The sequence below is a fragment of the Gorilla gorilla genome, chromosome 11 (assembly GCF_029281585.2).
Source record: "Gorilla gorilla gorilla isolate KB3781 chromosome 11, NHGRI_mGorGor1-v2.1_pri, whole genome shotgun sequence".
NCBI classification, from domain to species: Eukaryota; Metazoa; Chordata; class Mammalia; order Primates; family Hominidae; genus Gorilla; species Gorilla gorilla.
Window position 1 is genome coordinate 88,994,715 of NC_073235.2, and position 115,070 is coordinate 89,109,784.

The window sequence follows — 115,070 nt, forward strand, 5'->3', positions numbered from 1 at the left end:
TGGGGTTCTCTTTTACCCTCAGGAGGTGAGGAGAACCCAAGAAAACTCTCAATAGTAGCCACTTCCCAAGGACTTTTAGGGAGATCAACTTGCATTTCTTTTGCTACAGTTAAAGTGAAAGAACTTGTGGTGAAAACACACATTTCTAGTATAGTAGCAGAACTTCTACTCAGAATTTTTTTTTAAAGTTATTTGTGAAATTTTAGTTGCTGAAATAAAGAGTAAGATGAAATCATAGATATGTACAGACAGTTGGCATAGTAGATCCCTTCTGACTCTTCTGAGCTTGAACTCACCAGAGAAATATTTTGAACCCTGATACTCACTAAATGAAGATTGTTTTCTCTTTTGGGAAAACGGTGAAATCAACTGTTATTTGTAGGTAAATCACACAAATATATGTATGTTTTTGTCTAGAATAGAAATTATATATACTGTAGTAAGGGAAAATATATAACATTTCATAATTACCATGAGAATCCTTTTTGTTTATAAATTATGCCTACTTGTAATTTAATGTATCTGTATTCCTCAGGATTGACTAGGTGGTATTATAGTATCAAATTAACCAGAGATCTTGGCAGCTTAATGCAATAAAAGCTGTATTTCACCCTATTGCATGTGAGACACATTTAGTAAAAATATGTAATGCAAACATCAGGCATTTAATTTCATTCCATACACCCAGGCAGCATGAGTATAAAATAATACAAATTATGCTTTCTAGCAAATGAAATTTCTCTAAAAATAATGGTAAGTTTCGTTGTCAAGGCGAAAATAAATTGTTTCCAAATACAGTACCAACCAAGGTGTAGCAAGGTTTAGAAACAGTTTTCAAATCATCACAACCACAGAAGTGGGGTTAACTGAGGAAATGGCTTGTTAGTTGACATAGTTCCCACAATATCTAAAGATAAATGTATAATTTATAATACAGACAAAAAGTTTTAAGCCAACATTGCATTTTGACCACAAAAATATTATGCCAATGATTACATAATTTTCATACTTGGTTTAAAACTAACAAAAACAGATTTAATTAACAGTAGGAAGGTCTAGGGGAATATTTTTCAAGTTTCATAATCGGGATAACTGATTAATATTGAAATAAAAAATTCAGGGCACACGTGGGAATTCTTTTTCTCCTATATAAGTACCAAGAGTTATATGTGGAAAACTCCTTGAGGACAAGACATGTTACTTATGAGTCTGCAATAGCCAAATGTTGTATTTATATGCCTGGTTACATCTCTATCTTTGTGGAACTGCCCTTCCTCCATCTTAAGTAATAACAACATTCATCAACCACAGTGCTGTGCCAACATTCTTCCCATAGGAGTTTATCACCTGACCTGTGGCCAACCATAATATCTCACTCTCTGAATACAGTGATTGGTTCAGGGGTAAGCAATTATTATAAACACAGTCAATATAAATAATTGCCTTGAGTTGAGATACTTATTTGAGAAGAGGGTAGCTTTATCATCTATGGATTGCTAAAGTAGGACCTATAACTATTTTCCCTGGTCAACTGTACAGCCTGATGCAGTTGGAGAGGGTAAGGCCAACATAAAGTACAAAACAGAGCTGGAAAAAGAATTGTGTTGTGTTTGAAGACACAACCGACACTGCACTTCTGGGTTATGTGAATCAATCCATTCTCTTTTTCACTTTAGCTAATATGAATTGGGATATTATCACTTGTAATTGAAAGAGTCCTGACAAATACTTCATTTCATTCCCTTTTTTTTTTTTAAGGGAGAGGGTCTCACTCTGTTGCCCAGGCTAGAGTGCAGTGACATGATTGTAGCTCACTGCATCTTCAAACTCTTGGGCTCCTGCTTAAGTCTCCTGAGTGGCTAGGACTACGGGCATGTGCCACCACTCCTGACTAACATTTTTTATTTTTTGTAGAGACTGAGTCTTGCTGTGTTGCCCAGGCTGGTCTTCAGCTCCTGGCCTCTAGCAGTCCACCTGCCTCAGCCTCTTCATTCTTGAAAGTGCTGTAGCATCTACCACAATATGCCATAGCATCTTGTATGTAGCACTGAGTCAGTAAAGGTTTTATAATTCAATAAGCATTGATAAATCTATCTTCTGGCATCCTCAAAAGGTATTGTTGGTGATTAAGGCATAATTTTGTCAAAATAACTATCATTATCTACTTGCTTCTCTAACTCAATTACAACAGGAAAAAATTTTCTCTCTCTCTTTTTTTTTTTTCTTTTTGGTTAAAAGTTCCACTTCCTATATGTAACACTGGATTTTCAAAGTATTGGCTGAATTCTTAACTAATGTACCCATGTGAAATACCATTTAAAAATACATATATACATCAAGCTATGTTCAATAACTTTTTTACCTATGCATTTTTCATTTTTATATGACTTACTTTTCAAAAGTTTGTTATGCCATTTTTGGTAGTCAAGAAAGATTTCCTATTGGAGATAATAATCTTTTTAACTCATATTGTTTACAGTGATAATAGAAAGATAAATGCCTTTCAAGAGACCTGTATACTAATCCCAGTAACACCTTTTATTGATTTTATGACAACGGCCAAGTCCTCTCTGAGGCATCTTTTTCTCATAACAATATATACTTATATAGCATATATAGTCATATGAAAAAGAGAAAATTGTATTTCAAACTCTGCAGCCAGAATCCTTTTTAGAATAAGAACATTTTAAACTTAGTTTTTCATTCAAAATTTTGAGTCTTGCAATGTAAGTTCCAAACATGGTCTGAGAAAAAAAGGCCAAAACAAAGAGAAGTCTTAGTTGCTCAGTATGAAATCTGAGAAAGATGTAGACATGACCTTGGCCCAGAAGGAAGACACAGGGGCCTAGGAATGAGGACAAGAAAAAAAAAAGAAGGTCTGGTGGCAAGCAGTGCACACAATGCAATGACAGGCCAGGAGGCTGAGAAGGAGACACAGTCAACGTGATGTTCCCATGGTAGGAATGGCTGAGGGCTGTAAGCATGTCTACTATTCAACCGTAAGTGGTTAGCTGGCCTCCACTGCATTACTCTGAAATATTACCCTCCACCATCACCATCAGACTTTCTACAGAATTCTGTTACATGCAACCACCATGCATTCAGGTTCCTTTGTGGAATAAATGTAAAAGGGGCCATATTCCATTTTTCAGTTTGGATGAAGTATGTGCAAGGTTGAGTAAATAAACCGGATGCAGAAGGTGAGGTGCCACTGAGATTGGGAACTTAATGTTGGCTTAAGCCCCTTTGAGAATTCTTGGAACACTGGCAAGAATCCTGGCAATAGTGGGAATTATGTACAGCCCACACGCAATCTCAGATGTGCAAGTAACATCATATTATTTACACTAAAATCAATTTGATCTGACTCAGTATCCTTATTATTCCTGCATGACCCCACACATTTTTGTGGGTTTGCTCCTTCCAAGCACAGAAATATCTGCTAAATCTGGAAGCCCCTGCATTTAGGGTTTTGTGTCCATAGCCTGCTACCTTGCTATCACATGTGACAATGAGACATGTGTCCCAGAGGAGAAGAGATATTGAAGGCAGTGAAAGAGAAAAGCAAGGTCAAAAATGTTGATGCCAGAGTAGCTTCTTTTTTTTTCCACTACACTTGGCACACTAATTCTATGATGATTAAATTAATGAATAAATGAATTCCTAATATTAAAAACAGAAAAATTTGGTTCAGAGTGGAGCAGTAATGGAGAAAAAGTTTTACCATTTATTTTTGCAGCTATGGCAATACAAAGTTGGAAGAGACTTTAGAATCTATCAAATCTGATTCTTTAACCTCTGTATCAATACCATCTATAACTATGCTGTCCAATTTGGAAGCCATTAGATACATGTGGCAATGAAAAATTTTTTTAAGTTGAAATTTAATTTTTCCATCATACTAGTCACATTTCAAGAGCTCAAGAGCCACATATGGGTAATGCAAGTGTTCAGACAATATAGATATGGAACATTTTCATCATTGCAGAAAGTTATAGTAGACAACACATATTTATTACATCCCTATCAAATGATCATCTAGCCTTAGTTTTCATTCTTCTTAATAAATGTCCTTTACTACTGCATTTCAGGCCAGCCATATTGTTAGGTTGTCCTTGAAGTTTCTTCCATATATTTATCCTAGATATTTTAGACATGTGAACAAGATTTATTCTGTATAGAGAGTACTTCATTAAAGTAACTGTTTAGAAATTTTCTTAATAATAAAGATAGTCTAAACTGAAATAGTTAGAACAACTAGACAGAATAAAAAAGTTTTTTAAGGACTCTCTTATAACCAAAGAATAGAATTAATTCATGTAACCATCTCCACACTAGTAATTTAGTCAAAACTCAGAAGAAAAGAAATCCAACTGTAGAATGCTTTATGCTTCACAAAATGCTGAAATGCATAAAACCTTTAATTTTTTGTCTCTATGTGCTAAATCTAATGCTATTATGCAATTAAGAGTTCTGTATCTTAACATCTTAGTGAACATCATCATTTTCTATTAAACCCAAATATATCCATGAAGACTGAAAGGTGAAAATCTTTAGTCTTCAAGTTTTAGAGGAAGTAAGGGTGGAGATTTTAGAAAACCTCCCAGAAGGAACAAAATTAGTGATGGCACCAGACCATCTGAAAATTAGAGTATTGCTCACAATTACTTAATTCATTCTTGTTTTATTAATGTCAACAATTGGAGGAGCTTCCATGGAGTATATAAACTTTTAAAGACCCAAAACAGTGAACTGACTCATCTTTCTGTACATAATAATAACCTTGTATCATCAAGAAAACTACCTGACAACGTTTCTCTTTTAGCTACTCTTCTCTTTTACAGTGGTCAGTATATTTAGCATAATTTCTATCCAAATAGGTTAAGAATAAAAATTTTTGGCACTCAAAATTTAAATCTCTGTTTGAGGAATTAAGGTGAGTATATCAGCTAAGATTAGGTCAGTCAAGGTATAACTGAAAATCCAAGTCATAACAGCTTAACAAAGATAAAGGTACATTTTTCTATTGCATAATACAGGTTTACAGTTCAAAACTGTTATGATGGGTCCATGGTTATGAGAAACACAAACTTTCTGTTCTATAATTCTTAGTTCATGACCTATATTACCAAGTATGGCTTCATGTCCACAATGTGGCTTCTGCAGCTCTGACTATCACATCCATGTCTTAGGCAGCAGTTATACAGAAATTGAAGAACAAAAAAGGTTCCTTGTGATAGTTAAGATAGCCCCCCCAAAAGAACTTTCCTACAAGCTCCACCTGACAACTTCTACTGACATATCTTGTCCATCTGTAGGAAGCTGGAAATGGTTTCTTTTTTTCCAGCTAGACCACTGTTGCCACCACAGAATATAGGGGTTTTATTACCAAACAAGAAGCAGGCAATGAATATTGGATAGCTAGCTAGCAGTCTCTGTCTGAATAAATGAATTATCCTTTCTTTGTGCTAAACTTACATTGTTGCACAGGCCATACTGTATATACTTACTTATACTGAAAACAGAATTGTGTAGCAATAGAGAGCATAGGATGTAATTAGGGTGATCCTATGTTCCAACTTGCCCTGGAGAGTTCCAGTATATAGCTGTTGTATCAATATAGTTATTGTTAGTGTTTCTATTACTCTCTAAAGTGTCTCAGTTCGACAATAAATTGCATGGTCACCTTAGCTATTATAAACTGGCTAGAACATCTCTAATACTTCCTAGCTCTGTGACCATAGCAAATTACTAACTTTTATAAACTCATTGTATTAGTTATCTATTGCTGAATAACAAATTTTAAACCCCAAATATATTAGCTCAAAACAACAAACATTATCTCAGTTTCCATGGGTCAGTAATTAAAGAGCTACTTAGATGGATGGTCCTGGCTCAGGGTCTCACTTGAGATTGAGGCTGGCAGGAGCTGCTATCATCTAAGGGCCTAATTGGGAGGCAGGATCCACTCTGAAAATTGTTCGCTCACATGGTGGTTGGGAAGAGGCCTCAGGTCCTCACCATGTGGGTTTCTCTATAAGGCAGCTTGTGTGTCCTCGTAACATGGCAGCTGGCTTCCCCTCCAAGAGAGAACAAAAGGAAGCTTCAGTGCCTTTTATGCCCTAGTCAACAAAGTCCCACAGTCACTTCCTCTTTATTCTATTCACTAAAAGCAGTTTACTAAGTCCAGCTCACACTCCAGGGGGGACTATAAGCACCTGGCAACATGCCTGGGTAATTTTTTTATTTTTTGTAGAGATGGGGATTTGCCATATTGACCAGGCTGGTCTCAAACTCCTTGGCTCAAGCAATCTGCCCACCTTGGCCTCCCAAAGGGCTGGATTACAGGTGTGAGCCAACACACCTGGTCATGATTTCTATTTTGGTGCTTTGAATCTCAGTTTTATATATCTTCTATCATAGATTGTATCAACTCTGAAAGATAAATTTGAAAAAGGAGTCTTATGGAAATAGGACCACAAGGAAGGTGCTCAATAAATGTATAACTCCAGGTGGAAATACGACTGGATATTTAAAATGTAAGTTTGACTCTAGTAGAAACAGTAAGTTTTAATATATATTTATGACATATATATGTACATCTATACATATATGTATACAGAGATAGCAAGAGAGAGACAGAGTATTGCTCTATTGCCTAGGCTGGAGTGCAGTGATGTGATCACAGTTCACTGTAACCTCAAGCTTCTGGGCTCAAGCGATCCTCCTGCCTCAGCCTCCCAAGTTTGTAGAAATGGGGTCTCGTTATGTTGCCCTGGCTGGTCTCAAACATGTGGCCTCATGCCATCCTCTTGCCATGGCTTCCTAGAGTGTTGTGATTACATGTATGATCTTCCTTGCTTGGCTAATGTATGTTTTCTTAATCTACTCATTAACTTTCTCTTCACACTTGAATTTATATAGTGATGTAATTGAGCTCTTGCTATGCTGCCCAGGCTGGTCTCAATCTCCTGGGCTCAGGTGATCCCCCCACTTCAACCTTGCAAAGAACTGGAAATATGTTAGTTATTATTAAGTCACTGGACAATGGAATTAATTCCTAAGGTCCTGTAAGCTCCGAGAATACAAAGACAATAAGGTATGGTTCCCAATGAGTCTTCCTAGGAGACATGGGTTTTTGCTATGCTGCCCAGGCTGGTCCCAATCTCCTGGGCTCAGGTGATTCTCCCACTTCAGCCTTGCAAAACAGTGGGGATATGTTAGTTATTATTAAGTTCCTGGACAATGGAATTAATTCCTAAGGTCTGTAAGCTCTGAGGATACAAAGACAATAAGGTGTGGCTCCTAAGAGAAGTCTTTCTTGGAGACAGGCTGACGCCTAATACAAGCAATGAAAGAAGAGTAGGAAACAGCCACTTTAAGGACATTGTGTATGTTTGTATATAACAGAAGGATGGAGGCTTGTGGAAAATGGTTACAAGGAGAACTAATGTTGCCCAGGAAGATGGAGCCCTTTGAGCAAAGATAGCACTCTGGAGAAAAGTTAAGTTATTTAATATGGCTAAAGCTCCTTTGTGAGGTGGGAAGTGTTAAGAAATGAGAGTTGAGAGCATGACAATGCATAAGATCACCCTGAGGAGAAATGCAGTGATTCAAGAACAGAGACTTAGGGAATCCTAGCATTGAAGGGGTAGTTTAGGAAACATGGCCCAGAAAGGTGACAAGTTTACTGCCTGCCGTCTCTTCTTTCCCATTCAACCAAAGAGCAGAAGTGCTGGCCAGAATCTTTTCTGATACAGATCAGATAGGAAAGGGCAGCACTGGGAGTGGAAGTGGTTATGGGGGTGAAGAGAGAACAAGTCAGTCTCCCTAATAAACAGCCAAGAGAGGAGTGACAGGAGAGAGTTAGACAAGCAAACAGCAACAAAAATTCCACGGCAGGGTTTAGTGGGTTAAAGCCTCCAGAGAAATTGAGAGTAGAAGAAGCAGATTTCTGAAGTTCCCATGGGTTATTAACTGAATCTCCTTTGAGGTTCTTTGAGAGAGATAAAATTTGAAATTCCTCTTAAATTATGGACTAAGTTCCTTTGTTTGCAGAGACAGAGCTGCGTGAAGCTCTGGTTTGATTATGGTTATTGAAGGACCTGTTGGACAGACACTAGGGGAACTAAGAGAGTGTAATAATAGTCATAAAAATTTACGGCAGGAGAATTGCTTGAACCCAGGACGCGGAGGTTGCAGTGAGCTGACATGGCACCACTGCACTCCAGCCTGGCGACAGAGTGACACTTTGTTTCAAAAAAAAAAAAAATTATTATTGCTACCATGCTAAACTATTAGTCGTAAAAGTATTAATGGCAACAAGAACTGTTCAATTCTAAGAGATAGATATAGTATTACTCCCCTTTCCCTTTCATAGATAAGAAAACTGAGGCACAGATTGGTTGGATTGATTTCCCCAGGGTCATACAACTAGTAGTCGGCAAAGCCAGGAATGGAACCCAGGTGCTTTATTTTACAGAAACCACTGGAATCAAGATTTTTACTAAAGTATAGGGTAGTAGAGGATAAAATTCAAAGTACAAATTCTTTTTACTATCTAATATTTTATTTTCTAAGAAAAGGATTATATTCAATGAATACTTAATGTATACACAGAAGTTCTCCTTTTAAGTTGGAAAACTGTTATAATGTAGTTTAAAGAGTAGTGTCATGGGGGTAGGGGAGGGGCATCACCATTCTTCCGTAGACTAAAACATTCTTTTCTCTGTCCCATGCACATAGTACCAGGTGCAATGTGGATTTTGAATCAGCACTAGCTGAATTGACATGTTCTACAATACAATTTGCAAGGCACTGTGTGAGTGGCTGCTCAAGCATGGTCACACAAAGAGATGCCTGCATTTATAACCCCAAGTTTCTAAAGCCACTGGGTTAGTCTGCTTCATGGTTTCCTAATTGAAATGTATGTTTGCTTTTTTTTGTTGTTAGACAGTCTCGCTCTGTCACCCAGGCTGGAGCACAGTGGCCCACAATACCACAATATCTCGGCTCACTGTAGCCTCTGCCTCCCGGGTTCAAGCAATTCTCCTGCCTCAGTCTCCTGAGTAGCTGAGATTACAGGCACACACCACCATGCCTGGCTACTGTTTTTTTTTTTTTTTTTTTTTGAGACAGAGTCATTCTGTCATCCAGGCTGAAGTGCAGTGGCACGATCTTGGCTCACTGAAACCTCTGCTTCCCAGGTTCAAGTGATTCTCCTGCCTCAGCCTCCCAAGTAGCTGGGATTACAGGTGCCTGCCACCGCACCCAGCTAATTTTTGTATTTTTAGTAGAGATAGGCTTTCACCATCTTGGCCAGGCTGGTCTTGAACTCCTGACATCGTGATCCACCCACTCTGGACTCCCAAAGTGCTGGGATTACAGGTGTGAGTGAGCCACTGCGCCCGGCCAATTTTTGTATTTTTAGTAGAGACGGGGTTTCACTGTGTTGGCCAGGCTGGTCTTGAACTCCTGACCTCAGGTGATCCACCCACCTCGGCCTCCCAAAATTCTGGGATTACAGGCATGAGCCACAGTGCCTGGACTATTTGCTTTTTTTAAAAAAACAAATTCCTTGATTTTCAAGACTGCTCATTCAAAATAAACTCATGAAGAATGGCTCAACAATAAGTGCTTTCAGTAAGTTGTAGCCCTATTTGGGGGTGTGTTGTTCACCCAAGTTTTGGTGGGTGTACATGTGTTGTCATTTCGTGGGCTTCTTCTTTTCCCTGGTCCTCTCACATTTCTTCACTCCACCTTGGTCTGTCGGACCCCTGTCCTGCAATCAGAAGTTGACGAGTGGGAGACTTACTGGATCTAGCCAGAGTTTAAACTCTTCTGTCTTCCTTACCTGGATGGATTTCCAGGTAGACTGGTTGTCATGTTTTTAAGATATAAAAGACCCTTTGGGTTTATGCATACATATCAATAGCCTCTTTGGTGTATTAGGAAAGAAGGCGAGAAATAAGCTGTATTTGCATTTATGTGTAAGGATTTGTGTAGGATTTCCTCTCTCAATCAGTAATTTCTTTTAGGCAGATGCTAGACCATGCCTTGTAAAACATGCCAAACAGCCTGCATATCTTTTAGTCAAATTTAAAAATGAAAATATTTAATGCAATTTTTTTTTTTTTGAGATGGAGTCTCACTCTGTGGCCCAGGCTGGAGTGCAGTGGCACCATCTCAGCTTACTGCAGCCTCCGCCTCCCGGGTTCAAGCAATTCTCCTGCCTCAGCCTCCTGAGTAGCTGGGACTGCAGGCGCATGCCGCCACGCCCGGCTAATTTTTTGTATTTTAGTAGAGACGGGATTTCACCGTGTTGCCCAGGCTGGTCTCGAACTCCCGAGCTCAGGCAATTTGCCGGCCTCAGCCTCCCAAAGTGCTAGGACTACAGGCATGAGCCACCTCGCCCGGCCTTTTTTTTTTTTTTTTTAAACACAGGGTCTTGTTCTGTCACTCAGGCTGGAGTGCAGTGGCAGGCTCATGACTTATCGTAACCTGGAACTCCTGAGCCTAAGCGATCTATCTACCTGCCTTAGCCTCCGGCATAGCTGGGACTACAGGCATGCACCACACTCCCAGCTAATTTTTAAATTTTTGTAGAGATGAGGTCTCCCTATGTTCCCCTGGAACTCCCGGTCTCAAGCAATCCTCCTGCCTGTCTCCCAAAGTGCCTCAGTCTCCCAAAGTCCCAGCATGAGCACCTGGACCTGGTCCAATAAATATTACAAATTCGAATTAGGCATTTCACTTTCATTTATATACATATCCTTTCACAGGATTATTTGATAGTTATTAATGTATATTATGATTGAGTTTTAATAGTTACTTTGGGAAAACAGAAATTACTGTTCCAGTACTTACTTGTAGGTTTTAAGTCCACACAATGCACTTAAACTTTATCTTGTTCAACAGATTCTGTAGCACATGAAACACTTGAAATATGGAAGAGTCACTTCTCTGGGCACTTTGCTCATTTCGTCTGCTATTCATTCACTGATTCGACATTTTATTGATCGATTACTATCTGCTTGGCAAGGTGCTAGAAATAAGAACACTAAGAAAAAGGTCAAGGTTCCTGTCCTCAAGGCCCTCTCTCTCAGTCCAGTGTTGTCAAGGCTTGATGAAACACACCAGTGGCAAACAAGCACGCGGGGCCTTATTTCACCGGTGTGCGGTCCTTCTTCCAGCTCTGAAATTATGTCTATCCAAACATCCTAAATCAACAAATCAGTGTTTCTAAATCATACAACCGCAGCTAACAAACTGGGAATAAGGCTTCGATTATTCTGACTTGATTTAAAACGATCACTGCCAATTCTTTGCCCTGCGAATCCTTTCTTTGACTACTAAGTTAAGCTTTACATACCTCACTTGCAAGAGGCTATGCTGGCTTTCTGGAAATCCGTAATTAAGTTCAGTGTTTGTGGAATGGAGTGTAATTAACGACCATTAATTACAGGGTTTCGTTCGTGAGAGCCTGCCAGGCTAAGCAGCAGAAACACGAGAAACTGATAAAAAGCTTTCCTCATTTTTAAACAACAGTCGCACGGAAGTTCCCGGCGGGACAAGGGAACGTGGGCTGCCCTTGCTACTCCCGTGGACGCGGGTAGATTGGGACGCTGGACCGTGTCTCCCCGCCCCCGCCCCCACGCCTCCTCCGGTGCTCAGCCTGAGGCCTTCGTCCAGGAGCGCTGCCGCTGACCCAGGCTCAGGAGCTGGAGGTCCCTGCACAGACGCCCAGGTCTCGGGACAGGCGGCGACTGCACTCACGGAAGTACGCTGAGCTCTCCCCTGTAGAAGGGCGCCTCTCCTCCCCCACTTCCTCCTCCAGCTCCACAGCAGCCTCCCGGGCCGGCTCCTCCTCCTTCCAGGTCTCCTCCCAGTGCCGCCGCGGCTCTCAGGCCCGAGGTGCGGCGCTCACCCCGGCAGTCCCCAGCCTCAGACGCTGCGTGGAGCGGCGGAGCCGGAGGGAAGCAAGGGACCGTCTGCGCTGCTGTCCCCGGCCCGCGCGCTCTGCGCCCCTCGTCCCTGGCGGTCGCTCCGAAGCTCAGCCCTCTTGCCTGCCCCGGAGCTGTCCCGGGCTAGCCGAGAAGAGAGCGGCCGGCAAGTTTGGGCGCGCGCAGGCGGCGGGCCGCGGGCACTGGGCGCCTCGGTGGGGCGGGGGGAGGTGGCTACCGCTCCCGGCTTGGCGTCCCGCGCGCACTTCGGCGATGGCTTCTCCGCCGCGGCGACGGCTGCGCCTCGGTCCCCGCGGCCTCCCGGTTCTTCTCTCGGGACTCCTGCTACCTCTGTGCCGCGCCTTCAACCTAGACGTGGACAGTCCTGCCGAGTACTCTGGCCCCGAGGGAAGTTACTTCGGCTTCGCGGTGGATTTCTTCGTGCCCAGCGCGTCTTCGTAAGTGGCCGCACTTGGAACTGGAGCCGGCCCCCTCCCCCACCGCGCGCACCCACCCAGCGTTTCTCCATTGGGATTGATTTCCGAGAGATCCCGGCGTCCGTCTGCCTCACCCATCCTACCCCTCAGAGTGGTTTATATCCTGGGTGGAGGAAATATTTGGGGAAATGAACTCCCTTTGGTACCCATCACCCAGTTACACCCCGCTCCTCACCTCTTAAAATTGGTTAGGGGCAGCGGGAGAGCTTTGAAGCAGACCTGTGCTTAAAAATCGGGGAAAGTGGGAAATCAACAAAGGCTGGTCTTGCCGGACTCCCCGCCTCCTGTGCCAATGTCGAGGATTTGGTCAATATCATCCCCGAACTTCTTTTTCTCCTCTACCAGTTAGGCTTCTTGGTAGCCTTTTTCTGCTTTACAGGCTTAACGCCCGTCCTTTTCAGTCTCCCTAAACAAGCCCTCCCCCACTCTTTCCGCCTCTGTCTGATTCTGTTTCTCCTCACTCCTTTTGCAGACATTCTGATGACTTAAAATGACCATACTGTCCTATTGAATTCATTGTGTCTTATCTCTGGGACTGTCAGACATTTGCACATTTGAGGTTGAACAGATGAATTGAATGTGTCATCTGTTCTTTTTATAGTGATTCACTATTTAGGTCATTGTTCAGAAGGAACAAGGGTGTTTGCTGAGTTTTCACTCACTGCAGGTCATTTGAATACTGCAGTATTTAATAATTCAGTTATGTTTTAAAGTTGCCAACGTTCCGCGTTGCAAGGGCCGTCAGGATTTCTAACAGTTATTGCCATTATTGTGTTAGAAATTGTCTCCGACTTTACTGAATGCTGACATCATTCTCACCACCCCACCCCCATGTTAGCGTTAGGAGTACTGTTTTAATGAATGTTGACTGTTTTTTAATGATGTTTAAATCTTGTTTTCAAGAGAGAAACTGTTCTTAGGGTGCCTTCTAAACGCTTAGACCTTGTAACAACATATTTTTGTTTCCATATTTTCTGTATAAGGTATCCCTTCGGGGTGAAGTGGAGGAAAATTTTGACGGTTAGTACGTGGATAGGACCATCTTCTACTACACCCATGCCTAATTTGAGGGTGGTCTCAATGGTTTTCTATGACTGTTAGGACACTCAGCAGAATTTAGTCTTAGTGTTTTTCTGAATGTTACTGAGTATCATTCATTTTGGTAACAGCCTTTGCAGCAATACATAGATTGGATGCAGTTAATGGAAACTTTGTTAGTGGAGACATTATTTTATGTAGCAAGCTTAGTTTTATTTGTTGTTAGCATTACAGTGCTTTCTGTGAGACTTGGAGCACAGATTTTCCAACATGATAAAAATAATCATTATTTAGGCAACATTTACCAATTTCACATTCCATTTAGTCATTTTAGTCAGCATTGTCTTTTTATTTATTGTTTTTAACCACAGGGGTGAATACCAAACGTTATCTTTAAACATTTTTGTTTCCAGATACTTTCAAGTGTATACCTTCATGAGACAGAACATTTTAGTTGCTCCCAAGGGTTCAATTTGAGATATAATTTGTAGAGAAATTCTAATGATTTTGAAAATATATGTCTTCAGTCAAAAATTAGCATTTAAATACTTCAGGCCAGGCACAGTGGCTCACACCTGTAATCCCAGCACCTTGGGAGGCCAAGACAGGCAGATTGTCTGAGCTCAGGAATTTGAGACCAACCTGGGCAACATGGTGAAACCCTGTCACTACAAAAAAATACAAAAGTTAACCGGGCATGGTGGTGCACACCTGTAATCCTCGCTCTGCGGGAGGCTGAGATGAGAGGATTGCTTGGAAAGTTGAGGTTGCAGTGAATGGAGATTGTGCCACCACACTGTGGCCTGGGCGATAGAGAGAGACTGTCTCAGAAACAAAAACAAAATCAAAAACAACAAACAATAACAACAACAAAATTAAGTTGATGGCAGTGTTTTACAAATGTTACTGTTAATTCTTCAGCAATGCTCTGAGTTTAGTGTAAGATAAATGAGAGGCTGATAAACTTTAAGTGTTTTTTTTTTTCCATGAAAAATGCAGTGATGTTGAACTCTTCATGATATTTGCTACTGCTGATTACAAACCAGGGTGACTAATCTTTGGCCAGTCATTACAATCAATGAATGTGTTATGACCTCACAGGTTTACATGACTTCACTCATAGACCTTTAATGATAAAGTAAAACTGAGCTTGGGTTTGGTTGCATATAATATTTTGAAATATTCATCAGCAACTTTGTTACCGATAGACTACAGAGCTCTAGGTATAGGTAACTTAAAAAATGGAAACCAACCTTGAGTTTTTTTTCTTTTTTTTTTAAACAAAACGTATATAAACACAGGTTTTTACTTACTGAGCTTTTCAGATTTAACAAAAATTTATGTAAAATTTTGCTGTATTTTCTAAAAGGGCACGTTAAATTTAACAAGCATTGGAATCCAAGGTACTTGGGATGCCATTTCCAATATTACCAGTTGGATTTATTGTTATTTGGTATTACCATAAACTTTTAAAAGAAAAAAAGCCACATAATGAAAAAGTATTTGTCAATTCAAGAGCGCCTTTCTTCTGAGGGGAGAAGGATTTGTGAGGAGCAGTGGTTGTGACGTCCACTCCTGTTGCTTTTTCCAGTTTTGGTGTCCACATACCTTGGGGAAGCTGTAGAATTATTTTATGCCTAATTTTTCTCTTTATAGAAAATTATTGAATTATCTGCATAGTTCATAGTTTTGTTGTGAAAATTAATGAATCAATATTTATTAAAGGGAAGGACAAAGTACTAAGCAAAATGTTAAGGCGGCCCCTCAAAAAATCACTCCAGAAATGAGTCAGGTTCAAAGTAAAAATTCACAAATATAGTGATTTTCAAAATTATGAAAAAACATTCGCATTCTGTTTTTTTTTCTATAAGCATTTATTTATGCTATGTTGTAAAACTTACATAAAATTTAAAGATTGTATGCAGGCTAATAATTAGAGTCATACTTTTCTTGTGGAGACTAATTGGAAAAATTAAAAATTACATCCTAGGTTTAATTATAATGATGACATCTTATTTTGGTAAACATATTTTATAATTTGCTAAGCACTTATATCTCATTTCATTCTATAGCCCACACCACCGGGGGGAAGTAAGGGGAAGCAGATATACTCATTCTTACAGATGAGGAGGAAATGGAGGCAGAACCGTTTGCAGTCTAGTTATTTGAGTAGGTTGGTGTGAGTAGAGGGTAAGGAAGGGAAGGATCCGAAGACAGGGTGTAAAATTCAAATCCCACTTTTTTAAATTCAAATATTGAATTTTTAAAGAAAATAACTGAACAATTTTAAAATTCATTCTTCAAATATATTATACAGTTCTCATTTTATGTATTTCTTTATTTTAAAATAATGCTATAATGAATGACACTGGATTCTTGCCTTTCCCCCCATTAAACGCTAATGGAGCCTTATCTTACAGTTGGCAATGTGTAGATGTGTATGCCTTAGAAGCAGAAGGTCCTTCAATGGTTCTCAGTCCTAACTTCATGTTTGCAATATCTGGAAAGCCTTCTAAATAAAACTCTTGCCCTGGCTGTATCTTAAATCTAAAAGTAGATCTCTGACTTGATATTCCAGTGGCCTGGCCTGTGAATCATTTCTCGTTGACTAGCCTGTCTTAACTCAATTTGACTAAAAAGTCTTCACCAAGAGATGTTAGTTGCACCTCTGTTTCTATTAATGGTGGCATCATTTTCTCTGTCACCTTGGAAATACTTTCATATTCCTCCCTCTCATGTTCTATTTTTCTGTGTTTCTCCTACTTCACCACCTTAATATCAGTCAGTGATTAGTCAACAGGCAGAAGCTCCTAGAAATTCTTCCTTTTTAAGGTTTTCTTGATTCCATCTCTGCTTTCTACTCCTTATTTCAGTATAGTTATGACAAGCGTAGTCAGTGGCACTCAGGTCCTCCCCCATCCCTCTGCCCATCATTTGGCTCTTAAACGTGCAGAACATCTTGTCTGTTTCTATTCATTTTATCTTTCTGTAACATCCTTTTTCATCCTGGTATTCTGTTGCAAAAATTTTCATAATAAAGCTTCCGTTGCCAGCAAGAAAGTCCAAACCGCTTAACGTGGATTAAGGTCAGTTGCAATCTGTCCCAACCTGTGTGTATTTTTAAAACTTCATGTACCATTTCTACTCTTACCATTTTAACCCTTTTCACAACACTTTACAAAATGATGCCAGCTCATTTTTTATAAACTTCAGAGTAGCTCTGATTATATTGGTTGATTTTTCTCATCATAAATAATATACATGTATATTAGGGGACATAAAATTAGACTATAATTTTGTTATTTAGAAAGCAAATCCTATATTGATTACTTCTGATTAAGGACATATGATGTTTCATAGAGCATTATGAAAGACAAGGGAAAATATGTGGAAATTGTAGTTACTGCTTCTGTTTTACAGTAGTTGTTGACTGGCATTTTTGTTTTTCTTTTGATTCAAAAAAGCATTTTTTAAAAAATGAAAAGTAAATCTGAAACTGGAATTGTAGCTTTGAAATAACATTCAGTACTATTTCATACACATTTATTTCTATATACATGTATGATAGTTTTTCAGAAGTTCCTTTTGGTGAAGGCTCATTGGTCAACTCAGAGTCAGCTAAATATATTAAACATGCTTTATCTTAGAAAGGTCAGTGCTGAAAGCAGACAAACAAGTTAGTTTATTTGGAGGGTTTGAAAAATGGACTTGTCATTGTTTGGCAGGTTGCCCTTCCTTGGTTGTCAAGGTCACATTCCGTGAATCAACTGCCCTTCAAGTACAATTTGGATAGGGAGTGCATCCGAAGGCCATCCTCCTGATTGGTTCCTCTGAGCCTCTTGTCTGTCTCCCTCTCACTGCCTCCTCTGATACCTCTCCCTCTGTACCGCTCTCTCTTTTTTCTTTTTCTGTCTCTTGTCCTTCCTCTCTTTTTCCTTTCCTCTATCTCTTTTCTTCCTTTCCATCCATCTTTCTGCCCTCTCTCCCAAACTCAATCCTTTATATTTTAGCACTTCTTGGCATGGATGTAAACCTTAATTTTGAAGTCCCAGAGAATTATTTAATGGCAGTGTTTCCAGTCATTAAAAAAAAATGTTGAGGATGGGGATTCTGATGATGTTCTTGGACATACTTTTTGGAGGGAAATGGAGTCTATCAGGAGAGAGCTGCGGGCATAGGAAATTAAGTCACTCAGCTTCAGATTTACACTGCTAATCAGTGAAAACTCTTGTCAACCTTGCCTCACCCTGTGTATTCTCCCCACCTCGCCACCATTGATAAGAAATGTTTAAGCTGGCTTTTCTACCCTTCTTTCTCTTTTTCTTCTTCATTTGAGTTAATCACTTGACCATTAATGGCCCTTTGAAAACACTGAGGAAAGAAAAGCCCTTTTAAAGACAGAATTTAAGTTTTACATTTTCTACTCTTCTAGGGAATAACTTATTAATGGCATCAATTGTTTTCAGGACCAAGATGATAATTAAATCCCATCATCTTGTATTTTCGTGGTGTTTCAGATTTTCTAAGTTTGCATTTATTTATTATCACCTTCAGAAAGTTTCTTTTTAAAGTAATTACAGTGGGCATTGTTATTGCCATTCCTTAGAAGGGAACAGAGATTCAAAGTTACTCCTTCAATTGATTTGCAGTGTTTGTAAATTTTAATTCCAAACTGTTTCCATTAGATAGTGCTGCTTAGATCACAAACATTTTTTTTCTGGTCTGTCAGTTCTCTTACCCTAATTAAGCTGTTGTACACTTTCATTAGTCATTCTTAGATGAAATTCAAGTAACAATTATTTTTATGGAGTGTTTTATTAACTTTGTTTTTTGTAGTATGTGTTGCTTTTTTTTTTTTTTTTTGAGATGGAGTCTTGCCCTATTGCCCAGGCTAGAGTGCAGTGGCACAATCTTGGCTTGCTGCAACCTTTGCCTCCTGGATTCAAGCAATTTCTGGCTAACTTTTGTATTTTTAGTAGAGATGGGGTTTCACCATGTTGGCCAGGCTGGTTTTGAACTCCTGACCTCAAGTGATCCGCCTGCCTTGGCCTCCCAAAGTGCTAGGATTACAGGCATGAGCCACTGTGCCTGGCCTGTGTTGCTTTTTATTCCTTAATTTTTTTATATAGCATCTTTTATCACCTTGTACCCAGTTTTCTATGCAAGTATTTCTTTTTCACTACACAACTTCCTCGTAAGACTTTAACATATGTCTAAGGTCATTTTACTTTCTCCATCTCTTCATTGTTCTCTTTAAAAAACTTAAATATCTTAATGATAACTTTAATATCGAGATGGCATTTTGGATGAAAAACTTCATTCATCAGCTTTTTTCCCTCACAAATTTAGCATGTAGATATTGACACATTCCTTTTATATTATTCTGCCATTTCTGTAGTATTTCACCAGTATGCAAGTCTGCACATGAAGGTATGCTTAGGAAAACTTAATGAACATCCATATTTGCACACCTGATTACCATCATTTCATGCCTGTAATGTGCAGATAGCCTGATGAAAAGCAACAGGCTTGTTCCTGGTCTTATTCAAGGAACTCATGCTATGTGCTGCCAATAGAGTGGTGTTTTCATTCAGAGAACGCTCCTACTGGGCTCTTTTTCTCTGTCTTTGTTGAAAGCCTTCTCCTGATAACTTCCGAGCTCTCTCTGTCTTATAGTGCCAAGTAAAGAAAGTATCTGAAACCCAAAATTAAGTAGAGATGTTACACAAGGAAATTGTTTTAAGGGTAATTTAAATAATTGGATGTTTAATAGAGGATGCTTTCTGCATTTTTGAGGGGTTCAGACGTGGTGGAAATGACTTATTTATATATGGCTACTTTAAGATTGAGACATAGCTATTGAATTTACTTTGCTACTCCACTGTCCATTTAAACTTTTCTTGAGTTCTTATAATGTGGCAGGTGCAAGAGATGAATTAGAGTACCCTACATTCAAAGAAGCAATTTATCATAAGGTAGGCAGAATAGTTTTGACCAAAAAGTTATAAAATATATTGTAAGACAGGGGTCCCCAACCCTCGGGCCATGGACCAGTACCAGTCCATAGCCTGTTAGGGACCATGCTGCGCATCAGGAAGTGAGCAGCAGGAGAGTGAGCATTACCGCCTGAGCTCTGCCTCCTGTCAGATCAGCGGTGGCATTAGATTCTCATAGGAGCAAACCCTATTGTGTGAACCCTGTTGTGAAGTGTGCATGCAAGGGATCTAGGTTACATGCTTCTTATGAGAACCTAATGCCTGATGATCCGAGTTGGACAGTTTCATCCCGAAAGCATCCCCCTCTATGTCCGGGGAAGGAAAGGTTGGGGACCACTGCTGTGAGCTACTATTTGAAGACAACCCAGAAGTGATTTTTGCTTGTAGGTTTCCAGGCAAAGCTTGAGAACCAGTTCTCCTATCCTGATGTAGAACCTGGTATTATCTACAACACTAAGAACGTATACATACCTGTGCTTGTATTACTCTCATTAGGACTACTGTGGCAATGTCCCAAGCAAGCACTATTCAAGATACTGACCCTGAAAAGCAAACTTACCTGAACTGTTCTTTTGTTTTAGTATGCACTCAAAAATCATTTAATTCTGATGAAAAGGGGTAGTTGTGTGATTTTGGGGTCAAATTTTAGACCCGTAGAAAAAAAATTGTATATGTAATAAATTTACATATTATAATTTATACACACACACACACACACACACACACACACACACACAGAGTTTCACTGTGTTAACCAACTCTGCTCTAGAAAAAGAACCGATGGGGTTTTGATGACGAGCTGCTCTCTTAGTTATGGGAGGTGGGGACTCTCTTACTCATAGCATTTTTTTGTTTTTTTTTGAGACAGAGTTTTCCTCTGTTGCCCAGGCTGGACTGCAGTGGTGCAATCTTGGCTCACTGCAATCTCCGCCTCCCAGGTTCAAGTGATTCTCCTGCCTCAGCCTCCCGAGTAGCTGGGATTACAGGCTCATGCCACCACGCCTGGCTAATTTTTATATTTTTAGTAGAGATGGGGTTTTGCCATGTTGGTCTCAAATTCCTGACCTTAAGTGATCTGTCTGCCTCAGCCGCCCAAAGTGCTGGGATTACAGGCATGAGCCACTGTGCCCAACCTCTTTTTTTCTTATGAAAGATTTTTGCTGAATGAAAACTAAGTTCATTTTCTACCCAGAATCATTTTGCTGTGATGGGAGAGAGCCAACATTGGTGTTTTACTGATGCCAAATATGACTGCATGAAGCTCTATTAAACAGGGCGTGGTTTGGTTGGGAGTTACATCTTTATTTTGAATTTGTGGATTTTTAAGATAAGTGTCAGCAGGATTCTTTGTAACCCTGCAATTCGTACAGCCAGCTTTTGTCTACTGTAGATGAGATTTGGCAGCTACTACCCAGAATAAGAAATTGATTTTAAAAGTTCAAGTGAATGCATTCCATATTTAAGATGTACATTCGTTCTAATTTCACAAAAAGGTGAAAAGCAATTGTAAATGTTTCCTTTGCCAGAATAATTTAAGTGACTTAGTATTTAATGAAACAAAATGATTATGGTGATAGCATTTTAGGACTGTTTTTGTCTGCCTGTGTTCTGTTTTATTTCCTCCTATATTTCAATCAGTTTCTTGAGATTAAAGTCAAAAATCTTTTTTACTTTATCTTCTTTCTCTTCTTGACTCCTAAATGTTGTTGTCCCTGAGAACTCACTCATTGCCCCTCTTCTTTCGATGCTTCCCCTGGCTGAATAACCCCATCTGTGTTCTGATACAGCATACTGTCTCAGGCAGGGCTTCAGACTACAACTGGATGACTCACAGATATCTCAAACAAACATATTAATAATTGAATTCATGGTTTTTCTGTAAATACTAATTTTATTTTATTTCTTGAGACAGGGACTCATTGTTTCACCCAGGCTGTTTGCTTACTTTGTAGCACTTGTAATCACAGCTCACTGCAGCCTCAACCTCCTGGGCTCAAGCCATCCTCGTGTCTCAGGATCCCAGCTCCACCCCCAAAGTTGGGACCACAGGCGCATGCCACCACACCCAGTGAATTATTTCATTCTTTGTAGAGATGGGGGTCTTACTATGTTGCCTAGGCTAGTCTTGAACTCCTGTAAGTACTTAATCTGCCTTCTGCTTCTCTGCTCTCTAGGCTTTTCTCCCGTCAATGCACTCAAGAAGGAAATCTAGGTGGCATTCTTGAATGTCTTTTCTCTCATATTCAGGCCTCCAGCGATTGCTGTTGTACTCCAGATGTTTTTTTCCATCTGTCACCTATCTTTCCACCCACCCTCTTACTGCAGATCACACTCACCTGCTCCCTGAGCTGCGGCCAGTCCTTTGCTTTCCTTGTTCCATTTTTTTCTCCCTCTCCCTTAATGCTTTCCCCATAGAGCATAACATTTAGTTTTCTTTAGTAGATGATTTCATTCTTCTCCTTAAAAAACTCAGTGGCTTCAAATGAACCTTGGGATAAAATACAAAGTTTAACCATGGCCAAAAGGCCCTGTTTGACTTAGTTATTGCCAGGTTCCTTGACCTTATCTTGTGCCACTCCCGGCTTGCCCCCTCCTTCAGCCATACCTTTCTTTGTAGCTCCTGGAGATTCAATTCTTTCTTGCCAGGGTCTTTCTACCTCTGCCTCACATATTCCCTCCATCTCTTCATTCCACTTCCCTCATCCCCACCCCCCACTCCCCTCCATCCTCAGTACACAAATGCTCCTAAGCACCCTCCTTCTGATCCTGTACATCTTAATGTTGTGGTGAGTTCCTTAGAAATAACTTCTCCGTCTACTTTATCTAAAAGAGAACTTTCTTCCCCATTCTTTAAAGATGATTTCCTTAGAGAGACTTTCCTTTACCTAGAGGAAATCTTTCCCCTCTCATCCTTAGAGATAACTGCTCTGTCTAAAGAAGGTCTCCTCTCCCTATTCCCAAAAATCTCTCTCAGCTAATTGTTTGCTTACTTGGTAGGACTTGTAATAGTAATTTATTTATTGGCTAGTTTCTTGCCTCTAAGGGAATGTAAGCTAAATTCCTCCATTAAGAGCAGGAATCAGCCAAGCACAGTGGCTCACGCCTGTAATCCCAGCACTTTGGGAGGCCAAGGCAGGCAGATCACCTGAGGTCAGGAGTTAGAGACCAGCCTGACCAACATGGTGAAACCCTGTCTCTACTAAAAATACAAAAATTAGCCAGGCGTGGTGGTGGGCGGCTGTAATCACAGTTACTCAGGAGACTGAGGCAGGAGAATTGCTTGAACCGGGGAGGTGGAGGATACAGTGAGCCAAGATCATGCCATTGCATTCTAGCCTGGGTGGCAAGAGCAAGACTCTGTCTCAAAAAAAAAAAAAAAAAAGGCAGAAACCAAGGTTGTTTTATTCATCTGGTATCTCTAGCACTTAGGACCTTGCTTTATGTAGAGGAAACACTCACTTCATATCTTTTATGAATGAATAGAAAACAACAAAAGAAAACATCTCTTTAGAATTAAAAATTTTACTCCTGATTATTGTGTCTTTGGTTTATTTTACCTTAATGACAAAGAAATTGAAAAGTGGTCCTAATCTTTGACCAAGAATTGATTAGATTAATCTTGTGATAAGAAATTTTTTATTAAATAGTCAACTATTAAAAAAATTAAGCCTAGGCAATGTGGCGAGACCCCACCCCTACAGAAAATTAAAAAAAAAAAATTAGCTGAGCATGGTGGCATATGCCTGTAGTTCTACCTACTCAGGAGGCTGAGGTAGGAGGATCGCTTGAGCCAGGAGTTGGAGGTTGCAGTGAGTTATGATTGTGCCACTGCACTCCAGCCTGGGTGACAAAGCAAAACCCTGTCTCTTAAAAAAAAAAAAAAAGAAAATAAAAATTACAGCAATATTTCTAATGCAAGATAATTTTTTTAAATGGGAAAATAATAATATTTATAATTATACTTTGGAATAATTTACTTAGAATATTTTTTTTTTTGCTCAACATTCAGAATATAGAAAATGCATAGTAATTCTCTCACACACGCACATGCACACACACACACACACACACACACACACACACACACACACACACACACACACACACACACACACACACACACACCAGAACACCAAAACAAAACTTTCCTGCCTCTAGGCAGCATACATTTTTAACAGCTTTACTGAGATATGTGACATACAATAAACTGTACATATTTAAAGTGTATGATTGACCTGCATAAATTCCTAAATGAATGTAACCCTGAACTTGCCTTATAAAGTTATCAGGAAAAATAAACTATATCAAATAATGTATGCATGCAAGAGAGTACCAAATGAATAATGAAGATTATGCCCTCAGTGAATAGCAAATGGTTTTAAAAAATATTTATAGATAATATCAAGAGAATGATTGCTCCTCATAAATCAGAAGATATTGCTTACACTTTGTTTCATTTAAACTTTGGTCTGCCCCTTTTTTATTTTAGCCGGATGTTTCTTCTCGTGGGAGCTCCCAAAGCAAACACCACCCAGCCTGGGATTGTGGAAGGAGGGCAAGTCCTCAAATGTGACTGGTCTTCTACCCGCCGGTGCCAGCCAATTGAATTTGATGCAACAGGTAAATTTTGATGCACAATTTTCTTTTCATTGATTTCATTTGATTTTTTTTTTTTTTTTTGCAGTTGGTTTAGTTTAAATGTAGCCATTTAATACAATTGTATAGATAAGCACCTCAGCTCCACAGGGAAAATTATATAAAGACAAACGATTTATTATATGATTTTTTCCTACAATTTTTGTGGTAGATGAAAGTATTAAAAGTACGTTGTATTTCCATTGGTTCAGATGTCTTCTGCCGTAAACTGATAATATCAACCCACAGAAATTTGGGGTAAACCTGTTAGGATGTTTTTGTACCTTTTCTGAGAATAGGGAGCTCATAGGCACAGAAAGGCATTCTGCTGCTTCTCTGTCAACCAAATTGAAGCATGACTCACTATTGTAGAAGATCAAATCTCTGATCATGAATATATCCAAACCTTGGGCTGTGCTATAAAAGGCAGTTGAGGAGGCTGGGCATAGTGGCTCACGCCTGTAATCCCAGCACTTTGGGAGGCTGAGGCGGGCAGATCACGAGGTCAGGAGTTCTGGACCAGCCTGACCAACATGGTGAAACCCCATCTCTACTAAAAATACAAAAATTTGCTGGACGTGGTGGCACACATCTGTAATCCCAGCTACTTAGGAGGCTGAGGCAGGAGAATCTCTTGAACCTGGGAGGTGGAGGTTGCAGTGAGCTGAGATTGCGCCACTGCACTCTAGCCTGGGTGACAGAGGGAGACTCCATCTTAAAAAAAAAAAAAAAAAGCAGTGGAGGAATCTTTTGCATTCATGTAGACTTAGGTGACGTAAACACTTATCAAGACTTTGTTGGGAAAATTATGTATTATGGTTCTGATAACAGGAGAATTTTAGGGATAATTTTCAGTGTCAGCATTGTGGTAGCAAGGAGAAAAATAGCATGTGTAAGATGAGAAATAAGTTTTACATTTTTGCCAGTGAAATAAAATATGCAGAATTCTGTACACATTTATATTGGTATATTTATATATATTTGTGAAATCTTAGATAATCCTTAAGAAAATAGTGTGACATTCTTCTAGTACGATAGTCTTACAAAATTTTTTATTGATTCTGATTTGCTGGCTTTGACAGAGTGCTTTAAGATACACCTGCACAAAATTAATCCTTTTTTCCATATCGTTATTTCCTGCCAGTACTAAAATATATTGATTCTGGGAAATATATCAGTGAAACAGGAATCATGATGTGGACTGTTCCATTTGACACTGTGATCAGTGCCAAAATGGTTGTTAGTCATTAAGCCAGCTGTTAATGGGAACCAGATCACATGCACATGTTTTCAGGGTTTTTTTTTTTTTCCATTTGAAATTATCTACATTAAACTCTGTTGTTGTATTTTTCCATATATGGCTAATACTTGGAAAACTCCAAGAGTTTGTAAAAGGCCCAATTTTACCATAAATGGAGAAATACCTGTGACTCAGAATATGATAGTTTTAGGGCATTTATTGTCTAACAAAATATGAGAACTAATAAAAGGAAACCACAGTTTAGATTTTGATAGGTCGAACTCTTCAGATGTTTCTGTACTTAACACTGTAGGTTTTTATGTATTGCAAGATGATTTATTGCTTCAGATAATTTTTTGTTTATTGAAAATAATATTTGCACATGGTAAAACAAATTTTAAACAGTCTCAAAGGGTGTACAATGAAACATACAACTCACATCAGTCTTCTCAGAAGCAATCACTTTTTTTTTTTTTTTTTTCTTTTTGAGATAGGGTCTTGCTCTGTCACTCTGGCTGGAGTGCAGTGATGTGATCACGGCTCATTGCAGCCTCCATCTCCCAGGCTCAAGTGATCTTCCCACCTCCGCCCCACGAGGAGTTGGGACTACAGAGGTGTGCCACCAGCCCGGCTAGTTTTTATGTATTTTTTTTTTTTTTAAAGAGATGGGGTTTTGCCATATTGCCAGGCTGGTCTCAAAACATCTGGGCTCAAGCAATCTGCCCCCCTCAGTCTCCTGAAGTCCTGAGACTACAGGTTTGGCCCACTGTGCCCAGCCTGAGGCAATTACTCTTAACAATTTCTTTTATCCTTCCAGAACTTTCTCATTTCTATATATGTATGCATCCTTGAAAAAAAGGCAACTCAAAAATCTGATGCCTCCCTGCACCGTTCTAATAATAGAAGTCTCTTGTAGATGTTTCCTTATCGGCATATGAATTTACCTCATTTTTTGTAAATCACTGATACTATTCTATTGTATATGTGTACTTAATTTGCTTAAATTATATTTTCTACTAGTGGATACTTCGGTTATTTCCAGTCTTTTATTATGAACACTGCTGTAGTGAAAATGTTATACACAAGTATTTGTACAAATATGTGAATATATCTGTATGATAAAGGAGATTTTTGGATCAAAATGTATGTATATTTAAAGTTTTGTTACGTATTATGTACTTTCCCTCACAGAAGTTTACACCCCTCCAGTTATGTTTTGAAACCCATGGCAACCTCATTTATTAGCATATTTTTAAATCTTTGTCAGTTTTATAGAAGGAGATAGTATCTGTTATGTTAATTTGCATTTCTTTAATTAACAGTAAGACTGAGTGTCTTCATATTTGTTTGTAAGCCTTCAGTATCCCTTTTCCTGTGAGCTACTTTTAGTGTATTTGCACATATTTTCTGTTAATTTGTGATTTTTAAAAAATGAATCTCAGTTTATGGCACTCCATCCTTTTGGTGTTTAGGCCAGAATCTGGAGCCGTGTTTGACACTGAACCTGTCAGTAGGTCAAAATTTAACTGCTTCTTATCAGTCCACTGCTAATATCCTGGTCCAAGCCACCACTGTCTCCCACCTGGACTATTGCCCTAGATTTCTGAATTAGGGCACTGCCAGGAACGAGATGGCACACTTAAATTGGGGTAATTTGACTATTTACAGAGGACTGTGCAGGTACCTGGGGATTGATCGTATATCAGCACTAGTTAAAATGTGACCTCTAGGCCTGAAGGCAGCGATTACCAGAATCTGAAGACAGAATACTAGGTGTAGAGAGCCACGTGACAGGAGCTGTGGCTTTTTTCAGAGGGCAGGAGCCAGCCCAAAATGACGAGGGGATTAAAACAATGAGCTCACTCTGCTTCCTCCCTTTGATTCTCTGTGCTGTGCTGTGCCTCATAAACAGTAGGCACATTCCCACCTCACCCTTGCCTGGGCTGTGTTTCCTGCCTGGAACATTCTTTCCCTAAATATCCACTGAGTATCTGCTTCACCATCATTTTGAGAATTGCTCAGATATTATCTTCTCAGTGATGACCATCTTATTTAAAATTCCAACTCCCCGTTCTCACCTTGCACTTCCATCCTCTTCTCTATTTTTCCCAGTAATACTTACATTGTTACATGTTATTTATTTGTTTTTAGTGAATGTCTCTTTCCCTCAATTAGAATGTAAGTTCCATGAGGACGGTTTTTTATCTTTGTTCATTGCTGAGACTCCAGGGCCTAGAACATTGTCTGGTGCCCAGCCCAAGTTAGTGCTGAATAAATTGAAGAGATGAATGTACGATAAGAGGTTTTTGTATAGTAAGGAAATAACTAAAGTCATTTAGTGGTTGTAGATGTATATATATATATAAAAATATATTTATATGTATAATACATATATTCTTATGTATATGTATAATACATATATTCTTATGTATATGTATAATACATATATTCTTATGTATATGTATAATACATATATTCTTATGTATATGTATAATACATATATTCTTATGTATATGTATAATACATATATTCTTATGTATATGTATAATACATATATTCTTATGTATATGTATATCTTTTGTCCCTGTTTATGATATTTCTGTAATCCTTTTGTATAACTTCTGACACCTCCCCAGTGGAAAAACAATTAAGACTTCATTTTTTTACATTAGTATTTTTATTCAAATGGTGTTTATTTGAATGTAAGAGGACAACATAGATTTAAATAATCCAGTCAAGAAAATGTATATCTAAAATAGCCACATTAAACTATATGGTATTGAGTTTCAAGGAAGAAATGCTTATAGCTTATCGTATCCTGCTAAACTTTCTTTATGTCTCTCTCCCAAGGAACTCTTCATCCCATCTTAGCCCAAATATATAAGCATCCCTACAATACAAATGTCTTCTCTCTCTTTTATTATCTCCAGGGAGACAGAAGCTGAGCAGATATGTGGGGTTTCTGAAGGCAGCCTCCCTGGGGCTCAAACCCTGGTTCTGCCAGTTACCAGCTGTTGACGTTGTACGGGTTACTGTTAGGTTACCCTCATCTCCCTAGTGCAGTATTCTCATCAGCCTGCTCCATGGGTGTGGATTACATCGCATGAGTTAATTTACATATAGGTGAAGACTTCTAAAGTGCTTAGGACAGGGATTGGCATGTTGAAATGGCTCAGTAAACATGAGCTGTTTCATGTCGCTATTCCTCCCTTTTGCCTTCTTAGAGACCCTCCCTATTCCTTCATTTGCTTCTGTATCCCTGCTACATTCTCCCTTTTCCTTTCTTCCCCAACTTTGAAGTGTGTTTAAAGTTTTTTCCCTGAAAAACTAATCAAAAACTGTTTTCCCTTGAACATGTATCTTAGTCAGTCACATCTTTCTCTCTTCTTTCCTTTACATCCATGATTTTTGAATACATATTGTGTCTTCCTCACTTGTCATGCTTCAATCCAATAGAATCACTGTTGGGTTGTGGCACCGACCCAACCCAGCAGTGATTCTAACTGCGATTGTTGACAGCAGCCTATTTGCCAGCTTCAGTGGATGCTTATGGTTCCTCATCTTTTTCGACTGCTCTTTTACAATTCACCCCATTGGCCATTCCCTCCTTAAAGTTTCTGCTCTTTGTCTGCTTGAAATGATCACATCCTTTTATCCCTCCTAAACTTCTTGATACTATTGTGGACTTTCCTCTTTGACTCTTTTTCATCACTCCATTATTTGTTAAACCTCATGGTGTCATGAAAAGGAATAGGCCTTGTAGTTAGACAGACATGGGCTCAAATCTAGCCTCTGTCATTTTTTCTAACATTACCTTGGGAAAATTACCTGCCATTCTACATTGTATAATACGTTCCAGGGGTGATCACGAAGAGTATAAATTGGTTAGTTTATTTACTTTATTGTGTTTCTGAGCCCAGAACAGATTTTAGTGCTTAAAAGTGCCCTGTCTTCATGTTTTTAATATTTGGGAAATAATTTAGTTTATGAAATAGTCTCAAGAAAATTAGCTGTAATTATATGATGTGGGAGATATTACAACACTTTGTCATTATTCGCATTTTTTTAAACTTCTGGGAAGACCTTTGGTATGCCCATGTGACTTTTTCTGGCCCATAAAACATAAGGAGAATTGTGTCATTTCTGGGTGGCAGAGTTTAAGAGCTGGAGCATTATTCTGCCCCTTCCCAGATGTCACAGGGAGTAGTGATAGTTGAAATGGTAGAACTTCTGTCAACCTGAGGCCTGTGGTAAGGAAGACATAAAGCTTAGACTCTTACTCATATGTGTGTGGACAAAAAAAATCTATTGTTCTTTTTAACTACTTGAGATTTGGGGGATGCTTGTTACTATAGCATAATGGGAACTAAACTGAACAACACATATAGGGATATTAAAATGGAATGTTATCAATAATCATCTGCTGGAAAATGGTTATTAAAACCATTTTCTATTCTGCATGCAAGTTTGGTCTTCCTTTAAGTTTCTAGTCTGACTTACTGAGTATCTGAGTGACTAAGTGACTAGGTATCATTGCTTATGCTAAAAATGGCCCCTGACGTTAAGTTGCATTTGGATTGGGAGAAACTATAAATAGACTAAGTACCTGATAGGGATGTCATAGCTTTGGGGTTCCTTGAGTATAGTGACTTAAAACTGGCATGTGTTTTGTGGCGACTCTGGAAGCTATGGCTATGGAGTTGTTGCAAAAGATATCAATTCTGGGGGGCAAGAGGCTTTGAAGCCAGAATGACTCCTGTGTCTACCAGGTTTTGTTTCTTCATATCTGAGCCATCACCTGGCGGGGCAAAGAGAAGTACTCTGGACAGCTGGGTGGACAGCTGTATAGGAAAGTTCATGTAAGGATTCTCACCAAAGAGGTATGTCTGGTTCTGTCCTGCTGGAAAGCTGTGGTTCTGTCCTATATCCTTGCAAATAGATTGGTGCTTCATATGGCCTTTGATAGTTTTGTGAGTTTGAAAGTTTAGTTGAGCCTTAGGAAGCCCCCAGATGATTGTTGCATCAACATTTGAAGTCTGTAATTGTATGAAATATTCTACGCTGGTTGCTGCATAGTCTGTTTCTCCTTTGAAAAAATAGAATAGTAACTATATTCCTTCCTACAAAAAAGAACAAACCTCAGCTAGCTCTAGAATCACAATAAAAATTTTACACTAAAGTGCTTGGAGATACTATAAATGCTTGGCATTAAGTAATATTTTGTAAAATGGTCCTTTCCTCTCCCATTCACCTTTTAGGTCAGATTCTGCCATACTGGTAGTCTTAGTGCACTGAGTACAGTTCTCTTTCTTTATTAAGCTGAATTTTTTGTTGATTTTTTTTTTCTTACTGATGTTATAGTATGTTTGTTTTCTTGAGTAGACTATAAGCTATCTAAAGGCAGGGAACACATTTATTTCCACTCACCATTTATTCCACTTCCATATGGTGGGTTGCCTGTGTGTATGTTCCATGCAAGTTTTGGGCTCTTCATGAAAAGTAATAGAAATAGACTCTAGCTAAATTTAACAGAACAAGAATTTATTGGAAGGTTGTTGGTAACTTAACAGTTATCTGAAAAAATAAGCAGGAACCAAGAGAAGCTAACAAAAGAACAACTAGTGGATTTTATTGTTGCTGGAACTGCTGTTGCTGAATGTGGAATAACACCATGAGAATAATTTCTTATCCATCATGCCTCTTTGCATCATTTTCTAGAGATTTAAAACTTTTATAGTAGTGTCTGTTTGGGTGAGTCTAAGTCTCATATCTGTGAAAGACCTGGAAAGCCTGTCTTATCTTACACAACTAAGAAGATTATGAGCTTGTAGAGGGAACTAAAAGGTATAGGATTAAAAGGGTGCCTTTTTCTCCTTTTGACTGGAAAACAGGGTAATAGGAAGGAAACATCATTTGCAAATAACCCTTTTTATCTATTGGGCTAATTAGTAATTCATGAACTAATTTTACTTTGTGTTTACCAGTGAGGTCCCTGGATATTAGACAGTATATCATTTATTAAAAGGCCATTTAACTGTTGCTTGTCACATGCATTAAGACATACACTAGTAGCTAATTAAGAAAATCTGGATTTTGCTTTTAAGGTATCATAACACAACTTTCTTAGCTTTTAAAGAAGACAGATGGACACTTCAGATGTGCTTTCCTATCCTGTAACATGATTTTGGTGGTTTGAGTTGGGGGTAAGAGAGAGGCTTTCAAAAATATATTTGAGAGATCAGTCTAAAAGTTATTTTACTGTAATTCTGAAAAGTAGACATAAATAGATTCATACCAAAATAAAGGAGGCATAACTGGAAAGTATCTAACTTTGCCTGGGGACTTTGAAGAAGGCTTCCTAGATTAGTTGGTGACATTTGAGCTAGCTAATGAAAAATGAGATGAAATTCCTTAGATGTCGAAGAGGGTTCTAGCTTGAGAAAACAGTATGTGTATGCTTAGTAAAAGAAGTTAGGGACTGATAATCAAGTAATTCCATGTGCCCTACATATATATATATGTATGTGGGCATAAGGGTTATACGTGTGTGGTGGTGGGGTTATGGTCTTGAGGGCATGATGAGGAATAAAACTGGAAGTAGCTGAGGAAAGATATAAATGCGTTTTTAAAAACATACTCTAAAGGTCTAGCCAAATAAATTTACCATTAAATCTTAATGCATATGGAGTATTATATTAGAGATAGAAGGATCTAGAGCTCCATAGGGACATCTTGGACTCCTGGTTCCTTGTAGATTTCACATGAACATTGCAGATGAACTAATACTTTCAGTACCCGTTTTATTAATTTTCCTAGTCACTTTTTTGGTAAAATGATAGAAGTTACATGAAATAATGAATATTATCATATACATATATTCAAAATATTATAGACACGACTTTAAAAAATGTGGAGTTTCATGATACAAAGTTTAATTTAGTAGAAGGTACAATCCAGGATAGAAAAGTTACTCGCTGCTTTGATTTTTGAATAATATTTATGCTTTAGTGAGCCTTCAGGAGTAAAAGGAAACCTTAGTCCAAAATTTAGATTTGCAAAAGTTATCTCCAAAATGTGCTGCCCTGTTAATTTTCTTTCAAGATCTTGACTCTGGCTTGTCATCTTTATTTTTCTTTTTCCCCCAGATTTGCTTCATAGAATGTATAAACAAAGCCACAACTAAGATGTTTTAAAAAGTTTCTTATTTTATATGTTTATGCAATGATTGAAATATTACAACTTGCTTTTGAAATAGCAGTTGCCCTCTTGGATTTGCAAACCTTTTCATCCAGTGACTCTTCATAATTTATAGATTTTAAGCAAGGTCTGCATAATGACGGAATAGTTTGTTTCCCCTAAATTGAAAGAATAATGTGAACTTTGATATGTTGTGGAATTAGTGAAAATGAAACAGTTATTTTGGGTATGATTTCTTTGTTTTAGTCTAAGATGATTGATAGGTAGAAAACTCACAAGTGGATGATTTAGTTTAGGGATTAATGATCTATGTATTTTCAGTAGTAAAGTTATTCCAAACTATAATAGATTGCGATGCAAAACAATATTGAGACTATTCATGTAGCAAACCTAGACGGCTCATGTAGTCTGTTATCTGTTTTGCCTTCATGACCGCATTCGTTTCATGTTGCTATTGTCATAAGTTACCAAAGATAACACATCTGTTATCTTTAGTTCTGGAGGTCAGATGTCCAAAATGGATTCACTGGGCTAAATCAAGGTGAGAAACTGTTTCCTTTCCATTTCCAGCTTGTAGAGCCATTGGCATTCTTTGTCTTGTGGTTCCTTCCCTTATCTTCAAAGCCAGCAATAGCTACCGGGGTCGTTTTCATGCTGTATTACTTGAACATTGACCCTACTGCCCCCCGACCCTTGTGATTATAATGAGTCCACCCGGCTAATCCAGACTTACCTCTTATTTCAAGGTCCTTAATTTGATCACTTCTGCAAAGTCCTTTTTGCCTTACAAGGTCACATATTTATGTGTCAGTTTCTGGGAATTAGAACTTGAATATCTCAGGGATATTATTCTGCCTACCACAGTGCCCTTTTATGTATTTTCTTTTTTAATTATTTGTTATTTTTTTCTTTAAAAAAGAGAGATGGGGTCTTGCTATGTTAGACCAGGCTGGTCTCAAACTCCTGGCCTCAAGTGATCCTCCCATCTCAGCCTCCCAAAGTGCTAGGAGTACAGGTGTAAGCCATAATTGATATTGGTTATACTGCAAGCTATGCTGAGGCGAGAACCATGCTTATATAAGTAGGCATTGCTGTCTCTCTTGTTCTTTTTCCCTTGGCAGCTTTGGTTATAAAGAATGCAAACTAGATTTAGAAGATGCAGGCTCAGATTCAGACTCTGATACTTGTTAACTGTGACGTTGGGCAAGCACCATCCACAATTTCCCTGTCTGTCAAATAAGCATAATACCTACCTCTCAGGGTTGCCATGTAGATCAAATGAGCTAATGTCAGTCAGGCATGGTGGCCTGGTGGCTCATGCCTGTAATCCCAGCACTTCGGGAGGCAGAGGCAGGAGGATTGCTTGAGTCCAGGAATTTGAGACCAGCCTGGGCAACATAATGAGATCCCGTATCTGATTTTTTTTAAAAAAGGTAATGTCTATGAAGGTATTAGGTTGGTGCAAAAGTAATTGCGATTTTTGCCATTACTTTCAATGCTTTGTAAACAAGAAAGCATTATACTGGTGAAGAAAGGATTGTTTATGTTGTGCCCATACTAGAACTGTAGGGAACTAAATAAATACGGAAAAGGAAAGAAATAAAGATAATTGTGGATATTCTTAAATTGATTATAGCTTGATTTTCATTTTAACTTCTGTTATTGTGACATTTGAGAAAATCCTCTTCTTATAACATGTTTTCCTTTTCTAGGGAAGCAGATGCTACTGACAGACTGAGCCTTGGCCATGTTTCTTAGTAATGTGTTTTTTTTTTTCCACCCAAAAAGATAGACTGCTAATGTACATTGAGAAAAGAGACCATGTATCACTGCCCTACGAAAGTCTCTTTGCTTAGAAATGAAGGCTTACCTACCTGTTTGTTTGTTTGTTTGTTTGTTTTTTAAAGGAGAAGCTCCTACCTTTATATTCCAATTACAGTGAATGGATGTCACCTACCACTAACCGTTTCTGTCATACAGAAGGGCGGAGGTCAGATTACTCTTCTTCCTACCCAGAACAGCTTGCTGGAATGCTTGCCATTTGTTCCTAGAAGGGCCTGGCTGTAGGTTGAGAGCAAACCTTGGCTATGCCAGTTCTGTGGTCAAGAAAAATGCTGTGGAGTATTTTCTGGGTATAACTAGGCTTTGTATTTAATAGAGAATATAAAACATTTAGCTGTTTTCTAGCTTCTGCAGAACAATTTCCATCTCGTTGCAATTAAAACACTCAGGCAGACCCTAAACTAACTTCCTTTAAGTTTTACTTCCTCCTATTGATGAATTTTCTGTCTTCCAGAGTTGTGTCTAGGTATTTCTACAGTTGCAACTGTCCTGTAAACTAAAAAATTAAAAAGAAAAGTAGTTTCCCTTCCCTTGTTAATACAAAACAAATTTATACTAAGGATTTTTTTAAAATAAAAATGTTTCTCCTGATATAATCTGTTATCCCCTGTTACAGAATTACACAGAGAGCTGGTAAGCACTTTAGAAATCTTTTAGTCTAATTCCTTTACTACTAACTGACTGACAGTCATACAGTTAGTCAGTATTTTAATGTTTTCAGTATTTTACTGAAACCAAACTCACAAGCTCTTTTAAAATCTCTTCCTTTCCCTGCTCACTTTGACCTGACTCAACCCATTCTTTAGGACTTAACATGGGATTGGCTTTTTTTTTTTTTTTAATCCCCAGTAAAGAGGTTTTGTCTTAAAATGTTAGATGCTTTCAGGATCATTTCCTTTTCATGACTAGAAGGAAACAAACCAGCATTGATAAAGCAGTGAGTGTTTTCAAAAGGCCTGTATTCTTTGTGCTGCACTCCAGCAGGACCACTGGAATTGCTCATGGAAGAAGAGGGAGATTTTGATTCTTTATTTGCTGTGGTAGTAATAACTAACTAACTCAATGAATACCAATCCCAGTGAAATGAGCTTCATTCCTGTTTTCCTCTGGTTCTGCTTTTCTGACTCTTTTTGTTTATTTTTGGGAAATAGCTGTATCTTATTTTATGTAAAAGATGTTTCTGGATAGTTCTATATAAATTAATAACACTTTTGCATGTCCATGGATTATGGTTGCAGAACTTATTTTTGTATATATAAATGATTTATTTTTCAAACACTTTGGATTCAGGGAACTTGGTCTCTTGGCCATTTTAAGTCAATACAGGTAAGTTTCAAGAGACATTTGAAGACACTTTGGAAGTTTATAAAGCAAATTGTCCTTTCGTTAATAGTACTAGTTCTAATATCTTACCACTACTTATTGTTTGTCAGAGTTTCTTAGATAAATTAACAAACTGTATTTCCTTACTAAGTCAACGAAATCATTAACCACCAGTTTAGTCTTCAGGAGTATCTAGAATTTTTATTTTTTAATTAGTTATTTTATGCACTATTCTACTCTAATAGTTTAATTCTATAACATAGAATAGTGGTTCCTAGGAAGGTCAATGCTTAAAAAAAGAAGGAAGAGGTTCCTAGGAACGCTAATGCTTAAAGAAAGAAGAGCTTGTGTGATTAAAATTTTGTCTTGAATTTTATGAACTAAAACTCCTTTACATGTAAGAGATGAAAATGTAAACAAAGTTAATTAAGAGGGGATGTGGGAGCTTCAAACTAAGCTTTTGTATATGAGGATTGAAGGATATTTATCCACACTACTTTTTAAAAAACCTTTAAAACATTTTATAAATAATGCATGTCCATTGATGAAAATATGAGAAAACCAGACCTACTTAAATCTCACCACTCAGGAAACCAAGGGCCATAGGATATACTTTTGTGTGTGTATTTGTGCATGTACCTTATGGCCTGTGTATATTCTCTGTGTGTGTGTGTCTGTGTGTAAATATACAAAATACATAAAGGTATAATTTACTCTGTATCCTATTCTGTTGGACATTCTGTTTGACAAGCTTATTAGTCTTAGTTCATAGTACAAAAAGTTTTTTTAGTTAATTTTTAAAAATTAAATTTAGAAGTCATAGGAATGTGTGTTTCAAGATTTCTGATACATATTCGCCAAATAGGAAAATACTGACACAAGCAATCTTTGAATGAAATTTGATACTATCTTCCTTTGCCTGACAGGTGAAACATATATCTTGTTTTAATTTACATTTCTGTCATTTCTGGTAAGCTTGAGTCTTTTTTCATACGCTTATTAGCTCTTTCTGGGTTTTTAAATTTTGTTTTCTATTATCCATTTTCATTCTTGATCTATTATATTATTCATTTTTATTCTTGGTTTATTACTCTTCTGACACATCTATTTTTAATTAATTTTGAAAAAGTCATTTTATATATATATATATATATATATACATTTCTGTTCAATGCTACAGCTACTTTTTCTCCTGACAAATTTGTCCTTTATAAAAACAGTCTTATTGAGATATAATTTACCATAACATTGACCTGTTTTAAGTGTACAATTCAATGAATTTTTACTATATTTATAGAGTTTTGTAGCTATTACTACAGTCTAATTCCAGAGCATCTCCATTTACCCTAAAAAGAAATGTGTCCAACATCAGTCTCTCCCCATTTGTACCTCCAGCCCTAAGCAGCTATTAATTTACTTTCTGTGTCTACATATTTTTGGTTTTGGATATTTTATATAAACAGAATTATATGATACATAGTCATTCCTATTGTAGCATGTATCAGTGCTACATTCCGTTTTTATTGCCTAACAGTATTCAACTGAATGAATAAACATTTTGTTTATACCAGTAGATGCACATTTGAGTGTTTTCTGCTTCTTGGCTATTATGAATAATGCTACTGTGAACATTCATGTGCAAATCTTTGTGTGGACATATGTTTTCCTTTCTCTTGCATAGATATCTAGGAGTGGAATTGCTGTGTCATATGGTAATCTATATTTACCTTTTTTAAAAACTGTCAAACTATTTTCAAAAGTGGTTGTACCATTTTACATTTCTATTAGTAATGTATGAGGGTTTCAGTGTCTCCGTATCCTTGTGGACACTCATATTCTGTCTTTTTTATATTATAATAACCATCCTAATGAGTGTGAAGCCGTATTTTATTGTGGTTTTGATTTGCATTTACCCGATGATGAATAATGTTGAACATCTTTTCTTGTGCTTACTGGCTGTTATTTCTTCTTTGGAGAAACATTTATTCAAATTCTTTGCTCATTTTTCATTTGGTTGTTTGTCTTACTGAGTTGTAGGAGTTTTGTTTTTTTTTTTCATATTATTTAGGATACAAGTTTTTAATCCAGTATTTGATAAGCAAGTAATTTCCCCAGTTTTGAGGGTTGTCTTTCCACTTTTTAAATGGTGTTTTTGAAGCACAAAAGTTTTTAATTTTAATTGGCTAATATATCTACTCTTTTATCATTATGCTTTTGGTTTTCTAAATCATTGCCTAACCCAAGTTCATGAAGATTTATTTCCTTGTTTTCTTTTAAGAGTTTTATAGTTTTAGCTCTTACATTTAAAAATGTCTGTGATCTATTTTGAGTTAATTTTCTGGTACAGTTTGAGGTATGGTTCCAAATTATTTTTTTTGCATATGGGTATCTAGTTGTCCCAGCATCATTTGTTGAAAAGACTATTTCTTTGCCACCGAATTTGCTTGGCATCTTTGTCAAAAATCAGTTGACTGTGAATGTACAGGTGCCTTTGATGTTAAAATGTACTATTTATGTACTACTAAAAATACTAAAAATGTCACCATTATAAATATATCACTGTTGACTATTGTACACATTCAGATTTTAGGCGTGCTAATATCTGAATATTTGCAGCTCTGAGTCAGTGATATACCTTATTTCAAACTAGCATTGGGTTACAAATAAATGCATGATAACAGTAGTTGTCTGACCTCCAAATCATTTTCTCTCAAATTTCCCTTGTGGTATTTATTGCTCTCTGAAAATATTTTATATAATTATATATTACTTTTCTGCTTGAAAAGCGAGGACTTATCTGTCTTGTTTAATGCTATATTACTAGCATATAGACATAGGAGGTACCCATGATTTATGATTTATTTAAATAAATTAATGGATAATCTAAGCTATTTCTTCCACTAACCTGTCCGTTTTTACCTAATAAATAAGCATGCTTTATTGGATATTTTTTTTCAAGCAAATTTGTTATAGGAAGTACAACTAAACAAGTGATGTTTGAAGTAAAAAGCTGCTTAAGAAAGTCTGTGAATTGTCTATGAATGCAGGGTGGTATTGTTTTGATAGACATTTTTTCTTTCTTTTTTTGTTTGTTTTTTTTAGCAAAAAGTAAGTTAAGGACCTGAATTATTTCATTATTCATAAAAGTCATAGTGATAAATAGGAACCAAGTGACTACAACCACATTTAGCTTCAAAATGGAAGTTTACTCTCTTGCTTTTCTAATGATTTAGCATTCTTGTTCACTTTGGCCGTTTCACAAAAAGGTGACATAATCTTGTTCCAAGGGATATTCTTTTGGCATGAAAAGAAGAAACAAAACATTTTGCTTAGGGTAAGAAGGTAATTGTATCTTAAAAATAAGCACTGCCCATAATTTTCCAGCAAGTTGAGTGCCAAATGTGTTGACAATGCCTTTGGAAACACCGGGGAAAAGAGTTGGCTGCTAATAAGGAGTAGAGTCGAAAGCTACGACAATCCGTTTTTCTCATTTGCTTCTGTCCTCAAGCATGCAGTCATGGCAGTTTGATAAAATGCAAATGACAAGTTTCCAAACCTGGCAAAATAAACGTGAAATTTTCAAGTCTCTAGTGATTTACTTGCTTATTAACTTCAAGTCTCTCTAGCAAAGTTTTCCTCTGTATTTTTGAAAGTGGTAGCATAGAGCCTTATGTTAATTTATATAATACAGAGCAATTTCTTCTCAACTTTATTAGAGAAAGAGATTTAAAGATTATGAAATAAAATAATATTTAAGATTTAAGTTATTTAAATACTTTATTTCGATAATTAAATAAAATTATTTTATTGTGTGAGATACTCTTTTTTTCTTTTTTATTTATCTGGGTGAACAGAGCTAATCTTCCAATGGGTTTTGTGACTATGGACAGAAATCTGTCTATTCTTGGCTGTTGCCGGAGAAAGCATTTCTTCCAGCCCTTGAGTTTCTGTGGCTGTCTGTGTCCTGTTTCCTTTTCAAGTGTGTCAGCATAGTCCAGGCTATCTGAGGAGGTCCAACATCATCCTAAATGCTGACTTCAGGGCTATGATTCAAAATATTTACTTCACTCATGTGCCTCAGGATAGCTGCCAGTTTCACCCAGGTCATGAATGAACTTCTTGTCAGTTTGTCTGGAGAGCAGGCTTTCTTTTGCATTCTCTTCACCCACTCTATTTACACTTCCTCTGGGTGAAACTTCTATGTAATGTTGAATCAAAGATTTTAAGACTTGGTCTCCAAAAAAACAATTTTGATTAGTAAAGACAAACTTCCTAATGAGCAAACTTCTTCAAAAGATGGTAACATGGGGTTGTAACTCTGTTGCAGGTGAAGGCATTGAAAGCACTGGATGATGTTATTCTTTTTGAAGACCATTGACTAAGTTTTGGGTGCCAATATACGCCAATGCATTATATCCAGTTATACTGGACTACTTTGGTTTCCAAAAAGATATGTCAAATTCGTACTGATTTTGCATGAATTTTCTAGCTTAAGCTAACCCTGATGTCCACAAAGACAGATATCCATAACTGTTAAGGCAAGGGATGTTTTTGATACTTTTTTAAAGAAATAGGAAACAGAACATGGTAGCTTTGCAAGCCTATGCTGCTTGACAGTGCCCAGCAGCATCTTGTGCCACCGTATACAAATTTAAAGAAAAGTAACGTTTGTTAAGGAAAACATTCATGGAGGTAAATTTTCAAAGTGGTAGGGAGAGATTGGATAACCTTTCACAAAGAAGAAATTTCACTTTTCAGGAATATAATAATGGAGAAAAAATGCTTGGCATAGAAGGCAACTCAAAAATCCCATAAAGCCCAGTCTTAGCATGGCATAAAAGCTCTTGACAAAAGTGGGAATGTAAATTAATACAGCTACTATGGAGTACAGTACAGAGGTTCCTCTAAAACTACAAATGGAACTACAATATGCTCTGGCAATCCCACTACTAGGCATTTATCCAAAGGAAAGGAAATCAGTATATCAAAGAGACATCTGTGTCCCCATATTTATTGGAACACTATTCACAATCGCCAAGATATGGAATCAGTTCAGGTGTCTAACAACAGATGAATGGATAAAGAAAACATGGTGTGTGTATATGTCTATATATATATATGTATATATATATGTACATGCATTATATACATTATATGTAATATATTTTATATATATATATATTTAGTGTATACATATATTCCTGTCTCCTGTCTGTGTTCAGGAATATGTATACACACTGGAAAAATGTGGTGTGTGTACGTGTCTGTGTTCAGCCATAAAAAGAATGAAGTCCTGTCATTTATGGCAACACGGATGGAACTGGAGGATATTATGTTAAGTGAAATAAGCCAGGAACAGAAAATTAAACACTGCATGTTTTCACTCATAGGTGGAAGCTAAGAAAAAGTTGATGTCATAGAAGTAAAATGTAGAAGATACTAGAGGCTGGGAAAGGTAGGGAGAATGGGAAAATAGAGATTTGTTTAAAGACACAAAATTACAGCTAGACAGGAGGAGTAAGTTCTACTGTTTTCTACCACTGTAGGGTTATTATAGTTAAAAATAATGTATTATCTAATTTCAAATAGGTAGGAGGAAGGAATCGAATGTTCCCAACACAAAAAAAGTGCTAAATGTTCAAGATGATGAACGTGCTTATTACCCTGACCTGATAAGTATACATTATATATATTGAAACATCCCTATGTACCCCATGAATATGTAAAATTATTATATTTCAATTAAGAAAAAAGGGCTCTTGGCCGAGCAGGGTGACCCACGCCTGTAATCCCAGCACTTTGGGAGGCTGAGGTGGGCAGATCACCTGAGGTCACGAGTTCAAGACCAGCCTGGCCGACATAGTGAAACCCTGTCTCTACTGAAAGTACAAAAAATTAGCTCGGCGTGGTGGCGTGTGCCTGTAATCCCAGCTACTTGGGAGGCTGAGGCAGGAGAATCGCTTGAACTCGGGAGGTGGAGGTTGCAGTGAGCTGAGATCGCGCCACTATACTCCAGCCTGGGCGACAGAGCAAGACTCCATCTCAAAAAAAAAAAGAAAAAGAAAAGAAAAGGCTCTTGATAACCACTCCCTTCCTGACCATTCTCTCTAGTTATAGTGAACAACTCACAATTCTCTTAAAAAATTCAAGATTACCCACTCTTCTGCCTCTTTGCACAAGGTTTTCTTTTGGCCCAGAAAACATTTCCTCACTTGTGCTGTACCCTTACTTTCCTATAACTCTTTACGGGTGCCTGTACTATTTTCCACCATAATTGCTTGTTCCTGTGATTATCTCTTGTGTTAGAGAAATGTTCCCATAAGAGGCAGACTACCATTTCATCATGGGTTAGCATCATGAATAGACAAACACACCTGAATTTTCAGTTAGGTTTTGAATCCAGAGTGGAGGGAATAAAGTTTCCGGGCAAGAGGACCTTGGACACAAATGCCTGCAGGTGGAAATAAGCATGACTTGTTTCAGAGACTAGGGACGAAGGATAAGAGAACTCTTCTGCATAAAAATAAGTATATCAGCCAGGCATGGTGGCTTACACCTGTAATCTCAGCACTTTGGGAAGCTGAGGCAGGTTGATCCCTTGAGCTCAGGAGGTCAAGACTAGCCTGGACAACATGATGAAACCCTGTTTCTACAGAAAATACAAAAATTAGCCAGGCATGGTGGCATGCATCTGTAGACCCAGCTATTGTGGCGGCTGAAGTGGGAGGATCGCTTGAGTATAGGAGGTTGAGGCCACAGTGAGCTGTGATCACACTACTGCCCTCCAAAAATAGAAATATTCCTAAATTTGAAATTGAGGGAGATGTAGGGGATTGATTAAATATTCTATGGCTGTATAATGGGATACTACACAACAATGAAAATGATACTATAGGTCTGCCTTTATAAGTGCCATATTAAGGGAGAAAAACGTACATATATTTATAAAATGATAATTTTAATGTTATCTTAAATATTGACTTAATATCAATTTTACATATAAAAACATGCATGTATTCATGAAACAAGTCTTTAGGATAGATACTAATGTGTTAACAGAGGTCATTTCTTTATGGTGGGGTTGTGGTATTTAGATCTGTCTTTATGGCTTTGTTTTATGTTTTGGTTTGTTTTGTAATGAATAAGACATCTATAATTAGAGTAAATATAATAAAGTGTTAAAAGGGCAAGAAGGTACCATTGGTCTTGTACATATATTTTGTACTTATTGATTGCTGTGTCTTAAAAATTATTGTGAAAATTTTCAAACTTATAGAAAATTTCAATTTCAGTAATACAATGAACAACGAGCAACACACTTGTTCACCTAGCTTCACCCATTGTTGCAGACATTGTTACACTTATCCCTAAATACTTCAGCATGCATCTCCTAAAAACTAGGACATTTTCTTATGTAAGTACAATATAGTCATCACATGTTAGAAATGAATCATTATTATGAAGAATATTAACAGTAACAATGTAATTATTGCTGAATTAAACATTATTACTGTTACCTACTCTAGTTCACAATTCAAATTTCCACACTTATCCCAATAAAGTCCTCTGTAACTTTGAAAAAAAATTATTTGGACATAAAATTCAATCAAAGATCACATCTTGCATTCGGTTGACATGTCTTAGTGGTCTCTTTTAATCTAGAAGTGTTTCCTACTCTTTTTGTCTTTCATGATATTGACATTTTTGAGGACTCTATCCCAGGTGTCCTGTAGGCAAGTATACTTATATTGGTAAGAATATAGTGATGTTCGATCTATCCCAAAGCATCATTTTGTTTTTGACCCTGGAATTTTAGTGTACAGAAATAATTTTCTCAATAGCGAGGGCTGAAGTAATAAAAATAAATGTTTGATTGTAGTGTGCCATATTGAATTCTTTTTTCTACCAACTAAATCAAGTTTCCTGGATTCTAATTCTTGCATTGTTATGTCATAGGCACACGTCTCAGTCTTGTCTTTTATAGCATTTTACACAAAGGTGTTTCATAGCATTTAATTTTCATAATTATCTTTATGCCCCACAGAAAGATCTTCTGGGAATAGGCAATCATACGTATTTGTTTAATAGTTAATTATCTAACAGTTGAGCAACTGGAAAACTTTATTTACAATTGCTTTTTCAATCATGCGTATTATGATAATGGGGCTAATAATAACACTGAGACACTTCTGGGTCATCATGTATCCTATGTTTCTGATTAGTTGAAAGTCTCTAATGTATATAAACTGTATATGAGAAAAATAACCAGTGGAATATTTGATTAATCAAAGGTGTACTATTTCTCAACCTAGCTGGGGATAAAAATAAACTGTTATATTAAGAATAGTATATTTTGTGTCTTACCACTCACAATATTCTTTTTTAGGCAATAGAGATTATGCCAAGGATGATCCATTGGAATTTAAGTCCCATCAGTGGTTTGGAGCATCTGTGAGGTCGAAACAGGATAAAATTTTGGTAAGTCTTCTGGATATTTACTCACAGGTGAGTTTAGTCAGTTTATGTGGAGACACAGAAGGTTTTATATTTTCAGGCTGATAGTAAAATTCAGTATGCTCAAGGGCACAGGGTATAACAACATAAGATAACTCTGATCAAAGGCCACTTTGTCCAAGGAGGCCATCTCTCTTGCCCTTCTTGAACAGGCTTTCACATTTTTTCACCCTCATTCCTACTTTGTTTTACCTGCCCCACCTGACAGTTCCTATCAGTTTATTTCCACCTAGCCAAGTATAGGAATAGTGTGGCTTTGGCTAACAAGTGCTTTAATACTTCCTCTCTCTCTCTCTCTTTTTTTTTTCTTTCCCCGAGATGGAGTCTTGCTCTGTCACCCAGGCTGGAGTGCAGTGGTGCAATCTCGGCTGACTGCAACCTCCGCCTCCCAGGGTCAAGCAATTCTCCTGCTGCAGCCTCCCGAGTAGCTGGAATTACAGGCACCTGCCACCAGGCCTGGCTAATTTTTGTAGTTTTTAGTAGAGACAGGGTTTCGCCATGTTGGCCAGGCTGGTCTCTAACTCCTGACCTCAGGTGACCCACCGAGCCTGGCCAATTCCTCTCTTTGAAAATACGACACGATGTTGAAGTGGAATACAGAACAAAGAAAAAAAAATAACAACCTTCCTTCACCTCATCTCCCGCTATGCCACTGTCCATTCCTCTGCTCCTCTTCTCAAACAGTTTCTGAAATGTTTTCTATGGTAACCATCGTAGTTCTTTACTTCACATTCCCTTTCCTATGTCATCATTGACTTTCAGGTCACTGAAATCCACTAGCATTTATACATATATGCATACATACACACCATTATGTTTTGTTTTCTCTGCTGGTATTTATTTTTATCTTTCTTGCACTGTCAGCATTATTCAGAATAGTCAACATCCCTTTTTTTTTTTTAGAACTAAATTTTTCTTCTCTTGGTTTCTGTGAACTGTATTTTCCTGGTTTTTCTCCTATCTTACTGTCTGCTCTTTTGTAGTCTCCTTTAATGGCTGCTCTTAACGTTCAGTTTCCAAATATTGGGGTGTCCTTGGTCTCTATTTAGCTTCCTTTGCTTCCTCTAACTACAACTTTTACCTAGAGGTTCCTAGCCTATCCCATGGCTGTAAGTATAATCCCCAAATCTATACCTCTAGCTTTTAATTCTCCCTGGATCCTTAAAGGCGTATTTCCAGGCTACCTATCTGGCTTCCAAATGAACATGGCCAAAATAGGACTCTTGTTTCCTTCCATCAAAGAAGAAAAACAAATAAAAAACTATTATTATATATATTTCCCAATTTTTTAGGAGGCCTGGGTTTCCACCCTATTCACTAGTGAGCACTCACAATCTGCCTCAAAAATATATCTCACATTTATCAGTAGATCTACATGTCCACTATTTCTACCCTGCAACAAGCCACCATCATTACCCCCTTGGACCACTGCAACGGCTCTTCTCATCCTGCTGCTGCTTCTCTTACCCTAACTGCAAGAAGGACCAGAGTGAACCAGAGCATTTTACCTTCTTGATTAAAACAGTCAAGCGGCTGTCTGTAACTCTCTGCATAAGTATGACAAGCTCATACTGCCTTAAAAACATCTCCAAAAACAAGTCACTGGCTATGTCTTTGGCCTCCTCTCACTCCATCTCACATACTAAAGCCAGGCTTGTCTTTATTTCTTATACATTCCAAATTATTTCAGTTAGTACCTTAGTGTTTGTGTTTCCTCTGCTTGTATTAGTTGTCTTTATGATTTCTACTTGGCTAGCCCTTTGTCATTCAGATTTCAGCTGTCACTCAGATTTCAGAGACTGCCCCCCCCATTTTAATTATTTACGTAGTATTTATTGTTGCCTTTATTTTTTCATCTAATTATGCTGCATAGGGAAGGATTTGCTTAGGAGGTGAAGTTTCAGCAGACTTTAAAGGATGTGCCACATTTCAGCAATTGGAGGTGAAGGATGGGGTTAAGAGTGGGGATGTTCTAGGCAGAAAGAGGTGTGAAGAAGCAGGAGTAAGGAAAAGGAGCAAGCCACCCACTCTGGAGAGTCAAGTACGTGTAGAGAAGTAGCTGCTATGACCTACTTTCACTATTTTCAGGGTATATACACAATAAGTCAGTATTGATGTTCTGCAGTGCTTATGTTAGCACTTTGCTTCAAAAAGTATTATAGAAAATCAGTTAAACCTTTTTCACTAAATGAATTGTTACACATTTGGTAGATTACTATGTTGTTAAAGCATTCATTACTCTACTGCTCTATGTGGTATTACAGTCTAGAATGCTGAAAACAAAAAGGTCATGGTTTATTTGGAAAGTAAATAAAATAAGTACTGTGCATTATTTTACTCTTAATAAACTATTTGCTGTATAATTTAGGGGGTATATTCCATATGCATGAGTGTTACTTAGTTCAAAAGCTAATTTGGTCTCTACCTTTAGCATAGCATATTACATCAAGAAATATACTACCTGAAATAACAATTTTGCTAACTATTTTGAAAAAAAAAATTGGACTACAAATATGGCCTTCAGAATAATGTGAGAAAAAGACTTCATTTAATATCTTTATTTACCACTATGATAAGAAATTTAAGGTATAGGATAGGTTTGATTAATTTCTATGAATGCTTTGAAAGTTGGCCAGGTGTGGTAGGTATGGTGGCTCACAATTAGCACTTTGGGAGGCTGAGGCAGGAGGATTGCTTGAGTTCAGTTAGAGACCAGCCTGGGAAACATAGTGAGACCCCGTTTCTACAAAAAAATTTTTAAAAATTAGCCAGGCATGGTGACATGCGCATGTGGTGCCAGCTACTCAAGAGGGTAAGGCCAATTATTTGAGCTCAGGAGTTCAAGGCTGCAGTGAGCCATGATCACGTCACTGCACTCCAGCCTGGGCAACAGACTGAGACCCCATCTCAAAAAAGAGAAAGTGGTATTATATTCTGAAGTAGTATAGAGCATCTGAAACACTAAATTTTTAGAAAATCTTCGTGTCATGGACTAAACCTTTGATTTTAGGCCTGTGCCCCATTGTACCATTGGAGGACTGAGATGAAACAGGAGCGAGAGCCTGTTGGAACATGCTTTCTTCAAGATGGAACAAAGACTGTTGAGTATGCTCCATGTAGATCACGTATGTATAGGATATTGTACCAGCTTTTAAGAAGAGGGGTGGGAAGCCTAGTTTGTTAAAAATATATGTGTGTGTGTGTGTGTGTGTGTGTGTGTGTGTGTGAGAGAGAGAGAGAGAGAGAGAGAGAGATTAAAAGATACAGACATATGATGATGATAACAAAATGAAAACAATCCTACTAATGTAAAGATATTACAAATGTGAAGTAAACAGGTTTACTTTTTCTAAGAACTCATTTTCATCTTCCTTCGTTAGTATAATAATAGTTACTACCTGATTTTAAGAACCTGTATTTTTGATGACTAACAGTCAAAAGATGCTTAGTTGAACTTCTTTTAACAGAGAAGATGTAGACCCCACAACTAAAGATTCTGATTCAGTAGGTCTAGGTCAGGCCTGGGTACCTGCACTTTTAACAGACTCTACAAGGCAATTCTGATAGATACCAAAGTTTGAGAACTCCTGCTTTATATTAATAATGATGTTGAAAATAAAGAATATTATGTCTTAAAGAGCCAAAGTTTATATAGGAAGATGAACATTGAACTCAGGAGTCTTGACTCTGAATTTTCCTGCTCTTAATCAGAATTTCTTTGTTAACCTGCTACCAAGCCCACCCCTTTTTGATGATCCAGAGGATTTCATGCTCTTTGCTAATATTACTTGAAATTTGAAAAGGAATTAATATCATGGCTAAAGATGACTTCAAGCAATTATAATTTTGATTATGCTTTTCCAAAATCTCAACATCCTCTTCTCTTTGGAGATTCCATTCCTTTTGTGCCCCGCTACCCTTTGTTGAATTGGCTACTGCTTTAGATCTTCCTTGTACCAGAAGCATAAAAATAGATTACTGAAATGCAGTATAGTGTTTATGCCTAGAGCCCTTAGGCCATTATTTTTTGTGTTCCACTTGTCACCACATAGTTTATGAGAGAAAATTAGTAACAAAAGCACAACATGTAAGACTCTTACTCCTACATTTGTTTTGTCCATGTTAGGTGACCTGTGACACCAGGTCAAAGGAACTATTCTGTCCTCCAGATTCTAAGTAGTTGAACCTACGGGAAACTGCAGATTATTTCAATAAACACTTATTTTCTTAGCCCAACACTTTGATCCTACCTGTTATAAGTGGGAAGTGAACATTAAAAGAGTGATACCTACTCAGATCTGTATTGTGTGTTAGGAAAGAGAAAAAATCAGGTTAGAAAGCATACACTGCACAGGATGAGGGAAATTGAGGCTTTATCCTCAGTGCTTGGATGCCATCTGTACTGCCATCTTTATGTTGGTATTTTGGTTATGGTACTGTCATCTTCGGTGGTATGTAGAGAATCTGAAGATTATATTTGTATTTTTAATTTCTATATTGCAAAAATGTTCCTATTTGAAAAGATAATTTTATAGCTATGAAGAATGAGTTAACCCTTGTATGCCAAGTTTGTTACTTATTAATTATATGATGTACACACACACGCAATACACTCTTATTTTCATTTGATGCATGTGGGAACTGAGATTCACATAGTTGAAGCAATCTTATTTCCACATCTCATGGGGTTGAGAGTGGGGATATTCTAGGCAGAAAGAGGTGCAAAGAAGCAGGAGTAAGCAAAAGGAGCAAGCCACCCACTCTGGAGCATCAAGTACGTGTAGAGAAGTAGCTGCTATGACCTACTTTCACTGTTTTCAGGGTACATATAGAATAAGTCAGTGTTGATGTTCTGAATGGTCAAATGAGGATTTAAACCCAAGTTCTTCTATTCCAAAAGAACCTTTCCTCTACATTATTCACAATAGAAAATGTTTTCCATTTCAGTTGCTTCTGTATTAAGCACAGCTTTTCTACAAAGAATACCTCCTGCTTTCATGACCTAGGTTTGGATAATTCCTGATATGTAAGAATACATGGAACTCTCCTGAAAACATGCATTCTAACAATGATTCCCTTGTTCACAGAATGCTTTTATTTGGTTTAGGCACAGAAATTATAAAGTCATTTAAAACCATATTTTCTAAGGTATTTAACATCCAAATCAGGTCAATGAACTGTGGCTTGTGGGCCTCTTTTTGTGAACAAAGTTTTACTGGAATACAGCCACACACCCATTTGTTGATGTGTTATCTATAATGATCTAGTACAGTTGTGAGAGTTGAGTTACCACACTATGTGGCTCCTGAGCCTAAAATATTTACTGTTCGGCTTTTTACAGAAAAAGTTTGCTGAACCCTAATCTAAATAATAAAACCTCTAATCTTAGGAAAAGCTTAAAGAACAGTCTCAAAAAACAGAAAAGCAAAGTGCATGCCTTTGTTTCTAATAGGCCTGGCACTTTCAGTAACCCTTGATTATTGTACATGCTTTTTGATTCAACCTTTGAAATGTTAAGCCACCTATAATAGGCCTAAATTGTGAGGGGCATCTTGTTCAGAGAAGAAGACTCAGGAGTGGAAGTCTGAGAACCTGGGTTATATTCTGACTTTCTGCTGACAATCCACCTATAGCTGTGGGTAATTCACCTAACCACTCTGGGCCTTTGTTTCATCATTGGTAAAACACCAATTCACACAAAAAACTTCTGAGGTATAAATTCAGTGTTTTTTATCTGTTTCATACTTCAATAAATTATGTAAACGAATAATTGGTTTTATGAGATGATGTCTGTTTTGTAGGACTACACTGCTAACTTTTTAATAACTTTGCTTGTCTTGTGGGTTGTTTTATTTATTTGATTGTTTGCTTTTGAGGTTTTTTTTGTTGTTGGTTAGTTAGTTTGGTTAGTTGGTTTGTTCTGTTTTTAACCTGACTTATATGGACACCCTGGACAAGGAACTTCACTGTCTGTCACTAACTTACCTTATTACTGATTACATTTGCTTTTAGCTTTTCATAACTGCATGATAAAACCTCAGATCTTAGGAGAAAAGCATAAAAAACAACCTCAAACAACAAAAAAGCAAAATTACTTAGGGAAATTAAGTAACTTGACCGTGGCTAACCAGCTAGTAAATAAGAGAGTATAGACCTGACACCACGTGTGTCTACACCACTACACTGCACTATGTCAAATCAACAATATACTTATCATTTCCTGAGTAATGACAAAGGACATTATGCAGTAGACCAGATGTTCTTCTGTTCTAAATTGCCTAGCCACTTTTGTTCCTTCTGTCTGCTTTCTGATGCTAATATTATTTGAACATAGATTTTTCTCAGTAATGATTTCTAGTTGGCTTTTCCTTTCCTTTTGTCATTACTCAGGGAATGATAAAGATATTATTGATTTGAAACAGTACAGTGTAGTGGTATAGACACACCTGGGTTCAGGTCCTACTCTCTTATTTACTAGCTGGTTGGCCATGGTCAAGTTACCTAATTTCCCTAAGCATCAGTTTCCCTATCTGTACAAATTATTGAGTAATAATAGTATCTCTTATAGGATTGGTATAAAGACTTAAAATGTTAATGTCATGTAAAATGCTTTAGCATAATACCTGACTAAGAGTAAAGGCTTAATAAACTCTAGCTGATCTTACTGTCAGAATCAATAATATTACTATTTGTAATATAATTACCAGACCTAACAAATGGGAGAAGTATTAACCATCTGCAGGAGTAAGTACCAGAGCCTGCATCAAAATAGTTTATATTCAACATGAAGTCTTTAAATTGGCAAAAGCACTCAGTTTAATATATACCTGTTAAGAAAATTTTAAGAGACAGTCATGGTTTTTAGCTGGATACTCTGGGAAACCAAATAAAGCAGATAATTGTACAGTATGATAACCAAAAAAAGGATGTCTTTATAAATAGCTTGAAATAGTTCCCCAGATGCAACTTGAATAAAGGAAATAAATAGCCGACTTGCTCTAACTTGAGGTTAGAGCAGAATTCCTTAGTCTGATTCACTGGATGCTGGAAACCCCTGCCCCACATTTTCCCACTCCCTCTTGGTTAGAAAAATTTACGTTGGTTTAGCATTATACTCTTGAGGCTATTTTCTTTCAAAAAAAAAAAACTTTAAAAAAATGTAGATATTAAGTGTGTAATCTTTGGGCAGTTTCCAGGCTTTAAAAATGGGTTCAAAATTTCTGATGGGATTATTTAGCAGAAGTTCTTAGAAGTTTGTCCTTATGACTGAAAACAGATATTTTTGGTTCCTGTATTTGGGTGGCAAACAAAGTAACAGTACAGCTTTAATGTATTTGTAACATTGGCCACAGTGAGTCTTTGATAACTGAAGGATAGTGTTTTCCATTGTTCTCTGTTATCCTCAAAGTAAAATAAGGGGAAAGTGTTCAGATTCATCCTTACATGTGTTCTAGGTACTGTATTGCTCATGATTAAAATTAATTTAAATTAATTGGCTAATTGTTCAGAATTAATCTCTTTCTATGAGAACAACTAAAAAGGGAACAACTACAAAAGAGTACAACTATTGAGCCTACTATGGTTGGAAAATACTTGAAAGTATCATTTAAAGATGGTTACTTTAATTAGATCTCCGTACTAAACGTGGGAGGATAGCTTTATATTTTACTTTTTGAAGAGCATTAAGTTCTGGTCTGTCCACTTCCTGAAATTCTGAGCTATGTTATTCATCTCTGTTGTTGGCTCTATAATGTATGTATCTGTTTGCTGCTATTCATAATAACAAAGGTCTTAGCGAAGACCTAGCAATCTTAGGGTAATAGGAAGACAGAGTAATTTCATATTGGAATTTTTAACTTGCAGATCACAACTTGTTAGTGTTTTACGAAATCAGTGTAGTGGGTCACAACCACTATAGTTTTTCTAAAAAAAAAAAAAGAATGAAATAAAATAGAAAATGTCAGAGTGTATTCTATATAATAATACAAATATTGTTTGGTAAGATTTTAAGTTGTATCTATATTTTATACACACAATGTGTGTTGGGTTGTGATATAAATTATAATCTTTTTGTGGATTGTGGTTAACTAAAGGGTTTAAAATTTATCATTTTAGTTGGTTTCTTTGTTCTCTGGTGACTGGTTCAGGTATTTAATCTTTGTTTCCGTATCTGAGTAAATGGTGCTGATAAACATGCATACTCTCTTGGAATGTGGTAATAACTAAGTGCCCGAGTGAATGACCACTCTCAAAAATTGGTACATTATCTTATGATTCTAGTGATATCAGGTTTTCTCATGTTTTGTTTTGTGTTGTTTGTTTTTGGGTTTGTGTATATTTCCAATCTTTTTATTTTAGAAGATATTGATGCTGATGGACAGGGATTTTGTCAAGGAGGATTCAGCATTGATTTTACTAAAGTAAGTTCTCATTTAAGACTGAATGAGATTCACATCTACCTTATTGACTAAACTGTGGTTAAAAATAAACTGGTCAATACCTCAACTCCTTTACAGCTGTTAGCTCTTTAATGAAAACAGTTAATAAAACGATCCATTCATTTTGACATTCTTTGTCTTATATTATTCCCTCCCTAGTAAACATTGCTTATTTGAAATAGGGAGACATCCCCCATCACTCTGGGAATGGAGGAAAGTAGACAATCTCCTCAGTAAATGATAGGTAACTATTATGACTTAATATTAAAATTTCCAGTTATATGAATTTATAGCATATTAAAGTTTTCTATTTTTAATTAAAGTTGTTTTTCTTACAAAAGCTATCAATGAGAGCTTTATTACAAAATTAGAGTTACATAAAAGCTGGGAAACATGTATGTTTGCCATCTATTATGTGCCTATAGGCACTAAGTGAAGCTGACTTCACTTATGTAATGTGTAATAATTGTAAGAAATCTCATAGGCAGGGCTCTATGTATTTTTAACTAAATTAATATTCTCTTCAGAATTGATATTTTTAATCTATTTTTTGAAAATAAGACTTCCATTTAAATGTTCAAAGGTAAATTTTCTGAAGTACTTTTCTTTATTTACTTTTCTTTTGTGTGTTTATTTATTTTGGTGGTGGGGGAGTATGCACATTTTGAATATCAAATTGAGAATATTCTTTCTAGAGAAGTCTAAAAACTATGTTGATTGATTATATGTAGACCTTCCTTAGAGAGCTTATATGTAGGCTTTCTTAGAAATGTGAGCAAAGAGGAGTGCCTTAAATGTATGAAAACAACTGAAATTGAAATAATATGATGCATAAGAACTAATAAAGCATTTTCTTATTTTTTAAAAATTTGTAGGCTGGGTGCAGTGGCTCATGCCTGTAGTCCCAGCACTTTGGGAGGCTGAGGTAGGAGGATCACTTGAGCCCAGGAGACCAGCCTGAGCAACATAGTGGGACACCATCTCTACAAAGAATTAAAAATTAGCCAGGCATGGGTGACATGTGCTTGTGGTCCCAGCTATTCAGGAGGCTAAGGCATGAGGATTGCTTGAACTGCAGTGAGTGAGGCTGCATTGAGCCATGTTCATGCCACTGCATTCCAGCCTGGGCAACAGAGCAAGACCCAGTCTCAATGCTTTTTTAAAAATTTTATTTTATCTGTATTTGTATTTTATTAACTTTTTTTCTAGACTAGGTACTGATAATTATAGTTAACTCTTCTTACTAGGTAACTTGTTTTTAATACTCTAAATTTCATACTATATTACTCAAAATTCAGAATGTAAGTAAGCCAAAGAGAGATAAAGTATATTAATAAATGTTAGGTTTAAACTTGTATGATACATTTCCAAACAGGTATTATATATTTTTAAAATATATAATGTCCATCTTTTCTGTATTTATGCCTATACAACCATAACCCCAGAAGTACTCTCATACTGTGAAAGTCATTGCTAAATTAGGTATTCACTTTCTTAAACACATTTCTGAGAAAAGGGTGTCTTTTTAGGGCAGATGACTTAGAAGTGTCTTTTACGTAGCCAAGGCAAAAGATTGTCTATTGAAAGCTTGGAAGGGCTATATGTACATTTGGAGGGGAAAAAATAATTTATCTTACCTCCAGCAAGAAGAGATTTCTAAAATATTGTGCTCAAACACAATATACCTAGAATTAGACACTTTTAGATAGTTAAAAATAAGAAATGCTAGGCAAGCATAATTTGTATATGTATAATACACCCTGAAAATTTTATTCTCAACTTCACTTCTGTTTAGATCTGAGACACTAAAAATATTTCCTTTAGCAGAAAATTCTTCAGTGATTATAGAAAGAAAATTTGCTGTATAGTCACAAATTTAATATACAAAATTAAGAAGTGACTTAAAAAAATTGTAACCTGATAATACTTTGCATTAGTGCCTCATTTCAAATATGTGAAGCAGCCAAGATCCACAAAAGTGTGTATCTTCATATATTGAATGAATATATTAAAATGTTTCTTTTAAATTTTATTTTAGAAAAGATACAGTGAAAACCACTGAAACTGAGTTAGATGGATTTGAGATTTATGACTTTGTTTGCTTTAATATATACTAGATAGATAGATAAATAGATACATAGACAGACAGACAGATAGATATAAATCTCAGCACTTTAAGAGGCTGAGCTGGGAAGATAGCTTAAAGCCAGGAGTTTGACCAGCTTACCAGCCTGGGTAAGGGAAGACTTTGTCTCTACAAAAAAAAAAAAAAAGGGTATCTTATTAAATTTTAAAAAATATAATTAACCTGGTAATGATATAAAGATACAATACTGTATTGTTCAGTCATATATACATATACATATATATCTTATGTTTTTCATTGATTCCTATTTTGAGAGATATTTGTTCTTTAAATATATATATTTTTGTTGTGTGATTTCATCTAGGCTGACAGAGTACTTCTTGGTGGTCCTGGTAGCTTTTATTGGCAAGGTAGGTTAATATTTTTTAAATTACAATTGGTGACTATGTGTCGCTGATTCACCTGGCTAATTGTATGCGTATGACATTTTACAAATTATTTTAAAGAAAGAAATGGAAATACAATTAAAGTATATAAACACTCCATTTTACACAGTGTTTTGTAAAAGAATGTATATAATATATATTAAATATGTGTATATTCCTAGAAGAAAATGAACTGAATATTTAAAATTTAAATACATATTTTATGTTAAATATATTTTAAAAGTAATTATGTAAAGTAATTTATTTTTATTGTGTGTGATATATACTTCTCCATGTCTGTACTCTAGGGGCCATGACATAGTCATTAGGCAGTGTGCGAAACCAATCTGTATAGGCCAACTGTGGCATTCTAAAAGTTGAAGGTTTTGAAAGTATTTTGAAGTTGCTCATTAGGATATTTAAGTCATTATTTTATTATTACTGATATTGAGAATGATCTCTAAGTGTTTGGGGACTTCTTAAAAATTGAAGCTGGGCATGGTGGCGTGGGCCTGTAATCCCAGCTACTCGGGAGGTTGAGGCAGGAGAATCACTTGAACCCAGGAGGAGGAAGTTGTAGTGAGCCAAGATCATACGACTGTACTCCAGTCTGGGTAGCAGAGTGACACTGTCTCTCAAAAAATATATATAAAATAAAATAAAATTAGAGGATCTTAACAGGTTTTTAAAAAATGTTAAACTGGCATTGATATAAAGATGCATTATTATATTATTCAGTCATTCTGGGAGGCCTAATTAAATTACCATTTGAACATATGTACAATAGATTATTGTTGACAGTGTGAAAATAGATAACTAAAACTTTATTTGCTTTATGTTTCTTTATGTATCATTAGAGATACACAATTATTTATCTCATCTATATATTGATATGCTTAGTTTCTGCTAAAAAAATGCCATTTATGAGGTGAACTATTTTGTATTAGCATTCTGATATTCAAGCATTGTCAGTGTTTGGAAGAATTAGAAAACCTTTGACTGGATTGATTTGAAAGTTTCAAATTTTACTCTATTTTCTACACTATGCTTTCCTGACTTGCTTCTTTGTAGAAAAACTCATGCTTGCTTTTGCCTCGTGGAGACGGAAGCTAAAGAAAGAGATTTGCTGGAGGATGACAGGATGGAAGGAGAATAAGAAGAAAAGAAAACTAGGAATAAGTGAAATATTGAAAGGGAAGGCAAAGGAGGGAATAAAAAAATAGAAAATTCAGGCATCACAGACAGGGATCAGAATGTGAGACATAGCAAAGCTGAAAAATTGGAATTTCTATGCATTATACATCTATTGGGAAATAAAATGATTTAGAAAAATTATAATTGAGTTTTACTGTTTTAAAAATAGCAGTTCTAAAGTACATATGATAAAATAGGGGATATTAACACTTTATAGTTAGATATAGAAATATGGATTTATTTTTCTTCTTTATTGCTGATTATGTCATTCAGTGGAGGGGAAGGAAGTATCTGATGAGCATGCCTGGGAACCAAAACTGTCAAGGAAGCTAAATTTTGTGATTTTCAGTTAGGACTACTTGTTAACTCTGTCTTTTTAAGAGATACAGCTGTGAAAATGTATGACTTTTTTTTTTAATGCCATGGGTATTGCATAAATAGGAATAATAATAAATAGGAATGTGTAATAATTAGGACACAGTAATAAATTAGGACAAAGAGGTACTATTAATATTATATTTATTAGAATTTTATTACAAGTTGTCTGTAATATGTAGCTAGCAGACTCAGTGAATTGGCAAATAGTATTTTGTTTTAATAAGATTAAAATCAGCAGATGTCACCCTGGATAAGTACGTTAGAGTGAATTTTTTCACAGATCTCAGAATTGTCGTTGTTAGAATGGAGAAAAGAATAATGTTTTATTCAGAAGAAATAATGAATTTTCCTCTGTTCTTCAATTCAGGAAATGTTTATTGAATTTCATATGTTCTTGGTACCTCTGAAGCCCAGATGATAAAGTAGTGACCCGGACAGAGAAAGTGCTTCTGTGCTGTAGATACAGTCTCTGTGACTGAACAGATGGGAACAGGACTGAAAATGTTAGCTGTTACACATTTCTTTCTAAAACAGCAGAAATGATAAGAGATTACTGTGTCCATATTGTGGAGACAACATTTGATAAACCAGCTATCCTTTCTTGGCATGGAGGGCAGGCTGATTTTTGTGTAGTCATCTAGATTTCTTGTCTGCTTAATAAGAAGGTTGTGAACGAAGGTGAACTCATCCATTCAGGTTGTTTCCTAAAGATGTTTAAATTACTAGTTAAAAAATATCAATTGAACCAATTATTCTGATTATAAAAGTAACAGTATTGTTTCAGTAAATTTTTCATGTTTTAATGGATTAGTTGGGTGATAGCCTTTGATTTTATTATTCCATGTATTTAACATTGCTTTCTAGTGATTTAAGACAAATCCTGTTTTCTTAAATTTTTATTAGCAGAGACTACTTTTAAGTACTGGCTTAAACAGAAATAATTTTAAGTTAAGAATATCCATTTTCAAATTGAGTATGATCAAGGAGAGTTATGTACGGCTAATAATTAGAAGTACTAATATCTAATATTGTTTTCTTTCATGCAGGTACCATACATTATCCGTATCATAAAGTTTCCATTTGAAGGTTATTTATTTTATATATACACCTTTTTTTAGGTCAGCTTATTTCGGATCAAGTGGCAGAAATCGTATCTAAATACGACCCCAATGTTTACAGCATCAAGTATAATAACCAATTAGCAACTCGGACTGCACAAGCTATTTTTGATGACAGCTATTTGGGTAGGTAAAACCAAAATTCACTCATTTTTGGAACTGTGGTACATATATCTTATATCTGCGTATGGTCTTTTAAGTAGAAAAATATTTTATATGAAATAGATTAAAAATCCTATTAAAAAATAGGATTTTTTGAAACATACAGAATATACAATTTTAAATTGTTAATGAGTACTTTGGTTATGTTACGTTTCAGTAATTGAAATTGAAGACAGTGATTATTTGTGCAGTGATAATAATAATAGCTAGCCTTTAAGATATGCTTACTGTGTTCTGGGCATTGTTCAAGGTGACTTGGTTTGTATTTGCTCATTTAATCCTCACAAGTCAAGCATACTGTATTATTCTCATTTTGTAGGTGAAAACACTGAGGCACTGAGACGCAAAATAACTTGCCCAAAGTCACTCGCTTTTAACTTGCTGTTCAGAGATTCAAATGGAGGCAGTCTAACTCCTGAAGTTTTCTTCATGATGTTAAATAAAAGTTTTGGTCTTTAGGACTTATTAACATGTGTTCTCTCTTTAAATTTCTTTCTGATATATTAAAACAAGCCATATATGACAGAAATAGTACTTGCTGATTGAGAGAATTTATTTGTTCTTTATGATGAGTTGTAAATTTGCTGTTTTTAACAGACTCCTTTGTAAAGTTAGTAAGACAATTGTAGTTTTGTAATAAAAATAGCCTGTTTGAGTATTTAACTCAGTTGTTTCATTTAAAATTCATGTGTCATATATATATGAATCTGTTATGACTAGGGGACAAAATATTACATAATTAAAGGAGTTTCTTGAAAATATTTTCAAGGAATGCTTACTCAGCAAGCCTGCTGAAGATAACGTCCTTGTCCTGATGGTTCTCCCCTTTGGTTTCCTGTTTAGGTTATTCTGTGGCTGTCGGAGATTTCAATGGTGATGGCATAGATGGTATGAAGTACTTGAACTATATCTAATCTTTAAAAAAGTTAGATTAAGTATTTGAAACATGTGGCATTGAAAATTTTAAGCAGTTTGAGTGGCTGGGTGCTGTGGCTGAAGCCTGTAATCTCAGCACTTTGGGAGGCCGAGGCGGGTGGATCCCTTGAGCCCTGGAGTTCAAGAACAGTCTGGACAACATGGCAAAACCCTGCCTCTAGAAAAAACACAAAAATTAGCCGGGCGCGGTGATGCACACCAGTGTCCAGCTTCTCAGGAGGCTGAGGTGGGAAGATCTCCAGAGTCCAGGGAGGTTGAGGCTGCCATGAGTTGTGATTGCGCCACTGCACTCCCGCCCGGGCGACAGAGCCGAGACCCTGTCTCAAAAAAAAGAAAAGAAAAGAAAAGAAAATTTTAAGCAATTTTAAACCATTGTTATGGAATATAACAGAAGAAATGAGGAAGATAGCACACTGGTGAGAGTCCAGGCTAGGTCTGTGCTGAACTTCCTCTAGTGGCTGCTGAAATTGAGACAGCTACACTTGGCTTCAGTGCCTTTCCTTTCTGCTTCTTTTTAGCCCCCAACACTGTTAGTGATTTCTTTAGCATTTTCCTCCTTGTCTTCAGCAAATTCATTCCTCTGGGAGGAAGAATTAGTGTCTTCTTTCTTTAGGCATCCTTTTGTTACCTTCTGGGTCATATCTGTACGGTTATTACCCCATCCTCTCATTGTCCATCCATCTTCCTTCAGAGCTCCGTTTAGGAATCACAGTCTTTACCTGATTTTGATCACATTTTTGTGCCACAGCCACTTCTATCCCACTTCAGTTTGCTCTGTATTATTTTTCATTACACCACTACTAAACTAAATGTAGTTTTTCTTCATTCTTAGGTTACTTTATCTTGTCTATTCTTGTTTAACAATATTACAAATGACTTGAGGGCTTATTTGCATATGTTTGAGAGCCCTCCAGAATTTGTATTTTGTAAATTTTGATTTTATAGTTTAAAAATGCTGGGCTATTTATTACGGAGTACCAATTTTTCTAAATTGATTGTTTGTTTTGAACTGAAGTAGTAAAACTTAAAGCTTGCTGACATAGTCACTTCTGGTCTGCAACTTCCAGTGTTGTCCTAAAAAATGAATAATTTGTTTGTTTGTTTCAGACTTTGTTTCAGGAGTTCCAAGAGCAGCAAGGACTTTGGGAATGGTAGGACAGTTAAAAGGTATTTTTTTAAAAATCTCTAAGTTATCTTCTATTTTACCAGATTTCACATACTTCTATTTTTCCTTCACAGGTTTATATTTATGATGGGAAGAACATGTCCTCCTTATACAATTTTACTGGCGAGCAGGTATGCTTCCAAAATATGATCGTCCTCTCCCACTATAAAAGCAGTATGTACTCATTGGAGAAAATTTGCAGAATAAAACTGTAAAAGTGAACTATAATCTCATCAAATAGATAATTCATCCAACTCTTACCATTTTGGTCAAACTATCATCATTTCTCTTTTGAGCGTGTGTGTGTGTGTGTGTGTGTGTGTGTGTGTAGTATATAAACAAAAATTGATTTACTCAGTATTTTTCATTTTGTCTTGCCTTTTTCACTCAGTATTTTATCATCAGAGTTTCTAATGTCTTAAAACTTTCCTTGGCAGTATCAGAATGGTTTAATGCTTCCATAATATTCAATATTCTAGATATAAGATGGGCTTTAAATATTTCATCTTTGTTTTAACCAAAGTAATTTGGATATTTTGGCTTGTTTTTGTCTGCTTTTTTTTTTTTTTAGGAAATGCAAAATCACATGCATACAAAACCACAAAGACTTCCTTTTTCTTTACTGGTAACATTAAATTCTTTTTTAAGGATGATCAATGCCTTATAATTTTATTAGATGCAACAGAAAGCATGGCACAGATATGTGTATTATAGATATTATAAGCGAACTTCATTTTTACTACATGAACTAAGATATTTCTCAGCTAAAAAAATGCTAGTACTTTTTAAGTATTAGACATTTCTCTGCAAGTACAGGCATTTTATAATATTGTCTGTTGTATGTCTCAAAGAATTATACCATAAGTTGGTAATGATGAATAAACATTTAAACAGTAGGTAGAGAAAAATCTTTCTCAAAGTTTGCAGATCTGGGATTCAAGCCTTTTTGTTCAGTTGAGATTGTTGGGCTTTGGGATAGGATTGACAGCCTGACTGACTAGACTCATGGTCCCCAGAAACCTCCTCCCATTTGTATGGCAGTCAAGATTGATGCACAACCTGGAGGGCCCTGCAGTTGACAGGCAGTTAGGGTTGCTGCAGGGGTGGTCCCTTTGTTCCGTTTTGACTTCTCCAGCTCAAGCAGCTTCTCCTGTCTGGTGACCATGTATGAGTCTGGATCCTACTGCATGCACTCAATGATACTTGCTTTATTCCTCCTTTCACCATTGGGAAGTGGGGGTGGCTAGAGAGGAGTAGGAAATGTGGCTTTTAGATGAGGACAAACCTGGGTTTTCCATGCTCAATCTGTTATTGCATTGGATAAGGTATTTGCTGCTGAAAATCTGTTTCTTATTTATAAAAATAGGGATGCTGACAACTTCCTCATGGGACAGTTGTGAGAATCAAAAGAAAACATTTGAATCATAGTGCCCAGGACAAAGTGTGTCTCAGTAAATGCCATCATTTCTTTACACTTCCAAGCCAAACACCGTAGGTGACTAAGGCCCATGAATATTATTCTGTTACATAGTCGGCACATCAACCTTGTATCCCAAACACAGTATATTTTATTTCACAAGCTCTGAACTTGTTATTTAATACAGAACACACCTTTCATTTTCCCAGTTACACTGTATCAACCCAAAATAGATAATGCAGGAATCTCCCTTATCATTCTCCCTTGATATCTGAGCCAATCAAATTTGAGAAGCATTGCTAACTTTCCTTTTTTGGTTTGTTGACTCATTTTTCACCTTACTTTATATTTAATCTGTCATCTCTTTTAGTTTTGTTTTGCACTTTCAGCTCTCTTTAGAGCTTTCCTTTTTCACATTTATTTATAGCTAAGCTGCTCATCCTATGAAAGCCTGTGGTCTCCTGTGGTAGGGAAAAGGACATTTCTGCTCCCTGTGCATTATAAGCTCGTAATAAACCCAAACACATTTGTACTGTGTGTGATTCAAAAGCAAAATCATGTGGCAAGTAGTCGATAGAGATATGACACAAAAATGAGCTCCTTTCCATATCTTTCCAAACAGTAATTTTTAAACAGTAGTAGTAGTTACACATAGGGGAGCCAATTATTTTCTGTTATTAATAATTATTATCTATTATCCTCATGACATAGGCATCCATATAAAACTTGTTGGGTTCAATCACAACATTTGTCTGTGACTATATATCTTTGTTAGTGTGCTTGTGTCTGGTATGTTTTGGGAAGTGGAGAGAAAGGGAGATAGTAGGGTAGGCCTGAGAAGGAGAATTGATAGTCCTTAGACTTAAATGTCATATATCAACAACACTGGAATGATATACATGTAATATATTGTGTATATACATGTAATATATTGTGTCCATGATCTAGGAAAACAACAAGCCTCATTACCTGATTGTCATTGTGTTGGTAGAATAAACAAAAGACAAGACATTTAGATTGAAGCACTATATGCAGAGAAAAAAAATAACCCTTTCTATTTGGTACATATATTACAAATGTTGATTATCTAAACTAATTGGATGAAATATAAACATTTGATTTTCATCTTTTTATCCAGATGGCTGCCTATTTCGGATTTTCTGTAGCTGCCACTGACATTAATGGAGATGAGTAAGTTTAAAAAAAAATGTTTCCGGAAAGTTATCTTCTCATGTTTACGAATACTTTACTCAAACTAAACATTTTTTTCTTCTGTTTTTGTATTCCTTTTCTGCTAATCTTTCTGTTTAAGGAAACAATTTGAAGCAACCTTAATCATGAATTCTAGAAAACCTCATATGTTTGTTCTGTTTTTTTTCAGTAGCTTTTATAACATGAACAAATAAAGTAATTTTATGAATTATTCATAGTTTCTTAAAAGAATTAAAGGAAGTTTCGAATTTGAAATGAGTGCTCTGGTAATCATTTTGTGTTTCACTGGGGATGTGAGAGATGCAGAAAGAGGAAAAGTGAGTTGTAGTAAGAAAGAAAATGCCTACTAAGACATGAAATTTGTTCTTGCTTTGGTGAGAAGTTTCTGTTCTTCTAGTTATGCAGATGTGTTTATTGGAGCACCTCTCTTCATGGATCGTGGCTCTGATGGCAAACTCCAAGAGGTGGGGCAGGTCTCAGTGTCTCTACAGAGAGCTTCAGGAGACTTCCAGACGACAAAGCTGAATGGATTTGAGGTCTTTGCACGGTTTGGCAGTGCCATAGCTCCTTTGGGAGATCTGGACCAGGATGGTTTCAATGGTAAGATCAAAGTTTAGCAGCTACAGGTCCCTGATTATCTGTGTCCACCTGGAAAAGTTCTGTAAGTCCATCTGTAGAAGTCTACACGAGCAAATCTCCTTCCTGGAAAGGTGGATTGTGTGTAAGTGAGTAACACACCAAATTTAAAGACAGTTTGCTATTTTTCTTTAAAAATCAGAGCAAAGATTTCAAAAATGGACTCTCATGAGTTATTATTCACTTGGCCTCAAATTAGAAGGTCAGAATGATTACTTTCTGAAAGGAACCTTCATTACCCTGGTGCCTTCTGCTAGCTGGTGGCTTTATGTATTTCTGCATCCTGCTTAGCAGCAGTGCCCTCTTCTGTTCATTTGGCTACAAGTGTTAAAAAAAAAATGCTTCCAGGCACATTGTCAAGGCAATGCTAACTAATGCATACCTCAAAGGTATGATTTGCCATTAATATTTTTAAAGCCATAACTTTGTTGTAGCTGTCCAGAATGTTCTAAGGGATGTTATATCTCCCTTCATGGTGGCATATTAAAAGTATAAGCCTATTCTTTTATAGTAGTACCATTTTAATAGTTGTCGATATCTTTAAAAAGCAAAGTTAGCTTTTACTTTAGAACTCTTTTCAGAAACATGAAATATAGGTTACAAATTACCAAGATTTTTTTTTTAAATCTGTTAAAAACCTTTCTAGAGATCACAGAATGGATAGTTGAACTAGTTTGTGTAATCAACAGTATAGTAAGCCTATGCCCCCTTAAAACCTAAAGGAAAGGTATACATTAAGAAGAAAACTTTAAAAATACAGATGACTTGTTGTATGTCTCAAACAGTAGTGGAAAGGTAAATGTTGTTTGCCCTCAAGATTTCACACCTGTCTTGTGGGTAGGTGCTGTCATTTACTAGAAGTGTCATCTGGAAGATTAACCTTAGACATTTCTTTTTTCTTTCTTTTCTTTCTTTCTTTTTTTTTTTTTTTTTTTTGGCAGGGTCTCACTCTGTCACCCAGGCTAGAATGCAGTGGTGCAATCATGGCTCACTGCAGCCTCAACCTCCCAGGGTCAAGAGATCCTCCCACTTCAGCCTCCTGAGTAGCTGCCAGGCTCCCAACACCTAGCCCAGCTAATTTTTTTTAGTAGAGCTGAGGTCTTCCCATGTTACCCAGGCTGGTCTCTAATTCCTGAGCTCAAGTGATCCTCCTGCCTTGGCTGTGCGAAGTGCTGGAATTACAGATGTGAGCCACTGTGCCTGGGCCAACAGGAGAAGTTTCAGTGGTAGGGAACATCTACTCAGAGGTACATCTGCTACCTAAAATAGAGGCTTAAAGATTTTTACCACAAAGAGAACTTAGCATAAATCAAATGGAGCTATGGTATGAAGTTCATAATAAAATGTGAAAAGAACACTATATAACAGACCAAATCATTACTTAATCATAACAAAAACTACATAGGAAATACAGGGCTAAGTTTGAGGTTCCATCATGAATAAAGTTAATGAATTCTTTGCTATGTAGCTGGGCCTCTGTCTCCCAGGTTTTCTGGGAAGCCTGGTCATGTGTGATCTTCACCTTGTCTTGATGTTATTCCAGTTACCTTAAAGAAAGTTTTCTCATTACTATGATGTAGCCAACATCTCTTCCAGCTTTCTAAGTTTTTGTTATAATGTGTTGTCTGTCAGTAGAACAAATATAGACAACAGCTTTAAAAAATGTGAAGTTTTACAATGATTTTACAAAGGGCTAAAATATAGATAAAATCATCCATAGAGGATGATTATGGTCTCCCAAGGTTTCTCCTTGGGTCTTACTCTAGCAAATAGTAGATTGTGAATGATGATGTCTTTAGTGAAAAATTATCTGAGCTGTATTTATGTATAGTATTTAGTACATATGTGTAAATATAGTTACATTATACATATATATGTTCTATTAGTTATGTTAGATCTTTTGTTGTTGTTCACACATGAAGACATTAAGTGCCATTGTTCCTGTATTCCTATATTCCTCTCTTTCCACCTACCCCCACCCTAGGCATCATCAAGAGGGATATTGAAAACAAAACAATAAAGTTATGTTCCAAAATTTTATATAGCCCCAAGGTAATTATGTACAGTTTTTTATCAGTACTTTTCCAGAAAAAGCAGAGGAAAAAAAAGAAAAGCAGGAAAGAGCATCTAAAATGATCAAAGGAAGAAATCAATTGCATGAATTTGTAGGATTTTCCAGACTCGACAGATGATAGCGAAGAGAGAAGATGATTAACATGTATAAAATAATGAAGCGTTTAGGAAAGTTACAGATAATTTTTATTAAACAGTCACTCAACGTTGGAGCCATCTTTTGTTGCAAAATTATGTTTTAACAAATACTTTATTATTTGTTGAGACGGTATTGCTCTGTCACCCAGGCTGGAATGCAGTGGTACAATCACAGCTCACTGCAGACTCGACTTCCCAGGCTCAAGCAATTCTTATACCTCACCCTCCCAAGTAGCTGGGACTACCAATGTGCGCCTCTGTGCATGGCTGATTTTTGTGTTTTTTGTAGAGATGGGGCTTTGCCATGTTGCCAAAACTGGTCTCAAACTCCTGGGCTTAAGCAATCTGCCTGCCTCGGCCTCCAAAGGTGATAGGATTACAAGCATGAGCTACCGTGGCCAGCCTGTTTTAATAAATACTTTATTAATGCATATGTCAGTAGAGAAGTTATGCTTATCTTTGGGTTTTTTGTTTGTTTGTTTTGTTTTGTTTTTTGTTTTTTTTTTTAGACTGAGTCTCGCTCTGTCGCCAGGCTGGAGTGCAGTGGCACGATATTGGCTCACTGCAACCTCCACCTCCCGGGTTCAAGCGATTCCCCTGCCTCAGCCTCCTGAGTAGCTGGGACTACAGGCACACACTACCACGCCTGGCTAATTTTTGTATTTTTAGTAGAGATGGAGTTTCATCATGTTGGCCAGGATGGTCTCAATCTCTTGACCTCGTGACCCACCCACCTCGGCCTCTGAAAGTGCTGGGAATACAAGGCGTGAGCCACTGCGCCCAGCCGATTTACCTTTAAGGCTTAAAAAAGGATAAAAAGAATACTTTTACATAACTTAGGTACTCATTTTTAAGGATAACAAATTCTTAGTTGGTGTTTACTGCAGGCCAGGCACTCTTCTAGGTGGTGAAAATGAGCATAAATCAGAGTCTACTCATGTCTTTAAGAAACTCAGCATCCAATGGGGGCAGCATATATGTTTGAAAAAAAAAAGCACCTCAATGTGATCATCACAGTGTTTGAGATCCCAGGCTTAATGGTCTCATATAAAGGATGAGTGATCAAGGTATCGTTGATGTTTCAGGGGAGCCATGAGACAAAGAGGCATGGCTTATTAAGGAGCTATGAGACAGCTCGTGTACATTAAGGAAATTGAGGCAATTTGTTATGACTGGTACGTAGGGTCTGTGATAAGCAAGGTACGACATGTCCTTGGTCTCATGAAGCTTATGTTCTATAGCTTACTTACTTTGTGTAGTCATAGAATAAGTAAACAATGGGGAAATCCAGATAGTGATAAAGATGATGGATTTTTTAGAAGGCAAGGTAATATAATAGAGTTTCGGGATAGAGAGGGTGATAGAGAAAGTAGGGGGTCAAGAGGGGTGGCGCACTGCTGCGTAGGGTGGCTAGGGAATAGCTTGCTGACAGAATGACAGCTGATCTAATGACAGAACGACATTGATCTAGCATTTGGACAAATAGAAGGAATAGAGTTGTAAAAGCTCTGGAGCAAAAGGCAGAGAGAATAGCAAATACAAGCCCATAGTTGGAAACTAGCTTGGTGTGTTTAATAAACAGAAAAAAAGGCCAGGATTGCTGGGAAGAGTAAATAAGGGTAAAAAACTGGATGGCGTGGGGGTGGGGATGGGGAGAGGAATGAGATTTGCATGGTAAACAATGGAAATACCAGGAAGGGTTTAGACCTTACTCTAAATGCTTTGGGAACTAATTTGAAGGATTTTAAGATGGGGATGGGTGTGACATGATATGGTGAATGTTTGGCCCTTTTGAAGAGAAAGTTACAGGCAAGAGTAGAAGTGGGAGGCCACTTAAAAGGCTGTTTAAGGCCGGGCGCGGTGGTTCACGCCTGTAATCCCCCCACTTTGGGAGGCTGAGGTGGGTGGATCATGAGGTCAGGAGATCGAGACCATCCTGGCTAGCACCGTGAAACCCCGTCTCTACTAAAAAAAAAAAAAACAGAAAAAATTAGCCGGGCATGGTGGCGGGCGCCTGTAGTCCTAGCTAATCGGGAGGCTAAGGCAGGAGAATGGTGCGAACCCAGGAGGTGGAGCTTGCAGTGAGCCGAGATTGTGCCACTGCACTCCAGCCTGGGGAAAAGAGCAGGACTCTGTCTCAAACAAACAAAAATTAAAAAGAAAAGAAAAGAAAAAAAGGCTGTTTAAGTGCAAAATGTGGCAATGACTTGTCTAGGGTGGCAGCAGCAGAGAGAGAAGTGGGCAGATTGGTAATACATTTTAGAGGTAGAAAAGATAATTTGGTGTTTGGGGTTTTTTAAAGATTTAAAATGTTATTCATTTATCTTCTTTCAGTGTAAGTTGAGCAAGATCAAGATGAAGTCACAACTTAGGAATTTCTGAGCAGATTGGCTTCTGTTCAGAAAAAACAATACCATCCATAAATAAATTATCTAGAATTTTGAGAGTGAAAATAAACTTTAGATGAATCTTTTGATGTGTCCTCCTCCATCCCCTACCCCTAGTTTTAACGAGGAAGCATTTGTGGTCCAGAAAGTTTAAGTGATTTGTTTAAGGTCAGAGCCAGATTATCTGGCTCTAAATTAATGTCTTTTCTGTACAGTTTTGCTTGAGTTTCCTTGAATTAGATTATTGCTTATGGATAAAGAGTACCCTACTGAACTTTGAATTAGTATTTATCATGATAAATGGGTTCTATAAATATTAAGATCTGTGCAAATAATTACAAGTACTGAAACTTTCTTCTCTTCATCCTTGCCCTCTTCCCCCCTTCTCTCGTTCCTTCCTCATTCTTCCCTTTCTTTTCCTCCTCCTTACTTCTGTCATTCTCCTTCCCCCTCCTCTTTTTTTCCCCACAGATATTGCAATTGCTGCTCCATATGGGGGTGAAGATAAAAAAGGAATTGTTTATATCTTCAATGGAAGATCAACAGGCTTGAACGCAGTCCCATCTCAAATCCTTGAAGGGCAGTGGGCTGCTCGAAGCATGCCACCAAGCTTTGGATATTCAATGAAAGGAGCCACAGATATAGACAAAAATGGATATCCAGGTGCTTTCTTATCAACACATAGAGCCCTTAGATTTTTCAGTCCTAATAGCAAATAGTATTAGTTACTGTTCTTGATTTATGTTATAAATTATTGCAATTCAGTATTTCATATGTTGATCAAACCTCTAAAATATTCAAGGCATCATTCCCATCACCTAAGGGTATATGAAGAAAAGTCAGCTCTCTTTCCTGGGAGTGTACACTGTACTCTGAGTTTCTCCTGTAGTCTTTAATGAAATGAGAAGAGTATTACAGAAGTTATAAACAAAAGTTAAATGCTTATTCTAAGCTGTTTTAATGTTAGCTATCTTTTTTATTTTTTTAATTATGTAGAATGTATGTACTTGACTAATAGTTGTGATTTTTTTTTTTTTTTTTAAGACAAGGTATGTCTCTATTGCCCAGGCTGGAGTACAGTGGCACAATCTTGGCTCATTGCAGCCTCCACCTCCTGGGCTCAAGCCATCCTCCCACCTCAGCCTCATGAGTAGCTGGGACTACAGGCACGCACCACCATGCCTGGCTAATTTTTGCATGGTTTGTAAAGAGTGGTTTTTGCCATGTTGCCCGGGCTGGTCTTGAACTCATGAGCTCAAGCGATCCACCTGCCATGGCCTCCCAAAGTGTTGGGAATACAGGCGTGAGCCACCGCACCCGGCCTTCATTGTGATTTTTTTTTCAAGTATATTATTTTATTTAATTCTCCCATTAATACATGAGTTAATATAAGCTCATTTTTATAGCTCATTATTATACCATTTCTGAATGTAAAAAGAGACTGAGAAAGGCAGTTTGCCCAAGGTTGCCCACTGCATGGGTCCAGTAGAGCAAGCAAGACCTTTTTCTGGTTCTTATACACTTTGGAGCATTATAAATGGATCTAGGATCAAAACAGATCTTTTCTTTAAATGAAATACAGTGTAGAAAATTTAGATGACCTTTGTGTTGAAACACTTAATATGAGCTCAGTATACAAGTATGTTGGTCTGTTTCCAGAAATAAGACATGAAGTGGATTCTCATAAATTAGTATTATTTTAGAGTTTTTTGTTATAAATGCAATATATTTGTTATAGAACTTTTAGAAAATACATCAAAGCATATCTTTTCAATGTTTTTCCTGTGCAGTCACACACATTTTTTTAAAAAGGAAATCATGCTTTTATATGCTATTCATAGTGTTTTATTCAACGTTTCAGAAACATTTCTTTATTATTCTTCTAAAACATGAATTTTCTGTTCCCATTGTAACAAATAGCTGCATCATATCTTATTTACCTTTTTTTGTGGCATTTTTATCTTTCTTTATAATTCTTTTGCATATCTCTGATTATGTCATTAGGACAAAATTCAAGAATCACTGTGTCAAGTGTGTGCACTTCTTTTTTTAAAGTTATTAATATACATGGTCAAGTTACCATCCCACTCCCTCCACAGGAAGGTTTTTGTCAACTTTTTAAAGCACTCACCAGCAGTAAATGAGTCATTGTTTTCCCATACTTGTGCTTCTTTTAAAATAATTTTTAACTGTATAACAGGTGGACAGTGTATTTTAACTAACAGTTTGTGATTCTAGAAATAAGGCATGAGTTTGATTCTTTTTTTGAGACGAAGTCTCGCTCTGTTACCCAGGCTGGAGTGCAGTGGCGTGATCTCAGCTCACTGCAAACTTCACCGCCTGGGTTCAAGAGAGTCTCCTGCCTCAGCCTCCTGAGTAGCTGGGATTACAGGCAGGCGCCACCACGCACAGCTAATTTTTGTATTTTTAGTAGAGATGGGGTTTCACCATGTTGATCAGGCTGGTCTCAATCAGGCTGGTCTCGAACTCCTGACTTCGTGATCTGCCTGCCTCAACCTCCCAAAGTGCTGGGATTACAGGCATGAGCCACCACGCCCGGCCATCAGGTTGATTCTTAACTATACATAAATAAAAATGATTATTTTTACTGATAATCTAATGTATAGTTATGAGGTTGATTCTTAACTATACATTAGATTATTAGTAAAAATAATCATTTTCATTTGTGTGTATATATATATACACACATTTACTTCTGTGAATTTCCTTTTTGTGTCTTTTTTCTTCTTTGCTACTGGGATCGCATTTTGCTTTTCTTTCATTCATTCATTTTTTTTAAACTTTCACAGTGCCTTAAATGTTGCAAATATTAACTTCTTAACTCTTATGTATTTTCTAGTTTGTCAAATTTGCATTTTGAGCATAAAGTTTTAAACTTTTATGTAATTTAATCTGTTTTTATGTTTTTTTTCATGTGATTTTCTGTTTAGAAAAGACTTCCTCAAATTTAGCTTGGGTATACTGTGAGATAGAGCTCTCATTTGACTTTTTCTGAATCGTGAACCAGTTGAACCTGTGGCATATGAAAACTAATGGGTTTCATTCTTGCTGATTCGAGTGCTATCTGCTATTGTATTTTATATATATATATATATATATATACACACACACGCATTATATATAGAAAATAGAAAAGAAATTTTATAGTAAGATTGTAAAATCCACAGGCATCTATAAAGCTTTTTCCTTTGGCAGTATGTATGTTTGGCAGGTGTATGCTTATCATTGCTACTTTTTACTAAATATTCATTTAAAAGATTTATATCCACCTAGATGAAAGTCTGCTTTATGATAAGCATTTTCCACTGGTGGTAGTTTGTTTACAGTTTTCATATATTTTAGACTTTTATATGATGTCTTACAACCTCTTAATAGTTTTGAGAATTTGTTCAAGCCTTTTTATGTTCTTTGAAAATTTTATAGAATGGTATATACATTTTAAAAACCATTATCATTATTAACATGTTTTTCCACTCTTTCTTAAGACTTAATTGTAGGAGCTTTTGGTGTAGATCGAGCTATCTTATACAGGTGAGCATTTTCTGTATCCCGCGGTATAGGAATATTCTGAATTATTTGAACGTTTTTTAATTAAGTGTCAGTGTTTGAATTTTAGTTTAATTTTTTTGAAATAATGATAAAATTTGTTCTTTCTATTCATGATTTGCTACGGGCAAATAGTATTATTTTATTGGTATGTAATAATTGTACATATTTATGGGGTACATGTGATATTTTGATACATTCATACAATGTAATTATCAAATCAGAGTAATTAGGATATTCATCATCTCAAACATTGATCATTTATTTGTGTTGGGAACATTCAGAATCCTGTCTTCTAGCCTCTCTTCTAGTTATTTTGATCTTTTGTTTTCTTTGGAGACAGAGTTTCAGTGCAGGGGGACCATCTCGGCTCCCTGAAACCTCTGCCCCCTGGGTTCAAACAATTCTCATGCCTCAGCCTCCCAAGTAGCTGGGGTTACAGGCACATGCTACCACACTGGCTAATTTTTGTATTTTTAGTAGAGACAGGGTTTTGCCATGTTGGCCAAGCTGGTCCTGAACTCCTGGCCTGAAGTGATCCACCCGTCTCAGCCTCCCAAAATGCTGGGATTACTGTTATGAGCCATTGTGCCCAGCCAGCTATTTTGAAATGTACAATAAATTATTATTAACTATAGTCAATCTACGGTGTTATTGAACACTAGAACTTCTTTTTTTTTTTTTTTTTTTTTTGCCCAATCTGGAGTACAGTGGTGCAATCTTGGCTCATTGCAACCTTTGCTTCCCAGGTCCTAGTGATTCTCGTGCCTCAGCCTCCCGAGTAGCTGGGACTACAGGCATGTGCCACTACCACACCTGGCTAATTTTATGTATTTTTGGTAGAGACAGGGTCTTGCCATGTTATCTGGGCTGGTCTTGAGCTCCTGGGCTCAAGTGATCCACCAGCCTCAGCCTCCCAAAGTGCTGGGATTACAGGTGTGAGCCACTATGCCCGCCCCTTCTTTGTCTTTTAAATTATGTTCAAAGGTATTCTCCTGTAGTTTTAATCTCTCTAAAAATTGTCTGGGTTTACATTTTCCTATAAGAAGCAGGAAATTAACCTCATGCTTATGTCTTGGTATTCTCTGACCACAAGGTCAGTATGTAATGAAACCCCAAATGAATATTTTTATTAGAGCAATATGTATGAATTTATATATTTCTATTTCCCAATTTCTTATATATCCCCAGTTATTCTCTGTATTTCATCAATTCCTCATGACTTAGAATATCAGTTGGCATCCCAAGTAGTTAAGATGTTTATATATCTATGATCTGAGTTTATACATGGCAGGAACACTAACATTAGTGCTGTGTAGCGGAGTTTGCGATGGGTCAATTTAATTGTAACTATACAATACTTAACTGATTTCAGATATTTATCATTTTGAGACAGGCACATTGACTTGAGCCAGCTGTATTTTTATATAGGATTTAAACCTGTGTATCTGAACTCAGGAAAACTGTATTTATTTTAATTTATTGTTTTTAGTTTTTAAAATTGCTGTTAATTATATAATGTATGTGGTAAAAATGCGAACACTATAAGAAGGGTATATAAAAAAAAGTTTTCCCTCACACCAGCTAATAATTTATTTGTTTGTTCTATTAGAAATATTCTATGCATCATATTATGTATGTATGTATGTATATCAGTAGACATCCTTTGTACTTTTTGGGTTTTTTTTTCTCTCCCACTAAAACTATATGTTGATTATGTCTTAGAGGTCATCCCACTCATTTTTTCCACGGTAGTGCAGTGAATTCGGTAGATATCTCACAACTTATTTAGCCATTCTGCTTTAGTGACTGAATTCATATAGGCCAGCCATTGTCCCACTTTGTCTGGAACTGAGCGATTTCCCAGGATGCAGGAGTTTCTGTGCTAAAATTAGGACAGTTCTGGGCAACTAAGACAGTTGATCACCTACGGTTATGTTGTTCCTGTTCCTTTTACTATTACAAACAATGCTTTTAGTAGACATGGTACTATATATGTAGTGAATATGAACCAAAAATATTTCAATCAACCTAACTTTTTAAATAATTTTTTACTTCATCTTCTTTTTTTCCCCTCCTAGGGCCAGGCCAGTTATCACTGTAAATGCTGGTCTTGAAGTGTACCCTAGCATTTTAAATCAAGACAATAAAACCTGCTCACTGCCTGGAACAGCTCTCAAAGTTTCCTGGTAAGGGTATTTGTTTAATAATAGTTATTATTGTGATTATTGTTCAGGCATTGTAAGAACAATTGAAAATGAAGGTGGTAGGGCTGAAATATTGCTAAAACAGTTTCTGTGAGTATACTGTTTTTTCTATTCTTTTTTTATTTGAAGCAAGGTCTGCCTCTGTTGCCCAGGCTGGTGTGCAGTGGCACAACCATGGCTCACTGTAGCCTCGACCTCCCAGGCTTAAGTGATCCTTCCACCTTGGCCTCTATAGTAGCTGAGACTACAGGTGTGTGGCACCATACCCAGCTAATGTTTTAAATATTTTTAGAGATGGGGTCTCCCTATATTGCTCAGGTTGGTCTCAAAGACTACTGTGCTCAAGCAGTCATCCTGCCTCAGCCTCCTAAAGTGCTAGGATTTACAAGCATGAGCCATTGCACCTGGCCTTATACTCTATTTTCATGTTATAAATTGGATTATAGAAATAGTGCTCCAAAAAGGATATCTAAAGGCCGTAAAGATACTCTATAAATTAGTATGAAATTAATTTTTAAAGAATTATGCATGGTCAATGAATATTTTCAAAAAGAAAGAAAAGCTAATAAGATCTCAGTTCATTTATACGTAATTCCAAACAGGCCCATGAACACTTAAATTTTTAAAAGATATCTTGTTTTTCTGATTTAATATCTATGAACAGTTGTATGAAAAAAATTATTTTGCTCTAATATATTAATTTTCTGCTTATTCCTTTACTAGTTTCCAAAGAAAAATATAATAATTTTTCATAAGTTAAATGTCTGAATTCTTCTCTACTCCATTCTTTCTCTCATCTTTGTCATTTGTATGCTACTTCAGTAATTTTTGCTCTATTTTCATTATAGATATTTTTTAAGTTGTCTCGTGCTTTACTTCACAGTATTTAAAAGCAAAATGTAGAAACCAGTATCTTTCTCATACATATCAATATAAATATAAAACTAAAAAAATCTTGACCCATATACTACCAAAATCACCATGAGTAGTCATTCATGAGTTCCCACTTTGGGAAACACTATTCATGTTCCTTACTTACACAGACGAGTTGCAGAGAACTTATGATCAAGGAGAAAATGACTGGTACCTAAAAAAGTTTTACTTCAAAAGAGCCAATTAAAGATATTGTTCCTGAATTTGTTTTTGAATATTTTTGAATTATTGTTATAGTTATTAAAATTTTGAAATTTTCATTTCTTTAATTGGATCACATTAAAAAATTCAGTAATATTTGGTCATTTTTATTGAACTGGCAATGAAGTTGTTTTCAAGATTTTGCTGTAAGTTTTACTGCTTTTTACCCTGCATACCTCTGTGAAGTTGCCAATAATCTGCTTCTAATTATGTTAGTAATTCAAAGGCTTCAAATGCACTAACTAGAGTAGTAACATCATATGATTTTTGAGTATGGCACATAGTAAGAAATACATTTTTCATTATAAACACATAAAAGTAATTAAATCAAGCATTTCAGAAAATCGTACTTACCTTTGATACCTAAATCAGTTTTATTTATTTATTAAAAAATTTTTCTTAAGATGCTGAACACAACCCATTAAACTGGTTTCAAAACCTGCTAATAAATTGTGAAGAACACTGCTGTAAAGGAGGTTGCTAATTAAAGAAAGTTTTGGTGGGTCCTTTTATCAATGAGACAGTTTTTAAAATCTGAACCGTTGGCTAGGCACAGTGGCTCACTGTAATCCTAGCACTTTGGGAGACCAAGGCGTGCGAAATCACCAGAGGTCAGGAGTTTGAGACCAGCCTGGCCAACATGGTGAAACACTGTCTCTACTAAAAATACAAAAATTAGCCGTGTGTCGTGGTGCATGCCTGTAATCCCAGCTGCTTGGGAGGCTGAGGCAGGAGAATTGCTTGAATCCAGGAGGCAGAGGTTGCAGTGAGCCGAGATCGTGCCACTGTACTCCAGCCTGGGCAACAGAGTGAGACTCTGTCTCAAAAAAAAAAAAAAAAATCTGAACTGTCATACCCCTCATTTAGATTTATCAATAGGTTCTATAAGCTTGAGAGAAAGTTAGGACATTATTTTTCTTTTTCTCATCAAGGTACCATGAAAGGAAATGTGCTTGAATTACTGAAGGATGAGTTAGGTTAGTGTATATAGTTTCATGTTTTTAGAATAATATTAAGACATGAAGAAAGATGTAAGGCTTCACAATACAAACTATGTGTTAGAAATATGAGATGTGGGTGATAATAAAAATATGTCTAAACTGAATTATAGAATTTATGTATGTTTTTTATTTTTCCACAGTTTTAATGTTAGGTTCTGCTTAAAGGCAGATGGCAAAGGAGTACTTCCCAGGAAACTTAGTAAGTGTTCTATGAAAAATAATATTATTTTAATGATACTGCATACACAGCACTTAAAAAATATTTTAAGATATTCAAATAGTTACTTGAATTGTTATTATAATTTTTTATTTGAATGTTTATGCTTAAAGACATTTAAGATTTCAACATAATTATATTCTTTGATAACCCTTAAGCTAATTCAAAAATAATACACTTATTTATGGACATTATGAGCTAAATAGCCCACAGAATGGTAAATATGACCTTTAGAAGTTTAAGCAGTTACGAATGTGACATAATGAACTCTGGGGAAATATGAATATTATGGTTTATAAGTAGATGATTTGCTGAAAAGTCTGTATTTTATGTCTTTGAGCAGCCCCAAGCCATCTCAGGAGTAGAGGTGGTTTAGAAATAGTGAGAAGGAGGAGAAAAAGTTTTGGTCATGCAATTTAATTCACACAGCAAACTCTACTCTTCTTTTCCTAAAATGGTTGATGTGGTCCTGAGAGCAAGATAGGAGTGTTAAATAATTATTGCCAGGGTTTGTCAGTATGTTAATGGCAAGTGGTAAGGAATAATAGTAAAGCAGAGAAGAAACTGAAACTGTTGGGTGTGTGTTTGTGTGTGAAAGTTTACATAGGGCAGCCAAGTAAGGTCTCCCTAGGAGACAACTTTTCAGTAGAGACCTGAAGGAAATGAGGGAGCTATGGGATGTGTGGAGGAGTGTTTGACACAGAGGAACTGGCAGTTTCAGCAGGCCTGAGGCGGAAAATGTGCTCAGTGGTTGAGAAACAGCATGGAGGTCAATATGGCCTAGTAGAAGAGAACATGAAGCAAAATAACCCCGGGTATTCACCCAAATTTGAAATAAAGGTCACCTTTTAGAGAAACTTGTGACGCGAATTCTGGTTTTAAAGATTTGCACTCTCTTAAGAAACTATTTAAAGAACTGAATCTTACAAGGCAGTAATCCTAATTGCTACATCCTTGTTTTACAATGATTCTTGATGTATTTAACTCTGTTTGATCACTTGCTTCCTGAAGGCATATTCATCTGACAGTTTGATATGATAGCTTCACTGGAAGCAGGAGTTTCAAGTGGGGCAAACTGTTCATTCATCATAGTGTTTAATATGATGGTATGAGTACATATGAGCAAATACTTCTTAATCAAAATCAGCAAGACTCTTGCTACTTGAATTTATGGTGGAAGTCTTAATTCACATGTTTCATCCTCTGGATTTCCTCCTCTCAGCTTAAATTAAAAGATAGCATTTCTCCTGTCTGATAATTGGCTTACTACTATCATTTTTTTGGGAATTATTTATGACATTACTTTAGGGAAAGTTTGATTAATTATTTAATTATTATTAAATATTTTTTAAGAATTAATATGTTGTCTCATTACAATGTAATGACATTTTAAATTAATTAGAAGCAATTTACTTCTTAAGGAATAAAGATCTCTGTTTACATGAAAACTCTAGAGTAGGATAGATAGGTGTCCATAAAGAATATGTTGGTTATAAATCCTTTGGTTTACATAGATTTCCAGGTGGAACTTCTTTTGGATAAACTCAAGCAAAAGGGAGCAATTCGACGAGCACTGTTTCTCTACAGCAGGTCCCCAAGTCACTCCAAGAACATGACTATTTCAAGAGGGGGACTGATGCAGTGTGAGGAATTGATAGCGTATCTGCGGGTAAGAGCTAACTTTTCTGCTACCTTGTTGTTCCTTTTTAGTCATTAGTTCTTCTTTTTTATCTAAATGATTTTCACTTTCTGTAAATTAGCGTTAGATCAAAAGGAAAAACAGAAAAATACACAAAGGAAATTTAGCTTTGTAACGTGTCAAACCTGAATGATGGACTTCTACTTCTGGCAGATTGGATATTCCAAATGGCCTTTCCACATCAATACTACTGAACAAATTATGATAAACATATTTCTTAAATGCAACTGGACTTTCAGGACAGTAAAAGAAATCGCCAGAGTCCAAAAAAAAATGAGCAATCAACTAAAAAACTCCAGTGGCAAAAATCTGAATTGTGAGTTATAAGCAAATATATGAGCCAGAGATGCTGGCAAAGGATGAAGCCTAAGGAGAGGGCAGGTGGTAATTGCAGACACCAGCACAAGAATTCCGACAGTTGTATAAGTGTTCTTACGACAGAGGTGCATCCTGATTCCAGCAAGAGCCAAATGTAAAACCTTGCTGAAGGGGAGCAATCCAGTATGGGCCCCAGGATTTCCACAGGTTAAGTTTGATCAAATATGAATTCATTAAACACACACACACACACACACACACACACACACACACACACACACAGAAGCCACTAGAAGAAGCATCAGATTTTAGACCCGCAAAGACCATTTACAGAGCACAAATTTGTATAAAATGTTTAAAGAAATAAAGGGCCTGGGCACAGTGGCTCAAGCTTATAATCTTGGCACTTTGGGAGGCCAAAGCAGGAGGATCACTTGAGGCCAAGAGTTTGAGACCAGCCAGGGTGAGACTCTATTTTATTTAAAGGAAAAAACAAAACAAGACAAAAACATCAGTAAATATTTAGACAACAACATAATTAATGAACTTGATTTAACAGGCTTATATAGAACCTACACCTAACAACTAAAGAATATGAAAACTGACCATGCACAGGCCATAAAGGAAGTCTAAACAAATTTCAAAAAGTAATTTTATAGAATACATGCTATCACAGTGCAGTTGTTAGAAATCCATAACAAAAAGATCAACTGGGAATTGGGAAGTGTGATTTTTAAATAACTTATGGGTCAAAAACAAGATCATAATGGAAATTTACTTGCAACCGTATTACAATGAAAATGTGACATCAAAATGTATAGGCTATCACAACAGTAGAATGTAAAGATAAATGTATAGCCTTAAATGCTATTTAATTTAAATGAAAGTTAAGAAAAAATGAAGGTAAGAAAGAAACACCACAAAATTAAGAATTGAAATGGGACATTACAGATAAGGGAGGAATTAACAGAATATTTTGAATAACCTTGGGCCAGTACATAGGAAAACTTTTAGACAAAACATGGAAATTCTTAGAAAAACAATACAACTGTCATAAGAAGAAACAAAACCTGAATAATCCTCTAAACACTTAACAAATAGAATCGGCAGTTAATCTTTACAAAACGACAAAGCTCAGATGGTTTTATAGGCAATATCTATCAAACATTCAAGAACAAGACTTCTAAATTTTAAATAGCTCTTTGAAAGAATAAAAAAACCAAAATATTTCAAAGTCAATCTGTGAAACTAGTGTAATTGGTTCCTGGAGTGGTCAAGAATAGTACCAGAAGGGAGAATTTCATTCTAGTCTTACAATAGATGTAAAATGACTAAGCCATTATAAGCAAATAAGTCTTAGCAGTTTGTAAAAAAAGATACATAAACCAAGTTGGATTTATCCTAGAGTGGGTTAATATTAAGTCTAAAAATGTAATTTACCACATGAATAGATTAAAGAAGAAATATGTGACTGTCTTAAGTACAAAAAAAGTTTTAGAGTAAATTTTAAAAACTTCAAGATTTAAGAAGCAAGACAAATACCCCAAGTTATGACTATGAAGAAATAGAATCTTACATTTAAACAAAGTCCACCAATACCTATTAATTGGTCAAGATGTGAATTAAGAATTCTTATACATTGCTGATGGCACTGTGAATTGTTTTGAAGACTTTGGAAAATAATGTGGTACTACAGAACTGACAAATATACTTGTCACTATGTATAAGAATAATCACAGCAATTTCTGTAATAGCAAAAACAAAACCCATAAACAATCAAAATAGCCTTTGACAGAATGGATAAATGAATTGTATATTTACATGATGAAATAGTACTCAACAGTACAAAATTAACGTAGGCTACATGCAATGGAATGGATGGATCTTAAGAGTGTAGGACAGAAAGCAAGTCACAGAAGACTACATGTAATCCTATTGAGAAGGAATGCAGAGGGAGGAAGAGAAAGAAGTATTTGGGTAGCTTAAGCAGTATCAATAATGTTCTTATTATGTTGGGTGTGTGTGTTTGAGTGCTCATGTTGTTAACATGTCTCGTACTTTCGTGTGACTCAAATAGTACATTGTAAAACAAAAATTGACTAAAGGCTCTTACTTGATAAGGATAATCTTCTTTTGGATATTCTATTTCTACATAAGTATAATTTTCCAGAGAATGTTGTTAGAATTGAAGGCTCAGGGATGAATACAGCTGGCTTTGTAATGTGCACTTATGGATTTCTCCAGATAATTTAGGTTGATGTTATCGTTAATTCAAAGCGTTTCCATTTCTAGGATGAATCTGAATTTAGAGACAAACTCACTCCAATTACTATTTTTATGGAGTATCGGTTGGATTATAGAACAGCTGCTGATACAACAGGCTTGCAACCCATTCTTAACCAGTTCACGCCTGCTAACATTAGTCGACAGGTACTGTACTCAGTTTACCACTAATGTGATATTTTGTTATTTTTTTTTACAATTCATGTTTTTAAATATTAGAGGAGATTGCCTTTATCATATGGATAGATGTTTAGTCAAAGTCAGAAGGTTAGGAATCTGAATTTTTTATTTTTTTTTCTTTTTGGTTTTTATTTTTTTGGGAATCTGAATTTTCAAGTCAGAGATATTTAAAGCCACTCAACATGGAGATATACAGAGAAAGACATTTCATATACATGAAATAGGAAAATAATTCAAGGAGAACAGCAAAGTGCCAGTTTGTTTACATAGTATTTTAGTATTTTGCTAAATATATTTGATATCTATGTTATCTTTGATATTTTAATTTTAAAAAGTGCATATATAGTAAATAAATAATTCTTTTCAGAAAACCAAAGAAAGCAACAAAATTTGATAGGTGGTATTCTAGTTTTAGAAAATCTTATGTGTAATGTATTTAAATATTGTTAATTCTAGTTACTATTTCTCCTTTTTAAATTACATGTTCATGTTTTTACATTAATATTTCTTCCTTCATAACTCTTTGCCCTAAATTTAGTTTATCTTTTTTTTTGTCTTTCTGAGATCCCATAAGCTCTTTTTTTTGGTTTGTTTTCTGTATATGTGACAGTAGCAAAAGGCAAATTAAAATATTTTTAAAAGTCTTTTCTAATTTTTATATTTTAACAATTTCATATTTCATCCTGTACATTAATAATCATAGTATATGTGCCATTTTCTAGTATTCATTAACATAGAACTTATAACCATACTTCTGTGTTTATATTCTTTACATTTTTTATTTTTAATGAATGCACAATATTATGTTGATTAATAGTTTAATAATGACCATCTGAGCCTCTTAATGTCTGTCATTCAGTATTATACTTTCTTTGAAAGTTAATTGTTACTTGTCACTTTATATTATATGCTTTCATATATGGGTTATGGTTATTTTCTGTTTATAGTTTTATAATTTTTTAGAAATCTTTTATTATCATTGTTATCACTACTTTTGATTAATTTTCCAAACTCCCCATCCAATTTCTTTAATGCCAATACCATGTTAAAACCAGCTAATCAAGTAGGCTAACTTTTGAAACCGTTGGAGGGCAAGAATAACTGCAGTAATATTTGACTTCCTTTTTTTCCCACCTATTCTCATTCTTCATTGTTTGAAAAAAATTTGTTGTGGTCTCCTCTGTGTCCTACATTTGTTCCATCAGTGACATTATTAACTTTTAGGTATGTTTCTTTCTGCATTCTTAGCTTTGTTATTCACTCTTGTTTTTATGTTAATTACTTACCCCACCATTTTCATCATTTCCTTTTCTCTAAAATGGATGCTTCATTTCACTGGTTACGTTACAAACTCTTCCATGCACTCTCTCTTTTCTGTCAAATAGAAATACAAAGTTTTAATTGTAATTTTAAATTTGTAATTTTTAATTTGCTGGTTAGCAACATTTTTTTAAAAGGTAGAAAAGGTATAGGTGAAATTTATTTTAAAAATATATCTGTATTAGTTTTCTAGGGCTGTCATAACAAAGTACCACAGAATGGGTGTCTTAAACAACAGAAATTGATTCTCTCCTAATTTTGGAGCCTAGAAGTCTGAGATCAAGAATCAGCAGGGCTAATTTCTTCTGAGGCCTCTCTTCTTGGCTTGTAGACAGTCACTAGTCACCTTCTTGTGTCTTCACATGGTCTTCCTTTTGTGTGTGTGTCTGTGTCCTAATCTCTTTTTACGCATCAGTCATTGGATTAGGGCCCACCTTAAAGATGTTTTAACTTAATCACTTCTTGGAAGATCATATTGCCAAATACAGTTCCATTCTGAGATACTGGGGATTAAGGCTTCAACTTATATATTTTGGGGGGACACAGTTCAGCCCTTAATGATATTTAAAATATTGTCATTTTTACATGGAAACGATTAAAAATTATCAGTGGAATATTTTGCATTCTGTTTCTTACTGTCTTCAAAATCCAGAATGTATTATATACTTTTAACACATCTAAATTCAAATATTTAGGTTTTATTAGAAATTTTTTTTGTATTTAGAATCCATGTAATTCACAGTTGAAAAAGTAGATTCAAATACTCAAGTTGTTCTAAACATACTAAAAGTTTTGCAGTAAGAGAATTAAGCATCAGCTTTTAACATTAAAATAATTTAAATTAAATAAAATTTAAAAATCAGTTCCTCAGTGACACTAAGCCCATTTCAAGTGCTCAGAAGCCACATGAGGCTTGCAAGCGGTTACTATATTGGACAATGCAGTTCTAGTGTTTCCCTTTCTGCTCCGTAATCCTTTGGTGTTAGAGATTTAGTGCTTTCTGCAGAAAGAGTTGGGTTTTTTTCTCTCATTTTTTTCATTCAAATACACATTAAGTTTTGGGTTTTTTTGTTTGTTTTTTTGTTTTTTTTTTTTGAGACAGAATCTTGCTCTGTTGCCAGGCTGAAGTGCAGTGGCACAATCTTGGCTCACTGCAACCTCCGCCTCCTGTGTTCAAGCGATTACCCTGCCTTAGCCTCCTGAGTAGCTGAGACTACAGGAACCCACCACCACGCCCGGCTAATTTTTTGTATTTCAGGAGAGACGAGATTTCACCATGTTGTCCAGGACAGTCTCGATCTCCTGACCTTGTGATCCACCCACCTTGGCCTCCCAAAGTGCTGAGATTACAGGCATGAGCCACCGTGCCCAGCCTCAAATACATATTAATTTCTTACTTTGTGCAAGATGTAACATATATAACTGTAGAGATTTGGTTTTCTGAGCATGGAAGACATTGCTTTTCCATTTCTGAAACTATCTTTCCTGACAGCATATTTTAATACTATGGCTGCTTCAATGCCAGCTAAGTCCTTTTTTTCCCCTATAGAGTGATATCAGCCAAATATCTCTATATTACAGTTTTATTAATATTTTATACATATGTCTCATTGCAAACTTAAGATACTCATCTAACATTCTAACTGGGAATGTTATACATACCTTATCACTAGTTAATTTGTTATCTGCAAAGTCCACACTTTCTTCCTGATCTAATCAAGCGTTGATTTGTATTTGGCATGATGTAAAGAATCACCATATAGTTCTTCTAATAGTCTTTTTTTAAAAAGGCTTATAGCAACTGCTTATATCTAGGTAATTGAATTAATTCACATATATTTTTGTGTTTCCTTCAAATTAAAATGACAGTTAAGAATCTTTGTCCAATATATAGCCACTTGCAAGCCTCATGTGACTTCTGAGCACTTAAAATGGGCTTAGTGTCACTGAGGAACTGATTTTTAAATTTTATTTAATTTTAATTAACGTTAAAAGCTGATGCTTAATTCTCTTACTGCAAAACTTTTAGTAAGTTTAGAACAACTTGAGTATTTGAATCTACTTTTTCAACTGTCAATTATATGAATTCTAAATGCAAAGAAAATTTCTAATAAAACCTAAGTATTTGAATTTAGATGTGCTAAAAGTATATAATACATTCTGGATTTTGAAGACAGTAAGAAATAGAATGCAAAATATTCCACTGATAATTTTTAAGTGATTCCATGTAAAAATGACAATATTTTAAATATTGTTAAGGGCTGAACTGAGTTCCCCCAAAATGTGTATGTTGAAGCCTTAATTCCGGACATTCCTTGTGACTTGGAAGTTTGCAATCATCATCCTTTTTTTAAAGGACTCTATCTTTCTTTTCCTTTAAATCCTTTTCTCTTTTCTTTTCGTCTGCTTCTGTGCTTGAAGCCCTTTGGATGTTACCAGTAGACAAAGCAAAAATGGCCTCATCTTTATTTTCCATTCTTTTCTTAATTTTTATGTTTCTTCTTTCACATCCTATCCAGCTCCTCTGCTTTTTTCCCACTGTTTCTCTCTTTTGGGTGTTTCCATTTTGCTCTAGCTGGAACATTCTCCTGGCCAGATCTAGTGGGGAAGAAGTTCAGGTCTTTGCTTTTTTCACCTACCCTGATTGGTTAACTATAATGCTTCAAGTTCCTTTTCCTTCATCTTTTTCCAAATGACCATGCAATGCTGGACTCATTTTATCCAGTTTCTTTTGCCCCTTGGTCTCTCTGCCTGTCTGAATTGCTGCTGAATATCTACAGCTCCTTATTCTTTTATCCTCTGCAGCCCTATTTCCTGATATTGGTAGAGGCACAGTCCATAATGAGAAACTCTAGAAGGGAGTCTATTTTGCCCAACATCTCACAACTTAACTAGCAGCAGGGTAAAAATGAACCCTCATTTCTTGACTATTACTTTCTTTTCTACACCAGTCTTCATTCAAAGATGATAACAGCTTAATCTGAGATAAAACTGAAAGGTTCCAAGGAACTGTATCATATCCTATGAATCTTTTTCTTCTTTCTCATTCTTGACTGGCTACACTGACCTGCTTAAAAATAAGTGGCCATGGTCTCTTTTGCATTCAGGTATACAAACAAGCTGATGAGTATCTGAAAATATATACATGTGTACATATAGGCTTAACCACATAGATATTGATAAACACTGCTTATGCCACCTGCATTGGTATTTTTCATGTAGAAAAATAAAATGTTTTTTTCTAGGCTCACATTCTACTTGACTGTGGTGAAGACAATGTCTGTAAACCCAAGCTGGAAGTTTCTGTAGATAGGTAAGTTTTGCTTGAAATAATAATGTAGTAAGAAATTTAAATGGAAGGGCACATTTTTCTATTCAAAGGACTAACATATTTTAACGAGAATTAGTTATACTGGAGGGTAACGCCTGATTTTCTATAACACTAAAACTATCAATATTGAGCTTCTAAAGAAAATATCCACTGTGTTTTCACTAGTTGCCTAGGTTGAAAGAGTTATTACCATTCAACTTTGGGTAATATCACAAAGTAATATTGTATCATTTTAAAGATACACTTCATCGTAAACATTCTTTGAACTCAAGGAATATCCTTACCATTTTGTAAGGCATATGAATTATAAAGAATATTGTGAGAATTATGACACATGATTAATTTAGCTTTTAGAAAAATATTGGAGAATTACAAAGTACATGTAATTCACTTCAGTAATAGATATGAATGATAGTGATATATTAGTGGCATCAATGTTTATTTTTATTGAGAGAAGCATTCGATTTGCACCCAGTGTGCTATTTTCTGTTTTCTATCAAGCTGTGAAGTAGTCTTAAAATACCTTGAGACACTGTTGAACATGTCAGTGCTGTGTATTTATCTCTTGTTTCTTTGAACAGTCATACTTTCCCCCTGTAGTCTTTTTTTCTCAGTCTGGATTTGTATTGTTAACTTGTAGTGATCAAAAGAAGATCTATATTGGGGATGACAACCCTCTGACATTGATTGTTAAGGCTCAGAATCAAGGAGAAGGTGCCTATGAAGCTGAGCTCATCGTTTCCATTCCACTGCAGGCTGATTTCATCGGGGTTGTCCGAAACAATGAAGTAAGCAGGCTGCCTCTTTAAAAATTGAAATGCACTCACAGATCTTATTAACATTAATGAGCTGTTCCCCTATTTAGTGAAGCACAAGCTTAGCTATTCTACCTAAGGCTAAATTGCTAGACAATGGAGTGCCTATCTTACATAATTCCTTTTAAGCCTCATACTTTGCATAATGCATTGATATGACATTTTTAGAATTGCAAGCTAAGTGCCTGGAAACGAGGTTAGATAGATAAAGTGTCTAAGCCTGTCCATCAAATTATTTGTCAGAGGCTGTATGGTTGTGTATGGTAGTCCTCTAGGGATCTTTCAGAAACACTTCTGCATTTCCATGTGGCAATTGTACCCAATTCTGGCTTTTTCCTTACCTCCTGGTTTGCTCAACTAGATTTATTTGCTTAGGACAAGAAACTGAAATATCCAACTGCATGATACTTTATTTCCTTTCATATCCATTTTTTTTTTTTTTTTTTTTGGTCTATCAAAGGCCTTAGCAAGACTTTCCTGTGCATTTAAGACAGAAAACCAAACTCGCCAGGTGGTATGTGACCTTGGAAACCCAATGAAGGCTGGAACTCAAGTAAGACAATTTAATTAAACGGATTTTTCTCCCTGGCAAATAGAAAAGCATATTGTTCTCTGGGCTCATAGTAATTTTTAAAAATAAACACTTCAAAACAATGTCCTTAAATTGGTTTCGATATAATAGTTAAATGATTAGCAGAGTTTTGCTTAGTTTTAACTAAGATACGAAAACAATTGGTTGTGCTCCTACACGGTTTGCAATCAGCTGCTCTTTACGCCTCCTTCACTTTAGTGAATGGATGAGAAAGTGGTTTAAACTAAGGACTGAAATAATAATTTTTGCTATTTTACACTGATGCCTTAATGGATCCTGAAAAGCTACTCTGGCAACTACCAAGACTGTCAATCCTAGGTGAGCTAGATTCCATCACAGGCCCCACACAGAGGATCAAGGTGAAGGTCAGTTGAATCAGGCTCCTCTTCAGATGGTGGAGCAGGGTGCCCAGGAGCTTGAAAAGAAGCAGCCAATGGCTTGCTTTCCGAATCCTCTAAAAAGTAAACAAAATATACCTTGTAGAATTTCTAGTAGCAAGGACAAAATGGCAGTATATGCTGTGTGACTTTTTCAATAGAATTTATTTAATGACATATTGATACTGGTACTTTGAAGATCTGTGGTAATACAGGTCTAAATATTCCATATTTCTTTAGTATGTTTTCTATTACAAGTCATTAGTATTTCTAGATGTATGGTATCTTAGGGATGAGAACTTGAACAAATTACCCTAAGTTCAGTTTTTCACATGTATTCAATGTTTTATTAACAATGAGCATGCCTTTTATTTTCTCATATTCTCATTCTCTCTAACTTTCTGGTTATTATATAGTTTCTGCTTATTACAAGTAGCCAGCTCCAGGTTTTGTGGAGTGGGAGGCAGTGCCCAAGAAGTACTGTTTTTATATGTCATTTGTGTCATTTGTGTGATCCCCAAGAGGCCTTCTTTTTTGTACCTGGTGGTTCAATTGTTTTATTTAAAATCTACCAATTTTCTGCCTGCAGGAATTAGGATATTTGGTGTTGGGAGTATTATGAGAGGTGTGTGGAGAAATTCTGGTTGTGGCCCTACTCATGCCTTCTTTAGCCATGTTCCCTTACTCTAGTAAACCATCCATTTCTTCTTTCCTGGCCTATGAACACAGCACATACTTTGGTTGTTAGCTTCGTGTTATCAAATTATTGTACCCAGTTGCTAGACTTTCACTGGATCAACAAACATTTACTTTTGCACTTTTTAGAAAGATGGTTAGTATTATAAGGAGGTATAATTATGATTAATAATTGTTGTTAAATAGCTCTCTTATGGATTGGCCCAGGTATATTAAGTAAAATAGGTTTGATAGAAAATAAGATTTAATTATCTTTGTTCAGTTTTATTGTAAGCTCAGAAAAACCCCATTTTAGAACATTATTTTTTATTTAGACATTGGATTTGAAATTTTGCTAATTAGACATTGACTAGCATTACTGTCTTTTCCTCTCTCCTTCAGCTCTTAGCTGGTCTTCGTTTCAGTGTGCACCAGCAGTCAGAGATGGATACTTCTGTGAAATTTGACCTACAAATCCAAAGGTATGAAAACAACTTATATTCACTTATAACTATCAAATAAATATTATTTGTTGTAAATATACTATGTAATATACTTTAAATGTAAAGTAGTACAGATTAAATTTTATTGCTTGATTATAGCATTTTAAAATCAATATTTACATTATAAGAATAATTTTATTGTCAGATTTGAGTTTGTAAAACAAAATTTAAAATCCAGAAAGAAAATGTTCATCTTCTTGGAATTAAGTGTTAATGAAAATAACTATTTTGAGATATAAGCTTTACACTTGTTTCTTTTGTTTGCTAATTTTTAGTTTCACTGGGTTTGCCTCTGTATGTTCTTGGTTGTTATGCATAATTCATTTTTAAGTTTTTTTTTTTCTTTTTCAGCTCAAACCTATTTGACAAAGTAAGCCCAGTTGTATCTCACAAAGTTGACCTTGCTGTTTTAGCTGCAGTTGAGATAAGAGGGTCAGTATGAATACTTAGTTGAGTATCTCATTCTCGTGATTGCTTTTTAAAGGTAACTGTCAGGCCTTAGCCTTTTCTGGACAGTAGGCCCTGCATGTTTAGTGGTGGTTTTACTAGGGCATTAGCTTCTGTAGAAATAAAATCCTAGGTATGTTCCAAACCCCCAATACTGGGTGATCCTCAAAAGGAACAAGACATGGCAACAACATGCACAAAATAATTTTGTTGAACTTTTACACAAATTGTCAATTCACCTGTTACATGTACATTTCATAAGAGCAGTTTTTGTGCATGTGTGTGTTCATTAGTTTTCTTTTAAAGTATTTTTTAAAATTAGATCTAATTTTATTTATTTGAGTAATGAATATGGGGTACTTTTGAAAATGAACTGACTATATCATTTTGATATTCATGGTAGGTTTTCTTTGGTCATTGTTTAGAGTCTCGAGTCCTGATCATATCTTTCTTCCGATTCCAAACTGGGAGCACAAGGAGAACCCTGAGACTGAAGAAGATGTTGGGCCAGTTGTTCAGCACATCTATGAGGTTTGCAGTTGTTAGATTTTACTCAAACCTAGTGAGCAAGCCAACGAAGAGAAATTCTATGTAATTTTTATGTAAACTCTACATTGGTTAAGTATGTGTCAGAGATTTCTTTGAATATTTTCCCTATACATAAATTCATTTTTATTTGACAAATAGACTTGTTTAAATAAAGCAGTTTATATAATTTGTTGTTTAAAATCAATTAGTTCTACTTGAATAAAAGAAATGTCATTGGTACTTTCTCATGGGCATTTTGTAGTTCTGGCTAAAAATTGAAAATACCTATGGCAAATAATCAAAACTATTTCTATAGGAAGAAATTTTCTTTGTCATCCTTCATTAATAACTTTTAAATATTTTGCCTTTTGTTTATACATATATATATATATATATATATATTTTTTTTTTTTTTTTTAAGGTGGAGTCTTGCTCTGTCGCCCAGGCTGGAGTGCAGTGGCGCGATCTCAGCTCACTGCAAACTCCACCTCCCGGTTTCAAGCGATTCTCCTGCCTCAGCTTGCTGAGTAGCTGGGATTACACGTGTGCACCACCATGCCCGGCTAATTTTTGTATTTTTAGTAGGGACAGGGTTTCACCGACAGGTTTCACCACATTGGCCAGGCTGGACATGAACTCCTGACCTCAAGGGATCCGCCCGCCACGGCCTCCCAAAGGGCTGGGATTACAGGCATGAGCCACTGTGCCCAACCTTGTTTATATTTTTATCCTGACACATATTACTCTGTGTTAGAGACAAATGTTGAGTTTGATCATTTTTGCATAAAAATGGTCACATTGTAATTAGAGGTTAACTGTGGAAATTGCTGTTATTTAAAACCTATTGCTAACATGATTTCTAAAGTTGATGTAGGGGAAGGATTATGGAATAGATTTTTGCCCAAGGTGTAGATACATTTTCTTTTTTCTCCTTAGCTGAGAAACAATGGTCCAAGTTCATTCAGCAAGGCAATGCTCCATCTTCAGTGGCCTTACAAATATAATAATAACACTCTGTTGTATATCCTTCATTATGATATTGATGGACCAATGAACTGCACTTCAGATATGGAGATCAACCCTTTGAGAATTAAGGTAATATGCTTAATAGCAGCTCTTCATTACAATGATATTTCATTGCCTTCTTTCTAAACCTGTAAAAGAAATTCATAAAATAAAACAAATGTTTTAATATAAAACCCACTCTGCAAAAAATGGTTTAGTTCATAAGCAGTACACTTAGGATAAGTTCATTTGTATAATGGGTAAGAATTGATTCTGTGACGTCTAGTGAACCACATCTTCATGGAGTGCTTACTGAGCCTCATGAGATGTCCTTCAGTGACTCAGTTTGACCTTGGCTCCATCACATTGTTGTTTCTTCAGGGCATGGTATCACATCAAGGGTGTTTTGTTGTTAAAATTTCTACCTTTGGGATAAGCTATACCATTTTACTCATGATTATCTTGACTTTTGGATATAGTCATCTCCATCATAGATTTGCACTAGAAACTGTTATACAATATGGTCTAAGGAAAGGTGAAGAAACAAAATAAAAGATATACCCATGATTGACATCACAAATGTACTGTGGAATTTCAGGCCATTTCTGTATGTTTCATCAGTTTCCACTCTAGCTAAGCAAGGGCTGAAAATAATGGTTAGGGAGAGCTAACTTTTTTGGTACATATTAAACACTCTAATCTTTATTTTCTGTCCTTACTGCTCACTATATACTGAGTGGTAAATATTCTGTCGTACTAAATTTTCATTCACTATTTTTTAATCATATCTAAGAGTTTATATCAAAATGCTGATGTAAAATGTTTTTCATTATCATTTACCACCATTTTATTAATGTGATTGCATTAGATCTCATCTTTGCAAACAACTGAAAAGAATGACACGGTTGCTGGGCAAGGTGAGCGGGACCATCTCATCACTAAGCGGGATCTTGCCCTCAGTGAAGGAGATATTCACACTTTGGTAAGTGCCATTTCAAATATGTGCACCATAGACATTTAAAAATATGTGACTATAGAACTGATGCCAAAGAACATTTCAAAAATAACAACAGCTGTGCTTGAAAAACTACATTTATTTTTATACCATGCATTCCTCTTACTTTCCTTTTTCCTAGTTAGATTAATGCCATATTTTCTTCAAATGATCTATTTTTGTAGATGGCTAATAAAACTAGTTTATGTCCGAACTTTGATTTTCCTACTCTAGTTCTTTAACTGTCCTCTTTCTGGGCCTCCTCCTAATCTCTGAGGCTTTAGTACGATACTAAAAAATCCAGAAGGTCCCAACAAAAATACATTGGAATAATAATTAGCACTTGATTAACCTTTGTTGAGTTAGCCTATATAATGGCTATAATGTTTTTAAAGGCAATTGTTTTTCTTTTTTCTTTTAATTAACAAATCTCCAGATCTCTAGTAGAGAACCTGGTATAGTGTTTTTTGTTTGTTTGTTTGTTTGTTTTTTGACACAGAGCCTCACTTTGTCACCCAGGCTGGAGTGCAATGACACAAACACAGCTCACTGAGGCCTTGACCTCCCAGGCTCAAGCAATCCTCCCCTCTTAGTCCCCCAAGTAGCTAGGACTATAGGCGCTCTCCCCCATGCCCAGCTAAGTTTTGTATTTTTTGTTGAGATGAGGTTTCACCATGTTGCCCAGGCTGGTCTCGAATTCCTGAGCTCAAGCGATCTGCCCACCTCAACCTCCTAAAGTGCTGGGATGACAGACATGAACCACCATGCCCAGCACTGTTTATGTTCAATGGTGATCACTACTTACTTTTACATCACCAAATTCTGTGGTTCCTGTTAGTCCTCAACCATTCAATTGCCTAGTGGCTTTGGTTCACTTAATCACTTCCTTCTGTTGACTCTCATGGCTGTGAATACCATGTGGTGTAGATGCTTTGATTTATATTTCCAGTCTGATCTTCTGCATTGAACTTCAGATTCCAATATCCAACTGCCTACTAGAAACTGCTTTTAAATATCTAATAGGAATCTCAAACAATTCTAAATATATACCCTTGGGTTTTCCCAAGTCTGCTCTTTCCATAAAGTTCTTAGTTGATTTTAGTAAATACCAACTTCATTCTCTAACACCTGGACCTCATGCTTGACTCCTCTCTTTCTCTCAAATCTCACGTCTTGTATTTCAGCAAATTGTATCAATATTTTCTTTCAAAATACCTAGAATCTGGCCCCTTCTCACCAGTTTCATCACTAACACAACCTAACCCAGGCTCCTTTCCCGTCTCGATTGGACTATTGCCAGACCCCTGGTTGGCCTCTGTATTTCTGCCTTTCTCCCCACTATACTTTGTATGCTATAGAAGCCACAGTGATCCTTTTAAATATAGGTCAGGTTGTGTCACGCCAGTGCCTTCCCATCTAACTCAATGAGAAAGCAAGAGGCTACAATGACCTTTAAGCCCAGCATCAACAGGCCCTTCCTGCCTCTCTGCTTGCATCTCCTCTCCTTACTATTCTCTTTCTCAAATTTTCCACCTTGCTTTCATTGAACAGATAGCCCCAAGCATGTTTATTCCTCCATGCTTTGAAAATTGCTCTTCCATCTGCCTGGAATTCTTTGTCCAGATATCCTTGTGGCTTATTTTCCCATATCCTTCTCATGTCCTTAAAAGTAAAATTATGTCAGAGATCTTCCCTGACCAACCCATGTGACATAGAAACTGCCTTCTACCTCCCAACCCCACTTTTGATCTTGCACTTTCTGTCCTCCTTCAGAATCTGTTTTCTTTAATTGAGACAAAACTTACACAAAATTAACCATTTTAATGATTTTAAAGTGTATAATTTAGTGTTTTTTAGTATAATTACAACATTGAACCACCATTACCACTATAATTGTAAACATTTTTGTCACCCCAAAAAGAAATGCTGTACCCATTAAGCAGTTTATCCATTCTCCCCTATCATCAGCCCCTGGTGACCACTAATCTGCATTCCTACTGATTTGCCTATTCTGGACATTTCATACATATAGTATCATACAACATATGGCCTTTTGTGTCTAGCCTTCTTTCATGTAGCATGTTTTCAAGATCTATGTTGTGGTGTGCCTTAGTACTCCTTTTTTTTTTTTTTTTTTTTTTTTTTTTTTTGAGACAGAGTCTCACTCTGTCACCCAGGCTGGAGTCCAGTGGCGAAATCTCGGCTCACTGCAAGCTCCACCTCCCGGGTTCACGCCATTCTCCTGCCTCAGCCTCCCGAGTAGCTGGGACTACAGGCACTCACCACCACACCCGGCTAATTTTTTTGTGTTTTTAGTAGAGACGGGGTTTCACCGTGTTAGCCAGGATGCTTGATCTCCTGACCTTGTGATCCGCTCGCCTCGGCCTCCCAAAGTGTTGGGATTACAGGCGTGAACTACCATGCCCAGCCAGTACTTCATTTTTATGCCTGAATAATACTCCATTGTGTGGCCATACCACCTTTTGTTTATCCATTCATCAGTTGATCAACATTTCGATTATTTCTACTTTTTGTCTATTTTGAATGTGTTGCTATGAACATTCATGCATAAATTTCCATGTAAACATGTTTTTCAGTTTTATTGAGAATAAACATAAGAGTGCAATTGCTAGGTCATGTGGAAACTCTATGTTTAACTTTTGGAGGAACTGCCAAACTATTTTCCAAAGTTGCTGCAGCATTTTGCAATCCCAACAAGCAATATATGAGGGTCCTATTTTCTCCACATCTTTGTCAACACTTATTATTTTCTGCTTTTGTTTGTTTTAAAATTTTTATAATCATCCTGGTTGGTGTGAAGAAGTAACTCATTGTGGTTTTGATATGCATTTCCCTGTAGACTGATGATATTCAGCATCTTTTCAGTTGTGTATCTTTTTTAGACAAATGTCTATTCAAATTTTTTGCCCATTTTTAAATTGGGTTATTTGCCTTTTATTGTTGAGTTGCAAAGAGTTATTTATATATTCTGGATACTACCTTCATTAGATATATGATTGCACAGGTTTTGTCTCATTCTGTGTGAACTGTCTTTTTACTTTCTTGATGGTGTCCTTTAATGCACAAAAATTTTTAAATATGAAGTTCAATTTATCTATGTCTTCTTTTGTTGCTTGTAATTTTGTTGTCATATTTTTAAAACCATTGCCCAATACAAGGTCATGAAGATTCATACCTAGGCTTTTTGGTTTTATAAGTTTTACACTTACAGCTATTACATTTACATCCCTGATTCATTTTGGGTTAATTTATGTGTATGGTGTGAGGTAGGGGTCCAGATTGATTCTTTTGTGTGTGGCTATCCATCTGTCTGAGCAACATTTGTTGAAGTAATTATTCTTTCCCCTTAAATGGTCTTGGCAGTCTTGTTGGAGATGAATTGATTATAAATATATGGATTTATTTCTAGACATTCAGTTCTATTCAGTTGACCTATATGTATATCCTTAATACAAGTAACAAATTGTTTTGATTACCATAGCTCTGGAGTTCAGGTTTTGAAATAGGGAAATATGAATACATTTTATTCGTTTTAAGATTATTTTGGTTATTTAGAGTCCCTTGTGATTCCATGTGGATTTTAGGATCAGCTTGTCCATTTCTGCAGACAAGGTAGTTGGAATTTTGGTAGCAATTTTCTTGAGCAATCTAGGGAGTATTGCTATCTTAACATTACATAGTTCCATTCATGAACATGGTATGTCTTTCTGTTTATTTATTCTACCATTTTTTCAACAATATTTTGTCACTTTTAGTGTACTTGTCTTGCACATCCTTGATTACGTGATTTCTGTGTATTCTTTTCAATGCTTTCTATTATTATTTTTTTTTTTTTTTTTTTTTTGAGAAGGAGTTTTTGCTCTTGTTGTCCAGGCTGGAGTGCAATGGTGGGATCTCGACTCATTGCAACCTCCGCCTCCCAGGCTCAAGCAATTCTTCTGCCTTGGCCTACCAAGTAGCTGGGATTACAGGTGCCCACCACCAGGCCTGGCTAATTTTTTGTATTTTTTTAGTAGAGACAGGTTTCACCATGTTGGTCAGTCTGGTCTCGAACTCCTGACCTCAGGTGATCCACCCACCTTGGCCTCCCAAAAGTTCTGGAATTACAAATGTGAGCCACCATGCCTGGTCTGTTTTTATTTTTATTTTTTAGAGACAGGGTCTTATTCTGTCATCCATGCTGGAGGACAGTAGCATAGTTATAGCTTACTGCAACCTTGAAATCCTGGGCTCAAGCAATCCTCCTGCCTCAGCCTCCTGAGTAGCTAGGACTATAGGTGCACCCACCACACCTGGCTAATTTTTAAATTTCATTTTGTAGAGATAGAATCTCACTACATTGCCTAGGCTGGTCTTGAACTACTGGCCTCAAGTGACTTTCCCACTTTGGTTTCCTAAAGTGTTGGAGTTACAGGTGTGAGCCACTGCTCTTGACCTCAGTGCTGTTTTAAAGGAAGTTGTTTTCTTAATTTCTTTTTTGGATTTCTTATTGATAGTATACTGAAATATGACTCATATTTGCATATTGATCTTGTGTCCTGTACCTTTTCTGTACTTGTTTTTTTTAGCTTAAGTAGTTTTAATTTGGATTATTTAGTGTTTTCTATATGTAAGATCGTGTCATCTACAAAGAGATAGCTTTACTTTATCATTTCTAATCTGGATACCTTTTACTTTTTTTTTTCTTTTTGAAGAAAGAGTCTAGCTCTGTCACCCAGGCTGGAGTGCAGTGACATGATCTTGGCTTACTGCAACTTCTGCCTCCCAGGTTCAAGCGATTCTCCTGCCTCAGCCTCCCAAGTAGCTGGGATTACGGTGCCCACCATCACGCCTGGCTAATTTTTGTATTTTGAGTAGAGATGGCATTTCACCATGTTGACCAGGCTGGTCTCGAACTCCTGACCTCAAGCGATACGCCTGCCTCAGCCTCCCAAAGTGCTTCGATTACAGGAGTGAGCCACTGCACCTGGCCTTAATTTTTCTTACCTAATTGCACTGGCTAGAACCTTCCGTACAATATTGAGTAGAAATGGCTTGATTTCTATTGTCTTATTTCTGACATTAGGGAGAAAAAAGTATGAAGTATGATATTAGCTTTGGGCTTTTTATCAATGCCCTTTCTCAGGTCAAGGAAACTCTTTTCTACTCCTAATCGTCAACAAATGGTACCACTACTGGATAACATTGTCATGAGGTGTATATATGTGATATGTCTAATACAGTGTGATCAGCATATAGAAGGTGGTGAATATTTATTTCTTTTGGCTGCCAACCTCGAAGTTACTGATTAAAACATTAAATGTGTCAGAGGCCATCAGCATGCGATTTGATTTCTGTAGGCCCTCCATGGAAAAACCATTAAAAATTCTGTTTTCTTTTCCATGGGGATGTTGAGATCTGGTTATTATATCTTACAAATATCACCATGTTATGGGTTTGCCTAAAGAATATTGAGTTCTAGTCATAGAATGAATCTTTTAATATTATGGATCTTATCTTTCTATAACAAATCACGATAAAACCAACTCTTTCATTTACAAGGAACTACATGTGTGGCAAAAGAAGAAAAAGAAAAGAAACATACCAACCCCTTCACAATAAAAAGCATTCATAGACTCAACTATTAGCCTGTTTATTTTCAAGACAGAAGAATCTGGATAATCTCTTTGGCCATCACACAAAAAGAAAAAAAAATGGCAAATTTTCAAATGTTGAAGAGATGATAGAATGACCTTTTCTTATAAGTAAAGGATTTGTTTTGGCAGGGTTGTGGAGTTGCTCAGTGCTTGAAGATTGTCTGCCAAGTTGGGAGATTAGACAGAGGAAAGAGTGCAATCTTGTACGTAAAGTCATTACTGTGGACTGAGACTTTTATGAATGTAAGTAGACAGGTGCAGCATTTAGCAAACATACCCAGTGTTTTCAAATAAATATAAAAGGCCTGATATCTGGGAAATCATTTAATTGTTATTTCCAAACAGAAAGAAAATCAGAATCATTCCTATTCTCTGAAGTCGTCTGCTTCATTTAATGTCATAGAGTTTCCTTACAAGAATCTTCCAATTGAGGATATCACCAACTCCACATTGGTAAGTCATTGGTTTAGGCGAATAGAATAAATTTACTCAATTCAAATGCTGTACATGTTTTTATTTTGTTTTTTAAAAAACGACAGCTTAACTTTTTTGATAATTTAAACTAATGAAGTTATATGATAGCATTATAACCTAGTTTAATATTATCATTTTACTCCTTACCCCGAAGTGATTAAAGCTAGACCTTTTAGTTTAGCATCTTGTCCAGTGTAAGAGATTTCTTAGTATATACTAAATTATATTGGGGAAATTTTAGGAATTTTCCTTTACAAAGTTAGAAAGTTGGAAATTAACTGCAACAAGTGAGGCATTTTGAAGATATTTAAGGAGTAAAAATGGGATCAGCACATGGTAAACTGGATTGGATTATTTAAAAATCATTTCAAGCTGGGTGTGGTGCCTCACAACTGTAATCCCAGCATTTTGAGAGGCTGAGACAGGTGGATCATTTGAGGCCAGGATTTCAAGACCAGCCTGGCCAACATGGTGAAACCCCTTCTCTACGAAAAATACAGAAAAATTAGCTGGGTATAGTGGCGCAGGCCTGTAATTCCAACTACTGGGGAGGCTGAAGCATGGAGGTTGCAGTGAGCCGAGTTCATGCCCCTGCATTCCAGCTTGGCCTACATACTGGGTGAGACTCTGTCAAAAAAAGAAAAAAAAATCATGTCAGATGCAATCAGAAGTCAGCCTATCATTGGGAGTTTCATGTGTGTATGTGCATGCTCTTGATATCAAATGTGAAACCACTAAATTATCATATGCAGGAAAAGAATATACTGTGAATTCCATTAAAATAAAATATAATATTTACTCAGATATTTGTTGATTAAGTCAATGGACTGTTTTTAAAACTAAAATCTTTTTTCCTCAATAGGTTACCACTAATGTCACCTGGGGCATTCAGCCAGCGCCCATGCCTGTGCCTGTGTGGGTGATCATTTTAGCAGTTCTAGCAGGATTGTTGCTACTGGCTGTTTTGGTATTTGTAATGTACAGGGTAAGTAACGGACTTAGAGAGAAAGAAGGAGAGAGGGAAAGCAGAAGAAAAGGGAAAGGGAAGAAGGAAAAGAAGAATGAAAAGTAAGGGAAGGAAGAAAGGGACTGTAATGATGATACTTGATGAGCATTACTTATTATATGAGGGAAGATAAATTTTATGAAATACAGTTTAAATGTTCTTAGTGGTAATATAGTCACCCAAAAAATACTTTTCGTATTCTACACTGATGTGACAGTAATAATGGTTTTTCTTCAACTGACAGATGGGCTTTTTTAAACGGGTCCGGCCACCTCAAGAAGAACAAGAAAGGGAGCAGCTTCAACCTCATGAAAATGGTGAAGGAAACTCAGAAACTTAACTGCAGTTTTTAAGTTATGCTACATCTTGACCCACTAGAATTAGCAACTTTATTATAGATTTAAACTTTCTTCATGAGGAGTAAAAATCCAAGGCTTTACTGCTGATAGTGCTAATTGGCATTAACCACAAAATGAGAATTATATTTGTCAACCTTCTCCTTATAAATAAGTTCAGACATACATTTAATAACATAGGGTGACTTGTGTTTTTAGGTATTTAAATAATAAAATTTCAAGGGATAGTTTTTATTCAATGTATATAAGACAGGTAGTGCCTGATTTACTACTTTATATAAAATAGTACCTCCTTCAGTTACTGTTTCTGATTTAATGTACGGAACTTTATTTGTTGTTGTTGTTGTTGTTGTTGTTGTTGTTTTAAAGCAGTCCAAATTTGGACCTTAGCAATCATGTCTTTTGTATACGTACTTAATGTTAATACATATTACACTACAGTTTACTTTTCAGGATACTAAAGACTTTATAACTGCATGAACTTGGATTTTTTTAATCACTTATATGGTAGAATTTTATAAACACATACATGATACCATCCAAATTCTTGCTTTTAATAACAAAGGTACAATATTTTGTTTTAGTATGAAAATCTGGTAGATCCTATTATACTTCTGTTTATATTAAATCCACAATATTTTATTACATTTTTAACTTGTATAAATTTTAGGTCAAATCCTTCAAGCCAACCTATACTAAAAATTAGTTCCATAATCACAAATGCCTCTTTTGTGTAATTGTTTAATTTCACGTGAATATCATAATGCTTAAAGCCATATGGAGTTGGAAATTATTTCCAAAGCATATTTATTCCATTGTTTTAGTCTGGCTATTTACAGTATAAAAAAAGCATTTTTATTAAAATACTGTGTAGTTCTTTGAGATAGTTGCTTATGCATATAGTAAGTATTACATTCTTAGAGTAGAGCAGAGTTTTTAGTTAGTATTAATTTATTTTCCTCCATTCATGTACTTTTCCTTAGATTTCCAAAACTGTTACTGAGAATGGGTCAAGATCAGTGAGAAATCTTTACAGTTGACAGGAACCTGGACCCCTTACCCCAACTTTATGAGTAATGCTTGGAATAAAAACTCTTAAGGCAACTCACTGATTTACTTCTAGCAATAGCATGATGTTACAGGAATATTACCTCTGTTTAAGCAAGGTAATGTGTAAAATCAGTCTCGGCTATCAGAATAACTTCTAAAAGGTATTTTTATAAGCAGTTCAAGTTATTGAAAACCTTTTAAAGCTTTCTGAAGTTTGTTAGTATAAATTACTTTTCTAGGATTATTAATAAAAGCCACATAGGTGGCAAGTTGTAGTTTTATATGGCTCTGTAGAGTGGTGAACCTTCTAGAGGAATATATGATTTATTCACAGTTCCTCAAGGCCTGGGGATGATGATCAGTTATACCTATTTTTGTGCAATTACATCATGTCGTACATTAGAAATGGAGAGTTTAATAGCTCTTTAACTGCTGTCCTCATTAGGTAATGATAAATATTTCCCTTAAATAATTGACTATTTTGCTGTGTTTTAAAAATGATTGAAATTTATCTTGCCATATCTCATAATTTCATGCACAAGTTGACTGAGCTAATCTTGAGAATATATTTGTAAAATAGGAGCACATTTAGTTGAGGTATACAAGGTAGGACTCTAGACAAAACCTTCTATTTTAGCTTTAGTGAATTTCAAAAGTAATGGGTCTTGGAGTATAGATTTTTATTAGTAGCTTGAAAGAGCTTAATCATATGCAGTAAGTATTTTTATTACCAATAAATTTAAAATTTTTTAAAAAAAATATTTTTATCCTAGGGCCAAGTGTTGCCTGCCACCAATCAGTAAGTTAGTCTATAACAAATTTTACCCTAACAGTTTTACCACCTAGTAACAGTCATTTCTGAAAATATGTTGGATAGCAAGTCACTCTTTGACAAAAGTGTTAGAATTTGCTTTTGTGCCATCTATTCCTTTTATGGCATCTATCTTGAAAGTAATCTTGTATTGGAGATTGAAAGATGCTGTAATTTAGAAATTAACATGATATCTTAAATTACCTTTATGAAATACAGTTTTGTATAATAGCATAGATTTTCCTTCAAAAAATGAACATTTATATATCTACAAAAATATGGAGAAGTGTAATTTGAAAGCCTACTTTCTGAAGAAAATGGTGGGATTTTTTTTATCATGATTAAATATCAAAAAATTGCCCTATGAAAACTTTAAATCTCTAAAACATTTGAAATACTACCATATTTGTGATTTATTGAGAATAAAAATCCATTTTGAAATGTAAAATTTTTATGATCTGATTCAGTTTTACGAAAACATGAATGAACTAGAAGATATTAAAAACATTTGACATTGGTAAGAAATATTGATACTGATATTGATTTTTATATAGGTATTTATTTCAGAATTGATATTTTGAGAAAAATACATGTGAGTCATTTTTTCTTTTTGTTTCTTTTTTCTCTTAACGATTATCACTGTAATTCTGAATCTGAAAGGTAAAACAATTAGTCAAAATATTATTGCCATCATTCTACCTGTGTTATGAAACTACTTATTCATAGTTAATTCTCATTAACACTTACATTTCCATAAAGAAAACTCAAGTATTAATAAAAGAGACTTTATTGGCTTAAGAGGGCTGTGAAAGATTTTTGATAGTGAATCATGACCCTAAGGGAGAGATTTGTGTGATAAAAGTATTGTATATAATAGATCAGCGATTTTTGTAAGGCAAACAGAATTTGTAAGTTGGCAGATCTTCCTAAGTTGCAAAATGTAATGATGAGCTTGGTGGAGAAGAATGAGTCGTTCTTGGAATACCTTTGTGCAGCCACTACCCATCTCAATGTCACCTTGTTTGCATTCTTGGATAGCTTGTATATGTAGTAGTTTGATGAATAATTTAAAGAAAAACACCTAAAATTTGAAAAATGATTGTAGGATCAAAAAAGGCAGATGAAATTACTTAATACTCAGTGTTTTGGAGAGTATTCCTTTTAGTTTGTTGGTTGGCTGGTTTGAACAATAGAAATATGCAGCATGCAATATATGCTTATATTTCATTTTAATTTCTGATATATAATGAACTTCTTGGGAGAGGTACTGAATCTTTGATGTTTTTTGTCATTGTTCTCAAGTGCAATATAACAATGTAACCAAATCTAGATAATTTCAAAGTTGTCATTAATTTAGTAAGCCTAATATAAACAAATATTTGTATTATTTTTGTTAGCAGGAAAGAGTGATTAAGTGAGGTTATTTACCCCTAAATGGTCCATTCTGCATTGTATTTCAGGCTGGAAATGAATTATTCTTTACCAGTTTTGAAACACTTTGAAATATCCTAAGGTAACTTGGAAGCTGTGTAGTATATCAAATTAATTTGCTACCTAATAACATAGAAAGTAAATATCTTTGTGGTCACCCACATTGGGTGAGACAGAAAATGAATCTGTTCTAAAATTTGTAATTTGCTAACTTGATTTGAGTTAGTGAAAACTGGTACAGTGTTCTGCTTGATTTCCAACATGTAACTTGTGACTGTACAATAAACATAAGCATATGGTGCCACTTTTGTGTATGGGGTTTATCCTTTCTGTGATGTGTTTTTGTTTTTTAATTACATGAGCTAGCAATAATGCACTAAAAGGATGACCTCAGAGGTAACTTTTTGTAAAACTTCAAATCTTGAATGTCAGTTATTTGATGAAAAGAAACACAAAAAGAGCAAAATGTACCACATTAAAATTCATCCTTAGAAAGGCAAATATGTATTTGCCTGAAATAGAATTATTTTATTTCTAAACAAACATTTCTAAATTCATTACGCTAACCTTTATTATTTTTACATTATCAGATTCCTTTTAAAATGCACATTTACATCTTTTATAATTTTTAATTATAGTGTATATATGTCATTGCATATATGCAATTGCAATATACATATGCAATTCTAGTATAAAAATACCTATTTTTATAAATGAAAAGTACCAAGAAGAAAATTAAGTGTTGAGATGCTTGGGAAATTATACTGAAGTAGCATAATACACCACCGTAAATTCCTATGGAAATAAGATAGAGTATTGCCAGCATCCACAAGCCCCCTTCTGTCTCTTTCTAATCATATCTCACCCTGCCCTGCAAAAGTAACCACTGTCCTTACTTCTAACACTATATGCTTAGTTAGATGTGATATTTCCCCTGGACCAGCAAGTCATAACTACCCCTATCCTGACCACCATACTTGATATTTTGGCTCCAATTAAGATGTAAAATGTACAGCACCTACACATGGAAGTATTTTGAGTGTGAGAATTAGAAAATGGGCAGAGCCTTTCTGTCCTGCCTGACTTACTAGTTGCTCTTTAGGATCAAATTAGATAACACATATGAAAGGATTTTATTTTTTTGAGATGGGGTCTTGCCATGTTGCCCAGGCTGGTCTCAAACTCCTGAGCTCAAGTGATCGCCTGCCTTGTCCTCCCAGAGTGCTGGGATTACAGGCGTGAGCCACCATGCCCTGCCTGAAATCATTTTGAAAACCGTTGAAACCACTTGGGTTCAAAGCTCTTCCCAGTCACTTACAAATTTACCCTCTGTGGAAGTATCTTGGTCCACAGAGGGTAAATTTGTGAGGATTTTGTGAAAATGCAAGAAAAGGGGTTATCAAACGCATATGTTAAGTGCTTATCCAGTAAGTCTCTTCCATCATTCACTTGACTGGTCCAAGAAGAAAATTTTGAGCCGTGGAATTCTCTTTTCCCAGATTAATTTTAAACATCCTTCAAACCTTATAATGGTGATAAATCATTAATGAGGCAAGCCACTATAGAGAGTTGTATTAGTCTGTTTCACACTGCTATAAAAGAACTGCCTGAGACTGGGTAATTTATAAAGGAAAGAGTTTTAATTGACTCACAGTTCAGCATGGCTGGGGAGGCCTCAGGAAAGATAATCATGGCTAAAGGCAAAGGGGAAACAAGGCACCTTCTTCACAAGGCAGCATGATGAAAAATGAATGCAGGCGGAACTACCAAACACTTATAAATGGTCAGATCTCGTGAGAACTCACTATCAATAGAACAGCATGGGGGAAACTGCCCCCATGATTAAGTTACCTCCATCTAGTCTCTCCTTTGACATGTAGGGATTATAGGGATTATGAGAATTACAATTTGAGATGAGATTTTGGGTGGGGACACAGCCAAACCATATGAAGAAGCATTCTTGAACAGGCCTGAAATACGATAAAATTCAACCACCGGCAGCCATGTTGGCAAAAAGTGACAGAACTGTATGCGTTTTAGAAAAAGAAATTATACTACTTATTTCTAAGAAGTAGCTTTGGTATTTTGCTTCGGTGATATGTCTATTTATTATGAATAATTTATATAATAACAGCTAATATTATAGATACTATATTGATACCCATTTTATTGATTTGAAAATCAGCTCAGAGAATGATTATCAAAGCTCTCACACTAGCGTGTGGTAGAGCTTTGTTACGTCCCCAGGATGTTCTCTCTTAATGTGTTCTACAGTAGTGTCTTTCCTTGCAGAAACCACCTAGCCTCTCCATACCTTTTTATTATATCCTATATAATGGACATCGTAATAGCTACCTCATTATGTAGTGTTATCTTTGGAAATATTAAATTATGCAAAGTACTTACATATATTAGTATATTAACATATTAGAAGACAGAATGATGGCTGGCAATATTTTCATATTACTGCCAAAAAGAGGTGATAAGGGCTTAAATAAACCAGGCCAGTAACAATGGGAATGGAAAGAAGGAGACATATTTAGGATAATGTATGATGTAGAATCCATAGGTTTCTGGGTTGGGTGATTGGCTGGACTGAGAATTGAGACAGGAAATAGGAAAGGGGCAGAGATTTGGGGAAGAGCAGAGAGTTTAGGAGAGGAAAAGGTACATTACATTTGAGGTACTTATGGCATATCCGGATGGAAATTTCCAGCAGGTTCTTGTAAACATAAGCCTTGGTATTCAGGAGAAAGATCAAAGCCAGAGAAATAATATAGGTATTAGTAGAAGCTAATGGTTGAGATTGTTCAAGAGAAATGTGTAAAGTAAGGAGACAGGAAGAAGGCAGTGCAGTGAATTTTTACATTTAAAAGGAGGATGGGATGGCCAGGATCCAGGAGGCTTGGCTATAGAAGTAAAAAAAAAAAGTCAAGAGAGACTGTGACGCAAGACCATAGAGAAACAAAGTAACCATAGAGAAACAAAGTAAGAGAAGAATAGGTTATTGGTGACCTTACAGAGAGCCATTTCAGTGGTGTGGTCAAGCACTAAACCCAGATTACAGTGGGTCAAGCAGTGGATAGGCATTAGGCTTGGCTTGGCTTAGAAAGGAAGAGAACGGGCTGTAGTTTGAGGTGAAAGCAAAAGTAGGAAAGTTTGTTTTACAGATGGAAAATTCTTGAGCAGTTTTGTACATTAAGGGGCAAAACACATTTTAAAGGATATGATGTAGATAAGGAAAGAAGGAAAACTTGAGGAGAGCAGATCTAGAACGTATTGGGAGAAGGAGGGTCAGGATTAGCATCAAGAGATGAGATAGAACAATCCCAGGGAATATCTTGGATCAGGAGCAAAATCACAAAGTTGCAAACAGTGGCCTGATGTTGTTTTGTTTGGCCTCAAGGTATTTTAAAAATAAATGAACTAGTTGGCACCATTAATGTATTATAAATACCCCAAAGACAGAGATTCTGAATTCTAAGAGCCACAGTATTCTTGAGGATAGGAGCCTGTGTTCTTGCTTGGATACAGCATTGGAACTGAGTAAGGTCTGCACTAAGATGGTCAAGCAATTTTGGGGTTACCATAAATCCTAGAGAGACTTCCGTTTATTTCACGAGACTAAGTTCTCATTACTCATTTGCCTAGCCATTGTAGGAATTTGAGTTTGTAACTCCTGATGAAGAGCCTGCTGAAATCATGAATGGATCAGAATTACCTGCTGAGTTTACCATACCAAACATTCTTTGGCTAGGTTATACCCCAAATACCCTTTGCATTTGTTCAGTCTGTTGCTTGTACATAAGCTAAATCTAAAAACAAGGCAACCAGCTGGGCACAGTGGCTCATGTCTGTAATCTTGACATTTTGGGAGGCCAAGGTAGGAGGTTTGCTTGAGGCCAGGAGTTCTAGACCAGTCTGGGCAAGACAGTGAGACCCCCATCTCTACCAAAAAAATTTTTTTTAATTAAAAACTTTCTTGTAAACAAAGCAACTTGATCATAGATATCATAATACTTTGACATGCTTGATTAGAAAAAAAAGATTATAAATAATTTTAGTGACCAAGAACAGAATCATAGGCATTTAAAGTTTAATAGGGGTTTCCAATTTCAATAATGGCAGGATAGCTTTTATCAGATAACAATGATAAATTCTTAACAAAATAGGGTGGAAAACAATCCTTTGAAGACATTGAAGTTACTGAAAGCAGGCAGAAATTGGAGGGGATTTAACTGTTAAAGAAGGCAGCTACACTTACCCCGAGGTTACTCCCTATGGAGCGGATAGAATACAACAGAAAGCTGTCTTTCTTTCTGGAATGATGAGACTGCCACTATGGCTAGAAATTGAGGAGAAAAATCCAGGAAAGGAAGCAGCCACAGGGTGGGAGGTGGGAAATATTTCCCTCAAATCCTTGGCTGAACCCAGCACTGAGTGAGGCTATAAGGGGCCCAGAGGAAAACAACAGAGGGAAGGCTGAAAGAACGGAGCAGTTATTCCAGCTACTACTGTCCACTGCACAAGAAACAAGAGATGAAAATTCAAGGCTTACTCAGTTACAGGAAAACCCATTTTTCCATTGAAACCCCATTGGATCTATGCCTTAGGAATAAGTAGTACATCCAAAGATTGATTAATTCACCCTAGGATGAAGGACAAAGCCAAAACAGGCCCACCCTAACAAACCGTAAAACCAAGCTTCCCCAAGTTTATGATACACCTGTAATTTAACTGACTGCTGGTAAAGACTTACTTTCAGAGGAAGATGACACAACATAGAGACTCTGCAATGTATCATCCACAATGTCATGGAGGGGAGGAGGGTGGGGAAGAATGGGAAGAAACAGGAAAATGTGAGAAAATATAACCCAGAGTTTTGAGAAAAATCAGTCAATAGAAACAGACCCACAAACAATTTAGCAGACATGACTTTATTTTTTCTGTTATTTTTATATTTAAAAATATTTTATCTTTCAATTTGTTTTTTTTTATTTCAATAGCTTTTGGTGTACAAGTGGTTTTTGGATACATGGATGAACTGTATAGTGGTGAAGTCTGAGATACCAGTGTACCCTTCACCCGAGCAGTGTACATCGTACCCAGTGTGTAGTTTGCTATCCCTCACTCCCTCTCACCCTCCCCACTTCTGAGTCTCCAGTGTCCATTCTGTATGCCTTTGTGCACCCATAGCTGACATGACTTCAAATAACTACGATGAAAATCCTCAAAGGTCTATAGGAAAACATGAATATTATGGATGAAGAGATGGGCATTTCAGGAAAGATTGGGAAAATAATTAAATACACTTGAATGAATATTTTAGGATTAAAAGTAGTATCTGAAATCAGAAATCCATTGGAGGGGGATCAAAAGTAGAGTGAGGTAGCATAGAATAAAAGATCAATGAATTTAGATCAACAGAATTTATCCAAACTGAAGCACAGAGCAGAAAAAAAAGAAAAAATAATTAACAGCCTCAGTGACTTGTGGGACAATCTAAGTAGGTGGAAAAACAGTCTCAGAGAAAGAATGGGGCAGACAAATTATTTGAAGTCAAAAACTGCAAATTTGATTTAAAAAATAGCAACCTACAATTCTGGAAGCTCAGTGAACCCTAAACAGGACACCTTTTAGGCACATCAAGGTCAAACTCCTAAAAGCCATAAGTTAGAAGTTTGCCTCAACCCCTTCTTAATGTTAACAATGCCCAGAAAATTCATTACTTGGCCAAGGCATTTACTAGCAGGATTGGGACTAATGCTTACACATTCAAACTCCTGGTCCAGTATGCTTTCTGCTGTGCAACATTACCTAGATTACTAAACATAGCTCATAAAATAGAATTGCTGTTATCTAGTGAATAGGTTGCAATGCCCGAATATCAATTTGTGCAACAACAATATTTTTCCAAGTAATGTTTTATTCACTTTCTAAAGTGTTCTGACTTTCCTAGAAAGTTATTTGGTTATGGTCCCTTTCATACCATTTCCTTGTCAACCCCATTTTCCTGAAGCATAGCAAATATATTATCAGTTTTAATAAAAGTAGTGTTTAGGTTTTGACTTTGGTCATTACATAGTAATTTACCTTCACGTTATTTAAAAATACCTACTTTGTTTCAAAGTAATTAATCTTAAAGTTATTTTACTTCCTTTCTCAGATGTTAGGGTGTTAAAATGGACCCTTTAGGGGTTACTCTTTAGTTAATCCTGTATTCAGAATATTAATTAGTTATCACTAAGTTATTCAAAAAGTGTCAACTGATCTACATTATTAGTAGTAGTTTTCAATTTGGAGAATTATGCTCTTCACCAGAGTAATAGAAATTATTTTTGATCTTGTGTATGGTACATGGTAGGTTTTTCATAGAAAATTCTGGTGGCTTATACTTTTTTTCATCTTTGAACAATGCAGATAAAGTTGTTTTTGAGATTATAACAGACATAAACATCTTTAAAATTCAGGGATATTATCACCTAGTCTGCAGACAAATCAGTAATTTTGAATTTTTCAGTATACTTTAGTGAGGAAATAAAAAGGAAAAAATTATTAAATAAGTAAATTTCCTATTTGATAGTAATACCAATTTTGACTTTCTGACTTGCACCTTGACTATTAAACCAGACCCAAGCACTTCACCTGGTGCTAAATTACTAGCACGAACTGAACCAGAAAGGTCTTCTCTCAATCATCCCACAGGTATTTAATGATTCCCAACAAATAGAGATGACACACCAGTAACTAATTTTACTTTATTTCCAATGGACAGCCCTAGCCTTTCAAGGGAACCCTAAAGCAGCTGTAGTATAGCAGTGATTTAATGACAGAACTGAGAATCTGATTTACCATACAGAAATAATCCCATCTTCTCACTTTTATTCTCCAAATCCAGCTCTTCTCCCTACCGATTCTCTATCCTCTCCTAGTTGCATGCAGTCTTGTCACTGGATAAGCTTCATTACTTTATCATGTATTGAATGATAAATTAGTTTTACATTGCTGCCAAATCCTTTTAAGGCACTTTGGATTTTAAAGTCCAAACTATGTGTAAAGTAACATATTCACAGCTCCTATGAATTACCTCATGGACATCTTTGGGAGGCATTTTTATTTCTACTGAAACCAGGCCAATTGTCCCATAGAACTGATATTTATGGTTTATTTTTAATAAACATAGAAATAGACCCTACCAGTCTTAAAACTTGAAAAATTTACATTTGTGTTATCTGAGTTCCTTTCTCAGGAAAGCACCAGCAGGCCTCCCAGAGAGTATCAAGGAACTGAAACTTAACAGATCATGGCATCTGGACAATGAGATCTCAGACCTCTTACTTGTCATGATTGCCTAACCAACCACCTGTTTCCTGTTGATGAACTCCTCTTTCTTACTCTTCCCTAATCTCCGTTTTCCAACACAGTTCCATTTCTTCCCTGCTATATAACCCTTAATTTTAGTCTAGTTTTTGAGGAACTGCCAAATTGTTTCCAAATGTAAACAGCAGCTGCACCAGTTTACATTTCCACCAGCAATGTATGAGGGTTCCAATTTCTCCACATCCTTGCCAACACGTGTTTTCCATTAAAAAAAATTATAGCCATCCTAATGAGTGTAAAGTTGTATCTCATTGTGATTGATTTGCATTTTACTAATGACTGTTGATGTTCAGCATCTTTTCATGTGCTTATTGGCCATTTTTATATCTTCTTTGAAAAAAATGACTATTCAAGTCCTTTGCCCATTTTAAATATTGTTGTGTTGTCTGTCATTTTGTTTTAAGTTGTAAGAGTTCTTTTTATATTCTGTAGGTTGTCTTTTCACTTTCACGATAGTGTCCTTTGATGCATAAATGTTTTAATTTTGATAAAATTCAATATATATATATTTCTTTTGTTGCTTGTCCTTTGGTGTCATATCTAAGAAATTATTGCTGAATCCAACATCACGAAAATGTATCCCTATACTTCTTTTAAGAGTTCTATAATGTTAGTTCTTATATTTATGTCCTTGATCCAATTTTAATTTTTGTAAATGATGTGAAGTAAGGGTCTAACTTCATTCTGTTGCATGCAGCTATGGAGTTGCCCAACATGAACATTCCCAGCTGAGGTCAAATGAGAAGATGCTCTTCCTTCTTGTTCAGCTCTTAAAATGGAAATGTGTCCTTTCTGTGGTCTATTTAGCACCATATTTTTCACAGTTGTGTGCTTTTTTCCTGGTGATTTTGTTGTTTAAAATGGCTCTCCAGTATAATACTGGAGTGCTGTCTAGCGCTTCTTAGTACTAGAAGGCTGTGATGAGCCTTGGAGGCAAAATGCAAGTGTTAGGTAAGCTTTGTTTAGACATGAGTTACAGTGCTATCATCCGTGATTTCAATGTTGTTGAACCAACAATATATAAAATAAACATGGTGTCTTTAAACAGAAACACACATAAAACAAGGTTATATATTGAGCTGTTGACAAAAATCTTGTGACGAGAGGTTCACAGGAACCTAACTTGTATTTCCTCTAGGAGGAATGGTTCAGTATTTGCTAATTCAACGTTTACGGTTACTTAATGGAACATTGACTACCGAGAAAAATGAGAAGTGATTGCATATAACATGCATTTTGTTTTGTTTTTAATTTTTTTCTTTTTATCTTCAGATGAGCATCATGATCTAGAAATTGTATATACGTATAAGATACATATAAACAAAACAGAACAATCATATACAAGTTTAACAAAATAAATAACAGTTAACATTTACCGAAGACTTCCTCTGGGCAGAAATTCTAAGTATTTCACATGTTATTTTATTTTGTTAGCTCCTTTAGGTTCTATTATTTCTCCCCCTATACAGTTGAGGAAACTGAGGCCTAGAATCTCATGTAAATTACATCACTTGTGAGTGGTTGATACCAGAGCAGTCTGATGCCATGGTCCTCCACCCTTAACCAACAGTTCTGCCTCTTAAAATTGTTTTATTGATTTAATCAGTCAAGTAATCAATCAAACAAGCAATGTCAGGTATCATGGTAGGAGCTGCTGACACAGCTGTGAGCATAATGGTTCTGGCTCTTGTGGGGCTAGTGAGGATACAGACAAGTAAATGCCCATTTTAAATAATAAGATCAAAACAGGAAATATGGGTTGCCACGCAAGCTCATAACAGAGGCACCTAATCAAACTAAGGGTGTTAGGGAATGAATCCTGGAGGAGGTAATATCTAACCTGAACTCTTCGGGCTCTAGGGGAACTTGCCAGTTAAACGGGTAAAGGAGTAGACTTCTAGGCAGGGAAAATCACATATTTTAAGGTCTAGGGGCAACTCAAATCTAGTTCAAAGGAATAGAAGAACCTCCCGTGTGCGTGTGTGTGTATGTGTGTGTGTGTGTGTGTGTGTGTGTATGCAGGAAAATTTTTAAAATGAACCTGAACCTAGGTAGTCAGGGGACATATTGCAAACGGCTTTGTAAATCATGTTAGGAATTTTGGATTTGTGCTAAGAGTAATGAGGAGGTACCAGTAGGTTTTAAGTGGGGAAGAATTATATGTGTATAGTATTGTGCTTTGCTTTCTGATGGCTCTTGGGGCATTTTTCTAAAAATGATGAATTTCTAACCTTAATGATTACATTGTGTTTAGCATAAACTTTATCATGGACTATGTACCTGAAAATAACTTGCTGGATTAACTGGCATTTTTCATTCCTTTGTAAAACACACAGACAAACATTTAGGGCAAATGTAGTTATCAGCTTACATCTTCCTGAATGTCTGCCTATGTTTACTCCTGTCATTTGGTTGTGCCTGTGCCAAAAGTCAGTTATATTTTTCACAAACTTTTTCTTTTTTGCCAGTTATATGTGTGATAAGGAATATATACAATATGGATTTGAGATAAGTAAATTTTTCCTATTAAAACTAAGTTTAGGCCAGGTGTGGTGGCTCACGCCTGTAATCCCAGCATTTTCGGAGGCTGAGGCGGGCGATCACCTGAGGTCAGGAGTTCAAGACCAGTCTGGCCAACATGGCGAAACCCTGTCTCTACTAAAAATACAAAAATTAGCCAGGCGTGGTGGCATGCACCAGTAATCCCAGCTACTCAGGAGGCTGAGGCAGGAGAATCGCTTGAACCCAGGAGGTGGAGGTTGCAGTGAGCCAAGATTTTTCCATTGCACTCTAGCCTGGAAGACAAGAGCGAGACTCTATTTCAAAAAATAAAATAAAATAAAATATAAGTTTAATACTAAGTATATGAGAAAATTCTACAAGCTTGGGAAAAAAATTGAACATAGAATGACTTGGCACTCTAATTGTGTGGCAAGGGTCTTTGAGAACTTCCACTTAAACTAAACCTGCAAATCATAGTGGTATATCATAACTGTGGTTTATGACTTCAAACTCTAGGATGTGGTTGAAATTCTTGGCCCTACATCAAAAGATTTGTGAACAAATATATATTTATTTATTCTAGGGTAAAATATGTGGCTTAAGATATATTTAGGATGTATTGACTTTGGTCTTTTGATGAACTTTTTTCATTTGCCAAGTACTATCCCCAATTGAATCGGATAATATGGCTTTTTTATATTGCACAGAAATTAAGCATAAACTACACGAAAAATGAAGCACTTAAAAACTATTTAAATACTCTTGATTGACAACACTTATCTCTTAAAACAGTCCATAGTATTGAAAGATTTGAGGTCCACCCTCTACCGGGGTCCATGACCCAGTGGCTTTGCCTCCAGGAGGTCTGCTTCTACTATATTAAAAATAACTTGGCTACCCCAAGGCAGGATGACAGAAATCCTGGCAGCATTCCTTTCCTTCTGATCCACCAGTCAGGTTTTTGGAGCCATTTCCATTTTCTCCTTTCTTCTCTCCAGGAGCAGAGGTAACTTGGAAGAGATTGCCATAAAAACAGCTTGATGAGACTAATGGAAACTTGCTGCCTTCAGCTCTGGAGCCCCCTCCCCCAATGGCTCCTGCCTCACACAGACCAGGGAAAGAAAGTCCTGATGGAAGAATGATGTTTAGTGTGAGGGGCCTCACTTTAGTATCTATTTTCCCCAAAATTATGTGGTCCACATACCTTATTTTTGTTTTAAAATCACTAAAAAAGCAATACAAACTCATAGCAGAAGTCTCAAACGGGGCGAAAGGTAAAGTCACACACTGTAAATGTAGCCTCTGGCAAGACACGGAGCCTCTCTGATCTCCAGTGTTTCCATTTGCTAAATAGGATAATGAGAGCTAATTTGTAGAGATGCTCTGAAGATATAATGAGATAATAGATGCAAAATACCTACTGTTATTTTATTTATGGTTATTGTGTCAGTCCATTTGCATTGCAGTAAACTTCGGGTGACATAAAGAAAAGCGGTTTACTTTGGGTCAGTTCTGCTGGCTGTACAACGCAAGTGTGGTGCTGGCATCTGCTCTGGTGAGACCTTAGAAAGCTCACAATCATGGTGGATGGTGAAAGGGAGCCAGCGTGTCACATGATAGGAGAGGGAGCAAGTGAGAGAGAGAAGGGAGTTGCCACACTTTTAAACAACCAGATCTCTTGTGAGCTCAGAGCAAGAATTCAGTCATTACCATGAGGAGGGCACCAAGCCATTCATGAGGGATTCTCCTCTATGAACCAAAGACCTTCCACTAGGCCCCACCTCCAACATTGGAGGTCACATTTCAATATGAGAATTGGAAGGGACAAAACATGTAAACCATTAGTTATATATACACTATTTTCATTTGCTTAACCAAAAAATACTTTTCCAGTACTGAGAAGTTTGTTGTTTTCCAGCATATTGAAAACACTGGGAGGGACAAGGTAAGAATGATAAGGGTGGAAAAGGACAATGAACTACAATGGTAAATGGGGTGATGTCACAGCAGGTGACATTTATATTGCACTATGAGATGTCCCACAGTTACTCCAAATACAAAGAGACCACAACTGAACAAGGCAGGGCTCATTACTCTAGGCCAGTTAATGTTGATAAGGTCATAAGCAGCCACCTAAGATCTCAATTTGTCAATTTAGGTGTCACACTAGGCATATCTCCTCCTCTTCCAATTAACTGTATCTGTTTATTGTAGTCTTATATACTGTGTCTCCTACTCTTTTCTTCTCCTTTTCAGTTGCAATGACCTTTCGCATCTCCTATGGGTTTTGGCAAACACCTCTAAACTGGCATCTTCTCTTCCAATTTATCCCCCTTTAATCCATCTGCCATACTGAGAGCAAAGTGATCCTCCTAAAATGCGCAAATGGTAGCAAGTTTCTTCCCTGATTAATTTCTTTCATTATCATCTACAGTGTGAATTTCAATTTCTGTATACAGCATCTAAGTTTATTACAGAAGTTAACAAATGTTAAGTACTTGAGCACACAGTAAGTACTATAGAAATGCTTGTTATTATTATTTTTTTAATGACCTGGTCTCCACTCTCCTCTTCAATCTAAAACACTGTCATTCCTCCATTAGAATAATTGCTCACACTTTTGCAAGCCCACTGTGCTTACACACATCTGGGCTTCACACACACGCACACACACACTTCCACGTTCCTGATTTCTCCTGTGTGGAAGTCTTACTCTTTTTTATATTCTACCTCTCCTGGTGTTTCATAGCCCCTACATACACAAGATATTTTCTTCCAATTCTGAGACCTCTGGACTTGTATTGCTTTTCTGTTTGTAGCCACCACATTGGGTTCTAATTTGTTCCTGTGTTCCTCTCCCCTAATAGATGGTGAGCTCCTGGAATGCAGGGATTGTATTTTACTTATTCCAAGCACCTGAAGAAATGCTGGCATATGGTAAGCAACTAGTATTTAGTAAGATTTTTTTTTTTGAACAAATGAAAAGGATAGGCTAGAATTAGACAAAATGTAATTAAGAATATTTTATGATATGGAAAGAAATTCCCACTAGGGCAGAGAAAAGAAATTTAGTCAAAATCTGGCGCGCTGCAGTTTAACTTCTAGCTAAGCAATGATGGCGGTGATGCAGCAAAGCCTATTTGGTTGAGATCCTGGCTTTTTGATCCGTTGGTGCCACCCACGCTATGTGCTGGATGGGGGTAATCAATATACCACCTTCT

The 115,070-nt window shown here is 36.3% G+C and overlaps 1 protein-coding gene across 2 annotated transcripts; it reads left to right on the forward strand.

Annotated features, from left to right (window-relative positions):
• The first annotated feature begins 10,441 nt into the window (after window positions 1–10,441).
• Window positions 10,442–102,271, forward strand: ITGAV (integrin subunit alpha V). 2 transcript variants are annotated; one of them, XM_031008551.3, is made up of 30 exons: window positions 10,442–12,400; window positions 23,963–24,093; window positions 44,097–44,188; window positions 47,235–47,349; window positions 52,583–52,644; window positions 55,113–55,158; window positions 57,864–57,989; window positions 58,869–58,913; window positions 60,069–60,112; window positions 60,201–60,257; window positions 62,682–62,734; window positions 63,153–63,355; window positions 68,461–68,652; window positions 71,496–71,541; window positions 73,638–73,745; window positions 76,039–76,097; window positions 77,630–77,784; window positions 80,425–80,562; window positions 85,161–85,228; window positions 85,887–86,034; window positions 86,522–86,614; window positions 88,108–88,187; window positions 88,560–88,640; window positions 89,081–89,186; window positions 90,120–90,278; window positions 91,057–91,170; window positions 96,969–97,082; window positions 97,185–97,292; window positions 98,176–98,298; window positions 98,564–102,271. In XM_031008551.3, the coding sequence occupies exons 1-30, from the start codon at window positions 12,216–12,218 to the stop codon at window positions 98,657–98,659; spliced, it is 3,147 nt and encodes a 1,048-aa protein (XP_030864411.1). In that variant the 5' UTR covers window positions 10,442–12,215; the 3' UTR covers window positions 98,660–102,271. The 2 variants fall into 2 exon arrangements, with proteins under 2 accessions (XP_030864411.1, XP_055236332.1); XM_055380357.2 differs by having other exon boundaries at window positions 52,586–52,644.
• The last annotated feature ends 12,799 nt before the right edge of the window (window positions 102,272–115,070 follow it).

Bases quoted from the DNA above. Each gene is read 5' to 3' on its own strand.
- ITGAV (XM_031008551.3), top strand. From the start codon at position 12,216: ATGGCTTCTCCGCCGCGGCGACGGCTGCGCCTCGGTCCCCGCGGCCTC. The intron at 60,113-60,200 runs GTAGGACAGTTA...TTTCCTTCACAG, and splicing joins CAGCAAGGACTTTGGGAATG to GTTTATATTTATGATGGGAA. The intron at 80,563-85,160 runs GTACTGTACTCA...GTTTTTTTCTAG, and splicing joins CTGCTAACATTAGTCGACAG to GCTCACATTCTACTTGACTG.